At 39.4% G+C, this 144,179-nt stretch overlaps 1 protein-coding gene, 1 non-coding gene and 1 pseudogene across 4 annotated transcripts; 1 reads left to right on the top strand and 2 right to left on the bottom strand.

Moving 5' to 3' along the window:
• Positions 1-20,432: 20,432 nt before the first annotated feature.
• On the top strand, positions 20,433-23,152 carry LOC124252239 (zinc finger protein 215-like; annotated as a pseudogene).
• A 24,804-nt stretch (positions 23,153-47,956) lies between these two features.
• LOC124225349 (interferon-induced very large GTPase 1-like) lies at positions 47,957-112,281 on the bottom strand. 3 transcript variants are annotated; one of them, XM_046637967.1, is made up of 4 exons: positions 112,184-112,281; positions 87,217-87,258; positions 79,186-79,304; positions 47,957-57,783 (listed from the first exon to the last, which is right to left on the bottom strand). In XM_046637967.1, the coding sequence occupies exon 4, from the start codon at positions 57,779-57,781 to the stop codon at positions 50,492-50,494; it is 7,290 nt and encodes a 2,429-aa protein (XP_046493923.1). In that variant the 5' UTR covers positions 57,782-57,783; positions 79,186-79,304; positions 87,217-87,258; positions 112,184-112,281; the 3' UTR covers positions 47,957-50,491. The 3 variants fall into 3 exon arrangements, with proteins under 3 accessions (XP_046493923.1, XP_046493924.1, XP_046493925.1); XM_046637968.1 differs by lacking the exon at positions 87,217-87,258 and having other exon boundaries at positions 112,184-112,273; XM_046637969.1 differs by lacking the exons at positions 79,186-79,304; positions 87,217-87,258 and having other exon boundaries at positions 112,184-112,273.
• An 11,684-nt stretch (positions 112,282-123,965) lies between these two features.
• LOC124225912 (U6 spliceosomal RNA) lies at positions 123,966-124,068 on the bottom strand. Its single transcript, XR_006885133.1, has one exon. It is a non-coding gene; the product is annotated as a U6 spliceosomal RNA (small nuclear RNA).
• Positions 124,069-144,179: the final 20,111 nt, after the last annotated feature.

The raw sequence follows: 144,179 nt of genomic DNA, 5'->3' as shown, positions 1-144,179 counted from the left end.
CCTCGAATATCTCCCCATTTCTTCCTTGTCTCAGACCCTGGGAACCACCACACCACTCTCTGCTTCCATGAGTTTGACTATTTTAGATTCCTCATATAAGAGATATCATGTAGTATTTCCCCTTCTGTGTCTGGCTTGTTTCACTTAGTATGTTGTCCTCCAGGTTCATCCACGTTCTCCCAAATGGCAGGATTTCTTTCTTTTTTAAGGCTGAATAAATTTCATTGTATGTATATTCAACATTTGCTTTATCCATTCTTATGTTGATAGATTTTTAGATTGCTTCCATGTCCTGACTATTGTGAATAATGCTGCAGTAAATATGGGAGTACAGATCTCAATTTCAACTCCTTTGGAAATATACCCAGAAATGGGATTTCTAGATCATATGTTAGTTCTATTTTTAATTTTTTGAGGAAACTCCCTACTGTTTTCCATAGTGACTGTACCAATTTACATTCCCACCAATAGTGCACAAAGGTTCCCTTTTCTCCATATCCTCACCAACACTTGGTATCTTTTGTTTTTATATATAACATCTTTCCCAATACATGTGAGGTGATATTTCATGGTGGTTTTGGCTTGCATTTCCACGATGATTAGTGATGTTGAGCACCTTTTCATATACCTATTGGCCATTCATATATCTTCTTTAGAAAAATGTTTAGTCTGTTCCTTTGCTCACTTTTTAATTGGGTTATTTGCTGTTTTGTCTTTGAGTTGTATGAGTTCCTTATATATTTGAGATATTAACCATTGATCAGTAATATTTTCAATATTTCAATTACAGTAGTAAACATGGGCCAATCAATATCCCAGAGTGTTACAAATCAGAGTTTCACTCCTCCTGGGGAAGAAAGAATTATTAAAAAGGGGTTTCTCCCTCCCCCATACTACTGAAAACTGGGTCAAAGCATATGAATACTTAAGTCTTTTTTTTAACTGTTATAATTGTTGTATTTTATTATCAGTTATTGTTGTTAATCTCTTTTTTTGTTAATTTTTATTGAGTTTATGATAGTTTACAATCTTGTGAAATTTCAAGACTACAAAAGAGCAAGATAAGATGATATCTGTGTTCTATACAGTGGTGACTCCAATGTTGAACCCCGTAATTTATAGACTTAGAAACAAGGATGTCAAAGGAGCTCTTAGGAACTAGTTGGAAGAAAGCCCTTTTCTCAGAGACAGTGATCTCTGGGTCTGACTTTTAGAGCTATGGTAACATTCTTAAAAGAGGAGCAGAATTTCAATAGGCAGTTATGAATTAAATCATTTCAGGAAGAACAGACAATTTAAGGATGTGTTCTAAAAACTGAGTATTCCACTCTAAGCTAGAAGATAGGGAAGAAACAAAAAGATGAAAAGTTAGGTTATATCCTGATTATGAAAAGTGTCAAGTGCTATTTTGAAGGAGTTTGTGGTTAACTTAACTAACATGGACACATTTTAAGCATGATCAAAATTAAATCTAGGAGGTTTAAACTAGATTGTCCTGATATAATGTCTAATATGAGTTGCATGCATGATTCTAAGATCAAAAACATTTCAAGTTTAGACGTCTCAGTCATACAAACCTAAGAATAGGCTCTGATTAATCAACATATCTGGAAGAGTCTTTAATACTGGGATTGTTTGCGGCCCAGAGCATTTAAACTTGTAGAAAGGTACCAGAGGCAATAATACTTCCTAGTTCATCATGTTCTCTCCTGAAAGCTACGGAAAAAGGTTTTTATATCATCACTCCAGATTTCATATAAGCATAGACTATCTGAGTAAAAAAAGAATTCAACAGTCATCTAATCCAACCATATGTCTGAGGCTTAAACCATCCCATAATATTTCTATTGCGTGATTGTCCAGAATTTGCCTAAACAAGAATGATATAGCTCACTACTCTCTTGGATTTTTCTCTTTCTCATGTAGATAGCTTTTACTATAAGAAAGATGTTCCTCATTGTAATTCAAAATGTATTTCCTGTATCTTGAACTCACTTTCCCTAGTTTACTCCTAGAACAATTTTTGTCACCTTTCTATATCACAACTCACTGAAGTCAGTTTCTGTATTTTCCCAAACACAATTCTTACAGTAAACCACCCATCTGTTCCCTTGCAATTCCTTTATCTAACATCCTTTGGTTCCCTATATTCATTCTAGTCATCCTCCTTTGAATGAGCCTGATTTACCCAATGAACATCTCTTCAGAAAGCAAAATAGAATTTAGAATTTTAGAAACTGGAGTTTACCAATCCAAGGCTGACCCCTCCATAAGCTTAGGTGCCTCTATGCCACACCTCACTGTGACTCATCTTCTCCAGAATGGTCAATTCCAGAATCTACTCCAGGTTCTCATAAACCATTAGGCCAAATAAAGTGGCTGACAGCCACTTCCTTCTTTTACCCAAACTTTGAATTAATCACACATTTAAAGGGGATTCCACGGTAACCACTCTACAGTTACCATGAACGTGGGTCCAGGAACAACAGATTTCAAATTGACTCTGCAGTAGAAGACATTCTCAGTGAAGACATATCTGGTAGCTAAATTTCTTATTTCTTTCATTCATGCTTCCATGTGTTCATTTTAAAACCACTTACTGAACTCATTTCATTTTATCTTATCCAACTCTAGGTGTATCCAGTACTCCCAGAGCAATGACAGACACGTATTGTGTTTTAATACACATTTTTGCACTTGTGATAATCCTTTTAAAATTACTGGAGCTGCATTACAATAGACAAACTAATCTGGGGTGTGATGATCAGAGAAAAACCCTCTTTCAAACAACATATGCTAGTTGAAGTGATATAGATAAGGACAGAAAATTAATAGTTGAAGTTGGTGACCTGGCTGACAGTGATGATCAGGACAAGATCTATTTCAGTAATGGGTGGGAAAATAAGAAAACGGAAACACAAAGTGTAGGCATTAATTTGCAGAAGTTTCACCATGAGGCAGAAGGAAGAAATAAGGTGTGGCTGGGAGGGTGGGACTGTGACCTTTTTATTTAATTTTATTTTAGGTTCCTATGTCACTACCCGCTTTTCCTTGAGACTTTAATCCCTGGCTCACCGCCACTCTCCTCAACACTCTGCTGCTGTTATAGATCTTCGTTATTTTAATTTTCATATAGAATGAAATATTCAAATATTCTGCATTCTCAGAATTCCTTGATTTTCCTTGCCCCATTATCTCTACCACTCACTCCCATGGTCATATCTTAAATATTGCCATTACAGGTAATTGCATACCCACTCTTCAAATTCTGAACCCATAGAATCCAGAGCAAAATCAAACGGTTGCTGTTTTAAGGCACTAAGTTTTGAGATGGTTTTCTATGCAGCAATGGATAACTGAAATGCTGAGAGAATCATGTTCCCATTCATTCCATCAAAACAGATGCCAGCGGGCCTTTTTCACATTACCAATAAAAAGCTGCCTGCTTGAAACTATCAATCACCTCTCATGCTATGGAGAGAGGGGAAATAAAGGACCAGAAAGTTTCCAAAGAAAAACTATTTAGTACACACACCCAAAAATCATAAAGATGTTGTACTGACCAGGGTTCTTAGGTGCAAGTAACAGAAACTGACTATGAATGATTTAAGTTAATAGAGAAAGTATAGAAATAACGGCAATTCTGGTCCCGCAGCCAGAATCACAGGCCAAAATCATGAGTCTGATGAGGACATCACTGCCATTTAGCACTAGATGGTGCAATTTACATTGCCATCACCATCAGCTCAGGTCCTGCTGCTGGAGCTGCTGAGTCTAGAAATTGGGGTGTTGCTGCTTCCTCTGCCACTGACAGAAAAACAGAAAAAGAAATTGTCTGCAAACATCATGTCAGTCAAGTGATCAATGTTAACATCACTAGTGATAAGTCATGTAGATAGTATGTACCTTTGATACAAGGTGATGAAAATGGCACTTTGTCTCTGTCAACTTCTTCCCCCAAACTTAAAACCCCAGTCTAATCATGAGAAAAATATCAGACAAATTCCAACAAACAGGCATCCCACAAAATACTTGACAAGTACTTCTTAAAACTGTCAAGGTCATCAAAAACAAAGTCTGAGAAACTGTCAGGACCAAGAGGAACCTATGGAGACATGACAACTAAGTGTAATGTGGTATCCTGGATGAGATCCTGGATCAGAAAGGACAGAAGGTAAAAAACAAAGAAACAAAACTGGGAAACCTGGATAAAGTATGGCCTTTAGTTAATGATAAGGTAGCAATGTTATTTCCTTAGTTGTAAGAAATGTACCATAATAATGTAAAATGTCAATAATATGGAAAACTATGTGGGGTATATGGGAAGTTGTTGTACTATCTTCTCAACTTCTTGTAATTATAAAGTTGTTTTTAAAAGTCTGTTTTTTAAAAAGAAAATAAAAGAAACTCTTTGTCATCCTTGCTTTTTTATATCACCAGCTCTTAATTCAGTCTAGACTGGGTGTATCTAATTGATTGAGTCCAAATTACCTGCTGTGCCCTAGCCGCAATGGAGAAAAAGAAAGTGAATTTCAGGTGTATTTAGCTTCCATGGAGGGAGAGAGACTCTAACTTCCCCCAAGGTTCATGGAATGCTATCAACACAGAAAGGGTATTCACATGATCAGAAGCCAAAAATTGACAAATGTTCGTTACACATGGCCCATGAAACCAAATCACCTCCTAATGTCTTGATTACCTACAATTTGACCTACTGTCAAGTATAACTCAGAATCTATACAACACAGTATTCTGATAACGTGTAGAACACAGAAGGCTGAGTGAAAAGATACAATATTTCATCCCAGTGAATGCTTCTGTTGGGTGTTAAGACAGTCCTCATATGACTGTGTTTACTTAGCATATTCCCAATGCCTAGTACAGTATCTGCCACATATTAGATTCTCAAAAATTTGCTTAATGCATATATAAGTGATCTAGGAAACGTGTTGGCTTAAGTCAGATCAAGCTTTCTCTGTATTTTTTCTTAAAAAAACACAGACAGGCTCTAATTCAGAAGAGCCAGATTTGATGATGACAGAAAGGAATGGAGTTTGCCGCAAACAATTCTATGCATCTTAACGATCTAGTCCCAGGTGGCTTCAGAGTCTTTTACACTTACATTGAAAGTCATACATTGAGAGAAAACTGTGAAGTTGTGTCATAAAAATAGCCAGAACTTCAGTGAGATGACCGCAACCTGAAAATGACCCTTATTCAATTAGGGAGCGGTGTCCAGACTTCAGCAGACCTTTGAAGACACATGATCAGAAACTTCACATCTATGAGTGGTATGTTAGGAAGGCTGGTCATTCTCCCTCCTACTCTGTGCCTTTTCCATTTCCCTGCACTCTTATTTGGCTGTAGATTATGTCTGAGCCTGTTTACTGGCAATATTTTCAAGTTAAATTTTTATCTTTGCCTAGCTAGTTAAATATGACTTTTATAAAGGCCAGCCCCATCACAAACAATTCGTGGCACCAATCTTGGAAAATACCATTCCACACTTCTGACATATCATACTATGGTCCTCTAAATCTTGAAGCATTGACTGAGAAGCGATGGGAAAACTATGAAGTGATCTGAGCTTGAAAGTTAGCTTTGCCATCTTTTAGTTTCAATGAATTTGGGGATGAAAATCCCCTTATAGCGTTGTGTTGATGATCAAGTGAGATGATAGTTATAATTTGCTTATGATAGTACTGAGTGCAGAGGAAGTTAGCAAAAAAAAAAAAAAAAAAATCCTAGTTCCCAGGTAAAAAATCCCCCAAAAACTCTTGTTTTACCTGGTCAACTCGTGGCCTAGATTTGAAGCTCACGACCAGTGTAGGTTCTTCCTCTGGTACTTAATCCTAGATCCTCACCTTTGACTCTGCTCTCTCTCTCTGCAATCTCATCTCCACTCATAACATCAATTACCATCTACCCAGAATTGAGACAAATTGTACATGTCTAGCCCCAGACACCTCTAAGCTCCAGATGCCTATATCTAACTCCCTGACAACGCTTCCTGAATGTCACAAAGTATCTCATACTCAACAAGTGAACACTGAACTCATGATCTTCTGCAAGATCTTTACCTTGATGTAAAACTGAATGAATCATTGAGTCACTAAATGAGTGAAAAACAGGTTAAACCATGTTACACACAAGATGATATCTTGTCGAAATTATGTCACTGTTTTTGGTCCCAAGCAAATGGCGGGGAGCGGGGAAAGGGGCTAGGAGGGTGGAGTGGTGGACTAAAAGAAGGTAAGAAAGGTTTTGGCCAGTTTTATTCGATGGGATTGAGGAAGCAACAAAGTTTGACGCCCCCTTTTTGGCTGACCCCGAGCAGGGTCAGCATCCATGCACGGGGAGCCCAGGGTCTGGCGGGGGGCAAGTCTTCGGAGCGGTGGGGCCTGGGGAAAGGGGCGGGACTGGGAAAAGCACACCCTCTGATATCTGCTTGACAGACACCGGCCGCGGAAGCTTCTGGGGGCTCCTTCCACGGCTGGCACGCCTGCGCGGGAGCGCGCCAGAATGCGCCTTGGCTTTCATGAGGCGCCGAGACCGCAGCGAAGGTTAAGGGCCAGGTGTGGCCAGCGTTTCTTAGTTCTGGCGTGATTGCCAGCGCCAGCTCCCTTCACCCGCCAGGATGGCGACTTCCGCGCCCGTGTCTGAACTGGCGCCTGGGCGTGACTGAACGGAGCCTTGCTGGCAGGTATCACCCGCGTCAGGCGGGCGGTGAGGACGCGGCTGCGTGGAATAGGGAATCCCGCTTGAGGGCGTCCGCGCGGAACAGGCGCTTCTCGGCTTGTTCGCAGTTACCCGGATTCCAACGCTGCGCTCGGCAGTGTCTGCGGGAGAAGCTAGAGGAGGGCCCGAGCTGACGGAGGGATGGAGGCGAGGGCTGCGGCGGGAAGTTAGTGGGTAAGAGAGTAGAGAGAAGGGGGTTAGGAGTGGGATACAGGGCGGCTGGGTCCTGGATCCAGACCTGGTAAACCAGGAATTTAACTTCGCTGCTGTCCCTTCTTCCTTTCTGTAAGGGGAGCAATCTCCACGCGCTGAACCTGGTAAGTAGATCATGATGAGCCGGTTGTGGAATGACTGGTGTTGATTGCTCATGAAAATACCAGGTGCGACTGGAAAAGAAAATCTAGAAAAGTTAATTCTAACTGGCTTTCTCAGTCATTCCTGGCCATTCCCCCAAAACGTTAAAACCTCCAGGCGTGGTTCTTATTTCAGACAGTTATTTGCAAACTGCTTTCTGCTCCTCTTTTTCTGAGCTAATCTGGAAAGGCTCTCCTTACCTCAGGCTGCTGCCCTACCTATGACCTATTCGGTTAAAAGCAGCCGTATTCACAGACAGGTATTACCCTTTCCCGCCTGTTCAAGTTCCTTGACGCTGCAAAATCCTTGGAATTTGTGTCGCCTGGTTAATCTAATGCTCCAGATTCCTGTCACCTGCGTGTTCCTAATCCCGCCCTTCCGGTGGCGCAGGCTCAGCATTTTAACTCTTCATCCTGAGTCCCACCATCGTCCTCAAAGGCGTCTTTTCAGTATTTTAGAGTTTAGACTTAACAGTTCTTGACTTTATTCCAGTATTAATCACTTGCAGACCGCTTAAGCTACTCGCGTCACGGCCATGCTTCTCGGACTTTATATGGTGCAAACAGTTCCTCCTTTGAAATCTTAAATGCAAGCATATCGTCCTGAACATGTCTACCTGTCCTCCCAGCTGTATGATTATTTATATTGAATAATTTATTAACTTACGTTTTAACATATAAATCCGTAGTATATTTTGTTTCTTTTTTCCCCTGACTTTCTGTGTTGAATGTTTAATTCATGTCATTCTTGTTAAATGCTGTATGTAAGGCTTTGCCATTGTCGAGCTTAAGCTGTGCTCTGTAGATTTTGATGTGCAGTGTTTTTATCGTTTTTAATTTTTAGATATTTTACAGTTGGACTTTTATCCTTTTATCTGAGTAGTTTTTTTAGAAGCAAAATTTTAAACTACAAAGTGGTTGAAACTTTTTTCGGTATTTGGTGTTAATTTCTGGTTTTCATTCTGGTAATGTGGTCTGTGCCACTCATATTTACTTTTTATTTATTGAGAAGTTTTTTGGTAGCCTAATACATAGCAGCTTTTTGTAAGCAGTCTCATAAATACTTGAATGGAAAACTACAATCTCTTGTTTTATTTAGCAGATTAAGCATATTATTCATTTCTGCTATATTATTACTTAGTTTACTTTTTCTGTTAAGGACTGAGAAATTTGCCTTACTCTTCCATTTCTGTTATATCATTGTTTTGCTATAAATATATTTCAATTATGTTATTTGGTACATTTAATAACAGTCATATTTCATTATGAGTTGTACCTTAAATCATTTAAAGTTCTCACTTTGTCTAATTTAATGCATTTGTGCTTTGAATTCACTGTATATTTTAATTCAATATATCCTTGTATATTTTATTCTTGTTTACATTTGCTAGTTATTTTTTTGATCATCCCTTTACTTGCAACTCTGGAATTTGTTTTGGATGTCTCTTGAGTTTTTATACAGTTTAAATTTTTACCCAGTACATTTATTGTTACAGTGGATATTCTTGTTGTTATTTCTACATTTTTTTTTATGTTTCCTTGGTTTTGTTTTGTTTTTAACATACAGCCTGTGAGCTTTCTTTCCTATTTCTCTTATTTTAATTTTTTTATTGACTTCATAATAGTTTGCATCAATGTGAGATTTCAGTTGTACATTATTTCTTGACTGTCACCACATAAATGCTTCCCTTCACTCCCTGTCCCCACCCTCACCCCTCTTCCCCCAGTAACCACTGAACTGTTTTCTTTGTCCATGTATTTGTTTATATTCCATATATGGTGAAATCACATGGTGTTTGTCTTTCCCAGTCTGGCTTATTTCGCTTAGCTTAGTTCCCTCCAGGTCCTTCCATGTTGTTGCAAATGGGATGAATTTGTCTTTTTTATGGCTGAGTAGTATTCCACTTTGTGTGTCTGTATATATCTTTATAAAACACATCTTTATCCAGTCATCTGTCTGTAGGCACTTGAATTGTTTCCATGTCTTGGCTATTGTGAATAGTGCTGCAATGAACATAGGGATACATATGTTACTTTGGATTATTGATTTCAAATTGTTTGGGTAGATACTCAGTAGTGGGATAGTTAGGTCATATGGTAGTTCTATTTTTAGTTTTTTGAGGAATCTCCACACTGTTTTCCATGATGGCTGCACCAGTTTGCATTGCCACCAGCAGTGTATGAGGGTTCTCTTTTCTCCACACCCTCTCCAACATTTGTTATTTTTAGTCTTAGTGATTATAGCCATTTTAACAGGCATAAGGTGGTATCTTAGTGTAGTTTTGATTTGTATTTCCCTGATGATTAGTAATGTTGAACATCTTTTCACATGTTTATTGGCCATCAGTATCTCTTTTTTGGAAAAATGTCTGTTCATATCCTCTGCCCATTTTTTGATGGAGTTGTTTGTTTTTTTTATTGTTCAGTTGTGTGAGTTCCTTATGTATTATGGAGATTAACCCCCTGTCAGATATATGATTTGCGAATATTTTCTCCCAATTGGTGGGTTGTCTCTTTGTTTTGGTTCTGGTTTCCTTGGCTTGCAGAAGCTCTTCAGTCTGATGAAGTCCCACTTGTTTATTTTTTCTTTTGTTTCCCTTATCTGAGAAGACATGGTATTTGAAAAGATGCCTTTAAGTTCGATGTCAAAGAGTGTACTACCTATATTATCTTCCAGGAGTTTTATGGTTTCAGGACTTATCTTCAAGTCATTGGTCCATTTTGAGTTTATTTGTGTGCATGACATGAGATAATAGTCTTTCATTCTTTTGCATGGGGCTCTCCAGTTTTCCCAACATCATTTATTGAAGAGACTGTGTTTTCTCCATTGCATATTTTTGGCACCTTTGTTGAAGATTAGCTGTCCGTGGATGTGCGGTTTTATTTCCGGGCTTTCAGTTCTGTTCCATTGATCTGTGTACCTGATTTTGTACCAGTACCATGCCATTTTGATCACTATGGCTTTGTAGTACATGTTGAAGTCAGGGATTGTGATACCTCCAGCGTTGTTCTTTTTTCTCAGGATTTCCTTAGCAATTGATGGTCTTTGATTGCCCCCATATGAATTTTAGTATTCTTTCCTCTATTTCCATGAAGAATGTCATTGGCATTCTGAGTAATGCCAGTTACTCAGATTGCATTGAATCTGTAGATTGCTTTGGGTAGTATGGACATTTTAACTATGTTTATTCTTCCAATCCATGTGCGTGAAATCTCTGTCTGTCTCCTTGTGTTATTATGAATTTCTTTGAGTAATGTCTTATAGTTTTCATTGTATAAGTCCCTTACCTCCTTGGTTAAATTTATTCCTAGGTACTTTATTCTTTTAGTTGTGATTGTGAATGGAATTGTATTCTTGAGTTCTCTTTCTGTAAGTTTGTTATTAGAGTATAGAAAAGCAACTAATTTTTGTAAGTTGATTTTGTACCCTGCAACTTTACTGTAGTTGTTAATTATTTCTAATGGTTTTCCAATGGATTCTTTGGGATTTTCTATGTATAAGATCATGTAGTCTGCAAATAGCGAGAGTTTCACTTCTTCACTCCCTATTTGGATTCCTTTTATTCCTTTCTCTTGCCTAATTGCTCTCACCAAACCCTCCAGTACTATGTTGAAGAAGAGTGGTGATAGTGGGCATCCTTGTCTTGTTCCTGTTCTGAGGGGGATGGCGTTCAGTTTTTGCCCATTGAGTGTGATATTGGCTGTGGGTTTGTCATATATGGCCTTTACTATGTTGAGGTAATTTCCTTCTATCCCCATTTTGTTAAGGGTCTTTGTCATAAATTGCTGCTGAATCTTGTCAAATGCCTTCTCTGCATCTAGTGAGATGATCATGTGGTGTTTATTCCTCTCTTTGTTGATGTGGTGTATCATGTTGATTGATTTGCAGATGATGAACCATCCCTGTGTCCCTGGTATAAATCCCACTTGATCATGATGTATGATTCTTTTCATGTATTGCTGAATTCGGGTTGCCAAAATTTTGTTGACGATTTTTGCATCTATGTTCATCAGTGATATTGGCCTGTAGTTTTCCTTTTTTGTGTTGTCCTTGTCAGGCTTTGGTATCAGAGTGATGTTGGCCTTGTAGAATATGTTAGGAGGCATTCCGTCTTCCCTAATTTTTTGGAATAGCTTGAGAAGGATAGATATTAAATCCCTTCTGAAGGTTTGGTAGAATTCCCCAGGGAAGCTGTCTGGTCCTGGGGTTTTATTACTTGGGATACTTTTGATTACTGTTTCAATCTCTTTCCTTGTGATTGATGTATTCAGATTGTCTGTTTCGTCTTGATTCAGGTTTGGGAGGTTGTAGGAATCTAAGAATTTATCCATTTCGTCTAGATTATCTATTTTGTTGGCATTTAGTTTTTCATAGTATTCTCTTATAATCTGTTGTATTTCTGTCATGTCCATTTTCTCCTCTTTCATTTCTGATTTTGTTTGTCTGAGCTTGCTCTCTTTTTTTCTTTCTAAGTCTGGCTAGGGCTTTATCAATTTTATTATTTTATCAAAGAACCAGCTATTTGTTTCATTGATCCTTTCTACTGCCTTTTGTGTTTCAATAGCATTTATTTGTGCTCTGATTTTTATTATTTCACTCCTTCTGCTGACTTTGGGCTTTGTTTGTTCTTCTTTTTCTAATTCAATTTGGTGTAATTTGAAATTGCTTATTTGGGATTTTTCTTATTTGTTAAGGTGTGCCTGTATTGTGATGAATTTCCCTCTTAATATGGCTTTTGCTGCATCTCATATGAGTTGGTATGGTATGTTATCTTTTTCATTTGTCTCCAGATATTTTTGGATTTCTCCTTTAATTTCTTCAGTGATCCTTTGCTTGTTCAGTAGCATGTTGTTTATTCTCCACATCTTTGTCTCCTTTTTAGCTTTTCTCTTATAATTAATTGCTAGCTTTATAGCATTGTGATCTGAAAAGGTTTTTGTTATTATTTAAATTTTCTTAAATTTGTTGAGGCTTGCCTTGTTTCCCAACATGTGGTCTATCCTTGAAAATGTTCTGTGCGCACTTCAAAAGAATGTGTATTCTACTGTTTGTGGATGGAGTGTTCTATATATGTCTATTAAGTCCAACTGGTGTAGCTTTTCATTTAATTCTGCTCTTTCCTTGATGATTTTCTGTCTAGAAGATCTATCAGTTGATGTGAGTGGAGTGAGGTGCCCTACTGTTATTCTGTTATTATTAATATCATCTTTTAGGTTTGTTAATAGTTGCTTTCTGAACTTTGGTGATCCTCTGTTGGGTGCATAGATATTTGTAAGTGTTATTTCTTCTTGATGGAGTGACCCTTTGATCATTATATATTGCCCCTCTTTGTCTCTCTTTACCTGTCTTATCTTGAAGTCTACTTTGTCTGATGTAAGTATTGCAACATCTGCTTTCTTTTGTTTGCCATTAGCTTGGAGTTTCGATTCCATCCCTTCACTCTGAGCCTGTGTGTTGTCCTTGGAGCTAAGATGTATTTCCTGGTGGAAGCATATTGTTGCATCTTGTTCTTTAATCCATCTCGCCTCTCTGTTTCTTTTTATTGGAGAATTCAGTCCATTTACATTTAGGGTGATTATTCATATATGAGGGCTTAATGCTGTCATCTTATTGCTTGTTTTCTGGTTCTCCTGCATTTCCTTTTTTTCTCATCCTCTGTGTTTTGGTCTACCCATTGTATTATGCAGTTTTTTTTAATGTGTTTCTTTGTTATCTCCTCATTTATTATTTGTGTCTCTGTTCTGCTTTTTTGTTTAGTGGTTTCCCTGAGGTTTGTATTCAGAATCTCGTGTATGAGATAGTCCATTTTCTGATGGCCTCTTATTTCCTTAGTCTAAACCAATTCAGTCCCTTTCCTCCTCCCCTCCTAAGTTGTTTTTCTCATATCTTATTCCATCTTGTGAGTCTGTGGTTAAAATGACAGGCTTATCTTTGTTTTTGCTGTTTTCCTTTCCTTTAGCTTAATGCTATACTTGACTATTTGGTATCCTATTCTGATTCTCTCTATTTATCTCCTTACTCTGTGTTTTGTGACCCCTTTCTTCCCCCCACTTTTTTTTCAGGTGTGAGGGGCTTCTCGAGAATTTCTCCTGTGTGTTTTGGGGGGTGGGTGGGGGTTATAGCTACGAAGTTCCATAGGTTTTGTTTGTCTGTCTGGGAAAGTTATTTATCCCATATATCTGAAGGATATTTTTGCTGGATAGAGTATTCTTGGCTGAAGATTTTTGTCTTTGAAAGATTTGAATATGTTGTTCCATTCTCTCCTAGTTTGTAAGGTTTTTGCAGAGAAATCTACTGAAAGCCTGATTGGGATTCCTTTGTGGGTTATTTTCTTCTGCCTTGCTTCCCTTGGTATTCTTTCTCTGTCATTCATTTTAGCCAGTTTTACTGCTATATGCCTTGCAGTAGGTCTTTTTACCTTGACAAATCTAGGAGATCTGGAAATGTCTTCCACACAGATTTCCCTCTGTTTTCCCTAGGTTTGGGAAGTTTTTGGCTATTATTTCTTTGAACATGCTTTCTGCTCCATTCTCCTTCCCTTCTCCTTCTGGAATACCTATAATTCTCATCTTGAATTTCATTGAGTCAGATATTTCTCGAGACTGTCTTAATTTCTTTTTGTCTTTGTTCTCTCTCCTCTGTTTGGAGCATTTCAACATGTCTATATTCAGTTATGCTTATATGCTCCTCTGTGATGTCCACTTGAGTATTCAGGGAATCTGTATTTTGTTTTATCCCTTCCATTGTGTATTTCATCTCTAATATTTCTCATCAATTTTTCTTTATAGTTTCAGTCTCTTTTGTGAACTCATTGAATTGTTGCTCTACATCCTCTTTTACCTCGTTGAGTTTTTTGATGATAGCTATTTTGAATTCATTGTCATTTAGATTGCATATTTCTGTGTCCTCAGGACTGAATTCTGGGTACTTATCATTTTCTCTTTGGTCTGGTGATTTTAAGTAGTGCTGATATTGCTAGAGGAGGTGGATCATGTCTTATGCATTCTGATATCATTTGGTTGCAGTTACTGCCTGTTGCCACTGGGTAGGGGTCAAGAGCCACATATTCTGAGCCCTCTGCCTACAGCTGAGATCCCAGGCAGTGTAGCGGGCACAGGGCGGGTGATGGGAGGGGCACTATTCCATGTGTGCTCTCGGGGGTTCCTAACTCTGCTCTAGCTATCTGGTCTCCTGGGGTGTTGGCTTGATGAGGTCACCCCTGTGAAAGCTTTTGCCCCATTAGAGGGCTTTGCTCTAGGCTGCAAGGGCCCTAGGGTGTCCTTGATGTTCCCACAAATGAGCATCTGCTCCCCTGTTCCTTCCCTCACAGAGCCTCCTGCAGTCACGAATTGCAGTCTTTAGGAGAGGGAGTGAAAGAAAGAAGTAAAACTCTCTCTACTGGCAGATGGTTTATTATGTAGAGTTAATTCTGAAAGAATCCAGTAGAAAAACTGTTAGACCTAATCAACAAATTGAACAGAATTTCAAGATGCAAGATCTACATACAAAAATCAGTTGCATTTCGGGGCCAGCCTGGTTGCATGGTGGTTAGGTTCACATGCTCCACTTCGGTGGCCCGGGGTTCACTGGTTCAGATCCCAGGTGGGGACCTCTGAACCACTTATCAAAGCCATGCGGTGGCAGGCATCCCACATATAAAGTGGAGGAAGATGGGCATGGATATTAGCTCAGGGCTGATCTTCCTGAGCAAAAAATGAGAGATGGATTGGTGGCAGATGTTAGCTCAGAGCTAATCTTCAACAACAACAACAACAAATCAGTTGCCCTCCTATGTACTAGCAATGATCAATCCTAAGATGAAATTAAAGCAATTTCGTTCATAATAGCACCAAAAAAGAATAAAATAATTAGCTGTAAATTTAAGGAGGTGTAAGACTTGACTCCTGAAAACTACAAAACATTGTTGAAGAAATTATAAGAATCCTAAATAAATGGAAATATAGCTCATGTTCATGGATTGGAACACAATATTGTTAGGATGATAGTATTCCCCAAAGCAAACTACAGATTCAAATGCAATTCATATAAAAATTCCAGCTACCTTTTTCGCAGAAATGGACAAGGTGATCCTAAAATTCTTATGGAATTACAAAGCCCAAATAGCCAAAACAGACTTGATAAAGAAGAGCAGGGGGCCATCTCTGTGGCCTAGTGGTTAAGTTCGTGCACTCTGCTTCAGTGGCCCAGGGTTCGCAGGTGGGATCCTGGGTGCGGACGTAAGCACAACTCATCAAACTATGCTGTGGTGGCACCCCACATAGAAGAACTAGAATGACTTACAACTAGGATATACAACTATGTACTGGGGCTTTGGGGAGGGGAAAAAAAGAGGAAGATTGACAGCAGATGTTAGCTTAGGGCCAGTCTTCCTCACAGACAAAAAACACAAAGCTTGAAGATGCATACTTCTCAATTTCAAAACTGAATACAAAGCTACAGTCATCAAAGCCATGTGGTACTGGAATGGGATAGACATACAGATCAGTGGAACAGAACTGAGAGAAATAAACTCATACATGAGTGGTCAATTGATTTTGAACAAGGGTGCTAAGACCATTAAAGGGGAAACTAGGGTCTGGCCTGATGGCATGGTGGTTGGGTTCATGCACACCGCTTTGGTGGCCCAGGGTTTCCAGGTTTGAATCCTGGCCCGAACCTAGCACTGCTCATCAAGGCACGCTGTGACAGCATCCCACATAAACTAGAGAAAAGTTGGCAACAGATGTTAGCTCAGGGCTAATCTTCCTCAAAAATAAATAAATAAATAAATAAAATAAAAGTCATCATTGCTTTTCCTTCACAGACAGGCAAAATAGTGTTCTGGATAGGAATACAGACACTTAAAGCTGTGTGGTACACCTGCCGGTTTCCTCCTCTGTAACAGAATTAATTATAGTGTCTCCTCCATGTTACTGTGAGGGTTGAATGAGTTGATATGTGTAACACACTTAGAACAGGGCCTGGCATGGGGTAAGTGCTATATAAATAAACACTGGCCAACATGACATTAAGTGATATTCTTTCTTTTAAAGAAAACAAAAACTATAGCAGCTTCAGTAATCTTCTGTTTTTCCTTCTTTTACTGTAGAGCTCCTTAACTCATTGCAACTCCCTACCCTCTCATAATCTCTTTATTCTTATTAGTGTCTTGTTTGTGAGAGATTATAAATTATTGTGTGTTTGTTTAAATGTTAGTATGTTTGGAAAAGTATGGAGAGGAATATAACTTCCTCCATTTCCTCCCCTAGAATTGTGTGCTATTAACATGTGGTTGGTTTTCTTAGCCATTTTCTTTGTTTGTGATGATGTGCCTCTGAAGATTTTCTTATTTTCCAAAATTGATGTCATCAGGGATATGTCATTAGATATTCTACTCTTCTCACCTAATATGATTATCATGAGTATTTACCTATTTTACTAAATGGTCCGTGAAAATTTGGTTTCTAATTCACATATAATGTTCCCTCACATACATATATCAATTTCTTTAACCATCCCCCCCACCAAGTGTTGGACATTTAGGTTGTGGCCAATTTTTCAGGCATATCTGATGACTGCCATAGAATACCTAATTAGAAGAGGAACTTCAGCATCAAAGGATATAAATATATTAACGGGCTAGTTACATTATGCTAGATTGTCTACAGAAATGTTATACCAATTCATACTGTCACTAATAATGACAGTATTAGTGTCTCTCTATTTATTCTCTCTCTATTTATTATTATCACCCTAGTAAACACTGGGTATTGTTTACCTGAAATCTTTGTTAATTTGATAGGCAAGTTAGTGTGTTTCTTCCTTTCTGAGGTAAATCCTCCCCCTCAATTGTCCTTTGGATCCCCTTTCTCCCTGCTCTTTCACTTGTATTTTCACCATTTCTGCCTCATCCTCCCACTAGCTTTTTAACATTTTCAGGTCATTACTGATTTTTAAAGTTTTTCTCTCAACCCCATATTCTCTTCTATACCTCTTCTTTATAACCAAACTTCTCAAACTATTTTATACTTGCTTTTCTTATTTCCTCATGTGTTATTCCTTACCCTATTCTGATTTAGCCCTTACCCCAAATATTCATCTGAAACAGTCCTAGCTGAGGTCATTAATGACTTTATTGTAGCAAATTCCAGTGGACGTTTTTTCATTCCTTGTCTCTCTTGACTTCTCAGCAACAAGTGGCACTGTTACCTGTTCCTCATTCTTAAAACACTGAGGTTCTTGTAATACTTTGATTTTCCTCTTTATGGCTCTTCTGTCTCTCTCTGTTGCAGTCTTTCTGTAGCTATCCAAATTTCAGAAATTTCCAAGTTTCTCAGCATTTGATCTCATTTTGTCTTCTCTTATTTTCTTCCCTAGGTTGTCATATCCACAGTTACAACTTCAAGTACCGCAGGTAGATAGGTGACTTACAAATTTATATCCCAGCTCAGGCTTCTTCTCTGAACTAAAAATTTATATGCACATGACATTTCTCTTGGATGTCTTAAAGATGCCTTAAATTCCATAAAAACAAAGTCATAATCTTTTCCTTTCCAGTCTTCTTTTATTGTTCCCTAGCTGAGTGACTGCCGTCCATCCAGTTATGCAAGTGTAGTTTAAGTATTATTCTTGGCACAACTTCTTCTCCTTCAACTCTCTAATATTTGTCTTTATTTTAACTTCCTAAATATCTCTTGAACGTCTCCTCTTCTCTCCATCTGCAATGCCACTACCCTAGTCCATGTATCGTCATCGTCTCTTAACTAAACTATCACCATAGTCTCTTAAGTTGTCTTAATAAAAGATCTCTCATACCTCTTAGTTCTCTGTTTTTTCTCCAGTTCCAATGTTTGAGATACACTGCAATCAAAGAGATCAAATTTTGTCATATATTTGCTTAAATCACTTTACTGATTTCAGTTTTGCTTACTTCACAACACACTAGTCCCTACCTACTTCTCCAACCGTATCTCTCACTACATCTTCCCCTTACTCTTTGCACTTGAACCACACTGATCTACTTTCAGTCAGTCAGTATCAAATATGTTTAGCATCTACTGTGTCCTCAGCACTCTGATAGGTGCTGGGGTAATGCAGAGAAGAGACAGTTCCATAGGAAGCACATTCTAGTTGTCCCTTGAGTGTGGCTTGCCCTGTGCCCTCACAGGACCTCTGTACATGCTGTTTCTTTACACAAAATGCTGTTTCCCCTATTCTTTGTCTAGTTAACTCCTTGTCTTCAGACCTCAAATAGGTCCACATTTCCCCAGGGAAGACTTTCTTGACTAGGTTAGTTTTTTCTCTTACGTACACCCATAACACCATATTCTTCTACTTTTAGCATTTAACACTGTTATATTTCACGTGTATCTGTGTGAGTCTTTGTCTCTCACACTGGGATTTATGTTCCTTGAGGGTAGGGACCATGTCTCTTTTTGCCCTATCTTTGTATCCCCAGCTGTTTGCACATATATAGGAACCAAATAAAAAAAAGGATAGATATTTGATTATGAGAAAGGTAAAAATTATTTCATCTGTTTTGGCCACTTGTGATTCAGTAAATGGTTATTTTGTGTCTTTTATCTATTAAAACTTCAGAGATTTTTAAGCAATATTTGAAGATCTTATGTAAATTTTCACTATTGACCACAGTTGTGGCAAATGAGATATCTCTGAGGTTTTTAAATTATTTTTGGTGTCTGCCATACATATTTTTAAAAATTTTCAGATATCTTCCCCTGTTGTTTTGTATCTATTAATTTTGTACATAATAATTTTTCCATCTCGAAACTAAGAAATACCTTTCCTGATTTTATTCTAATTTCATTATTTAAATAAAATACTTTAATCAATCTGGAATTTACTTCAGTACATGTAATTTATTTTCTGAAACAGTTAATGGATTATAGTGGATTAAAGATGGCCACAAAGTCTTTGTCACTCTCTCCATCAAGAAGTAGACTTTGTTTCCCCTCCTCTTGAATCTGAGCTGCCACTCAACTGTTTAATCAATAAATGCAGCAGAAGTAATACTGTGCCATTTCCAGGTCTAGCCTGTAATAGGACTTGCAGCTTCTACTTCTTTCTTGTGGAAGTCAGCAGCCACTAGTTCAACTACCCTGATGCTGCTCTGCTTATGAGAAGGCCAGCGTAGCCACAGAGAATGTGTATACATACCCCCCCACAAACACACACATAGACATATGTTTTAAAAGCTCACCAAATGATTCAGATGTACATCTAGGTTCAAGAGCCAGTGGTCCAAGTTTATTAGACAGTATAAGGTAAATTTGGATAGAAAATATAAAACCAAATTTTGGACAGCTTGACTAACTAGTTGAGACCTATGGATTTTAATCTATAAGCACAGGTAAGCCACTGGAGTGACTTGAGAAGTTGGGGGAAATTGTCAGGCCAAAGAAAGGAAGAGGTGGTTTGGCATGGGCTGGTCTCCAGGAGAGATGTAAACAGAGACCCAAGATTGGGATTATAGGCCAAGATTTAAAGTGTTCATTTTTGTTTTAGGTTAGAGACAGGAACAAAGTCTTGTAGAGAAAGCACAGTTTAAAAATTTTCAGCTATCTTACCCTGTTATTTTGTATCTATTAATTTTATACATAAGAATTTTTCCATCTCGAAACTTGTGAGTTTGGAATTAGTGGTTGTGAATAAGCCAATGATTTGAAACCTATTTAGTCAGAGCAAAAGAACAACAAATCATGAGTTGGTATTGTATGTGAAGATAAACAGTGCTGTTACCACTAAAATCAACAGATAAGAATGCCTATTACCATAATTATTTAATGTTGACCTGAAAGACTTAACTAATGAAAGAAAAATAAATGAAACAAATGAAAAATTTAATTAATAGAAAAGAAGAGAAAAAACTGTTATTTGCAGAGAACTTTCTACTTAGAAAATCCAAGAGACTCATTATCAAAATTATTATATCTGTCAAGAGTTTAAAACCAGATATAAAATAAAAATATTAGTAGCTTTCTTACATGTTAGAACTAAATGACTTAAAAGTAACAAAATACATGAAGGTGATTTTAAAAATAGGAGTAAGGAGGTTACATGAACAATGAGTTGTACAAATATGACAACAACAAAATTTATTTAGGGAAATACAGTTAGGAATTTTGCCATTCAATAAATACTGCTGGAACACTTACTGTTTTGGTTATCTATTGCTTCTAATAACTTACTCCAAAGGGTAGTGACTGAAAACAGCAATCATTTTATTAATTCTCACAATTTTGGGAGTTGACTTAGGAATTCTTACTCTCCATATGGTGTTGGCTGAGGATGCAGCGTTTGACTGAGACAGAATGGTTAAGATGGCTTATTACGTGACTGAAGTTGATGCTGGCTGTCACTGGGAACTGAGCTGGTCGTGTGAACCAGAGCACCTACATGTGGCCTTTCCGCGTCTCCTCAGTCTCCTAAAGCGTAGGCCCAGAAATGGCATGGTATCACTTCTGCCACATTCTGTTGGCGAAGTAGTCATAGGATCAGCCCTGATTCAAGGGGAAGAAAAGTAAACTCCCCTTTCTATGGGGAGAGTGTCAAAGAATGTGCAGCTGTTTTGATCTACTATAGTCTGTCAGCTGGCCACAAATTATCTTTAATTTCCCCCTTATTAAATACATTTACTCTTTCCTAAGACCTCATCTTATAATGGCGTCAAGCTCGAAGCCTAGGATCTTGTCATCAAAATTAGGTTCAGGTTTGGATGAGGTGCCTCTCTCTCTGAAGGCTGGTGAATTAAAGTGACAAGTCATCCATGTGCCCCCACACACCCAATACACAATGGTGAGCAGAGACAGGAAAACTGCAATTGATACTCCCATTGTATTCCTAGACTCTACCACAGGAGATTCTGATTTAATAGTCTAGCTTCCAGCTTGGGTATTGTACAGATGTGATCATTTCTGCTAGAAATTAGATTAAACCAGGATGAACTGATAGGTACTTGTCAAAGTTGGATGTATCAGTGGGGCTGCTTTGAGGTAAAAGTCATTTCATAAAACAAAATAATAGTACCTAAGGACAGATTAGATATGAGAAATAAAGAGCAATGGTTAGTCAAGATCTCTTCATGAACTCTCGTGTAAATATGAGTAGAACAGTGACTCACTCAACAAAAATGAAGACATTAAGGAAAGTTCTTTCCACATGGAAGATGATATTCTCAGGCTCTCATTTGTTGAGTTGGAAGAGAGTAGTAGGATATTCAAGTGGAGATGTCCTGGAGACTGGTAGAAACAAGGGTCGGTAATGTATGAAGATGCGATTTGGCTACCAATAAAATGTGGAAGATAAAATCATTAGATGCACCTGAAGTTATGTGGAGAAGGACAAAGGGCAGTCAGTGAAATTTGAATGTTTTAATTGCTAGAATATGTAGTATACTGGGCATATTTGTGCAGAAGCTAAGTGAGAAAGGAATTTTGGGAAGGAAAGTTAAACGAAACAGAAACTGAAGACAGGTGAAGAGAGAATCTAATCTTAATAAGAAAATGTGAAGTTTTGAGTTCTAGGAAATACAGAGAAAAATATCATGGCACTGTTGGAATCGGGAGTGGTTTTGAGCCCAGAAAAAGGATAATTTCCTTGCTACCTTATATTACAGTTTTTTCTGCCTTTCTTCAATACGGGGAACAATTGCAGGCTTATAGAAAATAGAGGCACTAAAATTGCAAGTCTGTTTTTAGCTGGTTAAGGTATGGTGCCTGTCAGTGTAGACATATTCCTAAAGATGTGACTAAGTTGGTATTTTAGTAAGGCTTATTTATTATTGGTGAGCAGCTTGGATTAAAGGAGACAGGACGCTAGAGAAAGGAAGATTAGGCATAACCTTCACAGACTAGTTTAGCACCAGTGATAATCTGAACTTTGAAATGCCACATATCTGAGTTCATGTGCTGATGTTTTATCCAAGCCCTATGTATTCTCATTATTCCTGAATAGATTTCCTCATATTTTATGATCGCCTAAACCTGTTTTGTAATATTTTTATCCAGTTTATTTCTTCTGTAATTATCCTTTTCTAACCTCACCTCACATTTCCATTCTGTATTTAAGACCCATAAAATATGCATTTACCCTGATATGGTTTAGCTTCTCTTTCCTAATTAGACAATTTCCCTTCTAGTTCTTGGAATTTTTTTTATTTCTTTTTAGTCAGGCAATTTTGGAAAACCAAGATTCAGTTCCAAAGCAGCGAATTTCTGGAGAAGAAACATCCCATGGAGTGATTATGACAAGACTGACCAAGAGTGGACATCCTTCTTTAGATGGCTGGAGAAGTGATGATTGGTTATATAGGAACCAGGAACACAGGAACATAAATTTGCTACATGAAGCTTTAATTCATAAGACAATCTACACTGAAGAGGGAGACTTTGAATCTAGTGCAAGTAAGAAAAGCTCTGATGTTAAGTCAGTTGACTCAATTTTTGATACACAACAAAGAATTCCTATGAGAAAGGGGACCCCAAGGGGTGATAAGTTTAAAACTAACTTCAAATTTAACTTAGACTCAGTAGGTAAGCAACATTCAGAGTATAATGAACGTGAGACTGCCTTGAGCCTCAGTATAGATATTCAATGCCCAAAAAGTCATACCACAATGAATTCCTATGGACGCTGTCAGTGTGGGAAAGCCTTCAGCCAGAGTTCATCCCTTGTTTGACATCAAATCATTCATGCTGGAGATAAACCCTATAAATGTAGTGAATGTGGGATATTCTTCAACTGATGTAAAAACCTTAATCATCAAAAAATTCATATTGAAGCAAAGGCCTATGAAGGCGATAAATGTGGCAAAGCATTTAGTAAGAGTGAAGACAGTAATAAAAATCCAAGACTCCATTCTGGAGATAATCCCTATGAGTGTAACTGTGGAAAATCCTTCAGCAGGAGCTCCTCACTTATTCAACATCAAATGATTCACACAGGAGAGAAACCGTCCAAATGTAAGGAATGTGAGAAAACCTTCTTCAGGGGTTCAAACCTTAAAAAACACCAAAAACTTCATAGTTATAGGACAAGGTGAGAGAACTCCTATAACAGGAAGAAATTTGGGATTACCTTCAGTCGGAGTGCAGAACTCATTGAACATCTGTGAATTTGTGCTAGAAGGAATCCTATGAATCTAGTAAATGGAAGAAAATATTTGTCGGAGTATTCTTTAATTGCTATAACAGAATTAATACTGGAGAGAAATCTGTGGGAGCCTTTCCTAGCCACAAGGGTTTCGAGTTAAATATATCACCAAAGAAGTGTGTGTCTGTCATTACTCTGATACCCATTACCATCATCTCTCCCTACTTCATAAATGGGACCTATGTCATACTTATATTCACTTGATCTATTGATGAAGTAGGTATTAAGGAGCCAAGGAATATCCTTGGAGTTGATATTTAGTAAAACTCAAATTTTCAGTTGTTATAAGGTCACAAGAAACCAGGAGCTTGCAAGAATATAGGAGGCACACATCTAAGGACTTAATTCTCTGAATTAATGGAGAAGACTACATGACAGCCAATTACTCCACCCCTGATAATATCCTTGGCTGTCCTGGTGCTGAGTCAGGACTAGAATTGAAAGAGGGTTATCAGCTGCAATGGAAGGTAGATATGTTGTTCTTAATCTACGTGTATTTTTCAATATCTGCATACTTTAAAGTCTCTTTGGGATCTAAGCTGTAGAGACATCTGTAACCCTAGGTCTATCATTTATCCCAAACACTAAAAGGTTAAGTTTTCCTAGTACTGTGTGTGCCAGAATTTCCTCTTTGTTCTGTAAGCCTCTTCAGGATCCCAAAGGGTTCTTGAGCAAAGATGCTTACCTTATTCTGCCCAAAAAGTTCATACTGGAGACATTTCTAATGAATGATGATGGTGGCTCTTTGTCAGAGTTCATACCTTATTCAAAAGTAGAAAAGGTATATTGGAGTGAACCCCGATGATGAGTTAATAAATGTGGAAGATTATTCTATGTTCATTTGTTCCTCTTGTACTTCACAACAAGTTACGTTCTTTAGGAAAAAACCCTACACAAATAATAGTTATGAAAAGTCATATAAACCTAAGGGACTTGTAGATGATCCTAATGAGAAAAACAGTCCGAATGTAAGAAATTCTTGAGGTATATAGTTCAGTCATTTGTCAAAGAAATTAAATGTTTAATATAATGGATTCTGACATTCTAATTTTAGGTGTTCTGAATCTAATAGTTCACTTTTTTTGGTAAGCTGTGATTTTCTTTTGGGTGGATGAAAGATAAAAGTACTATTTTCATTTTTTGTCTTCTCTCAGCAGCTAGCTATTTGGGTCTAAGTAAAATGATTATTTTTTTCTCCTAAATCTCTAAGCCTTCTAAAAAATAGGTTTATTATTTACTAAGTTAAACATACATAGCTTCAAAGAATACCTTTTTAGAGTGCATTTAATGTTTACTACTTTAAGAGTATTTACAGGCAATTAACACTTTCCATGAGTCTTTTTCCGTAAACCTATTTATTTAATAAATATTTGAATTTTAGTGTGTGCATTCAAGGGTAGATATCTAAGCTGAAAAAATGTAGGCAGACTGGAAATTAGATAGTGTGTGGTGGAGGGTGAAAATGTTAGTAGAGATGATAAAGGAAAAATGAGTACAAAGCTACAGGGGGATGAGAGCATGGCATCAGGGAAACAGAAGTCCACTGATTGGAATATGGCACTGGAATAGAATGGAGCGGGAACATAGAGATGTGAAGCTAGGGAGAGACTCAAAGGCCAGGTCATGAAAGGCCTTGTAAGCCGCCTTTGAAGTCTGGACTTTATCCTAAAGGTAATGGCAAAAAATAAGATTCTTGTTATTTCCACAATTATTTGGTGCTCTGAAAGTGCTAATTGCAATAATGAGAGAAGGAAAATAAATGGAAATTGGAAAGGAGAAAATCACTTGCTGATATGGTAGACCATCAGGACAACCTTAAAAAAATCAATTGAAAAACTTAGCTTTAATAAGTGAATTCAGATATACTATATATACGCCACCTCCCTCAAAAAATACCTTAAATAAATGCAAAGAGAGTTCTGGATGAGATGACTATTCTAGAGATGTTGAATCTCCCCACAGTAAACTATAGAAAAAAATTCTAATCGGATAGGTCATTGGGAAGATTATTTCACAAAGTGATTATAAAGTTTATTTTGTAAAAGTGACAGAATAGCTAGAAATATTTTTGTAAAAGGACAGTAATAATGGGAACCTTACTACTAGATTAGTAACATAGTGTGGTCCTAACCTAGGAATTGACATCTCTGGGACAGAAGTGATTGTAACTAGACCTTGATGTTTATAAGAATTTAGCATATCGTTAATTGTCACTTCAAACTGGTGTGGGAAAAAGACAATAGGACACATATATCATTGCAGATGCATTAAATATATGAATATATAGTATAGGTTGATATTAATCTATTAAAAGCAAAAATAAAAATTTGAACATCTGGAAAATGGTCTAAAATATTAACTGTCAATTTATGAGAAAAGATAACCAATAAACAAGGGAGAGTACTATTTTCACTAATAAAAACATAAAAAGATAACATTTAGCATTGATAGGCAACATATAAAAGGAATAATAACACTCAATTTTAGCTGGACTGTCAAGAAATGGTAACTCAACCAGTAACAGGAATGTAAATAATGACTACCTTTCTGGAAGCCAATTTGACAACATCTATCAAGAGCCTTCAGAAAGTCAATACAAGGAAACAGACCAGGAGTTAAGGATTCAAAAGCCTCAGGAATGTATGTTCATCATCAAAGGGCAGCACAGAATGCACAGTCTAGAAAAAGAGAAATGAGAGTTGCAGAAAGGACCAGGCATCCAGCCTACAAAGAGAGAGAGGAAGTAACTGCAGGGCTCAGCCTGAGACAGCAAAAAAGAACAAGTATGGTTCAGAACGATCAGACCTTCAGCAGCAGCAACAACAATCACCGAGGGACTAGGTCGGAGATGAGGAGCTAGGGGTAAGGCAAATAGATCACCTAGGCTCTCTTGCCTCTACTCAAAGATGTCAGTAAGCACTTTAATAGGCTGTCGATCTATTTCATATTTAGGGAGCTGTGATCAAGTCATTGGCACAGATTACTCTGGAACAAAACATTCTGATTAATCCTCCACTCCTGTAACTTACTGTGGTAATTATGACACCTTGACACCTCTTTTACAGAGGCCCCTCTGGCCTTTGCAATTCTGGAAATATGCAATTACCATTAAGATCAAGAAACCCACTTCAATTGTGGCCATTTTTACCATCGTCTCCAGCCTACATAAAACAGACACTATAAGAGCTTCAAGAATGCCTTTGCCTCTCTTTCAAAACATCTCTTAACTCTGGTCAAGGGAGGAGTAATAAATCCATTCCAATAGTCCATCACCCTGCACCTCTGAATACTTTTCTGTATGGTATATGAGAAGTTATTTTATTAGAAGTAGATCAAGTTTGATTCCAGTCTTTAATTAGCCAACTTAGTAGGTTGCTGTTTCTGGTGTTCAAGGCGACACACTACATCCCAGGTCTCAGATGCTTGCACCCATGACAATGAATTCAACTCAAGTGTAACCTATATTTGGTCTTCCTTAGAATCTACTCCCATACTTGCTCTACAGGCTCTTACTAATACAATTACTGAGGTCTTGTAATTCTTACAGTAATAGATATATCCTCTAGGAGCTGGGAATGCTTGCATGTTTTTCTATCAGGATTATGTTGGGATCTAAGTCTCATTATGGGCTAGGAACCAATGATGGTGGTGGGGATGGGTATTGAAGAGATTTGGCATAAGCTTATAAGGCAAACACACCCCAGGTGTAGTCAAGAATAAGCTTTAATGGGGCCAACCTGGTGGTGTAGTGGTTAAGTTCACACTCTCAACTTCATCGGCCCAGGGTTTATGGGTTCAGATCCTGGTCGTGGACCTACACAAGTTGTCAAGCCATTCTGTGGAGATGTCCCACATACAAAGTAGAGAAAGATTGGCACAGATGTAAGCTCAGGGACACTCTTCCTCCAGAAAGAAGAGCAGGATTGGCAACAGGTGTTACCTCATGGCCAATCTTCCTCACCAAAAAAAAAAAAAAAAAGCTTTGAAAGAGAGGAGATCTGACACTCTCAAACAAGTATATAAGGGATACCAAATGTTTTCATTGACAATAGAGGTCCAGAGGGATGGAGTGGCCATGGTCTTAGCCTTATCAATGTCTACTCAAATGCCTTATCCAATGTTCTTCACCAAGTCCCTTTCCATATCTCTGAACAGGTTATGAATTTAATTGGTGCTGCAATTCTACAACTGTTTCAGTCAGAGTGGAGTTTGGTCCTCAGCCATGTTTGCCTTGTAGCCATTGGAAATGAGGAACTATTTCAAAACTGTCATAAGTGCCTTCAGGTTATTCTCTTCTGGTTCTTAATTCTATGCTCACAGTTCTTGGTTGCTCATTCCCTGTGTTCATTCCCTAAGGTGACAGGAGAATCCAGATGGCCTCAAATCTTTCAAGTCATTCTTTTCACCATAGCAAATGGAGGCCATAGCCACTTGATCTCTCAACACCTTGCCCTCTGCGTGCACTTTTATTCAATTCTGTCACCAGTGAGAATTTGAGAAATTTTTTTTTTGAGGAAGATTAGCCCTGAGCTAACTACTGCCAATCCTCCTCTTTTTGCTGAGGAAGACTGGCCCTGAGCTAACATCCATGCCCGTCTTCCTCTACTTTATATGTGGGACGCCTACGGTAACAGCATGGCTTTTGCCAAGTGGTGCCACGTCTGCACCCGGGATCTGAACTGGCGAACCCTGGGCCGCTGAGAAGCAAAACGTGTAAACTTAACCGCTGTGCCACTGGACTGGCCCCCTGAGAAATCTTGATGCCCTCAACTTCTAGTTTCCCTCCAGCAAGGAGGTTATCCCTGGGCTCCTCTCAGTAACCCAGTCCTGAATCCCATTTAGAGGGTCTATTTTCTAGGACCACTTGGTCTCAATAATTAGTTTGTGTCATGACAGGATACAGATGTCATACCTAATTTTAGAACAATTTGATAATGGTTTAATAATAAGGGACTATTTAAAGAGGTGTGGGCAGATTCTAGGGAATCCACAAGAAATTAGGGAAGCACTGCAGAGACAGTAGCAAGGAGATGTTTTATCCTTAAGCCTGAAGAGGCAGGAGGAAGGATCCATCACCAGAAACTAGAAAGAAAGGGTCATGTAAAGAAGGTACTTTGGTAAGAGCTGTGACTTCAGATCTAGAAGAACAGGCAGTCAAAATCAACCTTCCAGTCCTGTCGGGGCTCCCCATTGGCCAAACCTAGTCAAAGAGGGCTAGGGAGCCTGTTGACATAGTCCGTTCAGGACACCCTCCCAGTGTTGGAGAAGGGTAGGGAGTGAATCTAGAAAGACAAATAGAAGATAATCTGGTACAAGATTCAAAATAATCTGATGAGGGATTTTAATGAGCCTCAGTCCTCCTGGATATATCTGATTCACATCCTTGGAAGTCCAAATCTCCTTGAACTGGTTTCTGTACCCACTTAGATTATTTATAGCATATGTTGAAGTGGTTTTTTTTAAGTTGATATAATTGACATATAACATTATATTAGCTTCAGGTGTACAACATAATGATTCAATGTTTGTATATATTGTGAAATGATCACCAAGATAACTCTAGTTAACATTCATTACCACACAACGTTACGTATTTTTTTCTTGTGATGAGAATCTTTAAGATTTACTCTCTTAGAAACTTTTAAATATACAATACAGTATTATCAACTATAGTCACCCTGCTGTACATTACATCCCCAGGACTTACTTATTTTATAACTGTAAGTTTATGCCTTTTGACCACATCATCCATTTCACCCACCCCTGACCCCTCACCTCTGAAAACCACCAATCTGTTTTCTGTATCTATGAATTTTGTGTTGTTTTTGGTGGGGGGCAGGGGTTAGATTCCATATATAAGTAAGATCATGTAGTGTTTGTCTTTCTCTCTCTGATTTATTTCACTTAGCATAATGCCTTCCAGGTTCATCCATGTTGTCATAAATGGCAGAATTTCCTTTTTTTCTCTGGGTGAATAATATTCCTTTAGATATATATATATATGTATGTTCCATTATATATATATGTTTATATGTTTTTATATGTATATACACATCTTCTTTATCCATTCATCCATTGTTGGACAATTAGGTTGTTTCCATGTCTTGGCTATTGTAAATAATGCTGTAATGAACATGGGAATGCAGATATCTTTTCAATTTAGCCCTTTTGTTTCCTTTGGATGAATACCCAGAAGCAGAATTGCTAGATCATAGTTCTACTTTTAATTTTTTGAGGAACCTCTATACTGTTTTCCACAGTGGCTACACCAATTTACATTCCCACCAACAGCATACAAGGGAGCCCTTTTCTCCGCACCCTGACTAACACTTGCTATGTCTTGTCTTTTTGATAGTCATTCTAACAGGTATGAGGTGATATCTCTGGTGGGTTTGATTTGCATCTCTTGATGATTAGTGATATTGACTACCTTTTCATGTACCTTTTGGCCATTTGTATGTATTCTTTGGAAAAACACCTATTCTGATCCTCTGCCCATTTTTAAATCAGATTTTTTTTTTTGCTATTGAGTTGTATGAGTTCTTTATATATTTTGGATATTAACTCTTTATCAGTTATACAATTTACAAACATTTTCTCCCATTTGGTAAGTTGTCTTTTCATTTTGTTTATGGTTTCCTTTGCTGTGCAGAAGTTTTTAGTTTGATGTAGTCTCATTTGTTTATTTTTGCTTTTGTTGCCTTTGGCTTTAGTGTCAAATCCAAAAAATTATTTCCAAGACCAATGTCAAATAAAACTAAGATGTTTAAAGTGTACATCCTGGTGATTTGATATGTATACATCATGAAAGGATTCCCCCCATCTGGTTAATTAACACATCATGTCCATGCCTGCCAGAGTTCTTGAAGGTATTGTCCATACTAGCTCACTGCCCACTCACTCTTCACTCACCTGCAATCTGCTCATAGTCCTCATTACCCTAAAGAAAGAATTCTAGACAAGGTCAACTGCTTCTTTGTTGGTGAACCTAACTGAAACTTTTTGGAGTTCATCTTCCCTCCCCTTTATGTCTCTGTGGTGTTTGATGTTATTAACTGTTCCCTTTTTCTTGAGGTACTTTCTTCTCTTGGCTTCAATGACACCACAATATCCTGATTTCCTCTCACATCTTTGGCAACTCCTTCTTAGTATCTGACCATCTGGTCACATGATGTTACTGCTCAGGGTTCTTGTCTTCACTGATGATCTCGAGCCCAGGTATCTTTCCTAAGTTCCAGACCCACAAAACCTCTCCCTGTTGGAGGAGGTCATTTAGAGGGTGTGACTGCTGATTGACCTCCAAGCTGGACCTAGGCAATTGGAGGTTCCTCACCCCCACCCCTGTCCTTGGAATGTACGTTTCATCTGCTATTCCCATGCTAGGAGCTGTTTCAACGACATAGTCTTGAGAGAGCAATATGTTGTTGAGACCATCTGGATGTTATACATGACTGAACCCAGTTAAGGCTCTATATAAACTTGTAAGATTCCGGCAGGTGGGTGCAGAGATCTACTTGTCTTGTGGCCAGTGAAGACAAGCCTCCTATGTAAGTTCCCTTGCTTATTAAACCTGCCGCCTACCAATCTGGAGTGATCTGCCTCTTTCTTTGGTCTCTCCTTGCCTTCTGTGTATGTGGGCCAGTTTCAGATTTCCTCCAGGAAGCTCCCAAGTTTTTGAACCAACGTTCCATTTGTATGGCTCACAGGCTTTTCAGCTCCAATGCAGGAGATCACAGTACAATTTACGCAGTTGTCCAAACTAGAAAACGTGCCTTCTCTCTCCTGCCGTGCTCCATAGCCCATCAGCTACTAAGGCATTCTGCTAGTAGCTATTCAATATTCATTCATCCCACTTCCACTGTTATAGAATCTTAGCTGGGCATGTATCCACCTAACTTTATATTTCCCTCTGTTAAGTACTAGCTAATGGGATGTGAGCGGAAGTGATGTATGTCACTTCCAGGTCTTGCCCTCCAAGCAGCTAGGCATCATTCTATTCTCCTGAACCCATTCCCTCTCCCTGCTGGCTGGGAAACAATGAAAACTGTAGTAACTGCTCTGGACTAGAAGTGGAAGCCAGTATTTAGAATAGGATCCTGGACCACCTCTGGACTGTTTGAGAGAAATAAGTTTCAATCATATACAAGCTACTGTATTTAAAAAAAATTTATTTTGTGATTTCTTTGAACACAAAAAATATTTTTCTCTATTGTTTACACTGTATTACGACTGAAAAGTGGCCCTGACTGGGATCTATTTGTTATTATCTTCATTGATGTGATCTCTTAACTTAGTAATGTACTGATCCTACTTCAACTTCATTAATTTTTTCCAAGTATGCCTTGGTATCCAAGTTGTTTCCTCTTGCTCTCATTACTTCATTTTCATGTGGTAAGGGCTGAAATAGGTTATTTTTTTTAAAAAAAGATCTACTGTTATTTGTCAAAGACATAACTAGGTAGCACTCTAGCAAGTGAGGAAAATCCTGAGAGAGATCACTAACTAACTATTTATGACAATGAGATTGGTGGCCAAAAAAGAAAAGCTTCTGAGAAAGAAAAATGTGTATAATTTGTATTTTGCTTTTCTTTTTTTGATGAAAATGCTTCTTATGAAACACCTATGTCTACTAATACAATCTTAAGATATATTGAAAATCAAACTTCTAGATTTTAATCCTGGATTTGCCACTAGTTTATCCTCTAACCAGTTATCTAACTTAGGACTCTAATTTCTCACCTGAGAGTGGGGCTACCTGACCCACATTTTGATTATTATCCAGCTCAAATGAGGTAATATATTACTTATTGCTTAAGTACAAGAATTGCAAATAAAATGCAAATGTATGATTTTAATATTATTATTAGAGCTCGATGATTAGGACAGTGTTTGGCTCATAGTAAGTGCTCAAAAATCGTAACCACTGTTAATTATTATACTCCAACAAACAGCAGCAGCCTGGCTCAGAAACTCACAATCAGCCCTCCAGAACATCGAATAGTTCCAGGGATGAAAGATTCCCCAACTATGTGTGTTCAGAGGTTTTCTAACAGTCAAACTGAGATTCTGTGGAAGAAATTTCACCACTAGAATCCATCACAGATACAGCGATTCACTTTTAAACAGGGATAGATCCAACCCTGCCCCCACCATTTACATTAATATATTTTCAATTGTGAAAAGGTTAGAAAGTTTTTTTCAAAAGGAGAGAGCCTTGCCTTTGCTTTTCCCATCTATCATTAAATTAGAAAAGGAAGGTAACAATTCTTGGAGACCTACTCAAAGATAAATAGGAAATATGGAAAAATCCTGTGGCAGTAAATATTCTCAAAAATCTGGACAAGTGTGTGTTTGTATTCATGCATGTGAATGCAGTCTCACCAAGCATAGGAGATACTGATAAGACCAAAGCAATTATTTCAAAAACAAGAGAACTCAGCACTAGGGGGCATATTCACCAGTTGCCTGACAATCTAAAGGTGGGTACTGATGGGTATCTGCCCTACTGGGAGGCATCTGAAGAGCAAAGTTTGCCCACTGGAAGATAAAACCAAAGATATCTGGTCTAATACTGAAATATGCACATCATAGAGGAAACCAAGTAATTAAAAAAGGACAGGAGAAAGAATGGCTGAAGGAAGGAAGGGAAAAGGCTATTAGAAAATTAAGTTTCTAAGAATAACAGAATTTCCCTTTATATCTTCATAGTTACAGAATGGTAACATCTCAGTGGGTTTGACTTCTGAATGAAAATGTGTAACTTTTGAAGTCAACAAAAATCTAAATCAATATTCTGTGTTAGCTACTATTTATTTGGCTCTTTCATCTTAAAATAATTCCTTTGTGTTCATTATGTAGTGGATAATACAAAGCTGCAGAGAGAAAGCTGACATGAGCACCGCCTGCAGAACATACATGACTTGCTTGATGCTGTTTTAAAGTTTTATTTTTGTCAATTTCATTATGAACATAGTCGTTATTAAAATAGGGTGCTATAGTTTAAATAAGAAGGGAATTTTCCAGTCAGGTTTCTCTTCCTGTGAACCAGTTTTCCTATACAAGCAACTAGAAATAGTATTTATGTGTGGGCCACATGCAAAAATTTTAATGGATTCTTGCTCCTAAACCCAAAAAATCTAAAGTATTTTCTCTTGATATATTTGAAATCATTGAAGATGTGGCGAAGTTATGGTGATGCTTTCTCTTCAACAACCTCCCTTAAACATTAACAGTACATCAACACTGTGCTAGAAGCTGGAGACACTCCAGTTACTCAGAATCCCGAAACATCATGCAAGGTGGCAGGTACTATACAAATGATGTGGAAGTACAGGATTCCAGAGACCAGACTTGGCAAAGTTTAAGCCTACAGCATGGGGCAAGATCTCCAAGATGGCTCTGAAACTGCATTTCAGGATGGAGAAGAAACACCTCCTTACCTGAGCCCTGGTTGTGAAGGGCTCCCAGTCCATCGCTCCTTTTCCGTGCTCCTCTCCTAGGGAAGGGCAGAATGGTATGAAGGCAGAGCAGCCAGAGAAGAAAGGAGCAGAGGGATAGTCCCTTTTATAGTCTGAAGTGATCAGCTTCTCTGGGATAAAGCATTATAAACAAGTCTGAACCCCTACCCAAACTGAGAGATTAGCTGGATCAGAAACCATTCCCACAAGCTCCCAGAATAAAATCAGCTCAGCTCAGGCCAGAGTGGTCTGAGCTCACTGGAGCTGCTTGAGCTGTAGGAGTTCCATCTGAGCCCTATGAGATCCTCAGAATGTGCATCTCCAATTCATAATGATAAATGACAAGCAATGGGATATTGGAGTATACGATGAAGCCATTTGGTATAAAACTAATTTGGCCTGAGCTTATTTTTTTTCAAAAAGGGACTGAACTGGCCCTTGAGCATGTGTTGTATATCTGGTTTAAGTATGTACTATATCTTGAAGACAAGAACAATGCCTTTAAAGACAAGGATGTAACTTCCTCACCATTGGCATTTCCTTAAGGATAAGCATCTCTCCCTAAACTAAGGCTTGATTGCTGACCTGCTGTGCTCATCTTGTGAACACCCACCTTGAGACCACTGGCCCACTGTGTTCACCAAATTGCTGTGCCAGCAAAGCAGTCTCATGACTATTGTAAAAGGGACATTACAATCATATGTGATACATGCTCTTTGATGGTTAAATAACCACCCTGTACACACCCCTACTTCTTTGGAGTGTTTCCTTCCTTTGTAAAAGGACTCTCCCAGGCTGTATTGTTCTTAGGGTTAGCTCATAATAAACTCACCTAAATTTTGATTTATAGAGTGTCTATGGATTATTTGAATCAATATTTCCTTCTCTTTCTTTCCATATTTCCTTCTCTTTTTCTTTTATTGTTATTCCTGAGTTTTAAAACTACTGCTGACAGAAGACTAGTGTTGCTCTCTGTGGGTGTGTAAAATGGTGGGGGTGGGTGAGCACAAGCTAATGAACACAGCAGACACAGGATAGGGAAGGAATTTGGGAGCAGAGACCTGGGCTTATTAGAGTTTCTTCCTCAGAGAAAGTGCTTTAACTGCCTTACTGTTCTAGTTCACAAGTCACCCGAGGACAAAGGGGGAAGCATGCTCCAAGTGCTAATAAAACATGTTAGTTTTTATTTTATGCAAAAGACCTTTATGCCTGAATTAGCTGTTTGTATACAGTGGTTGATTTGAAGATTAACAGTTTCCAACATTATATTAGCTGATTTGGATGATTCAACACTAAAGTGAGCTAAACTCTTAAACGAATATTGTGTCTTCATGATGAGAAAGAGAGAATTTCACTGTTGTCTCTCTTTTATATTAGCTTTTTCGTAATGTTATTTCTGACAGTTTTCCCTCAAACCTAAATGTCATGCAGCATTTAGATTTGTTGATTATCTTTCTCCATGATCTAATTCATTATAGCATTGCACGTAGATCGGTAACTCCTGCCTCATTGTTCTTCTTTTATTTCAAACTTTTTATGTCTGACACAAACATATTCTTCCTGGTGACTCTTATACTCATTTTTTTCTAATTCCTGCAGAAATCCTACCCACATCATCCCATATTCCCCCTCCCTCTCCCAGTAAATCTGCACACCTACATGGTATAAGTCCATCTGCATGGACTTCTAACTGAGCTCTTCTGTGCTGGTCTCTCACAGTACTTTCTTTACACTCTTGTAATGCTTCTGTCACATTGTGCTCTGTTGTAGCTGTTTCCTTGTTTATAGGAAATCTCCCGTCTCCCAAACATCAAACATCCCACCTCCCTGTGCTTCTCCCACTTGTGGGGGCTTCTGTGGTGTTCATCTCTATCTTCTAGTTCCAACACAGTGCTTGAAATATATCAATGATCAAGAAATGTGTGATGACTGAATAAGGAAATTAGCATATCTGTCTCAGCTTGTTTCTTCAGGTATATGTGAGGATATTAATAGCTGTTTTAGTGAGTTGACATGAGGAACAAAGAGGACAAAAGGGGGCTGGCATAGAGTCTTATCAAAAAGACTTACCTTTTCCTAATCTTTTCCCTTAGAATAGGAGCATAGGTGTTTTCTAATAAGCAAGAGTTTTAATGTCAGAGAGAAGTTTGAGTCCAGGATCTAACAGTTACTAATATGGAATTAAAATAAAAGATAGAGGACCCCTAAAAGAGAAAGACAAAGGTGTGGCTAACTGGGACTTAGAACAAAACACAGTCAAGCAACCATGCGAGGACTGAGGTGCAGTCATGAACTCTGTTCTCAAAAAAGCCATAACTTAGACATGAAACTAAGCGTTCCTTCCTGATGGAGAGCCAGAAGCCTCATATAGCTGATTTTAGAATAACAGTATCTATAGGGGAGCCAACAAATCCGAGGGCTTTCCAAACAATGCCTGTGCTATGAATTTTGCCTTTGTAAGCTCTGTCATCCCACACCCTCCCCAGAGCAGACTTGTGATTTGTTCTGACGGCTGCATCTCCGTGATTTGCAAACTGTATGAGCAATAAAGCTTTCCTTACTAAATTCTTATATTCTGGATACTTTTGTTGACACTATATTTACTTAAGTCTTGGATGTGGGGAACTCTATACCTCATCTAATGTTAATGAGAATTAAGTGAGGTTAATTTTGCTCAGTACTTGGCCTGAAGTAGATATTCAAACGTGAATTCTTTTCTTCTCAGCACATAATTGCTCTGAAGATCCATTCTGTCAGAACAAGAGACATCAAGGGGAATGTCTCCAGCTGCCGTGTTCCCTCAAGTGTTTAATTTGAACCTCTGAGCATTTCTGTTTGATTGCCAACATCTTACAGTTCTTGCTGGATTCTTTTGCACTCTTACGCTGGGTCTTATATAAGTGCCTATGTCTCTCCATTGCTGTACTCTAAGTCTGCAGATGATAGAGACTGTATCTGATCCATCTCTGATTCACTCACAGTGGAAGCACATTTTCTGTATATGGTAAGATTTCACTCAGTGTTGTATAAATTATTGAAGGGTGTAAAGCAATTCCATGACCTCAAAATCAGATGCACAAAAAGTTCATTCCACCACACAGCTTCTCCTGTTACTCAGATCAACCCTCAATATTGAGAAAAGACTTTTGCTTTCATTTCTCAGTCTCATCTCAATTCCAAGAATTTTTTTTTTTCCTGAAGAAGATTCTCCCTGACCTAATATCTGTTGCCAATCATCTTCTCTTTGCTTGAGGAAGATTCACCCAGAGCTAACATCTGGGCCAATCTTCCTCTATTTGGTATGTGGGTCACCACCACAGCATGGCTGCTGACAAGTAGTGTAGATCCACATCTGGGAACTGAACCTGGGCCACTGAAGCAGACCATTCCAAACTTAACCACGAGGCCATGGGGCCAGCCCCAAATGTTTGTTTTTAACATGAATATTTGTTAAGTGATTAATGAAAGTTCTTTGTGAGCTGTTTTCTCTAGGCTTCCATGTTTCTTTTTTTCCTGACAGTTTTCTAAAGTTCCATTTGAAAACTTCTAGTCTTATTCTGAATAAACTGAGGGAAAGGAATTCACCCAGACCTCCCCAGGGATAATAGAGAGAGCCAGTCCCCCAGGGGCCCACTCAGGGCTGGGGCTAGGGTGAGGCGAGAGAGGCAGTTAGGGTACAGGGGAGCTTGAGAGTGAGGGAATGCTTAAGCTTTGCTCCCTAGGTGCGTCACTTGCCTCACCCTCATCCCAGCTCCCGGCTTTGAGTAAAGTCCTGTGGAGTGGGCCAATCCATCTGTAATCCACTGATTGGAGAGAGAGAAGGGCGGCTGAGGTCACTGGGTCTCTCCTGCCTGGCATTTCTCTCAGATCGTTTTCTTCCAGCTACCTCACGTTTGGCTAAGAGAATATAGCTTTTAAGGGACTGTCTGAGCTTCTTCTGAAATCTGGTGGGAGATACTTGCCAAGAAAGAAAGAGAAGGAATAGAGGAAGAAAATCAGATAACCCGAGGAAAGACACAGAGGCATCGGATCCTGCCCTCAGTGGACATCTCTCCCTACCTCTTAGGGAAGTGCCCAGCTTCCATCAGTAGGGCTTGTTTGCCAGATGAGGGGAGGGAGACAGGAAATGCATCTTTCTTTTCTCCTGTGAACACTGAGTTTTTCCTGCTTCTGCTGTCTGATCATAACTCCATCCTACTCACTTCACAAAATTTGAGTTTTTGAGCAAATTATCAGGTGGCATTATCCTTGCATATGACAGGGATCTGAGAATTAGGGCTGCTTTGTCCAGTTAAGAGATAGGTCCTTTTTTTAGTTTCCTTAAAGTCATGTATTTACAGGGAAAGTGGACTCAGAGTCGTTTCTCACTACTTTCTAAATGTGTGATCTTAGGTCACTCATTTAATCTCTCTTTTTTTCATCTTACCACTATTCTTTATATTGATCAAATGAGATAATTCGAGTGCCTAACCTGAAGTATGGGCTCAAAAATTTATTTCTTCCCATCTTTTCTTCCCATTCAAGTCCTACTTAAAGTATGCTTTAATGTAAACTGCATCTCAGCCTCGTGTGGGGGTGTTGAAACCAATTATGCAAAATGTAAGAGGAATTGCAGGTGGCTTCCACCATCAAGCAGAGGGGAGAACTTCCTATACCTTTCTAGACATTATGATATTTCCTCTCAGTGATGGCATTGAGCTTCTAAGTTCAAGATAAGTATCCACCGATGGGGATCTGGAAGAGTAAATGTAGAGAATTTGTAGTGAATGGGGATTTAAGGTGCCCCAGTTGCAGAGGATCCTGAGGGATTTTCAGCATGGCCAGGTAAAGTACAAAGGGCAATGAAGTCATAAGCTCAACTCAGAAGAGTGACCACCATGGAAATTGTAGGGATGGGCCTGAGGAAAGAGCCTCCAGTAATACGGCAGCAATTGTAGACTTTGCTGGACCTGAAGGGGTTCAACTGCATTCTGGTACCACTGGTGAGTATTGAGAGCATTGGAAGAGATTACTAATCACTAAAAGTACACCTGGGGTTTGGGGTCCTATTTTAGGAGGATGCTGATCCAGGATTTTTGTTAGTTTGGTCAAGTAGTGACTTGGAGTTGATGTAATGTGGTCTGCCATTTTAGGGGAATATATTTGCACCCTCAAGCTGGTTAACTCGGACATATTTTTTATGTATCAAAATCAAGCAAATCCTGTTGGTTCTACCATCAAAATATATATTGAGTCAGGACACTTTTGACCAACTACAGCACTAACCACCATCCTACATGCTACAATTATCTCTTTCCCCAACTGTTGCAATAGTCTTCTAACTCATTCCTCTGTATTGGTCATTGTCATTGTACTCTCCTCCACTCCTCTCTCAGTCAGTTCTCTACACAGCATCTTTTTAAATTGAAAGTAAGTTGTCACTTCTCTGCCAGGAAATCTCCAAGAGCTTCCCAACTTACTCTTAGCAAAAGTGATGATCCTGCTGATGTCCCACAAGGCCCCCCATCATCTTCACCTCTGGCCACTCTTGCCCTTGCTTATTCTGCTACAACTGCACTGGCTTCCTTAATGGTTCTCAGTCACCTCAGGCATTCTACCACCTTGGGGCCTTTGCTCTTGTTCCCTCTGTTCAAAAAACACTTTTTCCCAGCCATACCCATGGTTCACTTCCTCACTTTCTCAGAATTCTGCTCATATTTCACTCCACATGGAAAAGTCTTCCCTGATGACCCTGTATTATATAGCAACCCTCTATGCCCAGCACTCATTATCCACTCTACTTTGCTATGTTTTCTTCTTAGCACTTGCCACCATCCAACATACTATTTCTTTACTTGTTTAGTTATTATCTCTTCCCACTAGAATTAAGTTTTGTGAAAATAAGGACTTTATCTCTTTCTTTTTTTTAACCTTTGGATCCCCAACTTTTAGCATAGTAGCTAGAAGATACTAGGACCTCAATAAACATTTTTTTAATAATTAAATGAACATATAAAATGGTAATATTTTCCTTATTTTACCAAAATTGGATCATATTGTATACACCTGTTTGTAACTTACTTTTTTACTAAATATGTTTTCACATCTTTCTATGTAGACATGCAAGGAGTTACCTCATTTTTCTTAATTTCTGTATTAAATTCTATTGGTGAGATAGACCACTTTTCTTTTTAGCAACCTCCAAGTAACGGACATTTAAATGGTTTCTAGATTTTCTTTTTATGTGAAATTCTGTGATGAAGACTTTGTACAATTATCTTGCATACATTTATATATTTACTTAGGATAAATTCCTAGAAGTGGAATAGATAGTTCATGCTCTTTATTAAGGCTTTAGACACACATTATGAAACTGCCCTTCTGTGCACTAATTTATATTTCTACCAGAAATAAATAAACCTTACCATTTCCACATATGCTGGCTAACATTGGCATTATTACTTATTTTAATCTTTGACAATTTTTTGTTTTTATTGTATTTCATGTTACACTTATTTGGATATTAATGACATTGAAGATTTATTTATACATTTATTTACATTTTGCATTTCAGTTGCTTGGATGTGCGTTTTAATATTCTACCCATTTTACTTTGATGTCTTTATTTTTTCTTGTTTAGACATTTTGATAAACTCTTTACATATTAAGGATGTTGAATTCTTGTCTTTATTAAATATTGCACCTATTTTTTCCCTTTCTGTCATGTTTTTAAACTTGATTTTTGTTTTGCTTTATTTTTGCTATACAGAAGTTTTAAATTTATGGGAAATCAAATCTATCAATATTTTCCTTAATACTGTCTGACTTTGGTTTTATTCCAAGGTCTTTCTCACTGAAAGATTATAAATTACTCCAAATAGTTTTCACTTCTATGGGAGTTTTTACATTTGGATTTTTATTTTATGTAAAGTATGTGGCAATCATCTATCAAATGTTTCTTTGAATGATATATCATTTTATTTCCCACAATTGTTCAATATCTATCTTCCGTGGACCTCCTTTAAATGCTATGTTTACTTATATCAAATTTCTATTTTTGGTCTTTTTCATTGGTTCCTTTATCGTTCTATTTGTACTCTGGAAGCATATGATTTTAATTGCTGGTCTTTATAAATAAGTGCAATATACCATAAAATCTGGGCAATTCTCCCATCATTATTATTTTTAATTGTTATTTAATGGGTATTAAAAATTATTCTTTCAGATGATCTTTATAATTATTTGGTCAAATTTTCCTATGAATTCTGAGTATAGTTTTTAGTATCTAGTCTAGCCAAATATCCACCAGCAGGGAACTACTTACAGTGTCTCTCTCTTTCTCTCTCTGATCTCACATCATCTATTTAATAACTTTATGAGTGGCTGTGTGATCTTCTTGGTAGCTTTTATTTGTCTATCTTTCCTTGGTCACTCCCACTGAGGGTGAGATGCAGTCATACTCATGTTTATTCTGCTGGCAGTTGACAGAGTTCTTGGACTATAACAGGTGATCAGTAAATAATTGCTTAATGGATTGGTGATTTTTCTCTCCCTTCTTCTCTGAATTGAAGTTTCTGCAGCTGTACATGGGTGTAATAGTACCCAAATTGTTTCCTTAAAGGAAACAAATAGAATAATATGCTTAAGGGGCCTAGCAGAGCACCTTACCAAACAGGCTTTGCTTTTTTCGTCTCCATATTCTTTGATGTGGCATCATCGAAGATAAGAAAAAAAATGATATTTAAGTCAGACATGTTTCGGATTCATTCTGAGAAATGCATCGTTGGGTGATTTCATCATTGTGCAAACATCATAGGGCGTACTTACACCAACCTAGGTGGAATAGCCAACTACACACTTAGGCTATATGGAACTAATCTTATGGGACCACTGTTGTATATGTAGTCAGTCGTTGACAAAAAATTTGTCATGTAGTACATGACTGCAATCCATGAGGTGAGCTGAAGACTCTGTTGGTCTCTTACTTCCTTCAGTCATCTAGTCCTCCAACTTTGATGATGCAGGTGATCTGCAAAAGAAGCTGGTGCCCTTTGTCATAAGGTTAAACTCCTACTTAGCCCAAGAGTGAGAGAACAGAAAGGAGGAGATCCAGGTGAGAGGTGAAGGAGTTGTCAGCTGAACCACTGCCCCACATCTACAAGGCGAGTCAGTGAAAACATCTGTGAGCTGCAGTACTGCCCCTTATGAACTTTCTACATGTAAAAAGAATACAGCTACTACTTTACCTCTGCCTTCCAAATCTCACACAAAATACCTCTTGTGGTCTACACTAAGCTTGAACTATACAGGGAAGGAAATTCTAGGAAAGGTAGTTTCAGCTTAGCTAAGTGTTCACAGGACAGATTTACTAAAAGTCTCAAGTTCCAGACCCATATTACTAGGTGACCACATAATTTGCTCTTAAAATGGGGGCATTTTTGATAGTGAAACATGGTGGGGAAAATACTGAAATCCTTAGGACCCTAGGATAAGAAGCACATATCTGGACTGTTTTGTGAAACCTAGGATGTATAGGCATCCTGTAGATTAGCAAGTCCATACTTGACATCCCTTATATATCTCAATATCTCCAAAATAAAAATCATGATCTTTCTCCTCAAACCTGTTTATTTTCTGTGTTTCCTAGCTTAATAAGAAAGGCACATTTTGAGTCATTTATTCATCCCATTGATATTTATTTTTTACTCTTTGCCAGGCACTTTGCTGAGAACTGGGATTATAAGGATGAGAACACTAGGGACGACTTTTGATGCCATCAGAACTCATTATTAGTGATAGAGATGAACATTAAATAACACTAAAGATTTTATAATCATAGTATGGCATGCTCGAAAGTTTATTCATCAATCCATGTGTGTAAAATAGTCATGTAAAAATTTTCATTGAATCAACTTAAATTTAGCCTGAGCCCCTGCTCCACCAGGCTGTCTAGTATTTTAATCTCAGGCATTATTGGGACCCACTACAATACAGAAGTTTATATGAATTCTGGATAAAGGGTAAAGGACCTCTAATCTTCAATTCTTCAGGACCATTTTAAAATCCCCTGTTTGCCAAGGGCTGTGGCCTCTGAATTCTGAGATTCTGGATCTCTTGAATCAAGTAGGACTAAATCATCTTTGTACAGTTTGGGACCCTGGGGCTTAGGATCTGGCATCTTTTATTCATCAAGAACTATTTCCTCTGAGGTTTATTACCACTTCAGGATCCTGCCAAAGTAGTTTTTAGAGCACCTGAATCCTTAATATGTTTCTATTTTCCCTCAAAAATTTGCCTCATCTTTCTTTTTTCCCTCAATGTCAACTAGCCTAATCTCTTCAATGGCATTAGGCTCTTATTTTGTTTTATTTAAAGATTTTTTTTTAGGACAAATTTCAAACTTATGCAAAAGTAGACAGAGTAATATAATGGCCACTCCCTCCCCATTGTAGCCAAGGCTATTGGTGCGCCACACATAAGCCCTGGATACACACCCTCTTCCTTTATACATGTTGACAGCTTTCAATTGCAAGCCCAGGGATCTCAACTTGGGCATCCTCAGTCAGGATGTGGAGCAGGGTGGAAGTACTGGGGAGTTCCATCCAAATTGTTTCAGATAATAAAAGTTCAGCTAGTGAGGGATACCTATATGTAAGGGTCTCGATGATAATTGATGTAATTAAGGAAGGGGTAGTAGAGAAGAAAGCTGATTATGGAAATTTTGGTTTGGTTTTGGTACAAGGAATGAATGAGGTAATAAAAGCAGGCTGTAGTAGAAAACAGGGTAATCATAACCTAAGGATTCATGCTTTTCTTATTTTGAATGTTTCTGTCACAACCTTGTTGTACTGTTTCTTTTTTTTTTGTTTCTTTTGCCAAGTGGTGCCATGGTGCTGTGGTGCCATGGCTGCAGCTGGGATCTGAACCGGCGAGCCCCAGGCGACTGAAGCGGAATGTGCGAACTTAACCACTGTGCCACTGGGCCGGCCCAGTTGTCCTGTTTCTTAAAGACATTGTTGTGGTTTTTTTTTTCTTTCTGTGGAATTGATTATTATCTCAGTCCGTTTGGGCCACTATAATAAAATTTCATAAACCAAGGGGCTTATAAACAATAGAAATGTATTTGTCCTAATTCTGAAGGCTGGGAAGTCCAAGATCAAGCACCTGGTAGATTTGGTGTCCATTGAGGGTCCACTTCTTTTTGTTTGTTTGTTTTGAGGAAGATTAGCCCTGAGCTAACTGCTGCCAATCCTCCTCTTTTTGCTGAGGAAGACTGGCCCTGAGCTAACATCCATGCCCATCTTCCTCTAGTTTATATGTGGGATGCCTACCACGGCATGGCTTGCCAAGCAGTGCCATGTCTGCACCTAGGATCCGAACCAGCGAACCCCCAGCCATCCAAGCAGAACATGTGCGCTTAACCACTGTGCCAGCGGGCCGGTGCCAAGGGCCCACTTCTTAGAGGGCTGTCTTTTCACTGTAACCTCACATGGTGGAAAGTGATGGGGTTCAGGACACGCTACTCCAAAGTATAGCACCTTGGCATATTGGCTATTTTAAGCTGAAGGAGTTTGAGAAAACGGCAGAGGCAAGGAGGTCACTTTGACCTTCTCCCCTGAAACAGGTCATAAAACCCTCTTGTGAGAGGTGTCCTTCCTAAACTCAGAGGAAAGAAGCATCCTCATCTTTAAGGACCAGGGACACAGAGAAGGATCCGAACAAACAGGCCTTGCTAAATTTCCCCAAGTTAACTGTATTTACCTCATTCTGCTTGACCTGTCATATTCCTCCACAACTGACCACTCTTCATCAAAACTAGCATAAAAATACCCAGGTCTGACTGTTTCTTCAGGTCTTCATTTCCTTCTATAGGCTCCCTTGTCAGGTAAAACTTATATTAAATAAATTTGTTATGCTTTTCTCCTGTTAATCTGTCTTTGTCAGTAATTTTCAGACCTGGCCAGGGACCCTAAGAGGATCGAGGATAATTCCCCTCTCCCCTACAATGGGCAAGGAGGCTTTCTAGAGCTTCTTTTATAAGGGCACTCATCCCATTCATGAGGGCTCCACCCTCATGACCTAATCACCTCCCAAAGACCTGAGTCCTAGTACCATCCCCTTGGGAGTTGGGATTTCCACATGTGGATTCTGGGGGCACACATGCAGATCATAGCCATTACATTTTAATCACTTGTTAATATAAGCTTAAAGAAAGAAAAACTACTGTTACTTTTCACCTTAATGAAGGTATAACAACATACCTATATACAAAATAAAACCACTGGAATGATATTAATTTTCCATGACAACCAAGTATAGGTATAGCATTAAAATTAAAGCTCACACAAGAGATAACATTCACGAAAATTTGAATTTTTGTCAGGAGAGAGGTTCCATTCAAAACTGTCAAGTAGACTTTTTCAATGGCAGGAAATATATCAGGATGCTTATAAAACATAAAACAGACATAAAGTGTATTTTCTAGATACTCTGATTTTATTTTTATCTATCAGGCTGATAATTCTGACATAGCTTAAAATTTATCTCCCAGCAGCTCCATGAATCTAATATGTCTTATCTTTCCGAAGATTTTCTCAACAATTTATAATTAGATGCTCAGTTCAGAAATGACTTTATTAGTCCGAAAAATATCAGGAGTGTGTAGAGCGTTTAGTCAAGAATTGATTCCAATATAGAGGTTTATGTATATGTCTCCACATTGCCATAAACAATAATTAGGGAGAAGGGCTGAACTCTGGCATGATATTTTGAGGGAGGTTTCCTGGAGGATGGAATGAGACCTGAGGGATAAAAGGAAGTCTTCCAATGAAGAGAAGGAAGAGGGAACAAAGACTCAACAGAGGTAACTGCACGTGTAAAGAAATTATGCCTCATTTGAGGAGCTGAATAAAATTCAGCATCACTCGAGTATGTCGGTTGACGTGGAAAGTGAATAGAAATGAAGCTTAAGGGCGCACTTATAATGAGTAGTAAATAAGCCCTGGCAGTTTAATGCACAGTACAGTGACTGTAGACAACAACATTGTATTATAATCAACAAACCCACTAAGAGACTAGAACTTAATTGTTCTAACCACTAAGATGATGATAATTATGGTTTTTTTTTTTTTAGGAAGATTAGCCCTGAGCTAACTACTGCCACCCCTCCTTTTGTTACTGAGGAAGACTGGCCCTGAGCTAACATCCATGCCCATCTTCTTCTACTTTATACGTGGTCGCCTATCACAGGATGGCATTTGCCTAGCGGTGCCATGTCTGCACCTGGGATCCGAACCAGTGAACCCTGGGCTGCTGAGAAGCAGAACGCGCGAACTTAACCACTGTGCCACCGGGCCGGCCCTGATAATTGTGTAATGTGGTGGAAGTGCTAAGTATTACTACAATGGCAATCTTATTACAATATATAAATGTAACAAGTTAACATATTGTACACCTTAAAATTACACAATGTTGTGTGCCAAATATAAATAGTGGAGGTGCTGTGTAAAACCAAGCAGTCTAACTTCCGAGTTGGTGTTCTTAACTAAAACTGCAGGCTCCCATTCCCTAACTCTCAGAACTTGACTTCGACCTCCTAATTTATTCCCTCGCCTTAAATCACCTTTTCCTTATTGCTTCCTGTTATTCTTTTCCACTAGGATAACTCTTCTTATAAATTACTTGCATGGGAATCTATGTCCTAGGCCTGCTTCTGAGGAACCTGAGACATATTATCTTTAGCACTTCTAGAGAATGGTGGCAGTGACTTCTCTGTCTTTGGTTGATTAGTGTTTGAAATAGTTGTAACTACTGATAAAGTACCAAAGGACATCGATATCTTGAGATGCATTTTGAGCTGTAAGTTATGATCACATTCATTGAGAACAATCTGTCTTCTTAACTGTGATTTCTCAAGGAGTCCTTGTTGAATGTTCCTGCCTATGAACCTCAGATGAGACTATCTCAACCTTTCGATGTGGTTCTAATAAAATGTTACTCAAAACAAAGGAATAAGGAATTTGAGAGAGGCAGGGTAACATCATAATAATTTACATTTATAGAGTACTTCCTCTGTGTATGGCACTGTCTTAAATGCTTTATACGTTGGAATTCATTTGTTCTTCCCAACAACAGCATGAAAAACGTAGTATTTTACAGACAGGATTAACTTGAGCACAGAGAGGTTAAATTACATGCCCAAGGTCTCACAGTCACCACTACTACAAAGGTAGCAGGATTAGCAATTATCATGACAGTCTCAGATGTAACATGCACACTCTCCTCCATGGTCTTCTCTGCAAATGCACCACAGCACTACCATAAAGGGCTGACTGGCTTTTACAGAGCTGACTGAATGGTTAGAATGATTCTAGAGAATTACAATTTTTAGGCAAGGGGAAAAATTAAAATTGTATGATCATATGTCTTTCCCCATTGTCCAAGGGAAAAGCATGTCAAAACTTAAGGGGGTCAATTTTTAGACACTCCCTGTCTCAGCTCAAGCTGCCATAACAAAACACCACAGGCTGCATGACTTAGACGACAGGAATTGATTTCTCACAGTTCTGCAGCTTCTAAGATCAAAGTGCTGGCTGATTCAGTTCCTGTTGAGGGTTCTCCTCCTGGTTTGCAGATTGCCACCTTCTTGCTGTATGCTCACATGGCTTTTCCTGGGTTAACGCACTTGGAAAGGGTGAGATCTCTCTGGTGTCTCTTCTTATAAGGGCATTAATCTGATCCTAAGGGCCCTGCCTTGTGATCTTGATACTGACCCTGATATCAGTTTCCCCGCATTAAACCCAGCGTATATGGGGTTAAAACCAAAACACTCATTCCCTGCTTACTCTCTGGCTTCCTGGCTCCAGAATCCACTATCCTCCATGGAGACAGACACCATCAAGGACAAGCACCTGGACTATCTCCTTCCACAAAGAGATACAGGCTGGTGGGAAAGCTGCTGACCAGCAAGGTCATGAGCTCCCTCCTCTCTGCAAGTAGTCTCAAGGCCAAAGACAGGCTGGTGGGAAAGCTCCGACCAGCAAGGCCATGTTCTCCCCCTCCCCTACGTAAAACCCCAAATAAAAAGCCTTCCTTTCAGCTTTTCGGGGAGTTTGAGATTTCAGTGTTAGCTTCCCTCTCTCCTTGCTCAGCACTGTGCAAAAATAAAATTCCTGCTTTCTTCCACCACCCCCAGTGTCAGAGATTGGCTTGCTGTGCAATGGGTGAGCAAACTCACTTCAGGTTTGGTAACAATCTCATCTCACCTAATGACCTCCACAGGCCCCATTCTTTAAAGCACATCGGGAGTCAGGGCTTCAGCATATGAATTTAGGAGGACACAAACGTTTATTCCAGGACCCAGCCCACTCCCTAGACTTTCTCTTATTTTTATCTTCATCTCTGAGAGGGAAACTTACTTGAGAACTTCTCAGTGCAAATTTTGATCTTTATTTAAGTCACTCACATCTTACTCACATAGTTTGATGTTGTCTGAGACTTCATCACCCTCCTAGCCCCACTCCTACAGGCCTTGTGACTCCTTCTTTCACATGGCACTTGGAATCTCTTACTTCACTTACTCTGAAATCCCCTAAATCTGTTGATGTGGTGACCACCAATTCCTGGGTTTTTATGTTTCCCACTTTCGCTGAGTCTGAGAGACTCATTCCACTGACCGGGTGACCCTTACCTCTACTATCCTTAGAACGCTGGTCAACTCCAATCCTGTGACCAACACCTGGGCACAGTGTCTCTCACTCTTGATGATCATATGATTGTCATCCCTATTGACTCCATTTCCTCCTCCTCCACTGTCCCTGAGGTCTCCACCCTCAGTGACTCCAACCCATTGACAGTGTAATCCCCTTAATCTTGACACCACCTTGATGGCAGTATTACTCTCTCCAGTACTATCACAGAAAACACCATTCCCACATAGTCATCTTCTCTCTATCCCAATTTGCTTCTTGCCAGTATTTTTTTGATCTCTTGGGCACAGCCTCTGAATCTCACTTTATAGTCAGAATGCTTAAATGACTGAAGAATTTATCAAAGATGTTTTTTATTGACACAATAATTTTGGCTTTAAAATAAAAGTTAATATATGATATATGTGATACCTCTTAGTTAAAGGCCATTATGGATTCATTAAACAAATACAAAAAGCATTTAGCACAGGTTAAGTGAATATTTCAGTTTTCAAGGCCACAGTGATGTGAGAGACAGGCGCCATGCTATGCAGGGGTTCTATTTCCATTTGAACTTATCATGTTAGGAGGTCCTTCCAATTCTCAACCAGACTGTTTTCCAGGGAACAAAAGGAAAACAGTTCAAGAACACCAGTTTCTTTCATAACTTTTGTGTTTCAGGATTTCTCCTAGAGGCCTGGGTAATTTGACCTGAAACTGAGAGTATGCTTGAAGCCCTTAGAGGAGACAAAGCCAGCAGAGTCAGCACTCCTATCTCCAGCTCTGAAGATGCAAATCCTTGGCCTGCTGTTCCCTGGACTGTCGGTTTCACAGGCTGTGGAGGGGTGGTGAGTGTGCCTGTAAATGAAAGCCAATGGATGCCCTTACGTCCCAAATGAGGAACTTTTCTTCTTTGTGTCAGAATTTCTCTAGCTTATCAGCTTTGAGAACCAGCAGAAGTTGTTGTTTCGGAAGGTAGAGGTTTGCAGAACAATGATTTCGTTCCCCTCTGAGCTCCTTGGCTGGCTTCAGAGTGTTCTTGATTTTCATTCAGATCATGGCCCTATGGCTCAAATAGTGTGAAAATTCCCAAGGGTGCCTGATAAGCATTTCCTTACATTGGAATACATAAAATAGAATCTATTATTAAAATATCAGATCCTATAAAGTATATATGTTATGATGTTTTATTCTTGGAGTAATAGTTTTTGTAATCATCAATGACTTCATCACATTTGACTTTGCCCACGGCCTTGATTAAAATGGCCCTTCTTACCTAGTCCCAAATCTTGCTCCAAAAGCCACTCCTTCTCAGACTTGTGCACAGCACTAGGCTTTGGATACCTAAGCTCTTGTGAACCCTTTTTTTCTTTTTTAAACATGCACAGGGAACTGCCAAGAGGCCAGGGTAGAAGAGAGTAGTGGTGACATGAGAAAAACAGTTTTTGATTTGTGTTTCCCATATTTGCTTGATGTTTCCTGAACTGATGCAGACTCTATCCTGGCCAACTCTCTCTTTTATGGTTTCCCAGAATGGAGTATGCCTAAGTATTACGCTGCTTGGGAATCATGAACTTTCCCTGAGTGTTTTTCCACTCAAGGGGTAGTAACTTTTCTGCACAATTTCAGGGGGTGAAAAATGCACTTACAAAGTAAGGACAATTCATGCCTTGCGGCGAAGAACTGTATGTTGGTCGAAATGTCCATATATAAATTTGTAGCAGTCTGAAATGGTGTTTGATTTCCCTCTATAAAAATGACTTTCTCCGACACTTATATAACATTAAATATTTCAAAGTCAAGACAACACTCCTAATAATAGTTTAAAATATGAAGTCGTTCTTTTAAGTAGATCCTATGTAATTTTATTATATGTTCATATGTTTTTAGTAATGTGTTTTTAAACCAGAAGGAGTTGAGGCAAAGAAAAATGAAACCCTTTCACAGGAAATTTTCAACTCTTGAAATGCTAAAGATCTGTCTTTAGATGTGACATTTGAAAAATGGAAATAATGAGGATTCTCATTGTGAGGAGCGGGTCTTTCAGGCTTGTTCAGGTTCTGTGACTTTTTTCTTCACATATTGGGGCTTTTTGGTCATTAAATATTATTGTTTTTTCAGGTCATCAAGCGCATTCTGCTTTGTGATTTTGGTCCATGCATCAGGGATTTCACCTCTACCTCTAAATTTCAGCTGATACCTTTCTTCTAGTTTTGATCTGAAGCGACAGACAAACCATTTCCAGTATGGCTGGGTGGATGAGTCTGGGGTGATGCTCCATGTGGCATACTCCCCTCCTGCCTGTCGATAGTTCTTATATGGGTATTCCCGGCCATCTTGCAAAACGAAAAGAACATCACTTGCTACATGACTAGTACAGAACTCAATGGCAAAGTGGTCTGTTTTAACCCATTTCCCGCCATTGACAGCCTGAGGACGGTGGAAGGGAACACTGTGGTCTCCGTCATGTGCAGGCAATGTGTTTGTACAAATTGCTCTACAGAAGGGACACTGTTTCCAGCAGCCACAGAGATGTTCAGAGAGCATTTTCTGGATTTCAAGAGCCATTTCTTCTCCAGACATGCTCAAATATTTCTGTTCAGCTCTCTTCATTGTGGGATCCAAAGCTGTGCTCATGGCTTGTTTGAGAAACTCAGTATCTTTTATCTCCTGGTGTTCAATGCTTATTAAATCTTTTCGTGGAAAGATCAAGTTACTCCCCAGGCCCTCACAGAACAAATCCAACCACTCAGACACAGTGCTGCTTTTATCTTTAGCTATTGCTGTGGATTCATGAATAGCTGAGAGGATGGCATTCTTGATGTCATCTAAACATATATTTAAGAAAGTCTTCATTTTTTCCCTTCCAACGTCTGAGCAATATCTTTCAATATGGCTTTTAATGTAATTCCTAAAAAATAATTCTGGATTATGAATGTACTGCCAGTAATTATCAAAATTTTCTTCCTCTGCCAGAGAGATGAGAATGTGTTTTTCCAGGTTAGCCCTGTTTCCATTGAATGCGGGGCAGGTAGCTCGTATGTCCCCAGCAATGTTAGGGACCATTTTTTTCCTTATGGTGATGGAAATAGCAGGAGTGAGTTTTTCCCACAGAAAATCAACAAATGTTTTGATTGAGGTTGCTCCTTGACAAGAGATCTTAAAACTCATGAAGAAATCATCTTTTTTGCTTTGCAGATAGTTTACAGGATCATTTGCTCTCTTGAATACCTCATGCATCTCATTAAATTTCTTTGATGCTCTTTGGAATAAATGCAAAGATAAGTCAATTTTATAATCACTCGTAAATGTGTATCTTTCCCTAGTGGGCGCAGATTTCACCTCCTCATCTATTATTCTCAGGATTTCATGGAAATAACTAGGGTTGTAATCACGCTGTTGCTTCTGAATGTTATTTATGGTTTCAGTGAATCTTGAAAGAATGCGGTCAGTAGTCATCTTTATGGATTCTTTATCAGAGACCTCTAATTGCCTTTCAACCACCCAGTATTTCTTGGTCATTTTGACATGTTTGTCATAGGTGATTTGAAACTTTTCTCCAGAAGTTCTCTTCAGTATGTCCCCCATGTTTTTCTCCTGTTTGAAATGATTCAAAAGGATGTCTTCAGAATCCACATCTATGTCAGGCTTTGTGATTGGAGGGAGCGTTGAGGACACAGCATAGACCCATTTTTTCCAAAGTCGATCGAATTTCTCACGTAGCTCTTCCTCACTCAGTTGTTTGTCCTTCACTGTTAAAGCCAACTTTCGGCTTCTTTCTAATAATTCTTTTTCATAACCTGACTTTTGGTTATCTAGTTCTTCTTGACTTTTTTTAAAACTAATAAGTTCATTGGCTATTCTTTGGCTGTCTGAAATAAGTGCCTCTTTCAGGATTATTAGCTTATGTTCAAAATTTGCTTTCCACTGAACCAGTATTTCACTATCTGGGTCCTCATTAAAATATTTCTCCAATTCTTGCTTGATGGCCTCATATTTTTCTGTAACTGAAGCCTTGAATATGCTTGTCCTGAATATCTGGATTTTTCCATTCTGAATCTGGTTTACCAGCTTGTTCTGCAAGCTCAGCACATGACTCCTCAGCTCCCAGGTCCAGTTGTTATACATGGTTTCCAATTTGCTCATGGCCATGACTTCTCGGGTGTTCCTGAAGCTGAAAATAAAGTTCTCATTCAACAGGGCTCTCCACAAATCTTTAACTCGGAATTGTACATCTGATACTTTCATGATACTTCCCCTGGATTCCTCTTTGGCAGTGTCAAGAATTCTACTTTTCAGTTCCTGGACATTGTGGCTGTAGCGAGGATTGGGCGGGGCCATCGGGGGATTGCCATCCCAGAGATGAGCAAAGTAGTAGACATGAGTATTGGCATCAAACTTGATGACATCACTAAAGTGGGTTACATCTGAGCACTGTTCTTGTTCAGCCGCTGTTGCTGTCATTTCATCTAGTTTCTGCTCTAGCCGCCTTCGTCCTTCCATTGTTTGGTCTTTAGCTGTAACTTCCCCCACATTCTGATGGATAAAGAGGCAACTTGGGGAGATTTTTACTTGTTTCATCCTCAGAAAGGCTTGGACAGCTATTTGTAGAATATCTTGCATTTCTGATGGATTTTCCCCAAAAATATTGATCAGAGTCAAGTTTCCAAGTCCAATGACAAAGGATGCCAACTCATTGTCATGATTCTGGGATATATTGCTGAGTTCTGGGGCCCGAAGTCCTTCTGTGTCCACAATAAGCATAAAGTCAAAGCCGAGTTCCTCCGTGAATGTCTCTTCCACCTTCAGGAGCTGCATGTAGGCCCCCCGAGTACACCTCCCAGCACTGACAGTGAACTGCAGCCCAAAAAGGGCATTCAGCAGGGTGGACTTTCCTGAGCTCTGCAGGCCCAGGACAGAGAGAACAAAGAGCCGTTTGTCTCCAAGTTTCTTGGCGACCATGTCAAAAACAGCTGCCACCCACTTTAGAGGCACATAGGAAGCATCCCCATCCATCAGCTCAATGGGAACACCGGCTATCATCAGCTCTGCAGCAATCTGGGGAAGGGAGAGAAAAAGGCTATCTTTGGCGGAGGAAGCTTCTTCTAGAGCTTCATAGATCTGGCCAACTTCTCTGAGAAGCTGCTCAATTCCCAAGGTACAGTTAGTAATCTCTGCAGAGACAAATTCTATCTCATTTTGCCACTTTTTCAGGTTTTTGCTCTTTGGTGCCTTTTGCTTTTCGGTTTGTAACTGTTTGTACAAAGCCTTTTTCTTTTCATTCAGTTTTTCCAAGTGTCCTGTGGTCAGGTTGTCCAAAAACACACTCAGCCATTGCAAGAAGTAGAGTTTGGTGTCAGTTTCTGAAGGGTTTTTGAGAATCTGAAGGACAGATTGCATTAAATCATTGAGAGGAAAGGCTCTATTCAGCTGTTGATGCCGTATAATTTGTTTATCTGTCTCAATCTCACTCTTGTGTTTTTCGATGCTCCGATTCCCCTTTTCTCTCAGATGGTAGAATTCTTTGTCCTTTTTACACCAACGGTGCCACAGTTCTCCTTGAAGGGGTAGTAATTTTTCCTTCATCTGGGATATCTTCGTTTCTCTTAACAAGGCCATTAGAACCTCTGCCTTTTCTTTGGCTTCCTTGCAATCTCTCTGGTCCTCATCGATCAGGAATCCTTGCTTGCGAGCAATCTGGGCACAGTCCTCTAAGCTGAGAGCAGCTCCAGAAAGCTCTAGAAAACGTCTGATTGCAGTTGTGAGCTCCTGTGTTAATTCTGCCTCATTTCTGTTCCGGATCCCAATTTTCACTCTTTGGCCAGAAGTATTGGCCATGGTTCTTTCTTTGTCATCAAGCAAACAGATCAAAGGTTTTGATGACTGCCACAGGTCACGGACAACTTTTCGGTTTTCTTTATTGTCATCAGAAGTTGACATGAGGACCACAATGAGAGAAGAGACCTCCTGCAGGAAGGTGAGTTGCTTCTTATGTTTCTTTGCATCTCCGTGAAGATTGGTGAAGGTCAAGCAGTTGTCAAATCTGTCGTCATCCTCCCCCCCAGGACAGAACCAGCAGACTTCCACCACACCTTCCATCAAGAGACAGTCTTTGCTGCTCTCTCTGCAATGTCGGTGAAAAAAGGCGTCATGTTTACGTTTACTGAGAAGACAGTTCATGATCTGAGATTTGGAAGCAGAGAAGCCATCTCCAACTCTAATAAACGACACAATGGGGGTAGAGACACGACACATCTGCTGATTGTTGTAATTGGTTTTCTCCTCTTTTGGTGATTTCTTTGCCTGCTGCCAGCTTCTTCTAATTTGACTCAGAGACCAGAGAGAGAATTCAATCTGAGAATTGCAGGGATTAGGTATGAGAAGGGGGAGGGCAAACTGACAAACAGAAAGTTTGGTCAAAATATATTGTCTGGCAAAACCATCTGCACAGAGAAGAATTGCCATCTGAATATCCATAGGGTGGATATGTGGCCTGGGATTAGTGGTAGGATTAGTGGAACTATCACGATCTTCAAAAAAGTCTTCATATGGATCAGAAGCCTCATCTTCCTGATTTGAGGCTGTTGTATAAGCTTGATTCTCTGTGATTGCATCATCTTTATAGACCAGGTATCTCAGCCCATAATCCAGCATCACTAGCTTCTGCAGGAAATAGAAAGGAAGCTCACGTTCAGAGCTTGGCTGGGTGTTGCACACAGAAGTCTTGTAGATCAGATGAAAGTTAGCTTTGCTCATCCTTTTTGGATGGTAATGTTCCAGGCCTAGACGCTCAAGTAATTCTAGGAAGGCTTCATTTTCAATGATCTCCAACTTGTCATTTTTATTCTCGTGTGGCTCAGTGGGGTGTTTATTTTCATTGAAGAGACTTTGCAATTGTTTTCTCACCTCATCCATTTGCAACGAAGAAACAGTGGCTTCGTAATTCCCATCAATGAGCAATCTCAAATCTTCCTCTAGGTTTTCCCAGTCATGATCTGCTCCAAGTTTGGTGAGGACATGTATAACTTCTTTTGACAAGGATTGCCCCATGCGATGTCTAATTAAAGCCAAGCGTTGTGTTTTCTCCTCTGGAGAAATAGCTGTGACTCCAGCAGTAGCTGTCAGACCTGTGAGCACCAGGAATGCTTGAGCCCTGTAGCTGCAAATGCTTTTGAGCTCCTGATATTTATCATGGGCAGTTTGCATTTCATCCAGTAGGAAGTCTAACTCATCACGCCCCAGGAGATACTGAAAAGTATTGTTTTCCACATGATATCCTGCACCAGCAGCAATGGAAAGTAGCAAGAGCTGTGTGTCTGGCTGCTCTTGCTCTCGGAGGTGATTCAAGAAGCAGCCAAGATGCAAGCTGACCTCATAAGTGGCTTTCCTTTGAGCTTCCTCCACTGTTTCTGGGGACTCAGATTTGGCCTTCACCTCCATGAGGTCTTTCTGGGTTTCTTTTAAGATTTTAATGAATTCAGAAAATTGGGAGATGTTGATATGCTCTTGCTCTGACTCTGATTGGAAGATCCACTGCATGATGGAATGAGCCTGAGGAAAGTTTGTCACTCTGTAGATGTGAGGGTCCAGAAGGGTGCGCAACTGAGATTTAATAAATGTAGTGTTAGGAACGGAGGACTTTTTGTGAAAGTTGACAAGGTTTACCAGAAAATTCTGAAGACCCCAATCGGTGAGACATATTTTAATCCAAGTGTCATAACTTTTTATTTTTTGACTCAACGTTTGCATGAAATTTATCAATATTTTAAGCTGCTCTTCAGGATCAGATACCTCCCAGGAGTTCACCTCCTCTAGGAAAACTCTAGCCTCCTTTCCAACACTCAGTAATATTTCTGCATCTTGGATCTGGGCAGGGAGGCCAGTCAGAGCAGCGTAGCTGTCTTTCATGCAGTTAGCTACCTGAAGAGGATCCTTAAAATCGCTTCTGTGGCTGGAAAGAATGATGTCCCAAACGGGCACCAGCTGAAATCCCCGGTCAATGACACACCAGGTTTGATTACTGGCAACTAGGCCAGCTTTCCACTGCAAAAGGCCATTTGCTTCTGGTGGGCCACCTGTCTGGGCCACAGATAATTGGACTTTGGTTTGGAGATTTTGGAAGGTTGTGCTCTCAGAGGTTGCTTTTGAATGAGAGTCTGACACATCCACACCTGCAGCAACTTTCACTCCAAAGCCACTGTAGCTGCCCCGTATGTAACTATCCAGGGCCTCTGCCGACTGCTGCTTCACTTCTGCCAGCTGCTCACTTTGGAAACCCTCTGAAATGGCTTTCCACCAGTAGATTCCTCCCAGGTGCAGAGGGCCCTGGTTAGCGTGAGAGCCAAACCTGTTGAAGAAGGCTTCCGTCCTGCAGCTCAGCAAGGAGAGTCTGTCTGGGCCTTCAGCTTGACCCAGAAGGTCTTCAATGCATTTCAATTCCTGGAGAGCAGCCTTGGAGAACTGGAGCTGATCAATGGGAAAGTGGCAGGAGGCCAGCGGGACATAGCTGAACTTGGTTGAGCAGAAATAAGAGTGCTCAGAACGTGATTGTCGGGTCTCCTTGGATTCTGTATGTTTGCTGTGATCCATACCAGCTTCCAGGCTAAATCCCCAACCTCCTGCCTTGGCTGAGGCAGTTACACTGAAGCCCAGCTTCTCTATAGTCTGGGTGAACATAGATTCTGCTTGAGAAGATGTAAATTCCTTTGTTTCCATCCGTGGACCCTGCTCAGGGCCAAAGAGTGAGAACTCCTTGGGGACACAGAGTAGCTCCTCTCTCTTCTCTATTAGGCCCTGTTGGTAGCCGGTTTTGTAAATTCCCTGCAGGGCCAGCCCTCCAGATGCCCATCTCACCAGATCTCTATCTGGCAGGTTTTGCCTATGAGACAGGGTCCCTTCCATGAGGTTGAGTTGTCGCTGCATGTTTTCCATGACTTCTTTTAGGGACTTTTCAGGGGGTGGCCAGTACTCTTTGGGGATGTCCATTGCCTCCCTCAGCTCTGCCTCTTTTTTCCTCACTGCCTCTTCCTGTCGCTGCCTCCCCTCAGACAGCAAGTCTCGTAGCTCCTGCAGTGCCTGCTCTACCTGCTTCTGCTTTTTCTGTATCATTTCCACCTGAGAGTCCTGTAGCTCTGAAAGACTATTTGAGTGTGACAGGTCAAGCAGCTTCTCCAGGGCCCTTTTCTCCCAGGGATGTTGTGCCTGGGATTTCAGCTTCTGGAGGTCTTTTTCTTCCAGGTGCTGTAAGGCCTGGGCACAGGTGACACCCAGGTGTTCCTGCAGCTTGGGTAACCAGTACTCAACTGGCAGTCCTACTTCTGTCAGCATCTCTTGGAGATCTTGCCTCCTTTTGCCTCTGAGCAGGGGCTCATCAGGGGTGGACCCTGCTGTGCCCATGGCTGTGGGAGGAAAAGACACATAGTTAGCCTGTGTCAAGACCTTAGAAAGTGTCAGCACCGTGGCCAACAGGGTGAGTGTCCTAAAGGAGCAAGTCTTTAAGGCTTTCTCCTCTCCTCCTTTCATTGTACTAAGAAATATATTTTGTTAACACCGTTGTTAAATTTTTTGTGGGCAAGACATCTTTTTCGGTGTTCTCAGCATGGATTGCCTTTTGAGTTGTGAGGGTGAACTGTAAATTAGTAGCCTGGCTTTTTGGCACTGCCTATTACACAGAATCAATTGTATGGAGAGCATTAAGCTGAGGGTTGTAGTTTTAACATATGCGTGAGTTTCATAGCATGATGTTTCTTTTAGAAACATGGGTGGTACCACCAATTATCTTTCTTCTCTTAGTTTTTGTCACAATTGTGTTGGATGATTTCCCTCCTGTCTCTCTGTCACTTCTTCTTAAGGCATTTCATGATATTTATTTGCTCTCCTGTCCTTTAAAATTCTCTTATAGATATCAGCATCACGGTGGCATAAGATGTTCCTCCTTTTTGTCCCTCTTTTAAAACAACTAATTAGACATCTACGCATGAACAAAATTTCTTCTGTTGGAGTTGTAGTATCTGGTAACATAAGCCAAGAGATGTGGGAGGATTCTGACCCACCCATGCATCTGATAACAGGCAAAAGAACTCAGTATGGGCTGTGGAAGAAGCAGACCCAAATGAACTTGCCCAATTCCTCCTGCCATGGTTGGAAAAAACCTGGAATGTGCTGACGGGCAGATACCCACAGATGGGAGAGAATTTGCAAAAGTCCAGGCTTCCTGAAGGGAGATTCCAGCACTTGTTCAGTGATATTGCATGGGGCTTGACCATACAGTGACTGTGACCTCTGCAGTGGGGAAAAAGGAGATTGGTGAGTGAATGCCTGACTACCTGAGTTGTTCAGGACATGGCCATAGAAACCCATTTCTTTCCAGCAGTACCCAGAGTACTGAGGCCGGACCTCCATGACTGGAAAGAGATTGGGAAAGAGGCAGACAAGAATATCAAAGGCCATTAAAGGGACACAGTTGCTGCTGATTCTACTCAGGACTTCAGAAGGAAGTCCTCCCATAAGCCTCTGGGAGAACTCAACCACCAATCTCCCAAACTGGTGTGCAGACACCCCCATCACCCGAGTGCTAAACCCACAACTCCCTTCACTGTGTAGACTGGCTCCTCGTGCACGCTCATGATTTCAGGGCTGAGAGCCAGTCTGGTAAGTGGGGTGCTATCAGAAAAACAGAACAGGATCTCTGGGCAAGGGAGAAACCACACACTTCAGGGATAGCACCACCTTCTGGAAAACAGAAGAGAAGTTTCCAGTAGCCAGGCTGGTGAGTTGTAAGAACCAGAGAAGACATAAAATTGTAACAATTCTGTCACGAGAGAGCAAAAAGAGTGGAGCAGATGTACTCAAACAAAGGAAGATAAAACTCCAGCACCAAAAAACCGAATACCCCCTCTAAAGGCCACTAGTAAAGATTTAAGGAGGGATCTGTTACTTGGAATGTGAAAGAAGCAATGCAAAACCACAAGAGCATGAAGAATCAGGGAAACATATCATCACCAAAAGAGAATAATGATTCTCCAATAACCTAACACAAAGGCATTGAACTTTGTGCCCTGGCTGATAAAGAATTCAAAATAGCTGTTTTGAAGTTACTCAATGAGCCTCAAGAAAACTCAGAAAGACAATTCAACGAAATCAGGGAAAAAATACCATGACAAAATGAGATGTTTACCAAAGAGATAGAAATCATAAAAAAGAAACAAATTCTGGAGGTGGAAAATGTAATGAATGAAATGGAAAATGCAATAGAAAGCATCTGCTTCAGAATAAGGAAAATGGAAGACGGAATAAGTGAGTCAGAGGGCAGGAATTTTGAATAACCCAATTAGAGGAGAATAAAGAAAAAAGATTGGAAAAATGCAAAGAAAACCTACATGATCTGTAGGATCCATAAATAAAATAAAAATTAGAATAATCAGGATTCCAGAAGGAGAAGAGGAGGAGAAGGGTGCAGAAAGTTTATCTAAAGAAGTAATAGCTGAGAACTTCAGAGATCTTGGGAGAGACTAGGACATCCATTTTCACAAAGTTAATAGATCACCCTTTTATCTCAATGCAAAAAGACCTTCTCCAAGATACATTTTAATGAAAATGTCAAAAATCAAAGATACAGAGAAAATCCTAAAAGCAGCCAGGGGAAAAAAGATTGTAACCTACAAAGGAACCCTTATTAGATTATCAGTGGATTTCTCAGCAGAAAGTACATAGAAGAGGTGAGAGTAGAAGGATGTGTTCAAAGTATTGAAAGAAAAAAAAATGCCAGCCATGAATACTCTGTTAAGTGTAAGATGACTCAACAAGGAAGCATTGGAGTTGAAACATACATTAGACCAAATGGACTATACAGAAATTTATAGAACATTCCTTGCACTAGCAGCCGAATCTGCATTCCTCTCTAATGCATACACAGTATTCTCCAGGATAGATCATATGATAGAGCATAAAACATGTCTCAGTACATTTAAGAAGATTAGAATTATACTGAGTATCTTTACTGACCACAATGGTGTGAAACTAGAAATAAACAGCAAGAGGAAAGCTGGAAAATCTGCAAGTATGTGGAAATTAAGCAACAGACTTCTGAACAACCAGTGGGGCAAAGAAAAATCAAAAGGGAAGTCAAAAAGTATCTCAGAACAAATGTAAATGGAAACATGACACTCCAACACCTATTGGATGCTTTCAGAGAACAAGAGCAGAGGGAGTACTTCCTAATTGATTCTACAGGGGCAGCATTGCCCTAATACCCAAAACCAGACAAAGACATTACAAGAAAGCAGAGCTGTAAACCTGCATCTCTCAGGAATAAAATATTAGCAAGTTGAATCCAACAACGTACAAAAGAATTATACACCAATACCAAGTGGGATTTATCTCAGGTGTGCATCACAACAGGCTAAGAGGAAAAATCACGTGATCATATCAATAGATGGAGAAAAAGCATTCAATAAAATCTAACACCAATTCATTATAAGAACTCTCTGCAAACTAGGAATAGAGGAGAACATCCTAAAGTCGATAAAGGGAATTTACAAAAACCCTACAGCTAACATACTTAATGGTGAGAAACTAGAAGCTTTCTCCACTAAAGTCAGAAACAGACAAGGATATCCCCCTCACCACTTTTATTCAGCATCCTACTAGAATCCTAGCTGATGGATTAAGATAAGAAAAGGAAATGAAAAATAAACAGATTGGGAAGGAAGAAATAAAACTCCTATTGTTTGCAGATGACACGATTGTCTAGGTATAAAACCCCAAATAATTAACAAGTTTCTTTGAATTAATAAGTGAATATAGCAAGGCTGCAGAATACAGGTATTAACATACAAAATCATTGTTTTCTTATATACCAGGTATAAACAATTGGAATTTGAGATTAAAAACACAATATCACATACATTAGCACCCCCAAAATGAAATACTTGGGGTTAAAGCTAACAAAATATGTGCAATATCTGTACAAGGTAAACTACAAAACTCTGGTGGAAGAAATCAAAGATCTACATAAATGGAGAAGTATTTCACGATCAATATTGTTAAGACATCAGTTCTTTACACCTTGACCTATAGAGTCAAGGCGATTTCCATCAAAACCCCAGCAAGTATTGTGTGGATATGAATAACTTGATTCTAAAGTCAGTTTCCATAGAAAGGTAAAAGACCCAGAATACAATATTGAAGGAGAAGAACAACGTGAGAATACAGACACTCCCAGTCTTCAAGACTTACTATAAAGCTTGAAAGTAATCAAGACAATGTGATAGTGGTGAAAGTGTAGACAAATAGAATTGATGAACAGAATATAAGATGCAGAAATGGACTCACACAAATATAGTCAACTAATCTGGAAAGGAGTAAAGGCAATCTAATGGGGGAAAGGATAGTCTTTTAAACCAATGATGCTAGAATAACTGGACATCCACATGCAAAAAAGTGAATCTAAACACAGACCTTACACCCTTCAAAAAATTAACTCCAAATAGATCATAGACTGCAATAGAAAAGGCAAAACTATAAACCTCTTCGAAGATAACATAGGAGAAAACCTAGGTGAAGTTGGTATTGATGATGACTCTTTATATATAACATCAAAAGCATGATCCATGAAATAAAAATTGACAAGAGGAATTGATTAAAATGAAAGACTTCTGTTATGTGAAAGACACTGTTAGTGGAATGAAAACATAAGCCAAAGGCTGGGAGCAAATCTTTGCAAAATACATGTGATAAAGGACTGGTATCCAAAATGTACAAAGAACCCTTAAAACTCAACAAGAAGAAAAAAATACCATTTAAAAGTTGAGCAAATTTTCTGAACAGATAAACACCAAAAATATTATAGAAATGGCAAGTAAACATATGAAGAAATGCTCAGCATCTTTCTCATTAGAAAATTGCAAATTAAAACAAGATACCACAACGAACCTATTTGAAGGGCTAAAATCCAAAACACTGACTCCACCAAATGTTTGCATGGATGCAGAGCAATAAGAACTCTCATTCATTGGTGATGGGAATGCAAATTTTATAGCTACTTTGGAAGACAGGTTGACAGTTTCTTACAAAAGAAACATACTCTTGTTGTATGATCCAGCAACCACACTAGTTGATATTTACTCAAATGAGTTGAAAATGTATAGCCACACAAAACCTCCACACGATGTCTATGGAAGCATTATTCATAACTGCAAGCTTGGATGCAAACAAGATTTCCTTCACTAGGTGAATGGATAAAGAAAACTGTGATACACCCATGCAATGGATTATTATTTAGTAAAAAAAAAAAAAAAGAGAAAGAAAAAGAAAAGAACTATCAAACAATGAAAAGACATGGAGGAGCACTGAAAACATATTGCTAAGTGAAAGAAGCCAAGTTGAAAATGGCAAAATATTTATGATTCCAGCTATACGACATTTTGGAAAATGGAAAACCACAGAGACTATAAAAAGATCAATGGCTTCCAGGGAGAGGAAGGTAGTGAAAGAATTTTTTATAATATTGTAATGCTGGATCATGTCACCATACATTTGTCAAAACCTGTAGAATGTATAATACAAAGAGTAAACTCTAGTGTAAACCATAGACTGTAGTTAGTAATAGTGTATCAATATTTGGCTAATCAATTGTAACAAATGTTACACACTTGTATGTGTAAAAACACTAATATAAGATGTTGATAATAGGGGAAACTGTGTGTGGCATGGGCATATATGGAATGCTCGGCACTTTCCACTTAATTTTTTTGGTAATTCTAATAGTGCTCTAAAAGTAAAATCTATTAATTATTACTTTGCCAATTTCTACTTTTAATACTTTATTAATCCAAAAGTAGGCAAGCATGGAGGGAAAACAGAACACAGAACTGGCACTTCAAACAGAAATCACAGAGTAAGATTGCAAACACAAATATATTAGTAATCATATTAAGTACAAGTACACTACATGCTTCAGTAAAAGACAAAGATTATAAGAGTGAATTAACAAAGAAACCCCAACTTTTTTTGCTGTTGACAAAACTCTAACATATCTAAAACATAAGGATACCAAGAATGTGCAAGTAAAAAGAAGAGAAAATTCAAACACCAAAAGAAAGCTGGAGAAGCTAGCTATATTAATAAAGTAGAAATAGAATTTAAGTTAAAAAAAAAGCCTCCTGAGAGACAAAGAACAAATTATAACAATAAAGACTTTTCACAAAGAACATGTAACTCTCCTACATTAGTATCATCTAATAACATGACCTCAAAATAAAAAGCAAGACATCCAGTTTCCAGTCTGGCATGTAAGAAGCAGGGAAGTGATCACGCCATCCTATTGACAAGTGAAAAGCTTAATAAACTGAAAAATCAACAGTTCTTCTTAGATGTGTCAGATAAGTGGGGTCACAGGACAATCTGTTGCCCTCCAATTTGGAGAGAGGCACAGGTGAATACAGAGAATGACAGCTTACTGGAGGAGAAACTCATAAGCAGAAACCTCCATGGTACCTAGTGCTGGGGTAGGAAAAGCTACACTGTAATTGAAAATCACTGGAGGCCGTGTGGACAAGTCTGAAAATCAAAACCTCCAAGAGTCCCAGTCATAGAGGTCCTCATGCATTTGTGAGTTTTACCCCCAGGAGCTTAACCAGGTTCTCACAGTGAATATTGGAGAAAATATTCCTATGCAGAGGGAGGGGGAAAATAACCATTTTGAAATAGATCAGAGTATTCTCTTCTTCTTAATAAGTCCTGCCCTCAAGAGAAACTATTTTACCAGTACCTCAGTTCTTGAGATGTTTTTCAGAGTCAGACTGGCCTAGGGAAAGGGCAATACTTAAGGCCCGTCTACTCTAGCGTTCCACCTGGCGGAAAGAAAATGCTCAACTCCAGCCCACTCTAGCCATTATCTCCCACCAAAGAGGGTAAAAAAACCGGGAAGAATTTGTGAAGTTCACAGTCCAGAGGTACATGCTCACTAAAAGACCTAGTCACAGGACTATAGGACTCTTTCCCTTCTCCCACACCTCACCACTACGTTGTTAAAGGTCTGTTTACAGCAGTTCCTTTCCCCCAACACGTGATGTCTGTGAAGAAAACAATTATAAGGCATACACAAGGGCAAAAGCCACAGTTTGAAGAGACAGAGTAAGCATCAGAACCAGACTCAGATATGGAAGGATGTTGGAATTATCAGATTTGGAATTTAAAACAACTGTGATTAATATCCTATGGCCTCTGATGGATGAAGAAGAATGCATGCTAGAACAGATGGACAATGTAAGCAGAGTAATGGAAATTCTAAGAAATAAATGCCAGAGATAAAAAATACTGCATCAGAAATGAAGATTGCCTTTGATGGGCTCATTCGTAGACTGGACACGGGTGAGGGAAGAATCTCTGAGCTTGAGGCTAATTCAATAGAAACTTCCACAACTGAAAATCAAAGAGAAAAAAGACTGAAAAAAACAGAACAGAGTATCCAAGAACTGTGAGACAACTATAAAAGGTGTAACATATGCATAATGAGAATATCAAAAGACGAAGAAAGACAGAAAGGAAAAGAAGAAATATTTGAAGCAATAATGACTGAGAATTCCCCCAAATTAATATCAGATGCTAAACCACAGATCCGGAAACCAGAACATCAAGCAGTATAAATGCCCCCGAAAACCATCCTTAAGCATATTATGTTCAAACTGCCAAAAATACAGACAGAAAAATTTTGAAAGAAGCCAGAAGAAAAAAATACCTTGTCTATAGAGGAGCAAAGATATGAACTGCATCTGAGTTCTCCTCAGAAACCATACAAGCAAGAAGAGACTGGAGTGAAATATTTAAAATGTTGAGAGAACACACCTCACCATCTCAGAATTCTATACCCTGCCAAATTATCCTTCAAAAGTGAAGGAGAAATCAAGACTTTCTCAGACTAACAAAAATTGAGGTAGCTTGTTGCCAATAGAACTGCCTTGGGAAAAATGTTAAAAGAAGTTGAACAGCTTAGAGAAAAGTTTAGAGAGAAAGAAAATGATACTCAGATGTACATAATGAAAGGAAGAGCATGGAGGAAGGAATAAGTCAAGGTAAAATAAAACATTTTTCTTAGTCTTAATTGATCTAGTAGATAAAGAGTTTGTCAAAAATAGTGATACAACAATATATTCAATTATGTGTGCTTATGTATATGTGTTATATAAGTGTAAACATGCTATGTATGCTTAAAAATAAGTGAAATAAATGATAGCAGTGACACAAGGGACAGAAAGGCAGAATTAGGATTGACTTTTTATTAGAAGGTACTTGCATTAGCCATGAAGCAGTGTAGTGCTGTTTGAAAGTGCTGTTTGTATTCTTTTGGGCCGAATATTTGAATGAATACACCTGAATTCTCAACTACTATGCTAGACTGTTCAAGTAAGGGGTATTTCAGAATTTAACTTCGAAGAATAAATGGAAAGGCTATAAGGAGCTATACATCTCTTTAAGGAAACATGTAGCCTAGATCCAGAAGTGTTACCAACATCTGATTGACTCTAATATGGTTTCCAGAAGGAGAGATCAGATGGAATATTGGAGAACAATTATCAAAGAAACAATAGAAGAACATTTCCCAGAGGTCCATATGACCTGCTTCTCTATAATGAAAATATACATCAGGGGCTGGCAGTGGCGCAGCGGTTAAGTGTGCACGTTCCGCTTCTCAGCCTCCCGGGGTTCGCGGGTTCAGATCCCAGGTGCGGACATGGCACCGCTTGGCACACCATGCTGTGGTAGGCGTCCCACATATAAAATAGAGGAAGATGGGCACGGATGTTAGCTCAGGGCCAGGCTTCCTCAGCAAAAAGAGGAGGACTGGCAGTAGTTAGCTCAGGGTGAATCTTCCTCAAAAAAAAGAAAATATACATCAAATGTTGAACAGAAATAATAATAATAATTACTCTATTTAGATATATCCTGGCAATATTCTCAAACTCTTAAAATAAAGAGTAAAAAGTTTAAAGATTAAACAAATGAACAATCTGTGTTATTTAAAGGTAAGTTAAAAGCAGACTAATATCAGAATTCTCAGCAGCAGCGTGGGACACTATATGATATGACAATATTATTTTTAATATGCTTAAGGAGTATGATTTAGAACCTAAGACTATATGCCAACCAAATTAGTGAAGGAATGAGTAAAACTATTAGTTTATATATTTTTTGCTGTATAATTTAAAAATTAAGAACAATCTGTAATTAAAATTCCAGCTAGTTCAACATAGAACTGGTGTTAAGGATGACGACAATGTGTGTTTGTGCATGTGTGTGTGTGTGTGGTGATGATGGTGGTGAGAGTGAATATGTGCAGGTTGATAAAAAATGATTTTTTAATGTGTTGGGTAAGAATAGAGGTTAGTTAGGACATAAAAAGGGTGATCACACCCTAAATAATGTAATAATACAATTAAATAGAGAAATCTCAATCGGTATCACAAGGTAGGAAAAAACAAAGAAAAAATCAAGAAATTATGGATGTGCATATAATGAAATGACAGAAGCCAAAATTTCTGTCCTTAAGTATATGCCAATAGAACTGTATGTATCTATTCATCAAGACATATCCAAATAGAATGTTCATAGCAGCATGCATAAAAGTCACAAACTGGAATCAACTCAGATGTTTGTTCTCAGCACAGTGAGTAACTAAATTGTGGCATATTAATACAGTGGAATGTTATACAACAATGAAAACAAATATCACAGCTACACACAGCAATATGGGTAAATCTCACAATATTAAGTTATGGGAAAGAAGACAAATCCAAAAGAATGCATACAATATGATTCCACATAAAGAAAGATAAACAACTGGCAAAGTTAACGTCTAGTATTAGAGGTCTGAATAGTGACTAGCGCAAACTTTTGGGAAGTAGAGAGAGTTAATGATGGGAAGTAGATAGGGATATGAGAGATTGTTCTGGGATATAAGTAGTGTTCTAATACTCCGTCTGGGCTTGCTAACAGTGTTATTCAATTTGTGATACTCCATTGGCCTGTAATCCTTGTAGGCTCTATGCTGAGAACATGGTCTTCTCTACGGCTTGTGAAGTCCTTGGCAGGTGGAGGAAGGATCAAAACACCAAGAGAAAGGATCAAAGCAGTCTTTGTTTTGTCACCAGGAGGACAGTCAAGTTAACCTGTGTCCTTTTCAATTAAGTAAATGTTGCAGGCACATGTTTTATCGTTTTGGGGTTGAAATCTTTTGTAATCACATAAACCAAAAACAGTTCATCTCAAATCTTGCATGGAGAAGCCCCGGAGACCTTGTGTCTCGTTTCTTGAGCTGTCTGGGAAGCCTGGGCACGGTCAGGCTGAGGCAGATTCAAAGCTACAGTTGGCCAGGAGTAGAGAAAGACCTGTAGCCCTTTGGGAAAGGTTCATGCTACTGGGAAGTGGTGATTTTCAGAGACTGGTGGGTAGGCACAGGTTTATTGTTACCTGACTTATCCCCTCCTGAAAGGAGCACATAGTTCTTTCTTCAGTTTCTTGTTGTTTAAGAAACACATAAATAGCATGGACACCCATGTACCAGAACATTGCATGAGAGAAGAACTTGTACGAAGATCTTCTCTGACATCCCATAACTCAAAATTTCCTTTCCAACTAATACACAATCTGAGGTTCTGGGGTTGTGTGAATCAAGAGGAAGAAGGGAGAATAGACCTCCTAGCTGTATTCAGTAGAAATTTGTCTAGAGAAGGGATATGGTTCAGAAGGTAAATGATAGTATATTTTTCTGATCCATATTGATCTCTATCAGAAGCAGAGTAAGGCAGGAATTTGGGAGAAGAGCCTTGGGCACGTTAGAGTTTCTTGCTTAGGGAAAGCACTTTAACTGCCTTACTGTTCTATTTCTGGAGTCATCCAAGGACAAAGAGAATCATGCACTCAGTGCTAATGAAACATGTTAGTTTTTATTTCCTGTAAAAGACCTTTATGCTGGAATGAGCTGTTTCTCTACAGTAGTTGATTTGAAAATTAACCAAGCTTCTGACATTGTACTAGGTATTTTGGATGATTCAACACTAAAGTGAGCTAAACTTTGTTTTTGAGGAAGATTAGCCCTCAGCCATCACCTGTGCCCACCTTCCTCTATTTATAAGTGGGACCCCTGCCGTAGGATGGCTTTATAAGTGGGCATAGGTCCGCACCTGGGATCTGGACAGCAAGCCTGGGCTGCTGATGCAGAGCACTCGAACTTAACTGCTGAGCCACCGGCTGGCTGGAGCTAAACTCTTTAAAAGTGTAGTGTGTGTTCATGATGAGAAAGAGAGAATTTCACTGTTCTCTATCTGTTATATTAGAGCTTTCTAGTAATGTTATTTCTGCCAGTTTTCCCTCAAACCCAAATCACACATAAAGTACTTTGTTTTGCTGATTATCTTTTTCCTTGATCTAATTCACTATAACACTGTTTGTAGATCGTTACTTCCTGCCTCATTGTTCTTCTACTTCAAACTTTGTATGTCTGACACACGCGTATTCTTCTAAGTGAACTTCCTACTCATTTTTTCCAGTTCCTCCAGAAAGCCTACCCACATCTTCCTGTATTTCTCCCTCCGCATCTCAGGACACCTGCGCGACTCTACCTGCATTGACCTCTACTGAGCTCTTCTGTGCTATGCTGTCACAGCACTTACTTCACACTCTGGTAACGCTCCTATCACATTGTGCTGCCTTGTAGCTGTCTGCTTGTTCATAGGCAGTCTCCCATTGCCTAAACCTCAAAATCCCACCGCCCTGTATTCCTTCCGGTTGTAGGGGACTTTGTCATATTCATCTTTTTTTAATTGCAGATGTCCATTATTATATTTTGATTTCTGTGTAGACTACATCATGTTCACCACTCAAAGACTAATCACCATCTGTCACCATACACATATACCCTATCCCCCCTTTTACCTGCTTCCCACCCCCCCTTCCCTTCTGGTAACCACCAGTCTAATCTCTGTGTCTATGTGTTTGTCTATTGTTCCTATTGTTTTTTTCGTTTTTTGCTTATGAGTGAAATCATACGGTATTTGACTTTCTCTGTCTGAATTATTTCACCTATCATAATACCATCAAGGTCCATTCATGTTGTCACAAATGGCAAGATTTCATCATATTTTTACAGCTGAGTAGTGTTCCATTGTGAATATATACCACATCTTCTTTATGCATTCATCCATTGATAGGCACTTAGGTTGTTTCCAAGTCTTGGCTGTTTCCAAGTCTTGGCTATTGTGAATAATGCTGCAATTAACACAGAGGTGCCAATATCTTACACATGTGTGTTTTCATGTTCCTCGGATTCATACCCAGAAGTGAAATAGTTGGATCATATGGTAGGTCTACTTTTATTTTATTTTATTTTATTTTATTGAGCCCATAATAGTTTATAACATTCTGAAATTTCAATTGTACCTTATTATTTGTCAGTCATCATATATACATGCCTCTAATTAATAATAATTATTTAGATATCTGGCAATATTCTCATACTCTTAGAATACAGAGTGAAGAGTCTAAAAATTAAACAAATGAGCAAACCATGTTATATGCAGATAAGTTAAAAGCAGACTGATAGAATTCTCAGCAGCAATGTGAGATACTAAATGATATAAGAGCACAATTTTTTTTTTCCCTGAGCTAACATCTGCTGTCAATCTTTCTCTTTTTGTATGTGAGCTGCACCACAGCATAGTCACTGACAGGTGATTGGTATAGATCTGCACCTGGGAACTGGGCCAGGGCAGCCAAAGTGGAGCATGCTGAACTTAACCACTAGGCCCTTGGGGCAGGCCCATGACAGTACTATTTTTAATGTGCTTAAGGAATACGATTTTGAAACTAAGATCTTATGCCAACCAAATTAGTAAAGGAACAAGTAAAACTCTTAGTTTAAATAATTGTTGCTGTATAATTTAAAAATTAAGAGCAATCTATAGTTAAAATTCCAGTTGATTGAATACAGAAATAGTGGTATGGATGAGGATAGTGTATGTTCATGCACATGTGTGTGTGGTAATGGTGCTGTGAGAGTGAATATGTGCAAAGTTGATACAAAATTATTTTTGAATATATTGGGTAAGAATGGAGGTTTTTTATGACTTAAAAAGGGTGATTACATCCTAACTAATGTAATAATAAAATTAAACATAGAAATCTCAATCAGTGCCACAAATAGAGGAAAGACAAAAATCCAAACAAAACAGGACATCATGGATCCCCATAAAATAAAATGACAGAAATAAGCCAAGATTTCCATCCCTAGGTGTATGCCAATAGAAACTGTGTGCACATATTCATGCAGTCATATCCACTAGAATGTTCATAACAGTACTAATAAAAGTCACAAACTGGAAACAACTCAGATGTCCATTGACTGCCAAGTGGGTAACCAAGTTACGGCTTATTCACGTAATAGAATTTTATGGGAAGACATGGAGACAAATATCACAGCTACATACAACAATACGGGTGAGTCTCACAATATTAAGTTGTGAGAAAGAAGCCAAATCCAAAAGAATGCCTACAATACGATTCCACAGAAAGAAAGTTGAACCCCTGGCAAAATTAACTTATAGTATTAGAGGTCTGAATAGCAACTAGTGTAAACTTTTGGCAAGTAGAGAGGATTAATGATGGGAAGCAGATAGAGATATGAGAGATTGTTCTGGAATACAGGCAGTGTTCTAATACTCCACCTGGTCATGCTTAAGTGGTCATACAATTGATGATACTTCATTGACCTGTAAATCCTGGTAGGCTCTATGCTGACAGGATGATCTTCTCTATGGCTTGTGAAGTCCTTGGCAGGTGGAGGAAGGATCAAAGAGAACAGGAGAAAGGATCAAAGCAGTCTTTGTTTTGTCCCCAGGAGGGCATTCAAATTAACCTATGTCCTTTTCAATTAAGTAATGTTGAAGGCCCCTGTTTTATGGTTTTGAGGGTTGAAATCTTTGGAAATCACGTAAACCGAAAACAGGCAATCTCAGATGTTATATGGACAAGCCCCTGGGAACTTGTATCTTATTTCTTGAGCTGTCTGAGTAGCCTGGCCATGGTCATTCTGAGATAGCTTTGAGCTACAGTTGGCCAGGAGTAGAGAAAGACTTGTAGCCTTCTGGGGTAAGCTTCATGCTACTGCGAAGTGATGGTTTTCAGAGCCTGGCAGGTAGGCACAGGCTTATTGTTACCTGACTTAACCCCTCTAAAAAGGAGCACATAGTTTTTTAATTTCTTTAATTTCTTGTTGTGTAAGAAACACACAGATAAAGTAGCGTGGACACCTCTGTACCAGAAAATTGCATCAAATAAGAACTTATATTCAGAGATCTTCTCTGACATCCCGCAAATCAAAATTTCCTTTCTAACTGTTCCATGACCTTGAGTTCTGGGGTTGTGTGCGTCAAGAGGAAGAAAGGGGAGAATAGACCTTTCAGCTGTATCCTGAAGTTTGTCTGGAGAAGGGATAGAGTTCAGAAGGTAGATGTTATACAAGCTTAGATGGTAGCTCATTTCTCTGTCCCATAAGGATCTCTATCTTGTTAAAGTTCATGAAAACTGTTATGAGGGATTGGAATTGGCCACCCCAAGATATGTCTGTTTGGCATGAGGATTATCTTGGGTTGGTTACTTTTAAAAACTGCAGACATGAGAGAAAATCTGAAAAGCAGAAGTTACTCTTTGTTAAGAGACATTTCCATTTGTAAAGGAAATCTCCACCTGTAAAGATGTGTCCCTCTCTGTATGAGGAAGAGGAGAGGATGACCTTATCTCTAGAAACTCTTATCAATGCAGAAGGCAAGGACTTTAATCTGCATAATAACCTTACTCTTGTTTACTGTGCTTTTCTGGTAATCTCCCATAACTGACTCCCCTTCTCCCCCCAACTTCCTCCTTTGCCTTTAGATGAGGAGAGTATTTAAGATGAGAACCTCCTCCGTTTTGGGGATTTACTCAGTTTTTCTGGATCTCTCCCATGTATACATATTATAAAGCTTTGTTTACTTTTCTCCTGTTATTATCTGTCGTGTAAATTTAATTCATTGTCCTGACAGAAGAACCTAGAGTGGGTAGAGGAAATGTCTTCCTACCCTACATTGTTAATTCTAACTTGCTAAGATTGCCAAGAAACATTGAGGAATTCATAACTCAAGACGCCGTCTTTCAGAGACAGTTAGGAATTTTGTTTTTTGACTGTTTTGACCTGTCTAAGGAAATTGCATATGGATATGTGGTTTGGGTATGCATGTGAAAAAAAAAGAAAGGAAGAAAGAAGGACATCCTTACGTTGTGTGATTTGAACATTTACTATAAAGCTACAATGAACAAGACAGTATGGTATTAGTGAAGTTTAGATATAGGTCAATGGAAATGGAACAGAACAGAGAGTCCAGAAATAGTCATGCGTTTATGATAGATTGATTTTCAAAGAGGAAAGGAAAGTTTTTCAACAAATAGTGCTAGGAGAATTGGATATTCATGTGAAAAATGAACATTGACCCTACTTGAAGCCACACACAAAATAATTCAAAATAGACCAAATGTAAAAGCTAAGCTATAAAACTTCTGGAGGAAAACAGGGGAAAATGTTCAAGGCCGTGTAGTAGGTAAAACTTTCTTAGGACACCCAAATCATGAACCATAAATGAAAAATTTCATCAATTAGACTTAATTAAAATGAATAATTTTTGCTCTTTGAAAAATATTAAGAAAATTAAAAGGCAAACTAAAGAATGGAAGAAAATATTTGCAATGTATATATCTGCTAAAGGGCTGGTATCTAGATTATATAAAGACTCTTACAGCTCAAAATATGTAAGAGAATGAAATAAGAAATGTACAAAAAGTTTAAACAGACAATTCAAAAAGGGAGATATTGAATGGTGAAGAAGCACATGAAAAGACGTCAACACCATTCGTGACAGGGAAATGACAACTAAAACTGCAATGAGAGAACACTACACACTCAGTAGAGTGACTTAAATTAAAAAGACTGACAACATCGAAATCCAGGGAAGATGCAGAGCAACTGGAACTCTCAGACGCTCTTGTGGGTAACGACTTTAGAAAATTGGCAATTTCTTAAAAAGTGAAATATGTACCTATCACACAACTCAGACATTTTACTGTAAGTATCTACCCAAAGGAATAAAAATATATGCTCACACAAAGATTTGTGTATAGATATTCGTAGCAGCTTTTTTCATAAGAGCCCCAAACTGGAAATACTCTAAGTGTCCATAAATAGGTAAGCAGATAAACAAAGTATGGTGCACAATTAAATACTACTCAACAATACATGACAACTACTCATTCACGTAACAGCATGGTTGAAATTAAAAATTATGATGCTGAGTGAAAGAAACAATCAACAAAATAACACAGACCATATTATTTCATTTATATAAACTGAAAACTAATTTATAGTAACAAAACGCCTACCAGTGGTTGCCTGGGGCTAGGGCAGAGGGAGGGGTAGACTGCCAAGGGACTCAAAGAATCTTTTGGGATGGTGAAAATGTTTTGTATCTTTATTGTGGGAATGGTTTCAAGGTGTCAGTCGTTTTGACGTGGCAAAACTCATCAAAATGTATACCTTCAATGGATTTTTTCTTTTTTAAAGATTGGCATCTGAGCTAACAACTGTTGCCAATCTTTTTTTTTTTTTTTTTCTGCTTTTTCTCAGCAAATTCCCCCAGTACATAGTTGTGTATTTTAGTTGTGCGTCCTTCTAGTTGTGGCGTGTGGGATGCTGCCTCAGTGTGGCCTGACAAGCAGTGCCATGTCCATGCCCAGGATCTGAATCAGTGAAAGCCTGGGTCACCAAAGCGGAACGCGCGAACTTAATCACTCACCACAGGGCAGGGCCCCAACAATGGATTCACTTTATTGTGCATTAATGGTTTCTCAATAAAGTTGACATGAAAAAATAAAAACTTTAATTTTAAGGCAGGATAAAGGATGTCACACAATACCATCTTCTATGGGACTTGTTAGTGGGAGAACATAGGGCCCCTGTATGTGGGAGTATATGCTCACACTTAGACATCCATTCCTGAGACCAGTTTACCCACAAACTTTTCTAATTAGCCCCCAGAGTAGTGAGGCTTCTATGACGTTACCTGGAGTATTCTGAAGCCACATTCAGGACGAGAATTTTTCACTTTCCCTGCTTTGTACATTTTTGTTGTCATATCCAGTGATTAGAAGTAAATCCCTTAGGGATAGTTGAAGCATGAGGCATTGTTCTGAAGGCAGAAAGGAATTGAACTGATACCTGGACCAGTAACAGACAAGTGCATAGAGGGTGTTCATGGATAATTAAGTAGAATAAACAAGAAACTTGTTTATTCCCAATGGCCTAGTGGTTATGCTTGGCACATTCTGCTTTGGTGGCCTGGGTTTGGTTTCTAGGTGCAGGCCTACACACTTGGCGGTGGCCATGCTATTGCAGCCACCCAGATATAAAACAGAGGAAGATTGGCATACATGTTATTTCAGGGTGAATCATCCTCAAAGAAGAAGAAGAAAGAAGGGGAAGAAGAAGAAGGAGAAGAATAACGAGGAGGAGGAGGAGAGAAGGAGGAGGAGAAGCAGAAGGAGAAGAAAGTTGAACTTCTGGGTGCCCTGGGATGAAACGAGTCCAGGGCCAGCCTGAGACAGAGATGCGGTTCTCAGCAGAAGGGGCCCATGAGGTGGAATATAAATCAGTGCATCCCAACTTGCACTCACCACCTTCTTCCCAAACCTCTTTTTCCTTTTGTTTTCTCAACACTCTCATCCTATTCCCATCTTCCAAGTGTCTCAGTCCCAGTGAGAGTCTACTTTGACTCTTTTATCTCCTTCACTCCCCACAATCCAGACATCACATCTTGGTAATTGTACATTTAATTTATATACACTTATTGATCTGCCAAGTGCCAGGCGCTTTGCTAGACAATAGAGTTAGAGAGATAAATAAGAAAAGGTCTGAGAGGGTCCCTTGAACCTAGAGTTAGGAAGCATAGAGAAGGGGTCTACGAGTACGGGAAAGATTACATCAAACGGCATTCATTGAGGCTCCTCTCACCTTCGGTGACCTCACTTTCTAATTCTACAGAATGCAGAAGCCATGTGGTCACACCTTTCTCACTTTCAGACATTTCCACCTTCAAATTAAGATCAAATTCCATCCTTGTGTTTTTCCCTTTGGTCCTTAGGGAAGAAATGTCCCTAAACTCTTTGAATACCAACTCTGTCCTCTAAATCCGTCTCCTACTCACCTCCTTTTGGCTCTTGTTTTCTGTATCTTGAGTCTAAAATATCTGGAGTATCTTACTTTCACGATTGCTCACTTTGGACAAGAAAACATGCTCAAGTCTTCACATTTTATTTAAATGCAGATTATGTCCCACCTCTTTTATAAACTTTTATCTTCTTTATGTTCCTTTATTGCCAGAGTTCTCAAACAATTATTTGAAATTTAGCACTTCTGTCTCAATAAATGTTTATTGATGAAATGAATTGATGAATACACCCCATCCACTTCTCACTATTTAGTCTGACTTCTGCCCTCACTTTTTTCTGAAAAAATTCTCTGTAGCCTGATAGTCACCTTGTAATTACCCAGTCCAGGGGACTTCTCCAACATTTCTATCCTCCTCAACGTGGGGAGCTTCTCTTTGTTGACTCTCTCTCCTCTCTTGGACCCATCCCGATAATGTGCTTTTATGCAAACTCATCATACAACTACCATGGATCAGAGGCTTGGCAACATGTGTTAAAAATTCCAGTATTTATTCCACACATATTTATTGAGGGCTTTCAGCATGCTGGGAAACATCCTGGGTGCTATGTGTTGATTGATGAGTAAAACAGGCTAGATCCTTATCCTTGGAGAATGTATATTCCAGTGGTGGGAAGCAGACCATGAACTTGTCAATACTTGAATAAGCAAAATAATCACAGATTGTTTTATTGCTTAGAAAGAAATAAGCATGTAACGGGATGAAGAGCATCTTGAGGCTACTTTTGATCATGCAGTTAAAAAACATGTGTTTGAAGAATTGTGACTCTGCTGCTAATCATGAGCTGCTTTAGGCTTTTCTTGCAGTGTGCAATCTTTTCTAGTTTCCATCAAATGAAATGATCCAGCACTTCCACTTCTGGTTATTTATCTGAAGGACTCAAAACCATTACTCGGAAAGCTCTGCGCTCCCATGTTCACAGCAACATTATTTACAATAGCCAAAACATGGAAACAACCTAAATGGCTTTTGATGGGTGAATGAATAAAGAAATGTGGTAAATAAATACTGGAATATTATTCAGTCATTAAAGAAGGAAATCCTGTCATATGTGACAACACGAGTAGACCTTGAGTCCTAAATGCAGTAAGTCAGGCAGAAAAAGACAAATACCATATGATCTCACTTGTATGTGGAAAGTAAAAAACAAAACAACGAAACTCATAGATACAGAGAGCAGATTGGTGTTTGCTGGGGCGGGGGTGGGGGAGTGGTGGGGGTGAGGGAGCAGGCAAAATGGGTGAATGAGGTCAAAAGTACAAACTTCTAGTTATAAAATGAATGAACCCTGGGGATGTAATGTATAGCACAGTGATTGTAGTTGATAACGTTGTACTGTAAGTTAGAAAGTTGCTAAGAGACTAGACTTTAAAAGATCTCATGACAAGAAAAAAAATTATAACTATCTGTTGTGATGGATGTTAATTGGACTTATTCTGTGATCATTTTGCAATATTTACATATATGGAATCATTTTGTTGTACAACTGGAACTAATATAATGTCATATGTGAATTACATCTCAATGAAAAATTTAAATAAATTTAGCTTTCCTCTTAGGCTCTGCCTCCTATCCTAGATCTTATTCCATTTGTATTTGGAGCTGCTCTTTGGACTTGCTGGACTAACTATGGAGAACGGCTTCTCCAATTAGAAACTCATCCTAAATTCCTGGCTCTAGCCATTTGGGGGAATCCACCCAATTTTCATGAGGAAATGGTGATGTGGGCATGTTTTATTTCTTAGAAGCCCATTTTTCCTAATTCTTCCCCAAAACTGTGGTCCCTGTTGGGTTCCTATCAAATGTGGGGCATTAGTGTGCCCTATTTGTTTGACTGCTCTGTTTGAGAAGCTCTTTGTCAGTTCTCTCTCTCCCTCTTGTGGTTCATCTTTCACGCTACATCCTGAAACTCATATTTACATCATTTACTTGTTTGCAAAACTTTGAAAATTCTTCATTGGTTTATGATATGATCAGATTACTTGGTCCTGGTTCAAGACCCCTCCTAATGTGGAACAATTAGCCTAATGCCTTTCACAACCACTCTTTTTCCTTTTCCTACCTTCTAGTTCACTTTCTTTCCTTAGCAACTACACTCTGTAATCTTTCCTCAACCTCATAGTTTTCCTAACCTTGTATAATTAGGGGGAGCAGAGTATGCCACCCCAAAATGTGGCACTTTGGCATGTGGATTGTGTTGAGTGAAGCCAATTAAGACCCAACAGACTCAGGAAAAGCTTTTTTCTTCTCCCTTAACTGCCTACAAGAATTTAGATAGGGTGTCTGTACCAGGAAGGGTGCTTTTACCAGAGATAACTCTTATACCAGAAAGAATTATCTGCATGGAATCTTCCTGCCCTTTGAAGCCCAGACTCCTACCCACTTCTCCTTAGCTCAGGATGGCATATGAGCTTCAATTGCCTGACTGTCTTTGAGTCTTCATGTCTCTGTGGGGCTCCGATATGCATACACTTAATTTTAGTTTTCTCCTGTTAATCTGTCTTATGGAAATTTGATTATTAGGACAGCCAATTATCACTCCTGACGCAGTTCAATTTTCTTCTTATTTGTGAAGCCTTCCATCAGCGTTTCAGGTGGAGTTATTACTTCTCTTCTTTGTGCTTGCAATAGCACCTGTTACTTACATGAATCATAATAACAGTGTTAACCTTTTCTAGCCTTTTACTCCTGCAACCATGATGGTTAAAGAAATCCATCCACCCTTATGTGTTCTGAGAAATGGCTGAGAGCAGAAAACCACTCTTCCACATATGACTGGATTAGATAGGACTCAATCTTCTTCCCCATTTTTACCTATAATGAGGCCAAACAGGGACCCTTTAAATTCCCATTCGTTGCCTCATAAAAGATTAGCTGGGCTGTTTGTCCCTACGGCTCAATTGAAATAAAGTGCTTGTAAGTTGACTGAACATTAGTTAAGCTTCTCTCCTTTCTCCAGGCCCCTGATTGTGACCCAGCTCCTCCTGACCTAGCACACAACCTCCTAAATGCTCCCTCCTAAGAATCTGCGGGCCTCAGGGAAAAACATTCCCTGATGATCCTACTCCCTCCATAGCCTGTCTTTCTGGCCCCGTTGACACTTCCCAATAAAGAAAATTCCTTTCTGCCTGGCCTTTGAGATGCTGGCAGCCCTACAGGTGGATTGTTTTCCCTATTGCAAGAGTCTCCTTCCCTTCATTGCAATAATCCTTTCAAGCAAAGGCTCCTTTTACCTCTGTCTGGGTTTACTTTTCTTTCATAATACAAATTACTAAATTGTTTAGCTGTGTGTTTAGACACTGTACTCCCTTTCCCCTGATTTGTAGCTGCTTTTTGGAAGAATGACGACGGTGGATTCATATTTGTGTTCATAATCTGCCTGGTCTCTCACAATTCACTATGGTTATTTCTACGAATTTCTGTTTCAAGTTTAGCCTCTGAATCTGTCATTGTATCTCTCTGTCTACCCCATTTCCCTTCTTTTTCTTCACCTACCTGTCTCCTTGAGGCCAGGCTCCTGTTCTCAGTTTGCTGGAGAGAAACCAGAGAGAAGGCAAAGCAGATTCCTTCCCTGAGCCGGGCAGGCTGCTGTCTCCAGCCCAGACTTTGGCTTCCTGTGTGGCAGAGAGAGCTCAATTTATCCTTTGAGCAAGAAGTGAAAAACTGGTTTCACTTTCATTTTTCCTTAAAAAATAAACCACCTGATTAAAAGGAATCATCTTTCTTCCTTTCCTTGTCCTTTCTTCCTCCCTCCCTCCCTCTTGCTTTCTTTTTCTCTTTCTTTTTTTCTTTCCTTTGTGTTTTAAATTTACCACAGATAGAAGACTAACATTAATCTCTGTGTGTGTGTGTGTGTGTGTGTGTGTGTGTGTGTGGACAAAGGTGGGAGTGGGTGAGCACAAGATAATGAACACAGCAAAAACAGCATAGGGAAGGAATTTGGAAGAAGAAACACAGGCACATTAGAGTTTCTTCCTCAGAGAAAGTGCTTTAACTGTCTTGCTGTTCTAGTTCTCAAGTCATCTAAGAACAAAGAGAGAAGCATGCTCCCAGTGCAAATAACGTGAGTTTTCATTTCCTGTAAAAGACCTTTATGCGAGAATTAGCTATTCTCCACAGTGTTTGATTTGAAAATTAACAAAGTTTCCAACATTCTATTAGCTGATTTGGATGATTCAACACAAAGTGAACTAAATTCTTCTTTTTGTTTTTTTTATTTTTATTTTTTTCTGAGGAAGGTTAGCCCTGAGCTAACTGCTGCCAACCCTCCTCTTTTTGCTGAGGAAGATTGGCCCTGAGCTAACATCCATGCCCATCTTCCTGTACTTTATATGCGGGAGGCCTACCACAGCGTGGCTTGCCACATGGTGCCGTGTCTGCACCCGGGATCGGAACCGGCGAACCCTGGGTCGCCGAACGGGAATGTGCCCGAACTTAACGCTGCACCACAGGCCGGGCCCAAAGTAAACTAAATTCTTAAAAGCATATTGTGTGTTCATGATGAGACAGAGGGAACTTCACTGTTCTCTAGCTTTTTAGTAATGTTATCTCTGTTTTCCCTTAAACCTAAATCCCTGGTAAAGCATTTTGTTTTGCGACTTCTTGTCTTTCTCCATGATTGAATTCATTATATCATTGCTTGTGGATCTTTACCTCCTGCGTCATTATCCTTCTTCTAGATCAAACTTGGTATGTCTGACACATACATGTTCTTCCAGGTGAAATTCATACATATTTTTTCCAGTTCCTCGAGAAATCCTACCCACATTGTTGCATATTTCTCCCTCCTCCTCCCAGTCCACCTACACGACTCTACCTGCATTGACCTCTACTGAACTCTTCTGTGCTGTGCTGTCACAGCACTTACTTCACACTCTTGTAACGCTCCTATCACACTGTGATGTGTTGTAGCTGTCTGCTTGTTCAGTGGAAGTCTCCCATCCCCCAAACCTCAAAGTCCCACCTCCACAGGTGTCATATTCTGTGTCAATTCTGTCATAGTCATCTTTTTTTTTCAGGTGAACATCATTATAGTTTGATTTCTGTGTAGACTACATCGTGTTCACCACCCGAAGACTAATTACCATCCATCTCCGTACACATATGCCTTATCACTCCTCTTGTCCACTTCCCTCCCTTCCCCTCTGATAACCACCAATCTAATCTCTGTCTCTGTATTTGTTTATTGTTGCTGTTGTTTTTATCTTCTATTTATTAGTGAAGTCATGGTATTTGATTTTCTCTGTCTGACTTATTTCGCTTAGTATAATACCCTCAAGGTCTGTCCGTGTTGCTGCAAATGGAAGATTTCACCTGCTTTACAGCTGAGTAGTATTCCATTACGTACATATACCACATATTCTTTATCCATTCATCTATCGATGGGCACTTAGGTTCTTTCCAAGTCTTGGCTATTGTGAATAACGCTGCAGTGAACATAGGGCTGCAAATATCTTCACAGATTAGTGCTTCTGTGGTCTTTGGATAAATATTCAGATGCAGAATAGCTGTATCATATGGTAGCTCCATTTTTAATTTTTTGAGGAATCTCCATACTGTTTTCCATAGTGGCTGCACCAGTTTGCATCCCCACCAGCAGTGTATGAGAGTTTGCCTTACTCCACATCCTCTCTAACACTTGTTAATTCTTCTCTTGTGAATTATAACCATTGTGATGGGTATGCTCTGCTATTGCATTGTAGCTCCTTTAAGTGTTTAATTTGAACTTCTGATGATTCCTGAGTCCCACCATCTTACAGTTCTTGGGGGAGTATTTTGCAGTCTTATGCTGGGTCCTTTTTCAGTGCCTATGTCTCTCTATTACTGCGCCCTCAGTCTAGCCATGATAGAGTCTGTGTCGGATCCACCTCAGATTCTCTCATAGTGGGAGCCCATTTTCTGTATATAATAAGATCTCAGTCAGTGCTGTATAAATAGAGGAAGGGGATGAAGCAATCCTATGGCCTCAAGATCAGATGCACAAACAAGTTCATTCCACAACACAGCTGCTCCTGTTACTCAAGTCAACGCCCAGCACTGACAGAAGACTTTTGCTTCCATTTCTCAGTCTCATGTCAATTCCCAGAAATGGCTGCTTTTAACACGAAAGATTGTGAAGTGATCAATGAATGTTCTTTGTAAGCTGACTTCTCTAGGCTTCCATGTTTCTCTTTTTTTCTGACAGTTTCTTGACTTCAGTTCTATTTGAAAACTTCTACTCTTATTATTAATAAACTGAAGGGGCAGGAAGTCACTTAGACCTCCCCAGGGGTACTAGAGAGAGCCAATCACCCAGGGGCCCACCCAGCACTGGGACTGGGGTGGGGCAAGAGAGGCAGCTAGGGTGCAAGGGTTCTCGAGAGTGAGGGAACGCTTAAACTTTGCTCTCTCAGTGCCTCACTTGCCTCTCCCTCCTTCCAGATATACTCCCAGCTTTGACTAAAGTCCCATGGAGTGAGCAAATCCATATCTAATCCATTGATTACAGAGAGAGGGCAGCTGGGTCCTCGGTCTCTCCTACACGGCATTTTCTCCCTGATCCTTTCCTCCAACTGACTCCTCCTTAGGTAAGAGAATATATAAGGGACTCTGATGGCCTCTTCTGAAATCTAGTGAGGGACACTTGCCAAGACAGAAAAAGAGGGATGAGAGAAAGAAAAATCAGATAACCGAGGGAAAGATGCAGAGGCATCAGATCCTGCCCTCAGTGGATTTCTCAACCTACCTCTTAGGGCATTCCCCAGCTGCAACGAATAGTGCTTTGCCTGCCAGATGGGGAGAAAGAAAGAGCCCCTCCTTTTCTCCTAGGAACCCTGAGTTTTCCCTGCTTTTGCTGTCTGCTCATACCTCCATCCTACTCACTTCTGTAAATATGAATTTCTGAATATTATGAGGTGGCATTATCCTTGCACATGGAGGAAGGTGAGGATCTTGTCTCCTTTGACCAGTTAAGAGATAGCTGTCATCATCAGTTCCCTTAATGTCATGTACGTACATGGGAAGTGGACTCAGATTCCTTTCTCCTGACATTCTAACTGTGTGATCTTGGGTCACTCATTTAATCTCTCAGTTTTTCACCTTACCATTTTTCCTTGTGTCGATCACATAAGACAATTCCATTGCCTAACTGGAAGTATGAGCTCAAAAAATTAATTCTTACCATCTCTTCTTCCCACTCAAGTCCTGTTAATGGACCCTTTCGTATAAACTGCAACTCAGCCTTGTGTGGGGGTCTTGAAACCAGTGTGCAAATCACCCAATGGTCCACCATCAAGCCAACCTCCTGTACCTCGTAGACATTATGATATGTCCCGTAAGTGATTGTATTGAGCGCCTATTATGCAGGATAGATATCCTCTGATGGGAATCTGGAAGAGTGAATGTAGAGAATTTGTTCTGCATGGAGATTTAGGGTGACCCCCATTGCAGAAGATCCTGAGGGACTTTTAGCATGGCCAGGTAGAGTACAAAGGGCAATCAAGTCAGAAGCTTAACTCAGAAGAGTAAGTACCATGGAAATGGTAGGGATTGGCTTAAGGAAAGAACCACCAGCAACACGGCAGCAGTTGTGGACTTTACTGTCCCTGAAGGCGATTCGACGGTATTCCAGTACGACTAGTGAATATCGAGAGCATTAGAAGAGATTACTAATGAAAAGTACCCGTAGGGTTTGAGGTCACATTTGAGGAGAAAGCTGATCCAGGGTTTTTGTCAGTTTGGTCAAATGGAGACTTGGAGTTGTAATTTGGGCTGCCATTTTAGGGGGATATATTTGAACCCTCAAACTGGTTAACCCAGATATATTGTTTACATAGCCAATTCAAGCTACCATCTTGATGGTTCTACCATCAAAATAGGTCCTGAATCAGCCCACTTTTGACCATGTAGAGCACTAACCACCATCCTAATCCAAGCTACCATCATGTCTTTCCCAGATTGTTGCAATAGTCTTCTAACTCATTCCCCTGTATCGGTCGTTGTTGAATTCTCCTCCACTCCTCTCTCAGTCGATTCTCTACACAGCATCCTGTTCGACTGAAAGGAGAAGGTCACTCCTCTGCTAAGAAATCTCCGAGAGCTTCCCAATCTGCTCTTAGCAAAAGGAACAATCCTTACCATGTCCCACAAGGCCCTACAACTTAATCATCAACATCATCACCATCTCTATCATCATCCTCATCACTTGATTCTTCTTCATCAGTTTTCTCCTTGTCATCCTCTTCATGTGTTTCATCATCCTCTTTTTTTCTTATTGTTTATAGTCACTTTTTGCTGAAAAATTATGTTTACAAAACATCTTATTCTATAGCCCATGTTGAAAGTACTATTGTAGCTGAGGAGGAACGTGTTTTTTCTCCCACTTTAGCCAGAACAAAGACCAAGGTGCTCTTAGGTCAGCTCTGTGCCTCCTGGTCCACTTCACTGTTGAGTTGCTCTTTTGACCTCTTTACCTAGGCTCTTTATATTGTCAGGGTTTCAAATAGCAAGATGCAGAATTTTCTATTTCTGTCTTCTGAAAAGAACGGGGGAGGTCAAATGAGTAACCCAAGATGTCACAACTTTTGTATGCTTTGTCTTGGGCTCAGCCTTAAATGTTCTGACTCCCAAGAGCAATGTTCTTTCCACTTTAGCAGCTAACATCAGTTTCCATGTGACATGAATGATGTTACAGTCAGTTATTGATTAAAATAACAAACACACAAAACATACTCATTGAAGAAAAATTCTATCCTTTGAGAGATTTCTGCTTTATGCTTTGATTTGACGGTTACCATCTCTTTAAAACCCTGTTAGTTATGATTTATACTCTAGTAGTTATGAGAGCGTTACAACATAATGTGATTCTTTTCTCTAGCTCATCTACTTATCCCTTAACCTATCTTATTTTTTCCCCCATTACTGAGGAAGATTGGCGCTGAGCTAACATCTGTGCCAGTCTTCCTCTATCTTTTTTGTACGTGGTTTGCCAACACACTGTGGCTTGATGAGTGTGTGCAGGTCTCCGCCTGGGAACTGTACCTGCAAACCCCAGGCCACTGTAGTGGAAGGTGCGCACCTAACAACTATGCCACTTGGCTGGCTCCCCTTATCTAATCTTTAGCCAGACTGGCGTCTTTTCTCACCTTACCTACTGTTACTTTGGATTTAAGTTTTCGTGGAACTAGAGGATCCAAAAGGTCTATGGAATCATGTTACAGCCATAAATTTGGGTGAGGAATCCCAGTCCCATAAAGAAGCTGTGACCTTTCTTTCTCACCAGGAGCTCAGGAAGCCTTAGAACAAGAGACTAAAAGTTTGAGAGTAAATCTAAAAGACTGACCACTTCCACTATCATGTATAGGCAAACTTTTGACCCAGAACTGCTGCTGTGGGGGATGCTCAGGACGTTTTCACAACTCCCTCAGTTTTCGTTGTCAGCTCTGGAAAATAAGGAAGTCTGTGGGCAGTCTTACTGAAACCACAAGTAGCGTTTCCATAGAACTATAGAAATGCCAGCAACAGGTCCTCTACAATTATCTGGTGTTGGACATCATTTTAGCTTCATAAGGGAGACTTGTGTAGTGATTGGAAGAGACATCTGTGCATATGTTCACTGAAATCTTTCTGATGTCTATGCCATCACCAAAAATATTCAGATCAAGAACCAAGAATTCCATTAAATTGTGAATGCTTTTCTCACTTCACCACTGAAGGATGCTTTGGGCCCAATGTCCTGGAATCTTCTCAACTGGCTCCCTCCTAAACTCAAGTCTTGGTTTTACTCCCTTGCTCAAGCTTTCATAACTGTTCTTTTCATTATCTTCTTAGGAATACCTCTCATTAAACGCCTAATCTCTAAGACCTTCTGACAACTGTCAGTCTGACGACACACTCAGTGGATGATGGAGGTAGTCCTTCCATAAGGGAGCAAAAGGGGGGCCATCTTGTTTTGCTAAATGGCCTCAGCCCCTCCTCTGTGTGACTACTTGCTGCTCTGCACGTACTTTAACAAATTCACATGCTCTCCTGATATATGGCCTCTGCGTATGTATGTACTGCCTGATACTTGATAAATTAAAACTTTGTTCTATGAGTTTCTCTCCAGGAACAGGCTGACCACAGGCAGGAAACAACCTATGAGGTATCCGTCACAGCTGACAGAAGAATAGAACAATGTGATGCCTGGAGCCCATCATGCCTGGAGACCAACATCCCTGGACCCCCTCCTCATTGCCCATTTTTCCTATATAACTGCCTCAAAGTTCTGTAAACCTTGAAGATGGGTTTTGAGACATTAGTCACCTCCTCTTCTGATTAGCTAGCTAATCTAATTAAACTTCCTTTTTTGGTCTCTAACTCGTTGTGATTGATTGGCACGGATCTCAGCTAGCAGAGCAAGCCCTCTTCTGGGCCAACAAGAATGTGAAGGCCAGCCAACTCTAAAAACTACTTGGATGAACCTCAGTGTTTTTATTTAACCTCTCTTTTTGGCTATCGTTGCCTTATGTCTCTCTGTGATAGACATCTCTGTCTCTCTGTGTATCTCTCATGTTCATCTCTTCTCTCCTTCAAACTTGCCATTTTCATGTTTATGATTGATTCTTTTACTCTGTTCCTGTCCATGCATCTTTTTTCTCTGCCTTTTTCTTTCTTCATTTCTTTTTATCTATAACTCCCACATCCTCCCCTTTTTCCTCCCACCAGCTACCCATCTGCAGGGATAAAATCCTGGCCCTGGGGACTGCTCAACTCCAGGTACAGGGTTGGAGAAACAATTTCTTCCTGGCGACCTCCAGGCACAGCCCTTTAGGAGCTTAAAGAGTCAACCCAGGCTGCACCCAGTTTATAACATATTTCCTCTGCTAAGAGGCAGGGCGGTTTCATCTACCACTTAAGAAGTGAAACTGATTTGGGGTTGAGTGATAACCGTTAGTCTGCTACACATCCTGTATGTAGTATTAAGGTCTGACCTGGGGTAGAGAAAAGGAGAGGAGTGTAGGGCGGACGTCAGAGATGGTGATATGTGTTGCAGGCCCATGGAGTCCTATGAGTTCTGGGAGTCAGGGAGACTTCACAGGAGAAGAAGAGTTCTGTGTTTTTTTCACTCAGTGTTCTGGTATCCACAGAGGTTTTATCTATGGAAATATGAATGTGGTGTTTTGTTTCTCCTCCACTCTTGCAACTCTTGATAATGTGACAGTATCATTCAAACACATGAATTTCTTCTCTGAATTGCATTCTAGGCTACAATTCATTCATTCATTCATTCATACATTCTGTATTCCTCTGTCCAATGTATTGGATCATAGAAAACATCTGTATATACTAAATAGAACAATAGCTTCTTGTATTTGTTAATGATAATGCCCCTCAGTGAATTGTGTGGCACGGTGACAAAATAAGTTCAACAAAGTCAGTTCTATGAGAAGTCAAAACAATGTATTTTGACCAGGTGGGCCAATCTTCTGAAGCCTGGCTTTGTTCCAAAGAAACAGTATAGACTGTCAAGGCAAAACTGGGGAAATCTTCAAAGAGCATAATGCTTACCAATTACTCACTGTGTCATAATGCATCTTCATCAAGGCACCCCTAGGATAAAAATATATATGCAAAATAAGTTTTCAGAAAGTATAAATAGGTTTTTGGGAAACTCTCCACTATTAACTGGATGCATGAGGGGCCCCTTGGTAACTGATTGTATTGACTTGCTCTGTGGTCTAAACACTTACGTGTTCCTGCTTTATTTTAAAGTATGCCCCAAGCAGTATTCACAATATAATTCTATTTTTTTGTTGCCTTCTTTGTGCTTTCATTTTTTGTATGTGCATTTTCCAGGTTTTATTAAATGAATATGCATCCTTTTAGATGTAAAGTATTATCTTTGTTCAAGTTTTTCTCCCCATTCTCTCCATCTCTTATTTAATTCTTAGGTTATATAATTTACTTTGTTGTTTTAAATAGCACTTGATTGCTGATGCCTTCCAAATCTTTATTTCCAGATTCTGTAATCAGCTCCTTAGTATTATTTCCCAGGCCTTCCAATGCAAGCAATTTCAGAGAATTTTTTCTCCTTCTCCTGAAAACATTCCTCTCTTTCTATATGCTCTGGAAATGTCATGGTGCTTATAACATAACAAAAGCTTAAAATGTTTTTCTTGAAGGGATAATTAAGTGATGAAGTGATTTGTAAATGTATGAATGTAAATGACGAGGCACCTAACCCAACAAATGGAAAAATAGGAGAACTGCTTCTAGGACAAGAGATATAAGAATCCCGTTTCATTCTGTGGTCATCAACTCGCATTTGGAGTGTTCTGTGTGGTTCTGATCTCTCCGTACGGATATGACCGTGCATGGAAATGTTCCAGGGAGAGTAAGGAGTGTATGGGGGAATGAAAAATCACTTCCCAGGAGACACAGTTGAAGGAACTGGGTATTATTAGAACATGGGAATTATGACCCTATGGGAGTTAGCACAGGTACTTTAAGACTCATAGGGATTCTCATATAATTATATATCTCGATGGTTTAGATAGAGGTTAGATTAGTATAGGAAGATTAGATCAATATGTTTGTGCAGGGTTTCAGGACCCCATTAGGACATTTGTGGGGCCTAGACACTTTTGCCTTCTTGGGCCCTTCCTCCATAGAAAATATGAAAAATTATATTTTGCCACTGTGTTGATATGTAAGGAAATATAATCCAAGCTGGATTCTTGATTATATATTCATTATTATTATATTCATTGTTACTCTAATTTTAAAAGAAATTACAATTAAAACATTTTTGTAGGACCCTAAAGCTTTTGTAAGCTCTAAACACTCTGGCTACTTATTTTTAGGGGCAAGCCAAGCGTGTACCTGCACAACCCTGAGAGTGAGTGCCTCCTCACATTGTGTGCTGTGGACCCCTCACTTCCTTCACCCTGACCCTGGCCCTGTGTGTGTCGGAAGTGTTAAGACTTAAGGGACAAATGACATAAGTATGTGCAGTCTTGGGCTTCCTGCCTAATGTGTGAATTTTGGTAGGGCGGAGGAAAGTTAAAAGAAAGGAGAGTGGTTTTATTTTATTTTTAAGCCAGCAGGGAAGATTGTGAGAACATGCTTCAAAAAGCAGGGGCCCATCATGAAGAGATCTGAAGACCAGATATCCACTTGACCTCAGGGAAAGTCCTGAATAGGCCCAAGTTTCCAGGTATTCTTCACCCTAACATCATCTTTAGGCCTAAGTCTTTTGTTTTCTGGAATGAAGTGGATAATGACCATTGCTGACTGCCCTTCTAGGGGGTGAGGAACAGAAGGAGAGCTTCAAGGCTTCCAGTACCACCCCCATGGGAGTTAGGTCCGCAGGGATGAGACCTTATCCGATCCACTTCTTAGATGTTCTGGGTCCTCAGCACAATTCTTAGGTTTCTTTGTTACTTGGGCTGTCTCACAGCAGCATATCTCTTAAGTAAAAACTGCCTGTCCTGAAAGTCCAAGACAGGTTTGTAGGCAGTCCTATCAGAGGGACTCTTAGGAAAATGGTGTGTCCTGGGAGTGGCAAGGGCTGAGAGCAGTCTGTCTGTCAGGAGATTTAATGAGGCAGGAACTTAAGCAAATCACCAGGGAAATATTCTATTTCTCTTATGAGGGTTGGAGGTGAGAGGGAATGATAAAATGCTCTCTTCCCTCCCAGCTCCTCAGCAGGGTTTTGTACTTTCCAGGTGTAGCTAAGCCTGCACATTGGTTCACAATTGCTCCATGTTATCTTGGGGCATGTTCCTGATACCTGGTCAATTAATTGAGTGTATAGCTGAAAGTCCATATGCGGTGAAAGTCCCAGTCCATATGACATGAGAACATCCACTGGCCAAATTTTCCATTCTTTCCAGAAAAACTACCTTGGACCACGCAGATCAAAAAATGACAAGTGGTGTGAATAGCACTGCACAGATACGTGGCCAATAAAGGTGTTCAGATCCAGAGTGATCAGGGAGACGCAAATCAAAACCACAAGGAGATTTATTTTTAGATTTATGTGATTGGAAAAATTAAGAAATATAAAACTATCAAGTGTTTAAGAGCATGTGGATCAACAGGACCTTGTATATATTTTGTCAGAGGGAGTGTAAATTGACACCAGCTCTTTGGAAAAACAGTTTCACTTTCTCTAGTAAAGCTTAACATTTACATGCCCTAGAATTCCACTCCTAGGCGTATGTTCAAGAGAAACTCTGGCATAGGTGCACTAGGAGATCTGGCCAAACATGTCTGACCAGTATTTTTCAGAAAAGCAAAGTTCTGGGGAAACGAAACAGGGGTTCAGGACAACAGACACATTCTAGCGTGTTCTTATAACGCAACATTATTGCACAATAGTCCAAAAATAAACCTCAGCTACAAGTGAATCGTAGCAATAATGTCCTAAGTGAAAATACAAATCCAAGTTTATAGAACATTTAAGACCCATTCTAAAAGGTTAAACCAACCTAAAGTAAACAATATGTGTTTTAGAAAGAAATGTGTGTGCTAAAACTATTTTTTAAAAGCAAGGGCAGAAATCACGAGGTCGGGATAGTGTTTACTTCAGGTGCTGAGAGTTAGGGAAAATGATAAAAGAACAAGGACAGAAGTAAATGTAAGTCATAGTGAATGGTCTGGTCGTCAGGCTGAGCAGTGAATTAAAGGATGTGTATTATGTTAAAGCCATCATCCAAACAACAAACCGATGATTTCCTGAGGCAGTCCTTCTGCTTCACAGGCCCTTTTGTTTCTACGTTGTTTCGGGTTTATTCCTTAATTCTCTTCTTTCATATTTTCTAATTTTTCTAAATGATATTTCTTTAATAATGTAAATATTAGAAAGTTTGTAATAAACAAACTCAGAGCTTTGAATAACTTCCATAAATGTCTCTAATTTCATTGTTCATTGATGGACATGGATCCCATACTAATCCCAACTTTCCAGGGACCGTCTCCAAGGAGGCATCTATATGTGTGTTTTGTGTGCCTTTATGAGGGATGTGAAGAGATACCCAGTAATCTTTGCTTCTGTTTCTTCTGTTATAAAGCTCTGGGCTTCAGTCACACAAGACTGTTCTGACTTTTCTCTGTCTTCTCCTACTGCTCTTTCTGCATCTTTTTGCCCCTTTGCTACTCCTCATCTTCCTAAATTTTCTGGCTCACTACAGAGTGAGTGCCTCCTCACATTGTGTGCTGTAGACCCCTCACTTCCTTCAGCCAGACCCTGGCCCTGGGTTTGTTGTGGCTGTGTGGGGAGTGTTAAGATTTAAGGGACAAATGACATAAGTATGTGCAGTCCTGGGCTTCCTGCCTGACATGTGAATTTTGGTAGGGCAGGGGAAAGTTAAAAGAAAGGAGAGTGGTTTTATTTTATTTTTAAGCCGGCAGGGAAGATTGTGAGAAAATGCTTCAAAAAGCAGGGGCCCGTCCAGAAGAGGCCTGAAGACCAGATATCCACTTGATCTCAGGGAAGTTCCTGTATAGGCCCAAGTTTTAATGTTTTTTTCAGCCTAACATCATATTTGAGTCTAAGTTTTTCTTTTTCTTGAATGGAGTGGATAATGACCATGGCTGACTGCCCTTCTAGGGGGTGAGGAACAGAAGGAGAGCTTCAAGGCTTCCAGTACCACCCCCATGGGAGTTAGGTCCGCAGGGATGAGACCTTATCTGATCCACTTCTTAGGTGTTCTGGGTCCTCAGCACAATTCTTAGGTTTCTATGTACCTTGGACTATCTCACAGCAGGATATATCTTACGTAAAAACTGCATGTCCTGAAGATCTAAAACTGGCTTGTAGGCATTCCTATGAATGATAGACCGACAGTTAACTTGATATTTTGTTTTCTTAACTGGTCTTTCAAAGAGCAAAGATTTTTAATCTTGATGAAGTTCACTTTACCTATTCTTGTTTAATAGTTTGTGCTTTGTGTGTCCTGTTTCAGAAACTCTTGCCTAACCCAGTGTCACAAGGATTCTTTTCCTATTTTCCATCCCAAATTTAATAGTTTTAGGTCTTACATTTAGTTCTATGATCCATTTTCTGTTAACATTTGTTTAACCTGTGAGACAAGGGTCAAGATTCATTTTTCCCCCCTATGGATATCCAATTGCTTTGGGACCATTTCTTAAAAACATTCTTCTTCCATCTAAATTTAGTGGGTAGCATTGTCAAAAATTAACCGGATAAGTGTCAGCCTGTTTCTGAACTCCTGGTGCTGCTATAAAACATTGCAAAGAGAAATTGAAGATCTAAAGACATGAAGAAATATGACATGTTCATAGATTGGAAGATTCACTGTTTTTTTAAACCATAGATTCAATTACCTATAGATTGAACACAATCTCAACCAAATCCTAAATGATTGTTTTGAAGAAATTGGCAAGCAAATTTCATTTATTTTGAGGACGATTAGCCCTGAGCTAACATCTGCTGCCAATTCTCCTCTTTTTGCTGAGGAAGACTGGCCCTGAGCTAACATCCATGCCCATCTTCCTCTACTTTATATGTAGGATGCCTACCACAGCATGGCTCGCCAAGTAGTGCCATGTCTGCACCGGGGATCCGAACCGGTGAACCCCAGGCTGCCGAAGCGGAACGTGCACATTTAACTGTTGCGCCACTGAGCTGGCCCCCTACCAAATTTTAAAATTTATGTGGAAAGGCAAAGAACTTAGAGTAGCCAAAACAATTTGAAAAAGGAAAATAAAATTAGAGGAATGAAATTACTCATATTCAAGTCTTAGTATAAAGCCACAACATTCAAGAATATAATTTTAGTTTTAAAGAAAAGTTGTAAAGATAGTACAATGTCTGTATACCCTTTTGTCAGTTTCCCCTAATGTTAACATCTGCCACAACTATTGTACATTTGTCAAACTAAGAGATTACCATTGGTACATTATTATTATTAACTGAAATCCAGACTTTATTTGAATTTTACCACTTTTCCCACTCATGTCTTTTTCTGTTCCAGGATAACATTGCATTTAATTGTCATGTGCCATTATTTTCCTCTTGTCTGTGACTATTTCTCAGTCCATCATTGTTTTCCATAGCCTTGACAGTGTGGCTTAATTTCAAAGAATAGTATACAGCTGTGAAAAGAAGGTACTTGAGCTACTTGCTAAAATATGGCACATTCAAAAGGGGGGATTAAAGAGATTTTAATGAGGGGGATACTTATAAAGGTAGGGTTAAAGGGATGGTGAAGCACCAGGGGCTAGCAACAGCAGGAAGGACAATTCTGAAATACCTGTCTTTGTAGGAAAAGGTCCCTGTTAACCTGAGTCTGCCAAAGAGGGAACCAGAAGGACAAATACTCTCATCCTCCCCAACTCCCTCTCCCTGCTAATCACCTGCAAGAACTTCTCCTTGGCCAAACTGAACCATAGTCAGAAGGCAAGGAAGCCTGGTTGGTTCAAACCGCTGAGCTTAACTTCCTGGGATACAGTACAAAGTGTAGAAAGGTGAGAGTGTTCCTGAAGAGACGGAAGGAAGTTGTCAAGCACAATTATGCATCTTTTAAAAATCCCACCCAGGATCAAATCAAATGTCCTTATGAGGGTTAACAAGGGCTATAGAACATGCCACCTACCTTCCTATCTAATTTGTTCTCCTATCAGGCCCCACTTACAACTTGTGCTCTAAGCATATCAGTCAACTTCTACTTCCTCAGAGTCTCCAAGCTCTTCTCTCCGCCTGAAGTTTTTACCTTTGCCTCACAGTTTTCATTCTTCTAGATTTGGCTCAGGCTTCATCTCCCTTATCTTAAAAGCATTTTCTGATGGTTCTCTCAGCTTAGGCTAAACTAGGCCTTATTCCCTCTGGTGCCCATATCTTTCTTTAATTCCTTTAGTGACAGCAAATCTTATAATTTGTTGTAATCAATAATATTTACTTCTTCCTCTCAAGCAGTCCCTGAATAAAAGATGTGTGTCCTTGTGTAGGAGGTTGAGGGATTTCAGGGCTAATCAAGGAAAAAGACATGACCACGAGATGGCAGGAGCATATTACCTTTATTTGTGTGACTGAAAGGTTTGTGTGTAGAAGCACCACATAGCAGGAGACCATCCAGAGGGGGTCATCACTCAGGAGCAAAGGAAGGCAAGGAAACTCCCAGGAGGTCAGAGAAGGGCCTACATGTCTAGGTGAAATCAGTAGTTCAGTAGGCAGTCTCTGAATGAAAGAGCTCCAAAGGGCGCAGCTTGGGGTCTTGATAGCCTTGGCATTTACCTTTCTAAGGCTAAGAGATATTGGAGCCCATTTTGCAAGGTGTGAAAAGCAGGCAGGCACTAAATGGCTAAAAATATGCTTATTTGGACTAGAGTAAAAACAATTGTCTGTGCAAAATTTTGAGTTTAGCACTGGTGGGCTTTTGAACTAATGGATCCAAGGCTACAGTGAAGAAATAAACAACCGAAGAGCTCGTATAAGGAGACTATATTTTGCTCATTTATATAACAACCAGGGGCCATGTCTTATATTGCTCTATATCCACAATTCTTAGCAAAATTCCTGGCTCATAGCTGGGACTCAATTGATAATTAAGCAAATAAAGGAAAGAGGGAAGGGAGAAAGGAAGAAAGAAAAAGAAGTTCAATACGCTCTTGGTTCTTTTTTACTCTTCTTTTTTCTTTTGGTGAGGAAGATTATCCCTGAGCTAATGTCTGTGAAATCTTCCTCTATTTTTTCGCATGTGGGATGCCACCACAGCATGGCTTGATGAGAGGTGTGCAGGTCGGCCCCTGGGATATGAATCTGTGAACCCCAGGCCACTGAAGTGGAGCATGCAACCTTAATCACAATGCCGGCCCCCACTCTTAGTTCTTAAATTTTCCTTTTTATTTTTCTTTGCTCTGTCATTTTGTACTACTTGAGATGGTTATTCAACAAACTGAGTTACATGTTTTGTGTTTTTTTTTTCTGACAAATATTCAGTTTAAAACTTTGGCAAAACATTTCTTTGGAGATTTATTTAAAGAACATATAGCACTTCTTGTGTGTGTGTGGGGGGTGGTCTCGTGACTATGAACTCCCTTAGCTTATGTTTGTCTGGGAAAGATTTTATTTCTCCATCATGCCTGAAGGATATTTTTGCTGGATAGAGTATCCTTGGCTGAAAGTTTTTGTCCCTCAATGATTTGAATATGTCATTCCAGTCTCTCCTACCCTGTAAGGGTACCCTGAAAGCCTCGTGGGAGTTCGTTTGTAGGTTATTTTCTTCTGCCTTGCTGCCCTTAGTATTCTTTCTCTGTCGTTCAGTTTTTCCGGTTTCACTGCTATATGCCTTGCAGTAGTTCTTTTTACATTGAGATATTTAGGAGATAGGGCATTCTGTTCCACATGAATTTCCATCTCCTTCCCTAGGTTTGGGAAGTTCTGTGCTATTAATTTCTTTGAACAAGCTCTCTAGTCCCTTCTCCTTCTCTTCTCCTTCTTGAATACCTATAATTCTTATGTTGCATTTCCTAATTGAGTCAGATGTTTCTTGGAGACTTTCTTCATTTCTTTTTAGTCTTAGTTCTCTTTCCTTACTATCTGGAGCATTTCAACATGTCTAACTTCGAGTATACTGATATGATCCTCTCTGGTGTCTGCTTGAGTGTTCAGGGAATCCATATTTTGTTTTATTTCTTCCATTGTGTCTTTCATCTGATATTTCTGGTTGAATCTTCTTTATAGTTTCAATCTCTTTTGTGAAGTAGCTCCTAAACTTGTTGAATTGTTTCTCTACATTCTCTTTTACCTCATTGAGTTTTTTGATGTTAGATGTTTTGAATTCTTTGTCACTTAGATTACATATTTCTGTATCCTCAGGACTGATTTCTGGGTACGTGTCATTTTCTCTCTAGTCTGGAGATCTAATATAATGTTTGGTATTGCTAGAGGGAGTGGCTCTGTTTTTTTGCATCCTGGTGTTATTAGGTCGCAGTTACCACCTATTGTCACTGGGTGGTGGTCAGGAGCCATGTATTCTGAGTCATCTATGCCTTGAGCCCAAATCCCAGGGTGCGTAGTTGTGCTGCTTGTGTGTGTGGAAGGAGGTGGAGTGGCTCTTTCTCCTGTGTGCTCTCAGGGTTTTCTCCCTCTACTCTTGCTATCTGTTCTCCTTGGGTGTGGGCTTGATAAAGTCACTCCCCATGAAAGCTTTCGCCCCATAGAGGGCTTCCTTCTAGGCTGCAATGGTCCTCAGGAGACCTTGATGTTCCTGTGAGTGAACATCCCCTCTCCTGTTCCTTCCTTCCTGGAGGCCACCCACCATCCTGGAGCCAGTCTTTAGGGGAGGGAGCAAAGTTTTCTCTTACCCAGTTTCACCCCCTCAAGGGGGGCTCCAGCCTCACCACCCTCCATTGTATGGCTGCATGGGTCTCTCCAACATTTTTGTGTTGTGCTTGGATGTCTCTGTTAGAGTATGCATGTTTTTCTTGTTGTATATTGGAGGGGAAATATTTCTGGGAAACTCATTCTGTCATTGATGCTGACATCAATCCAGAACATATACTAATTCTAAAACTCCCAGTGAAGATGAAAGGTGTAGTGTTTAATTGGTTGGGTTTAATTATCTGGTTACAAAAATGCTCATTAGAGAAATCAATCTAACACGAAGAGAAAAGCTGGGTGAGGAACTGACAAGCTTTTTGAGTGTTTATTCCAATTCATAAGGTAGCACAAACTCTTTGCACCAAAGGAAATCAGCCAATGTTTTGACAGTTTTTGTAAGAGTAGATAAAATTAGTAGAAAATTCCTCTCATCCTTTCTAGGTAGAGAACAGGGTTGTTTGCTCTCTTGCATGCAATACATATCTTTTTAAGGCTGTTTGCTGCCTCTTGGAAGAGCTCGAGTGCAAGTTCTAGTTTATATCTGTTTGTCAGCATGAACCTGGCTCCTTGAGATGCAACCTCAGCGTCAGTATGGATCACTCGCAGAATTTCACAGAAGTAACTAGAACTGTAACCCTCATTCTGTTGTTCTCCTATGTATATGATTTCTTTAAAGAATTTCAGAATTTGTTCTGTTGTCCTCTATATAATATCTTTTTCAAACTCTTCCACAGAGGGTTCATATGCTTGGAACTTTTTAGAGGTGATAACATGTTTCAAATAATTGAAATGTTAAAATAAAACATTAAAGTAAAATGTTTTATTCATATTATGATACCTAGTTTTGTTCACAATATTGGAATGCTTTTTAAAATGCTCCAACAGAATGTTCTCTAGCTCAATAGCAATATCAGAACCCTCAGCAGAAGGGAGTGTGGGAGGAAACAGAATGCAGATGTTCTCTGATCAGATCTTGTTGAAAGTATCTCTGAGCTCCTTATCATGCAACTCTTTCCCACTGGGGGACACAGCCATCTCTGAGTTTTTACAATAGCTCATTTTCAAATTTTACTTTTTGCTGCTTCAAGAGGTGTTGTGTTTTCTTTCCACTGATGAAGTACTCACATTTTCTCACAGTTTATCCTATAAGCTCCTTTTTAAGATCCTTCAAATCATCTTCCTTCCTTTTCACTGAGCCAAGATACCTCTATCTCTGTCTTCCCAAAAATACCTTTCAAATTCTTGCTTAATGGCTTCATATCTTTCCACAAGTCAATTCTCTATTGATCTTCTTTTGATCTCCTCAACAACTGCATTCAGAATCTGGTTGGTCAGCTGATTCTGCAAGTCAACCTATGACTTCTCAGTTCCCAGGTCCAGCTGTTATACATCTCTTCAGTTTATTCATAGCCATGTCCTCCGGGGTGTTCCTGAACCTGAAAATGAAGTTCTCATTCACTAAGGCCTTCCATAAATGCTATATCTGGACTCTAAGTTCTGATATCTTCAAAATAGGTCCCCTGGATTCTTCTTTGGCATATTTAAGAATCCTGCTTTTCAGCTCCTGAACATTGTGGCTATAGCAGCGATTAGAAGGAGCCAGTTGGGGAGAACCTTCCCAAAAGTGAGCAAAGTAATAGATATGAGTCTTGACATCAAACTTAATGACATCACTGAAGTGGCATACATCTGAGCACTGTTCTTGTTTGGTTGCAGCGAGTGTCATTTCATCCAATCTCTCTTGCAGCCGTCTTTGCCTTTCCATACTTTGATTTGTGTCTGTCACTTCTTCTATATTCTGATGAACAAACAGACAAACCTACAAACCTACAACCATGAATCCAACTGAGTTATCTTTCAAGCTTGAGAATAGACTAAAATTATTTTCAGAAACTAATAAACTAGAAAGATTACCATCCACAAGGAAGAGCCACGGGGTCGGCCCCCTGTCTAGCTAGATTTTTAGAATTGATCTTCATTATGCCTTTTCTTATATTTACTTTGGGTTTAATTTTTTATTTTTTGATTTTTTTTTTTGAGTTGGGATCTGTGATTATTGGTTTGAGATGTTACCTCTTTTCTAATATAGGTATGTGATGAAATAAACTTACTCCTAAATACTACTTTAGTAGCATCCCACAAAATTTCATATTTTGTGTTTTTATTTTTATTTCAGTTCAATATCTTAAATTTCCTTTTGATTTATTTTTTCTTTCTCTCTATGAACTGTGGGTTATTTAGAATTATTTTGCTTACTTTCCAAACACTTGAGGAGTTTCCAGATATCTCTCTGATATTGATTTCTAGTTTAATTCCATTACAATCAGAGATCATATGTCATGTGATTTTAATTCTTTTAAACGTTTTTTGCTTGTTTTATGATCTCTTTTGATGAGTATTCTCTGTAAACTAAAAAAGAATGTATAGTCTGCTGTTTTGCTTGGGATATTCTATAAAAGTCGATTAGGTCAAGACCTTTACAATGTTTTTCAGATCCTCTATATCTTTACTGAATTTTCTGTCTCATCCTTTTATAAATTTCTAAGAAAGGAATGGTGACATCTTGCACTATAGTTGAGCTTTTGTTTGTTTTCTTGTTAGGTTCATCAATTTTTCTTCATTTTAAGAACAGCTCTGTTGTTAGGTGCATACACATGAGGATTATTATGGCTTCTAGGTGATTTGACCCCTTTGACATTATGTAATGTCCCTCTTTATTCTTGTTAATATCCCTTGTTCTGAATTCAACTTTGATATTAATACAGCCTTTCTAGATTTAGAAGTACACACTCACCAGAGCCCCCTCAGGTGTTTCTTGGCCTGCATCCAGCCCTGTCTCCCGCCACTGACCTGAACCACTGGCTCCAAGTGAAGGGATGAGAAAAGATATTCCACACAAATAGAAAATGAAAGAGTAAAGTTGCCATACTGTATCACACAAAATCGACTTTAAGTTAAAAACTGTAACAATAGAAAGAAGGTCTTTATATAGTGATAAGATTGTCAATTCGTGAAGAGGATATAACAATCATAAATATGTATTCATCCAACATTGGAATACCTAAGTATATTGAGTAAACACTAACAGATCTGAAGAGAGTAAGAGACAACAATACAATAATAGGAGTGGACTTCTATACCACATTTGAAACAATGGATAGATCATCCAGACAGAAAATCAATACAGAGACATTAGAATTGAAATATATTTTAGAACAAGTGGACCTAACAGACATGTACAGACCGTTCCACCCAATAGCAGGAGAATACATGTTCTTCTCAAGCAACATGGAACATTCTCCAGGAGAGAATACAGATCACAAAATACGTCTCAGCAAATTAAGAAATATTGAAATTATACCAAGTATCTTTTCTGACCACAATGGTAAGAAACTAGAGATCAGTAACAGAAGGAAAATTGGAAAATTCACAAATATGCAGAAATTAAACTACACACTCATGAACAATGGGTAAAAGATGAAATCAAAAGGATATGAAAAAATATCTTTAGCTGATTAAAAGGAATCACCTTTCTTTCTTTTTCTCCCTCATTCTCTCTTTCTCTCCTTCTTTCTACTTTCCTTTCTTTCTCTCTTTCTCTCTCTTTCTTTCTTTCTTTCTTTCATTCTTCCTTCCCTCCTTCCTTCTTTCTATCATGATTCCTGGGTTTTAAATTTACTGCATATAGAAGATTAATGATGATCTGTGTGCATCTGTGTGTGTGTGTGTGTGTGTGTATGCTAACGGTGGGGTGGGTGATCATAAGATGATAAACACAGCAGACATAGGATAGGGAAGTAATTTGGGAGAAGAGATGTAACAGCTAGATCTTAAGTTAACATGAGAGAAGCCATCTTAGGGAAAAGAAGCAACATTGTAAGTACGACCCTGACTCACTAGTCTCTGTGAATACATTCTAGCCTGCACATGGCCTAGACGATTAAGCATCTCTCACTTTTACAAAATACATGATCTGCTAGTTCTATGACACTTTTTAATTTATATCTCCCAGCTGTGATAAGACAACTTTGTTCTCTGAGTTCGCCAGGAACATGATGGCCTCCAGAAAGAAAAATTCTGTGTTGGTGCCCTTCATGAATGACAGAAGAAAGAGATAATGTGGTGCCTTGAAGTTTGTCGCATCAGATAGTTGACATCCCTAAAACCATCTCCTACCCTGCCCATTTACTGTATGTGACAGCCTCAAGATTCTGTATGATTTTAAGATGGTTCTTCAGGACACTAGTCTGCCATCCAATTATGCTAGCTAACTGTATAAATGTTCCTTTTTCTACCACTGGATTGTTTGCAATTGATTGTCACTAGATTGTGGTGAGCAGAACCAGTCCCTTTTTGTTTGGTTACAAATTTCTGGTGACCCAGGTGGGATGTGCCTCTGCTCACAGCTAGTTAACTCCAGGAGAAATCTTGGACTTTCACAGTGGCTGCTGGGACATTCTTTCTCCTGGGGACTGTCTCTGAGTTCTCTTGACTGTTGACTGCCTTCAATGCTTCCTAGTGGCTGAAGAAAGCAAACAGGCTCTAGATTTACTTGTTTGTTTTTGCTTCTGATGAGTCAACAGGCTCAATCTGGAATAGGGTAGGTCATCTCGGGGGTGCCCATGTACTCCCTTCTCCTCCATCTGGGGTCTTTCCATTTATGGTGGGGCCATCTAGGATCCCTTCCACTTATGGAGGGGCCATCTGGCGTCCTTACTGTTGGTGGAGGGGCCATCTCGGTGTGCATTTGGAGTGGGAACAGTTGAGTTGTAGAACTTTCTACTCTAAACCTGGGAACTGGTTCACTGGTTGTCTGTTTTTTGTTTGTTTGTTTTTTTCAGTGTCTGGATCTATGTGTCTGTCTATCTCTTTGTATTGGAATGGGAGAAACTCCCTAAGTCCCCAAGAAAAGCCCTCTGGGCTGCCTCCTGACTAAATGGGTTGAGTTTAGCTATGAGCCCATGTCCAGGAAGAAGATAGTTTTCTTTTGTAGCACCACATGGCCACATATTCTTTAAACTCCAGAGAGAAAATGGCCAAAATAGGACAATTTCAGTTTACCCAAACTGCTGTATTTACATATTCAATTGGAAAAAGCAAAGTATAAAATTAAACAACCAATGGGGGGCATATTTTAATCTTTTGAGGCTCCCAAATCAAATCAGGAATACTTACTGCCTCTTTAAAAGAAAATAATTAAATAATTAAACGTGCTAGCATAATGAAAACAAAGCTGCTCTCTTGCGGAGCTTCCCCTCTTCGACTCCCCTGAAATTATTGATTAAGCAAGTAAACTTTTGAGATAATTTGGAGTTATAGTGGTCATTCTGGGGAACCTCTGTTTCAGGCGAGGCCACCTTAAGGGTCACCCTTACAAGAGAAAATTAGAAACTTCTCATGATGGAATGCAGTCTTTGATTAATATACAGAAAGTTCTAAAAGGCAAAATGATTTCAAAAACAGCTATACAAAGGAGCCTTACAGCAAAAAGAAAAAAAATCTTTAATAAAAATTGTTGGCTATCTGAGCTGGTCCACTTGCCAGAAAAATAGTTTGGACCCAACCATTCTTTTGAGTTTTGTACCTAAGATCTCCTTAAAATTTTGAAGATCTCTGTTTCTGTCTATCTGCCTCTATATGTATTTGTCTGCCTCCAGATGATATAATTTCTAAAGGAATTTTATTTAATTGCCTTGGAGTAAAGACTTTTATAAGTTATTTCTAAATGTAATATAAGCTAACCCAAATGCCTTTCAAATTACCCTGATATAAAATAACCTTTGTTAAATTAAGAGCTTAAGTTTGTTGGTTTGATTGGAATAAATATGTTTGAGAGTTATCAACATTGTATATAGTGCAAACACTAAGTCTGTTACAAAATTTGTTAGCAAAAATAGTGACACATAGAAATGGCAAGCAGGGGCCAGCCCTGTGGACAAGTGGTCATGTTCCTGCACTCTGCTTCAGCAGCCCAGGGTTTTGCCAGCTCAGAACTTGGGCACAGACATGGCACTACTCATTAGGCCATGGTGAGGTGGCATCCCACATGACACAACTAGAAGGACCCACAACTGAAATATACAACTATGTACTGGGGGCATTAGGGGAGGAAAAAGTAGGAAAAAAAAAAAAAAAGAAATGGCAAGCAATAGGATATCTTGGAGTATACGAGGAAGCCATTTGGTGTAAACCTAATTCAACCTGACTTTGTTTTTCAAAAGGGCCTGACATGGTCATTGAGCATGCATTATATATCTGCTTTAAACATTTCCTATGGCAAGAACAAAGGCCCTTAAGATAAAGGTGCAACTTCCCCCCACTTAACATTCCTTGGCATTTCCTTAGACTAGGAATTGATTGCTGTGCTCACCTGTGACCACCCAGCTCACGTGTGACCACCAAGCTCAAGACAACAGACTTGCTTCCTGCTGCACCCATCAAGACAACAGACCTACTACCTGCTGTTTCCATCAATTGCTGTGTCGACAGGGCAATCTTGTGACTATTGTGGAAGGGACATTTCAATCATATGTGAATCATCCTCTTTGAGGGTATATAACCACTCTGTACACCCCCACTTCTTTGGAGTGCTCTGTTCCTTTGTGGAAGGACTCTCCCAGGCTATATAGTCCTCACATTTCAGCTCAGAATAAACTCACCCCAATTTTGATTGATAGATTGGTTATGGATTATTTGCATTGACAAGGGGTATGCTGGAACCAGCTTGTACTGGCTCATGCGAACCAATTGTTACATTTTCAGGAACTTTGTAAGGCATTTCTTAAGCACAGCCATTATGAAAAATAAATTCTATAAGAGTCACATCAGCAAATATAAAGGGCTAATAACTCCAGGGGCCCATCTTCCACTGAAACAATAAACAAGCAAGAGAAAAACCACCAGAATCAACCCTTTTGGAACTTTGGAAAATAGTCAAAGGTTTATAGCAACCAAATGAAAGCTGAATCAAGAAAAAGGCAACCTGAAAATGGGAATGGAGTGTTTTGGCCTTTTTGATTGCTCTTGGCTCACGCTCCTGCCCTGCTTGATAGAGGTCTTGAAGACATCAGCCCACCTTTCCAATGTGGGACCCTGGTCCCTGATTCCAAAGGGAGAAGAGCAGACCTTGTTCTCTAAGAATTGTGTTCGTCTGTTTGGATCTGAGGGCTATCTGAAGGACTGATAAAAGGCAGTCTTGCCTTTGTTTTGCCTAGCACAGAGCTTCCTCAGGGCAGAAAAGCAGCCAAGTGGAGGGTATTGTTTGAAAACAATGAAAGGCAAATGAACAAGCCCTCCTGCCTGAGAGAAGAGACTAAGGTTAAAACAAACAATAGACATGCTGAAAACTTGGGAGGAAAGCCTGAAGGGAGAGATTTTGTGTGGAAGTAGAAGATTAACTAGCTCCCTATATATAGAACTTTAGGAAGCCACCTGAAAACTCAGGGCAGGATATATGCTCAGAAAATTCCTGAGAAGACCCTGAGCTATGATAAGTAAATGAAAAGCAATAGAATATATTGAAGTGTATGAGGGAACCATTCTGTTTCAAGCTAATTTGGGCTGACCTTGTTTTTCCAAAAGGGCCTGTGGAGCTTGCATTGTATATCTGCATTAAACATTTACTATGTCCCAAAGACAAGAATTATGCCCTTAAAGAGAGGAATATAGCTTCCCCCATAAAGGCATTTCTTTAACGATAAGCATCTCTTCCTGGAAACTAAGGATTAATTACCAACCTGTTGTACTCCTCTTTTGACCACTAACCTGATGACCACCAACCTGCTTGCCAGCTAAGCCTCTGATGACAGTAGTAAAAGAGATATCCCTGTCATATGTGATGTGTGCTCTTTTTTCCAAGATGATATATAACCACTCTGTATACTCCACTTCTTTGGTGACCTTCCTTCACTGGGGAAGGAAAGCCCAAGGCCATAGTCTTCAAACTTGGCTCATAAAAATCTCACCCCAAGTTTGATTAATAGACTGACTATGGATTATTTGCACTGATATCTTTTACCTCTAACTGATTCTTAAGCTACAGATAAGCAGAAAGTGAAGGTTAAGGCATGAAGGAAGGAATGGGGAGGAGATGTTTGTTTGAGAGAACATCAAGGACTAACAAGGGCTCATACAGCCTAGTGGGAATGATGTGGGGTCGGTGAGACGAGGAGTCGAAAGAAAGATTTCTTAGACTCTCAAGATCTGGCAGTAGTGCTCTTTTATTTAGATAATAGTGTGGAATAGCATGGGGACAGGACCCATGGTCAGTCAGAGCTTCTGCTGCTGCCGCTTCTGCTGCCCCCACTGGCATGGGGACAGGGCCCATGGGCAGGCAGAGCTGGTGCGTGGGGACAGGACCACAGGCGGTCAGAGCTCCTGCTGCTGCCCTCGCTGGCATGGGGACAGGACCCATGGGCAGGCAGAGCTGGTGTGTGGGGACAGGACCCACAGGTGGTCAGAGCTCCTGCTGCTGCCCTCGCTGGCATGGGGACAGGACCCATGGGCAGGCAGAGCTGGTGCGTGGGGACAGGACCCACGGGCGGTCAGAGCTACTGCTGCTGCCCCCGCTGGAATGGGGACAGGTCCCATGGGCAGGCAGAGCTGGTGTGTGGGGACAAGACCCACAGGCAGTCAGAGCTCCTGCTGCTGCCCCGAGTTGAGGGTTAGGGCTAATTTTATAACGCATGGGTACGTGACTTATTTTTACTGGAGAAAAGAAAAGATGATGTAAAAAGTCATTAAATGATTTCAGTGCAGATGGGGTCTGGTTATTGTGCGGTCATATAACTTTAGATACGAATCTGGCCATATAGATCGGCATGTAGGTGAGGATGCCCTGGGCTTCTCTCCCTGGGGCGGTCCTAATTCATACCATAAAAAAAGTCCACTGGGTCGTATAGTTTGGCATGTAGGCCAGGTCACCTTGGGCTTCTCTAGCTGGGGCAGCCTTAATCCACATCAGGAAGACCTCTACCAGGGTGAGAGCTTTCGTGGGGTGTAACCTCATCAAGCCAACACCTCAGGAGACCAGATAGTGAGAGCAGAGAGAAAGCCTGGAGAGCGTGCAGGAGAAAGCAGCCCTCCCCCCACCCACCCCATGCCTACTCCACTGCCTGGGATCTTGGTTAAAGGTACTGGCCTCAGAATACATGGCTCTCAACCCCCACCCAGTGGCATTAAGAGGTCACTGCAACCAAATAATATCAGAATGCATAAGACCTGACCCACCTCCTCTAGGAAGATCCAACACTACATCAAGTCTCCAGACCAGAGGGAAAAGGACAAGTACCCAGAATTCAGTCCCAAAGACACAGAAATAGCTACTCTAAATGACAGTGAATTCAAAATAGCTATCATAAAAAAACTCAGTGAGGTAAAAGAGAACGTAGTGAAACAATTCAACGAGTTCAGGAGCTACTTCACAAAAGAGATTGAAACTGAAAAGAAGAATCAATCAGAAATAGTGGACATGAAAGCCACAATGGAAGAGATAAAACAAAATAGATTCCTGGAAGTCTCAAATGGACATCATAGAGGAGTGTACCAGCATAATCAAAGACAGACATGTTGAAATGCTCCAGACAGAGGAGTAGAGAGAAGTAAGACTGAAACGAAATGAAGGGAGTCCCTGAGAAATAATGGACTCAATTAGAAAATGCAACATAAGAATTACAGGTATTCAAGAAGGAGAAGAGAGGGTGAAGGGAGCAGAAAATGTGTTCAAAGAAATAACAGAAGAGAATTTCCCAAAGTTAGCGATAAAGAAGGAAATCTGTGTGGAAGAAGCTGTCAGATCGCCTAGATATGTTAATGAAATAAGACCTACTGCAAAGCATATAGTAGTTAAACTGGCAAAAATATATGACAAAGAAAAAATACTAAGAGCAGCAAGGCAGAAGAAACTAACCTACAAAGGAGCCCTAATCAGGCTTTCAGCAGATTTCTCTGCAGAAACCTTACAAGCTAGGAGAGAATGGAATGACATATTCAAATGCTTAAAAGACAAAAATTTTCAGCCAGGAATACTCTATCCAGCAAAAATATCCTTCAGATATGAAGGAGAAATAAAAACGTTCCCAGACAAACAAAACCAAAGGGACTTCATAGCCATGAGAAACCCCCTACAAGAAATACTCAAGAAGGCCTTCACACCTAAAAAAGAAAGGGAGAAAGGGATCACAAAACATGGAGTAAGGAGTTAAATAGGTTGAAAGAATTGGAATAGGATAGCAAATACTCAAATACAGCATCAAGCTAATGGGAAGGAAAACACCAAACCAACGATAAGCCTGACATTTTAATCAGAAACTCACAACATAAGATGGAATAAGGTGTGAGAAAAACAACTGAGGCAGGGAGGAGGAAAGGTACTGAATTGGTTTAGACTAAGGAAATAAGAGGCCATCAGAAAATGGACGATCTCATACATGAGATTCTGAATACAAACCTCAGGGTAACCACTAACCTAAAAAGCAGAACAGAGATGCAAATAATAAATAAGGAGAAAACAAAGAAACACATCATTAAAAACTACATAATTCAATGGGTAGACCAAAACACACAGGATGAGAAACAAAGGAAATGCAGGAGAACTGGAAAACGAGTGATAAAATGACAGTTTAATGCCCTCATACATCAATAATCACTCCAAACATAAATGGATTAAATTCTCCACTAAAAAGACACAGGGTAGTGAGATGGATTAAAGAACAACACTCAACAATATGCTGCCTCCAGGAAACACATCACAAACAATAAAACCCCAGGACCAGATGGCTTCCCTGGGAATTCTACCAAACTTTCAGAGAGGATTTCATACTTAGGCTTCTCAAGCTATTCCTAAAAATTAGAGAAGATGAAACGCTTCCTAACACATTCTATGAGGCCAACATCACTCTGATACCAAAGCCTGACAAGGACAGCACAAAAAAAGGAAAACTACAGGCCAATATCGCTGATGAAAATAGATGCAAAAATTCTCAACAAAACTTGGCAATCCAAAATCAGCAACATATCAAAAGGATCATACATCATGATCAAGTGGATTTTATACCGGGACCATTACCCTCTTATCATTGAAATAGGTGATTTTAGTACATTTGTCTTTTAACCTTCATATTATCTTTACAGGTGGTTGATCTGCTACCTTAACTATATTTTTACCTTTACAAGTGATTTTATTGCCTGGTTTTTTTTGGTGGGTGTTTTTTTTTTTTTTTTGATAATTTTTTAATCTCTATTTGTGGTCATCACTTTCCCACTGAAATAAGTCCCTTCAGCATTTCTTGTACAACTGATTTCTTGGGGATAAACTCCTTTAATTTTGCTTCTCTAGGAAGCTCTTTATCTCTCCTTCCATTCTGAATGACAACCTTGATGGATAGAGTATTCTTGGCTGTAGGTTTTTTCCTCTTAGCACTTTAAATATGTCATGCCATTCTCTTCTCGCCTGTGGTGTCTCAGCTGAGAAGTCCCCTGATAGCCTTATGGGCTTTCCCTTGTATGCCACTTGGGGCCTTTCTCTTGCTGCTTTTAGGATTCTCTCTTTATCTTCAATTTTGGACATTTTAATTATAATATGTGTTGGTGTGGGCCTCTTGAGCTTATCTTGTTTGGAGCTCTCGGTGCGTCCTGTACTTGCATGTCTGTTTCCTTCCTTAGGTAAGGAAAATTTTCATGTGTTATTTCTTCAAATAAATTTTCTACCCCTTTGTCTGTCTCTTCTCCTTCTGGAACATTTATAATCTGAATGTTGGTGTGCTTGATATTGTCTCAGAGTTCCCTTAGACTGTTCTCATTCTGTCTAATTCTTTTTTCTTTTTTCTGTTCAGCTAGGGGGATTTCCTCTAGTCTTTCTTCTAGCTCGTTGATCCGTTCTTCTGTATCCACTACTCTGCTATCAAGCCCCTCTAGCGAATTTTTAATTTCCAGTATTGTATTCTTCATTTCTGACTGGTTCTTTTTTATATTTTCCAATTCTTTGCTGATGAGCTCGCTGTGTTCATCCAGTCTTCTCCCAATATCTGAGAGCATCCTGATGAGATTTTGTCTGAACTCTTTGTTGAGTAGGTCACTTATTTCTGCTTCATTTAGACCGTTTTCTGGGGTTTTGTCCTGTTCCCTTGCTTGGAAAGTATTCCTTTGTCTCCTCATTATGCCTCTTTCTCTGTGCTTATTTCTATGTATTAAGTGAGTTGGCTGTGTCTCCTGATCTTGGAGAAGTGCCTTATGTGTGACATGCCTTATGAGGCCCAGCAGTGTGCTTCCCTCTCATCACCAGTCCAAATGATCCAGGAGTGACCCCTTTGTGGGCTACTTGTGTCTTTCCTCTGTGGCAGGGTTGCTCTTACTGCAGGTACCCAGGGAGTTTAGTCTTTCCTTCCCTGGCCAGCTGTTTGTAAATCAGGTTTGGGGAGCCTCAGCACTGATGGCTACAAAGTCTATCAGCACACTCCTCTTGCAGTTTTCCTCTTAATCAGGTTGGTACCCAGTGTGGCTGGTTGCTAGGCTCAGGGGCTTACAGTTGCGATAAGCCTCAGGTCTACAAGGCTGTTGTCAGTTCTCTTAGGAGTGCAGCTGAGTGGGGCTGGCCCTAGGCATGGGAGCACTCAGTTCTTTCAGGCTTTGGAAGTTGGGGCTGATCCTTTTTATGGCTATTTGTGAAGCACAGGTCTTCTCCTGCTGATAAGCCTCATCCCCCACAGGACCACACACACACATTCAACACAGTCCTGGTCCATGCACACTTCCCAAACCCCTGGAGCATACTCTGATGCTGCACTGCAGAGGCCCCCACCTCTCCACCAATGCCCCACACAGTTCACCTTGTCCTCACACAGGCCCTGCCACACACAGGCAGACACACCAGCCTGCCTGGAGAGGTTCAAGGCACCCAATTAATGCAGGCCGAAAAGTAGCCTGAGGGCTTGCTGTTGGGTGGGGCCGGTCCCTAGGTGGGGCTGCCTGCCCTGGCTGAACGGGATTAAGTCTGTGCTCTAGTGGGTGTGGCCGACCCCTGGGCCAACAGGCCAAGGGAATAACCTTAATGGTGCCCACCGGGGTCTGTGTCAGCACGCCTGGACCAGGTCAGAACAATGGCCCCCACCAATGTCTCAGTCTCTGGAGAGGTCCCTCCTCTCCCCAAGATGCCTTCAGAGCCCACCAGGTGAGTCTCCTTTCACCAAAGGACTGTCAGCCTTCTCTCTGGTGATTTTAGGTTGCCGCAATGAGTGAGTTTGTGCGTGGGCCCTTTAAGACCTGGGTCTTTTTGGCTTTCAGCTGGTAGCTATCTGGGGGCATCCTTGCTGCAGTTAACAGCAAGCAAAGCCAGAGAGTAAGACCCTCGTCTCAGTTGGGCTGAATCTGAAGTATGCTTATAGCAGTATCAGCCTCCACTCCAGGCCTCACTCCTCCAGGGAGGGCTGCATATCTTAGGGTGCCGCCCGCCTGGCCACCTGAGAAGCTCCACTCTTCCCAAAGGTGGCTTTTTTCCTCTCCAGCAGGAGCTTCTGCCTCTTCCACCTTAGTCAGGACTGTCCCTTGTTGTCGGGGTTCTTTTTATCCATTTTTCGGTTTTCTATCCAGGGTAATTTTTCCAAAAGTAGTTTGTGTTCATGGGAGGAGATGAGTGATCCGGGGTCGGTGAGCCGAGGAGTCGAAAGAAAGATTTCTTGGACTCTCAAGATCTGGCGGTAGTGCTCTTTTGTTTAGAGAAGACTGGGGAATAGCATGGGGACAGGTCCCATGGGCAGTCAGAGCTGCTGCTGCTGGCATGGGGACAGGATCCACGGGCAGGCAGAGCTGGCATGTGGCTGCTGCTGCTGCTACTGCTGCAAACATGGGTGGAGAGTAAGGCTAAATTTAAGGCTTAGGTATGTGAGTTATCTCTTTATAAGACAAAGGAAAGAATATGTAAAATAGTTAAAATGGTGCCAGTGCTGGGAGGGTCCGGCCATTGGGCAGTCCCACAACTTTTAGATAAGAATCAAACCGGATTGAGTAAATGGCAGAAGCCACCGCTTAAATATTATCCTCAGTCCTAGGAGCCTGCTTCTCATCTGCAGTTTTAAAATTAACCAGCCTAAAATCCTCATCAATGAGTTTGGAGTCTGCTTATGCAGCCATCTTGACAAGATCTGTGCTTTTCTCTTGTTAATCTGTCTTATGTCAATTCAATGTTGATGAGGATTATTTTAGGCTGATTACTGTTAAAACTACAGATGAGAAGGGGGCTGGTTACTTTTAATAAAAGCAACTCTGAAGAGTGGAGTTTGCTTGCCCTTTGTTGGGAAACATTTACATTTGTAAGGGAAACCTCCATCTGTAAAGATGCCTCCCTCTCTGTGCCAGGAAGAAGGGGGATGACCTTATCTCTAGAAACTCTTAATCAATGCCAAAGGCAAGAACTTAAGTTGTTTACTGTCTGGCAACCTCATGTAAGTGACCCCACCCCCCCAACATCCACCTTTGTCTTTAGCTGAAGGTAATATTTAAGCGGTGGCTTCTGCCATTTACTTAATCTGGTTTGATTCTTATCTAAAAGTTATAGGACCACCCAATAAGCAGACCTTACCGGCACTGATACCATTTTTTAACTCTTTTTACATATTCTTTCCTTTGTCTTGTAAAGAGATAACTCACATACCTATGCCTTAAATTTAGCTTTACACTCCACCCATTTGGGCAGCAGCAGCAGCAGGAGCAGCAGCAGCTCCTCCTGCCCGTGGGTCCTGTCCCCAGGCGGCAGCTCTGACTGCCTATGGGTCCTGTCCCCATGCTGTTCCATACTATTCTCTAAATAAAAGAGAACTACTGCCAGACCTTGAGAGTCCAAGAAATCTTTCTCTCGACTCCTTGGCTCACCAACCCCGCATCAAATTTCTGTGTGTGTATGTGGGTGTGGTGAGGAAGTTTGGCCATAAGCTTACATCTGTTGCCAATCTTCCTCTTTTTGCTTGAGGAAGATTGGCCCTGAGCTAACATCTGTGCCAATCTTCCTCTATTGTGTATGCCAGTGGCTGTCACAGCATGTCTTGATGAGTGGTTTAGGTCCATGCCTGGGAGCTGAACCTGTAAACCCAAGCCACCAAAGCAGAACATGCCAAACTTAACCACTATGCCACTGGCCGGGCCCTCAATTCAATTTTTATACCAGCCAACAAACTTAGAAAGGAAGAAGGGAAAATTTTTCCTCCCCTGCCTAGGGCTCTGTACTCCTGACCCAGTTCAAGTTTCTCCTTATTTGTGAAGCCTTTCATTAATCTTCGAGTCGAGTTAGTACCTCTCTTCTCTGTGCCTGCAATAGTACCTGTGACTCACATGAACCATAATAGCAATGTTAAACTTTTCCTGAGTCTTTCACTCCTAGAAAACAATGTTAGTGAAAAAAACACACCCACCCTTATGTGTTCTGAGAAATGACTAATTGCAGAGAACCAGTCTTCCCCCATGACTGACTTAGATAAGACTCACCAATGTCTCCCTTTTTTACTTATAATGAGGCCAAATACACACCCTTAAAATTCCCATTCTTTGTGTCATAAAATGTTAGCTGAGCTGTTTGTCCCACTGATCGATTGAAACAAAATGCTTGTAACTTAATTGAACATTAGTTAAGCTTCTCTCCTTTCCTCAGGCCCCTGAACTTTGACCCCCCCCTCCTCCTGACCTAGCACACAACCCTCTTTAATGATCCCTCCTAAGAATCTGCAGACCTCAAGGAAAAACATTCCCTGATTATCCCACCCCTTCCATGTGCTGTTCTTTCTGGCCTTGTTGACACTTCCCCATAAAAGAAAGTTCCTTTCTGCCTGGCCTTTGAGATGCTGGCACCTCTATGGGTGGACTGTTTTCCCTATTGCCGTAGTGTCCTTCCCCTTATTGCAATAATCCTTTCAAATAATGTCTCTCTTTACCTAAGTCTGGATTTATTTTTATTTCATAAGACAAGTTACCAAATTATTTCATTGTCTGTTTAGAGACTGTACTCCGTTTCCCCAAGATTTGTAGCTGTTTTTTGGAACAATGATGATGGCAGATTCATATTTGTGTTACTAATATAATGTAATCTGCTTGTGTCTCTGACACTTCTCTATGGCTATTCCCACCAATTCCTGCTTCTATTTTAGTCTCTGAGACTGTCATTGTATCTGTCTGTCTACCCCATTTCCCTCCTTTTTCTTCACCTACTTGTCTCCTTGAGGCCGTGCTCCTGTCTTCAGGTTGCTCCAGAGAAAACAGAGACAAGGCAGAGTAGATTCCTTCCGTGAGCCGGGTAGGCTGCAGACTCACATCTCCAGCCCAGACTTTAGATTCCTCTGTGGCAGAGAGAGCTGAACTTATCCTTTGACCAAGAAGTGAGAAACTGGTTTCAGTTTTGTTTTTATTGGTCACTGTGGTTTTAAAAAAAAATATTCACCCGATTAAAAGGAATCATCTTTCTTTCTCCTTTGTTTCTTTCCCTTCTCTCTTTCCGTTGTGATTCCTCCATTTTAAACTTACTTCAGATAGAAGACTAATGTTGGGCAGGGGAGTGTTTGTGTACTAATGGTGAGGGTGGTTGAGCACAGGATGATGAACACAACAGACACAGGGTAGGGAAGGAATCTGGGAGAAGAGAGCTGGGCACATTAGAGTTTCTTCCTCGGGGAAAGTCCTTTAACTGCCTTACTGTTCTAGTTTTCAAGTCACCCAAGGACAGAGAGAGAAGCAGGTTCCCAGTGCTAATGAAACACGTCAGTTTTTATTTCCTGCAAAAGACCTTTATGCCAGAATTAGCTATTTGTTTACAGTGGTTGATTTGAAAATTAACAAAGTTTCCAATACCGTAATAGCTGATTTGGATGATTCAACACTAAAGTGACCTAAACTTTTAAAAGCGTATAGTGTGTTCACGACAAGAAAGAGAGAATTTCACTGTTCTCTATCTTTTATATTAGAGCTTTTTAGTATTGTTATTTCTGACAGTTTTCCCTCAAACCTAAATCCCATGTAAAACACTTTGTTTTGTTGATTATCTTTCTCCATGGTCTAATTCATTATAACATTGCTTGTAGATAGAGACCTCCTGCCTCATGATTCTTCCTCTATTTCAATCTTTGTATGTCTGACATACACATATTCTTCAAGGTAAACCTCATACTCATTTTTTACAGTTCCTCAAGAGATGCTACCCACATCATCCCATCTTTCCCCCTGCCTCTCTCAGTAAATCTGCACAACTCTCCCTGCAAGGACTTACACTGAGCTCTTCTGGGCTGCTCTCTCACAGCACTTACTTCACACTCTTGTAATGCTCCTATCACATCTTGCAGCCTTGTAGCTGTTTGCTTGTTTCTGGGAAGTCTCTCAACTCCTAAAATTCAAACATCCCATCTCCCTGTGCTCCTCCCTGTTGGGCGGGGGGCGGGGGGGGGGGGGTGATCTGTCATTTTCATCTTTATATTCCAGTCCCAACACAGTGCATGAACTGTGTAGATGATCAAGAAATGTGTGATGATTGAATAGGCAAATTAGCATATCTGTCTGAGCTTGTTTCCTCAGGTATATGTGAGGATACTAAGAGCTATTTCAGTGAGTGACCTGAGGAACAAAGAGGAGGTAAGGGGGCTAGCTTAGTGTCTTACCAATAAGACTTATCTTTTCCACTCTTTTCCCTGAGAGTAGGATCATAGGTGTTTTCTAACAGGCAAGTGTTTTAATATGAGAGAAAAGTTTGAGTCCAGGATCCCATAGTTACTAGCATGGAATTAAAACCAAAGATGGAGTACCCCTAAAAGAGAAAGACAAAATGGACTCTGTGTGGCTAACCAGGACCTAAAACAGAGTCAAACAACCATGCCATAACTGAGGTGCAGTCATGTACTCTGCTCTCAGAAGAACTACGACTTGTACCTGAAACTGAGCATTCCTTCCTAATGGATGGTCAGAAGCCTGATATAGCTGATTTCAGAACACCCATATGTATAGAGGAACCAGTAAATCATAGGGCTTTCAAAACAGTGCATGTGGTCCATGGGTTTTGCCTTTATAAACTCTGCCCTCCCACGCCCTCCCTGGAGCGCACTTTTGATTTGTTCTGAAGACTGCATCTCCCTGGTTGCAAACTGTATGAGGAAGAAAGCTTTCCTAACTAAATTCTTGTATTTTAGATATTGTTGTCAACACTAACTATATTTACTTAAGTCTTGAGTGTGGGAAGGCGACTTAAGTAATGAGATGAAGATGAGTGGTGGAATGAATTCATGTAGTAATACTATCTATCTCACCTAACATTAATGAGCATAAAATGACATAGGTTAATCTTGCTCAATTCCTGGCTGAAGTAGATATTCAGATATGAATTCTTTTCTCCCCAGCACATAATTGGTTTGAAGATCAAATCTAGAACAAGAGGCAACAAGGGGAATGTCTCCAACTGCAGTGTTCCCTCAAGTGTTTAATTTGAACCTCTGAGCATTTCTGCATGTGTGCCACCATCTTACAGTTCTTGGGGGATTTTTGTGCACTCTTATACTGGGTCTTGTGTGAGTGCCTATGTCTCTCTATTGCTGTGCTCTGAGTCTACAGATGATAGAGTCTGTGTCCGATCTTCCTCAGATTCTCTCACAGTGGGAGCACATTTTCGGGATATGGTAAGATCTCAGTCGATGTTTTATAAATTAATAAAAGAAGTAAAGCAGTCCCATGGCCTCAAAGTCAAATGCACAGCAAGTTCACTCCGCCCCACAGCTGCTTCCTGTTATTGAGGTCAACATCAAAACTGAGAAAAGACTTTTGGTTTCATTTCTCAATCTCATCTCAATTTCCAGAAATGCTTGTTTCTAACACAAGTGTTTGTTAAATGATCAATGAAAGTTCTTCATAAGCTGTTTCCTCTAGGCTTTCCTGTTTCTTTTTTTCCTGACAGTTTCCTGACTTAAGTTCCATTTGAAAAGTTCTAGTCTTATTCTGAATAAATCAAAGGAAAAGAAATTCACTCAGACCTCCCCAGGGCTACTAGAGAATGCCAATCACCTAGGGGCCACCCAGAGCTGGGACTAGGGTGAGGCAAGAGAGGCAGCTAGGGTGCAAGGGAGCTTGAGAGTGAGGGAGTGCTTAAACTTTGCTCTCTAGGTGCTGTGGAGGATCAGAATTGGGCACACCAAAATGTGTCTCTTTGGCATGAGGATTATTTTGGACTACTACATTTAAAAAACTGCAGACAGGAGAGATGCTTTGAAAACCAAGTAGAAGCTACCCTTTGTAAGAGATATTTAGATTTGTAAGAGAAATCTCCATTTGTAAAGATGTCTCCCTCTCTATACCAGGAAGAGGGGATGACCCTATCTCTAGAAACTCTCATCAATGTGGAAGGCAAGAACTTAAATCCGAATAATAACCCTACTCTTGTTCATTGTGTTTTTCTAGTGATCTCTCATAATTGACTCCTCCTCCACCCCAAACATCTTCCTTTGTCTTTAGCTTAAGATGCTATTTAAGATGACAACCTTGGCCATTCTTGCAAGTTACCCAGTTTTCCTGGGTTTCTCCCATGTTTACATGTTATGAAGTTGTGTTTGATTTTCTCCTGTTATTCTGTCTCATATCAATTTAATTCGTCAACCACCCAGAAGGACCTAGAGTGGGTAGAGTATCGGCTTTCCTCCCCTACATTGCCTCACTTGCCTCACCCTCCTTCTAGACCTACTCTTGGCTCTGACTAAAGTTCTGTGGAGTGGGCCAATCCATCTCTAATCCACTGCTTGGAGAGAGAGGAGCAACTGAGATCACTGGGTCTTTCCTTCCTGGCATCTCTCCCAGATCCTTTACTCCAGCTGCTTCATCTTTGGCTAAGAGAATATATCTTTTAAGTGACTCTGTTAGCCTCTTCTGAAATCTGGTGAGAGATACTTGTCAACAGAGAAAGAGAGAGGGAAGAGGAAGAAAAATCAGAGAACACAGTGAAAGACACAGAGGCATCAGATCCTGCCCTCAGTGGGCTTCTCTCTCTACCTGTCAGGGTAGTGTCCTGCTGCAACCAGTAAGGCTTTGCTTGCCAGAGGAGGGAGAAAGGAAGAGCGCCCTCCTTTTCTCCTGTGAGCCCTGTGTTTTCCTGCTTCTACTGTCTGATCATAACTCTATCCTACTCACTTCAGAAAATTTGAGTTTCTGAACAAATTACCAGGTGGCATTATCCTTGCAGATGCCAGGCATAAGAGAATTAGGGTTTATTTGTCTAGTTAAGACAGCTATTGTCATTAGTCCCCTTAAAGTCAAGTATTTACATGGAAAGCAGACTCAAAGTCCCATCTCACTACCTCCTAATTGTATGATCTTGGGTCACTCATTTAATCTCCTTTTTTCACGGTGTCAATGAAATGAAAGAATTCCAGTGCCTAACCTGAAGTATGGGCTCAAAAAAGTAATTCTTCCCATCTCTTCTTCACATTCAAGTCCTGCTTCAAGGATACTTTAGCATAAACTCCATCTCAGCCTCCTGTGAGAATGTTGAAACCAATTACGCAAAACACAAGATGGAATTCAAGGAAGCTTCCACCACCAAGCCAGTGGGAGAATCTCCTGTAGCTTTCTAGGCATTTTGACATTTCCTGTAAGTGATGGTATTGAGCACTCTAGAATCCAGGATAAAAATACACTGATGGGGATCTAGAAGAATAAATGTAGAAAATTTTTAATGGATAAGGATTTAGAGTGGTCCCCATTGTAGAGAACCCTGAAGGATTTCAGCATGGCCAGGTAGAGTACAAAGAGCATTCAAGTCAAAACCTTAACTTAGGAAAGTGACCTCATGGAAATGGTAGAGATAGGCTTAAGGAAAGAGCTTTCATAAATATGACAGTAGTTGTGGACTTCATTGGCCCTGAAGGGGAGTCAACTACATTCTAGTACCACTGGTGAGTATTGAGAGCATTAGAAGAGGTTACTAATCACTAAAATTACCCCTGGGGTTTGAGGTCATGTTTGAGGAGGAAGCTGATCCAGGATTTTTGTTAGTTTGGCTAAATCAAGACTTGGAGTGGATGTAATTTGGGCTTCCACTTTAGGGGAATACATTTGAACCCTCAAATTCATTAACCAGACATTTGTTTACATATACAATTCAAGCATACGCTGTTGGTTCTTCCACCAAAATATATCCTGAATCAGGCCACTTTTGACCATATGCATCACTAACCACCATCCTAATTCAACCTACTATCATCTCTTTCACGGAGTGTTTCAGTAGTCCTCTAACTCATTCCCTTGTATTGATCACTGTCATTGAACTCTCCTCCACTCCTCTCAGTCTATTCTCCACACAACATCCTTGCAAATTGAAAGTAGAATGTCACACTGCTAAGAAATCTCCAAGAGCTTCCCAACACAGTCTTAGCAAAAGTAACAACCTTACAATGTCCCACAAGGCCCTACATCTTAATCATCAACATCATTGTCATCATTATCATCAGTAGCATCACTTGAATCCTCTTCATCAGTTTTTTCCTAGGCATCATCTTCATCCATTTCATCATTTTTTTGTTCTTATTTTTTTAATAGTCATTTTTTGCTGGAAAAGTACATTTACAAAACATCTTATTCTATAGCCCTTGTTAAATTGTACCATTCTAGCTGAGAAGGAAAGTGTTTTTCCTCCCACCTTAGTCAGAATAAAGACCAATATTGTCTTAGCCTGGCTCTATGCCTCCCTGTCCTCTACACTGTGGAGTTTCTCTTGTGATCTATTTCTCTAGGCTCTGTAGATTGCCAGAGATTCAAATATTGAGATGTGGAATTTTCCATTTCTATTTTCTGAAAAGCACTGGGGAGGTCAAATGAGTTACCCAAGTTCTCACAGCTTATGTATGCTTTGTCTTGTACTCAGCCTCAAAGAGTAGTCTTCTTTCCACTTCTGCAGCTAAACTCAGTTTCCGTGGGACATGCATGATGTTATAGTCAGTTTCTGATTAAAATAGCAAATATACAAAATAAATTCATAAAAGCAAAATTCTATCCTCTGACAGATTTATGCTTTATGCCTTAATTAGACTGTGACTATCTCTTTAAAACCCTATTAGTTAGGATTTATACCCTAATAGTTATGAAAGTGGCACAATATAACATGATTCTTTTCTCTAGCCAATATAATTATCCCTTTCTGATGTCTATGCCATCCCAAAAATGTTTAGATCACAAAACAGGAATTTCATCAGATTGTGACTGCTGTTCTCACTCCACCATCTAAGGATGCTTTGGGACCAACGTCCTGGACTCTTCTCGGTTGCTCTCTCCTAAACTCAAGTCTTGATTTTACTCCCTTAGTCAAGTCTTAACAACTGTTATTTTTAATACATTCTTAGGAACACATCTCACCAAATCTCTAATCTCTAAGACCTTCCAACAACTGTCAGTCTGACAGCACACGCAGTAGATGATGGAGCTTGTCCTTCTGGCCCAACAAGAATGCGAAGCCCAGCCAGCCCTAAAAATTACTTGGACCAACTTCATTGTTTTTATTTAACATCTCTTTGTGGCTATCGTTCTGTCTCTCTATGTATCTATCATCTTCATCTCTTTTCTCCTTCAAACTTGCCATTTTCATATTGCTGATTGATTCCTTTACTCTGTTACTGTTCACGCATCTTTTTCTCTCTGCCTATTTCTTCCTTTCTTCACCTCTATAACTTCCACATCCTCCTCTTTCTTCTCCAACCACCTACCTGTCTCTAGAGATAAATCCAGGCTGCTCAACTCCAGGAACAGGAGTGAAGGAGCAGTTTCCTCCTGGAGGCCTCCAGGCACAGCCCTTTAGAGTCTTAAAGAGTCAACCCAGGCTCCACCCAGTTCATAACAATTTTCCTCTGGCAACAGGCAGGGCAGTTTCATCCAACAGTTAAGAAGAGAAACTGATTTTTGGTTCAGTGATGATTGTTAGGCTTCTACAAATCCTGTATGCAGTACTCAGGTCTGACATAGGGGTAGAGAACAGGAGAAGAGAGTAGGGGAGACATGAGAGATGGTGATATGTGATGCAGGCTCATGGAGTCCTATGAGTTCTGGGAGCCAGGGAGACTTTACAGGAGGTGGAGAGTTATGTGTTTTTTTCCACTCAGTGCTCCAGGATCTACAGAGGGCTTGATCTGTGGAAACACGAATGTGTTTTTGTTTTGTTTTCCCTCCACTCTTGCAACTCTTGATAGTATGACAGTATGGACAGATAATTATGAGTTTCTAGTCTGAATTATGTTCTATGCTCCAATTCATTAATTCAATCAGTATTCTTATAGCCGATGTATTGGATCATAGAAAATATATTTATATTAAATGCGATAATAGTTTCGTGTGTTTGTTAATGATAATACTCCTCAGTGAATTGTTTGGCATGGTGACAAAATGAGTTCAATAAAGTCAGTTCTATGAGAGGCCAAAACAATATGTTCTGACCAATATTCAAGTCTTCAGAAGTGAGGCTTTGCTCCAAAGAAAAAGCATAGACGTTCAAATCACAACCTGGGAAATCTTCAAAAGGCATAATGCTTACCAATTACTCATTGTGTCATAATATATCTTCTTCAAGGCACCCCTAGGAAAAAATATATATAAAATAAATTTTTAGAGAATATCAAGAAGTTTTTAAGAAACTCTCCATTATTAACTGGATGCATGAGGTGCCCCTTGGTAACTGATCACATTGACTTGATCTGTAGTCTAAATGTTTACAATCTATTGCTAATTTATTTTTGAAGTGTTCCCCAAAGCAGTATTCACAGTATGATTCTATTTTTTTGTTTTCCTCTTTGTTTTTCATTTTTGTATGTGTATTTTCCAGGTTTTATGTAATGCATACACATTCTTTTAGATGATGTGGTGGATTGGAATTGGCCACCCCAAGATATCTCTTTTTGGCATCAGGATTATTTTGGGCTGGTTACTTTTAAAAACTGCAGACATGAAAGAAACTCTGAAAAGTAGAAGTTACCCTTTCTTAAGAGACATTTATATTTGTAAAGAAAATCTCCATCTGTAAAGGTATCTCTCTCTCTGTACCAAGAAGAAGGGGGGATGACCTTATCTGTAGAAACTCTTATCAGTCAAATATATTTCAGAAAAAAAGAAATTTCATTAATATCAAAGAAAAGAAATGAAGTGAGAGTGGGAGATGGGGTAGATAATGCATTGCCTTGAAGCTGTGGTACACAGAACTTGGTCCTTATTCTGAGGATAATGGGAATCCATTAGAGTGTTTTTAACAGAGGAATAACATGATTAGATTTATATTTAGTGGAATAACGTTGAATACCTGGGCAGCCCAACCCCTCATTTCAATTTATCCCAGATCCTGTGGAAGTAGTGAGCCAGGTGGCCATATTTCTAGCAGGTGCCTGCTACTCCAGAAGCCATCACTGATAGAACAAAATGTGTATATCTGACCTGGGAGAACTGGTCCATACGGGGATGAAACATTTAGAGCCTCTCTCTTGAGAATTTAAACAAAACATAAAACTGTAGTCAAACAAGGTACATAGGAACTAGAAGTAGAGTTGAGTCCATGTAAAAGCTGAAGTTAAGTAATAAAAGTAGCTAATGACCTTGCAGAGTCAGTTCTTCTTTATGGAGACATATCAGAGAAGCAGAGATAAAAGACCTTGAGGTCCCACAAAAGAAGAGTGAGGGCCAGTTATGTTTTCTAAAATTGTCATGAAATCATTTTTTATCTTTTACTTTTAAATTTATCTTTTAAATTGTCATACAATTATTTTTTATATTTTTAATATTTTACATTTGAATTAAATACCTTTAAAACTGGAACTTGTTTGAGAGGGTTCTTCTTCCTTTTTTTCTTAAAGAAAATATTCTTTCCCAAGAGGTTTCAGAAAAAACAGAGAATAGAGAATATATTGGGTGGAACGCATGAGGGGAAATAGGGAAACCTTTACATGGCTGTTGGCTTAATCGAGGTGTGAAATGACGGTGCTTCAGATCATGGCATAAGCAACGGAAATAGGGCGTAATGGATGTATTAAAGAGACATTTAGGAGGGAGAATAATCAGGACTTGATAATTGCTTGGATGTTGAAGATGGGATGAAAAAGTGGAAGGAGTTCAGGACTATACCAGGTTTCTATCCTAAGTGACTAGATGCTATTCACAGAGGTACCCAGGACTTCTGGATCTCCACACCCATAGCTACTAAATAGCTACACTTGGGTGTCTGTCAGACCTGAAATACAACATATCCAAAATGAAACATCAATCCTCTTGTCCAAGCAGACAAACATTAATCCTCTTCCCCCTTCTGTATTATATGTTTTCCTTCCCCAGGCTTACAATTTGTGACTTCCCAACTTCTCTTGTAAACATCAGCCATACTTAACTACTTTTATGCTTTCCATAGTTTCTCTTACTCCTGGAATTTTCATCTGTTGATTCTGTCTGATTCTCTATTCTATTTCTTCTTCTTACTTTTTTCATCTTTTAGTTCGAATTTTAGGTGGCACCTCCTCCTAAAAGATTTTCCTAAATGTAGGTTAGCTGGCCCTAACTTATGTGCCAATAGACCTCTAACTTCTCCCCAATATGGCACTGATTATAATTACTTCTTTGTTAATATGTTTCCAGCAATCATTCCAGAACTTTATTTTGTCTCGGGAAAACATAGCCAAGTAGTGACTTGAGATAACCTTTCAAGCCATGTTATTTCTATTGTTCTGACCTGGGTCTGGGGCAGGTGGTGGAGGCTAGATAAATTGATCTCCATTGGAGACAACTCAGCAGGACCCCTGGAATCGATGAATGTTGTTCATTGTTACATGTATAGTACCTATCCCAGTTCAGGCACATAGAATACACTCAATAAGTGTTTGATAAATAGGTGAATGAGTAATTCAATTAAAAAATAAATTATAGGTGGGTGATAGGATTTTTAAAGGGTCTTGTGTTTCATTTGAAAACTGTAGGTAACAGTATAAAAAAATACCTAAGAGATCTTGCAGTGGGAAGCAGGAGTCACATGAGGAAACTCTCATGATAGAAGGCCCTGAGAAGTACATGACTCACTTAAGACAAGGGAGAAACTTGTATGGGCTCCAGTTCTCACTGTTGTGCCCCCAAAATGCATTTAGTCCTAGGGATGAGGTCTTCAGGACATGGAGAAGAGTATGCACTGGGCAGAGAGGAGAGATTTTTCCGTGTTCCGCTCTGGAGGTTGAGCTCTTTGGCATGGGTCTTCTAAGGGAACTCCTTCACGATCACCAGCAGCCTCAGGTGAGGGAGTAGGCTAGAAAATTTCTTGGAAACTCTGGCATCCTCAGTTCCTTTCAAAGTTGATTTGTCCTCTGAAATCTGCCAAAATTATAAAATATTTCATAAAGTTTCAAAAGTACTGTAATAAATGTGCAGTACATAAATTTAAGAAATTTAACAATTTTCTATATTTGCTTTATAGATTTTTATAGAACTAAAACATACAGATACTATTGTAATCCTCTTTTATAAGCTCAGAGTTCCTTTCATCTCTTGGTAATAACCACTGTTATGAAGTTTGTGTGTATCTTTTCTGTCCAAGTTTATATAATTTTACTACATAGGTAGTTGTCTGCAATAAATATAGGAGTACTTTGTATGTTTCAAAGTGTACATACTACATCCATATCTTTGCAGCTTGCTTTGTTTGTCTTGCAGCTTGCTTTGTGAACAGCATTATATTATTGAGATTTATCTGTGTTCATATACACAGATCTGATTTGTTCTTCTTTGTTCTATGAAAACACAGTGTGTGAATTTCACTGTATGGATATACCGTAATGCATTTATCCAGCTTCCAACTGGGAGTTGATTAGGTAGTTTCTAACTCTCTTTTCACAAGTACAATGACTGTGTAATAATTGTGCACATTTCTATTTGAAGACTTTTTAGATTTTTCCAAAAGATATACATGCCAGAATGGAATTACTTTGTCATAAGAAGTCATTAAATTCATTGATATGAGCAGGCACCTAAGTTAAACTTTTTCCATATAGATAGCCGATTTTCCTCACCTAATTTATTAATAATCACGTTCCCCTTCTGATTTGTAACAGTCTCTGCAATGTACAAAGTTGGTACACATGCAAAGGTCTTTTTAAAATTACATTTTGTATGGTTTCTTGCAGGCATACAATTTTGCAAATTTAGCTTATAGCCAGAGGAAAGAATAATTTAGGGGACGTTTAGTTTTTTATTCACATGCAAATTTACTCACATGTGATGGACACAATCGTTACGCTTTTGTCAGCGGACGCATGCTGAAACAGAATTATAAAGGTCTGGGATCACTTAAGTCTTCCTCTTCTTTTTATTGACAAGCACATTAGCTGTCAGCCAGAAAAGAGGCAAATCTAGACAGCCTGCCTTTGAGCAGGCTGCCTGGAATCATCAAAATGCTTTATAGATTTTCTGAAAAGCTTTGTGAATTTCATTACGAAGTATTTGTGACAGGCTGTCTGCCAGTGTCATTCTGTTAGTGCCAACTACTTAGGCCAGGTTTGCACTTATTGCATCAGGATTTTTGATAACAAACTTGCTGAACTTTTTTGTTTATAATAATTGGGTTGTAGATGTTACTGGATTCTCTAGGTAATCATATTACCTGCAAATAATAGACATTTTGTTTCTTGTCTTCCAATCCTTAGTGCTGTAATGTTTATCTTGTCTTACGATGATCACCACAGCTATAATTCAATGTGGAACAGAATGGTGATACAGGGCAGATTTTAATGTCCTTGACTTTAAAGAGAATATTTTTTACATTTAACCATTAAATGTGATGTTTACTGTATGTTCGTGAGAGATGAATTTTTTTTCTCATTGAACAGTGATTTTATTGCTTGAGTAGGTGGAAGAATTTAGGAAACCAAGGCAGAAGCTGCAGATGACTTGTATTTCCAGGGCGGAGGACTTGTGTGGTTTTATAATATTGAGCCAACTGGTGAATACAGCTCTTGATCACAATCAGAAAAGTATGGAATGTTTCATGAATTTGCATGTCATCCTTGCACTGTGGCCATCCTAATTTTCTCTGTATCATTGCAATTTTAGTATATGTGCTGCTGAAGCAAGTAATGTGTTGAATTCTTATAAAATATTTTTCTGCATATAGCCTTATATCTTGGCTTCTGATGGATGGATCAAAATTTTCTTTTATCCTTTTTTATCACTACTAACTTGAAAGTACAAACTCAATTTCTGTTCTTTTAACATTCATGCTTACATTTTTAAACATAGCTATTTGTTTCACTAAAGACTAAAATTAATATTTCCATTATGTTCTTTAAGGACAGAAGCCCTTAGAAAATTTTAATTGTAATTTAACTCTCCCATTGTTTTATTTTACCTGATCTTTCTCTAATTCTCCATAATAAAATTAATCATTGTCTTTTTTAATAGTCAATGCATATGTACACTTAACATATTTAGCCGTGTCTTTGCTCACCATTGCTTCTTGCATGTCCTTCACACTTCCTTTTTACTGAGGTAAATCCTTAACAGTTCTTTCAGCGAGAGTCAAAAATATTTCATTTTCCTGATCAGATAGAAAAGCATGTAGATTTCCAGTTTGATATTTCTTTTATCTCAGTACTTTAAGATATTATTCATTGTCCTTGGTCTTCTATTTTTCTGATAGGAAATCTGCCTTCAACCTAATTTTCATTATTTTGTAAAGAATTTTTCTTTTCTTTTTGCATATACAGATTTTCTCTGTCTTCAACATGTTGCAAGTTACCTTATAGTAACCATACTTCCTGATGTTGGACAAGTTACTTAAAATCTCTGTGGCTCAGTTCCTTGATCTGTAAATGGTGATAATAGTAGTGCCTTACCTCATAAATTGTTGCCGGTATTAAATTAGTCAAATGTATACAGAACTTAGAACAATTCTTGACTGATAGAAAATGCTTAAAAATGTTAGACAGTAATACTATGATTACTACTACTACTTCCACTACTACTAAAATATTTCTGGGTTATAATTATCTTTATTTTTCTAATTTACCCCCAGTGTGCTTTTTAATGATAAAAATTCTGTTTTCCTTAATTTTGGAAAATTCTCAGCAATTATTACTTCACTTACTGCCTGGTTTTCATACTCTCTCCCCCTGCCCATTGATTCACTAGTAATGTTTTTCATTTTACAGTCATGCACTGCATAACAATGTTTTAGTCAATGATGGACCACATATACAGTTGTAGTCCTGTAAGATTATAATAGAGGTGAAAAATTCCTATCATCTAGTCACCTCCTAGCTATCATAATATGGTATAGCACAATGCATTGCTGGTGTAAACAAACCTACTGCACTGCCAGTAATATAAAAGTATAGCACATACAATTATGTACAGTACAGAAAACTTAATAATGATAATAAATGTCTATGTTACTGGTTTATGCATTTACTATACTATAATTTTCATCATTATTTTAGAGTGTACTCTTTCCACTTATATAAAAAAAGCTTACTGTAAAATACTATGCCATGTTATGCTGACAGCAGCCTCATACATCTTGCATTTTCTGTGTCTCTTGATTGAATCGTTTTCTCTTGTGCTTATCTCATGTTTGTTTTGTTCATCACGGCCCCTAAGTGTATAAATCCACTGCTAATGTTGCCACTAAGAGGTCATATAGGGTGATTGACCTGGAAGTGAAATTGAAATTGATTAAGAAATATGAAGATGGAAAATCAGTAATGGTTATTGCTCACCAGTCAGTTGCGTCCCATTGAACTATAGCTATGATCTTGAAGAACAAGAACAAAGTGACAGAAGTTATTGATCTGCATCATTGAAGGCAACAAGACTAACACAATTTTGAGAAGGGCCTAAATCAGACATGGAGAAATTTCTAATGATGTGGATTTTGAAGACTAAACACATAAGTGTATTCTCAGCACCGTGATGGTCATGGCCAAAGCAAAAAGTTTATTTGCGATGTTGAAAGAAAAGGGTGGACCTGACTATGATGTTGATTTTACTGCTAGCTCTGGGTGGTTTAAATGATTCAGGAATTTTTATTCATCACATAATGTGAAAATGAGTGGTGAGTCTGTGAGTGCTGATGCAAAGGCAGCTGAAGAATTTTTGGAAACTCTAGATAAGCTGGGTGTGGAGGAAAATTACTTGCTGGAGCAAATATTCACTATAGTGGAAACCTCCCTATTCTGGAAACAGATGCCTGAAAGGACTTTCATCCGTAAGGAGGCCAAGTCAATGACAGATTTCAAGGCTTTTAAGGACAGGATAGCAGTCAGTCTTGCTTGGGGGCAATGTTGCAGGCTAGGAACTGAAACCATTTGTGATCTGGCAGTGCTAGAATCCCAGGACCTTCAAGCATATCAGTAAGCGCACACTTCCAGTGTACTACAGGAGCAATGAGAAGTCATAGATGACCCAGCTCTTCTTCCAAGTTGCCCTCCTGAATTTCTATGCTAGTAAAAAGGAGAAGTACTGTTTTGAGAATAACATACCTTTTGAGATTTTGCTTATTATTGATAATGCTCCCAGATATCCTCCTTTTATTGGTGATCTTCATTCCAATATCAAAGTGGTGCTTTTCCCTCCAAACACCATCTCTTTGATACAACCAATGGATCAAGGAGTTATAGCAGCTTTTAAGGCCTACTACCTGAGGAGAACTCTACTCAGGCTATTGCTGCAATTGAGAAAGACACTGAGAAGACACTTATGCAGTGTTGGAAGGACTACATCTAAGACTGCATCAAGAACCTTGCTTGGGCTTGGGGTGATGTTATCAAGGACATTCACATGTACGAATGGCATCTGAAAGAGGACACTCAAGAGATTCATCCATGACTTCAAAGGATTTGCCAAAGATGAGGAGGTTGGAAAAATCAGCAAGGCTGTGGTTGAGATGGAAAACAACTTTAACTTGGGTGATAGTAAGGATGATATTGAAGAGCTCCTGGAAGTGCTTCCCAAGGAACTGACAAACGAGGTGTTGTTGGAACTAGAACAGGAATGCATAGATGAAGAAGAAGCAAGAGAAAAGAAAACTGCAGGAGAAAAAAAGAAGAACCCCCCAAGAAAATTCACAGTGAAGGATTTAGCAGAAGCTTTTGCAAACCTCAACAAGCTCCTTAAAAAGTTTGAAAATATGGACCCCAACATCAAAAGGTTTTCATTAATAAAGAGGAATTTTCATGGTGCATTATCTGCTTACAGTCAAATCTATGATGAAAAAAGAAACAAAGCAAGCAAACCATCATGGACATATTTGTGAAAAGAGTGACAATTCAAGAGGAGCCTCAGGCAGCTTCCAGAAGAAGCATTATCATCCTAGCAGATGACAGCTTCGTGCGTATTACTGTCCCTGAAGAGCTTCTAATGGGACAAGATGTGAAGGTGAAAGATAGTGATATTGGTGATACTGAACCTGCATAGGCCTAGGATTACGTGTGTGTTTGTGTCTTAGTTTTTAACAAAAATATTTAAAAAGCAAATAAAAATAAAAAATTAAACATTGACAAAAGCCTATAAAAGAATATGTAAAAAAGAAAATATTTTTGTACTGCTATACGTGTTCGTGTTTTAAGCTAAGTGTTATTACAAAAGAGTCACAGTTAAAAAACTAAAAAGTTTATAAAGTAAAAAAGTTACGATAAGGTAAGATTAATTTATTATTGATGAAAGAAAAGAGTTTTTAAATAAATTTAGTGCAGCCTAAGTGTGCAGTTTATAACGTCTACAGTAGTGTACAGAAATGTTCCAGGCCTTCACATTCACTCACCACTCACTCACTGACTCACCAGAGCAACTTCCATTCCTGCAAGCTCCATTCATGGCAAGTACGCTTTACAGATGTGCCATTTTTTATCTTTTATACTGTATTTTTACTGTACTTTGTCTGTTTAGATACAAAAATACTTACCATTGTGTTATAATTGCCTACAGTAGTCAGTACAGTAACATGCTATACAGGTTTGCAGCCTAGAAGCAGTAGGCTATCCCAGATAGCCTAGGAATATAGTAGGTTATAGCATGTTGGTTTGTGTAAGTACGCTCTGTGATGTTCGCACAAGGACGAAATCGTCTGACAACGTATCACTGTTGTTAAGCAATGCATGACTGCATTTGGTTACTTTTAAGATCCTTTGCTTTCACACTCTTCTTTTATTCATTATTAACATTTTTACCTTTATATATTTAATAATTTTAATCATACTTATTTAAAGTCTATTTTAGGTTGTTCTATTATTCCCAGCAGGTATGTTTTGCCTTTGGTTGTGTAGGCGAGCTCTCCATTCATGGTGGTTCATTTATGAACGCACTTTGGAACTTTTTTCTCAATTTGTGCTGATCACTAGCTGTGGTTACTTTATTCTGTAGAATTTAATTGTGATATTTCTGAGATCCATTCATCGTAACCATCCTGACATGATGGTTTTGTGTTTTGCAATTTCCAGAGTCCCAGAGGATTCAATGTACAGAGACATTTTCTATTTTAATATATCAGCTTTAAGTTAAACCAAGAAGAAGGTGGTTTAAGACCACATATCTGCATGTGGCACAGCCTGAAGTTTCAGCTCCTGAGGGGTGATCTCATTACCATCCATGACCACAGAAAGGCAGAAAGTACCTTCATTTCTTTGGCATCGCAGGGAACATTGCTTCTTAATTCCCTTTAATTTTGGGTGAAAAGAAATTCCTGAAGGCACTGGCCTTCATGTAGGGGCTCAAATCTAGCTTTCATGATTTGTAATGGTCTCAGGACCCACCTCCATTCTTCTTTTTTTTTTCTGAGGAAGATTGGCCCTGAGCTAACATCTGTTGCCAATCTTCCTCTTTTTGCTCGAGGAAGATTGTCACTGAGCTAATGTCTGTGCCAATCTTCCTCTATTTTATGCGGGACACTGCCACAGTGTGGCTTGACAGGTGTTATGTCAGTGTCAGGGATCCAAACACCTGAGCCACCATGGCAGAGGGCACGAATCCAACCATTACTCCATTCAGCCAGCCACCCACACCTGCATTCTTACATTAGCATTACCATCTTGGCTCCAGGCTTCTAGTACTTATGTCTGGGCAAGCTCTCATGAGTTATGGAATTAATGACTCATATTTGTTACTGTCTATGTGATTTTCTTATTTTGTTTCTGGGATTGGGAGATTCATGGGTTTTTTTTTTCTTACTGCTCAATTCTGTATTTTTCTGATACCTCATATAGAATTTCCATTCATTTTATTTGGACAGGGTGGTACCCAAATCATCTCAGGCCACTTAATCTACTAACTTTCTACTGATTACCTTAAACATTATTATTTTAATTAATATAAAAATAGAACACTGCAATTCAAACCTGTGTACACACAACCTAGCTTAAGAAAAAGTATCACCCATGTATTTGGTGTACCAATATATATATATATATACACATAGTCCTCCCTGTCCCTTGCTTTCTCACCCACAGAGGACTATTTAGTTTCTATTCTGTTATTTTGATCTATTTGTCCATTTTTGACAAAATAACACTTTTAATTGCTACAGATTTATAATAAAAAGTTATATGATAGGCTAAGTCACCTCACCTTTTTGTTTTTAAAAAACTGCCATGTAATTCTAAGTCAGAATTTTTCATCCTTGACACTATTGACATTTGGGCCCAGATCATTCTTTACAATGGGGGGAGGGGCTGTCTTGTGTACTGTACAGTGTGTGGCAGCATCCCTGGCTTCTATACACTAGAAGTCAGTAGTAACTCTTCTCTCTGACTCCACCAGTTGTTACAATAAAAAATGTCTCTGGGTGACTGACATCAGCAACATAGCAGGGTGAGCAATTGTCTTTGTCTCTCCCTTTTTGAACTACAACTAATTGGACATTCATTGATCAATGGAAGATACTCATACAGCACCTCAGGATTCCTGAGAGATCTGTGCTGCTATACATCAGAAGGTGGATGGACTACCTCCAGGGAGAAGGTGAAGATAGGTGAAAACTCTCCAGCCCCCAGGTAGCCTAGTACCTGTGAGCACCTCTCTCCCGGCTGACAGGCTCCTAGCACCACATAGCCCCAAGGATGGGTGTGAGCATCGGTGTGACTGTGGAAACAGGTGACTACAGCCCTAAGGCCCCAGGGATTGCTCTTTGATCCAGTGGGAAAATCGACAGTCCCACAGAGGCCACAGGGACAGTCTCTGGTCAGCCCTAGTGGAGAGACCCCACCAACCAAACACAAAGGCTGGGAGACCTTGGGGCAGGAGGGGCTCATCTGGGTGAGCTACCTGCCAGCTGCATTAAACACCCACAGCTCCGCTGCAGCCCCAAGGGGGTAAGTGAGATCCAGCAGGACTGTGCAAGCATGTGGTGACAATCAGGAACCCCAGCATGACTGCTTCTTGGTCTAGGGGAGAAATCCACAGTCCCACATCCGCTGCAGGGAGAGTCTCTGCTTGGCCCTAGTGGAGAGGCCCCACCCACTAAGCAGAAAGGCGGGGCGACCTAAAAGCAGAAGTGGCACTGCTGGGCAGGCTAACCACTGCCTGCATTAGAAGCCCATAGCTCTGCTGCAGCCTAGAGCAGGCAAGTGAGATCCAGCAGGTATGGACAGTGGCAGAGCTGTGAGTCTGGGCAAACCAGCGCCTGACTGCAGTGAAAACCCATAACACCACTGCAGACCCTAAGGAGAGCGTGTCTAGGTAGGTCTGTGGGATCAGACACCAGCAACCTGAAGCCCCTGTGTGATTGTTCCCACAGTTGACAGGAGAACCCACAGGGCCACTGTGATCCCCAGAAGAGGCCCAGGCTCAGTCAGGAACAGCTAACAGGGATCCTGCTCAGCACAGATTACACAACTACTGCCCCCTCACCCCCAGCAGCAGCAAGTGGAAGCAGTAACCAAACTCTATCTCTATGTGGAGGCAAAAATCTGCAAAAACAGTGTGAAAAAATATATTAAATCTCCAGAAGAGAAGGAAAATGACAAATATCCAGAAAACAATCTCGAAGACACAGAAATCTATAACATAAATGACAAAGAATTCAAAATAGCCATCATTAAAAAACTCAATGAGTTAAAAGAATACAGATAGACAACTCAACAAGTTCAGGAGCTATGTCACAAAAGAGCTTGATACTATAAAGAAGAACCGATCAGAAATGCTGGAGATGAAAAACACAATGGAGGAGATTAAGAAAAACCTGGACTCCCTGAACAGTAGGGCTGATAATATGGAGGACAGAATTAGCAGTTTGGAGGATAGGAACATAGAAATGCTTCAGATAGAGGAGGAGAAAGAACTAAGACTAAAAAGAAATGAAGAAACTCTCTGAGAAATATCCAACTCAAATAGGAAATGCAACATAAAGATTATAGGTATCCCAGAGGGAGAAGGGAAGGAGAGTGGAGCAGAAACCTTGTTCAAAGAAATAATAGCTGAGAACTTCCCAAACCTGGGGAAAGAGCTGGAAATCCAAGTGACAGAAGCTAATAGATCATCAAACTTTATCAATGTAACAGACCAACCCCAGGGCATATAGTAGTGAAGCTTGCAAAAGTGAATGACAAAGAGAAAATATTAAGGGCAGCAAGGCAGAAGAAAATAATCTACAAAGTAACCTCTATCAGGCTGTCAGCAGATTTCTCATCAGATACCTTACAGGCTAGGAGAGAGTGGAATGATATATTCAAAACTCTAAAAGACAAAAACTCACAGCCAGGAATACTCTATCCAGCAAAAATATCCTTCAAATATGACGGAGAAATAGAAACTTTCCCAGATAAACAAAAGTTAAGGGATTTCATCACCACAAGAACCCCTCTACAAGAAATGCTCAGGAAGGCCTTCATACCTGAAAAAAAAAAAAAAAAGAAAGAAAGAAAGAAACGGGTTACAAAACCCTGAACAAAGGAGATAAGTTGAAAGATAAGATCTGAAAATCACAGTTCTCCATCAGAACAGGTTAGCAAATGCTTAAGTATAACATTAAAGATAAAGGGGAGGGAAACACCAAGAATAAATATAATCTTGTCACTTTAACCACAAACTCACAATACAAGAAGAAAAAAGATCGGACAATAACAACCTAGAAGGGAAAGAGGAGAGGGATGGAACCAGCTCACTCGAAGGAAATAACAGACTATCAGAAAATGGCCTATCTCATCTATGAGATGTTTTATACAAATCACATGGTAAACACCGAACAAATAATTAGAACAGAGACACAAATTACAAATAAGAAGAAAATCAATATAGAAAACTACTTCACTGAATTGGTAGTCCTAAATTCATGGGATGAGAAACAAAGGAAATGCAGGAGAATCTGAAAATGAGTAATAAAATGGTGGCATTAGGCCCTCACATTTAATAATCACTCTAAATGTAAATGGATTGACTTCTCCAATCAAAAGACACAGAGTGGTAGGGTGGATTAAAGAACAAGGCCCAACAATATGCTGCCTCCAGGAAACACACCTCAGCCTCAAAGACAAACACAGACTCAGAGTAAAGGGATGGAAAACAATACTTGAAGCTAATAGTGAACATAAGAAAGCAGGTGTTGCCAAACTTACATCAGACAAAGTAGACTTCAAGGCAAAACAGGGAAAAAGAGACAAAGAGGGACGGTTTGTAATGATAAAAGGGACACTCCACCAAGAAGATGTAACACATAAATCTATATGCACCCAACGCAGGAGCACCAAAGTGCATAAAGCAACTACTAACAAAACTAGAAGGAGATATCAACAACAATATAATAATAGTAGAAGACCTCAAAACCCCACTAAAACCAAAGGATAGATCATCCAGACAGAAAGTCAACAAGGAAATCGTAGAATTAAATGAAAACTAGACCAGATGGACTTCATAGATATATACAGAACACTCCATCCCAAAACAGCATCTTACAAATTCTTCTCAAGTGTGCATGGAACATTCTCAAGGATAGACCATATGTTGGTAAACAAAGCAAGACTCAACAAATTCAAGAGGGTTGAAATAATATCAAACATCTTTTCCGAGCGTAATGCTATGAAACTAGAAATCAATTACAAGCTGGGAAAGGGGCAAAGATGTGGAGATTAAACAACATGCTATGGAACAACCATTGGATCATTGAAGAAATTAAAGGAGAAATCAAATATTATCTGGAGACAAATGAAAATGAAAACATGCCATACCAACTCATTTGGGATACAGGAAAAGTGGTCCTAAGAGGGAAATTCATCCCAATACAGGCTCATCTCAATAAACCAGAAAAATCTCAAACATACAATAACAAGCTACACCTAACAGAATTAGAAAAAGAAGGACAAACAAAGCCCTACGTCAGTAGAAGGAGGGAAATCATAAAAATTAGAGCAGAAATAAATGAAATTGAAACAAAAACTTTAGTAGAAAGGATTGATGAAACAAAGAGCTGGTTCTTTGAGAAAATAAACAAAATTGGCAAACCCTTAGCCAGGATCACTAAGCAAAAAAGAGAGAAGACTCAAATAAATAAATTTAGTAATGAAAGAGGAGAAATCATAACAGATACCCCAGAAATACAAAAGATTAGAAGAGAATACTGTGAAAAACTATATGCCAACAAATTGGGCAACCTAGAAGAAATGGATAAATTCTTACACTCTTACAACCTGCCAAAACTGAATCAGGAAGAAATAGAGACTCTGAATAGACCAATCACAAGTAAAGAAATTTAAACAGTAATCAAAACCTCCCCAAAAATACAAGTCCAGGACCAGTTGGCTCCTCTGGAGAATTCTACCAAACATTCAAAGAAGATTTAACACCTATCCTTCTCAAAATATTCCCAGAAAATTGAGGAAGATGGAGCACTTCCTAACAGATTCTATGAAGCCAACATCACCCTGATCCCAAAATCAGACAAGGACAACACAAAGAAGGAAAACTACAGCCCAATATTACTGATGAACATAGATGCAAAATCCTCAAGAAAATATTGGCAAACTGAATACAGCAATACATTAAAAAGATCATATACCATGATCAAGTGGGGTTTATACCAGGGACACAGGCATGGTTCAACATCAGCAAGTCAATCAACATGATACACCACATTAACAAAATCAGGGAAAAAAACACATGATCATCTCAAAAGATGCAGAGAAAGCATTCGACAAGATCCAACATCCATTTATGATAAAAACCCTCAATAAAATGGGTATAGAAGGAAAGTACCTCAACATAATAAAGGCCGTATGTGACAAAGCCACAGCCAACCTCATCCTCAATGGGGAAAAAGTGAAAGCCATCCATTTGAGAACAGGAACAAGACAAGAGTGTCCACTCTCACCACTCTTATTTAACATAGTACTGGAGGTTTGGCCCAGAGCAATTAAGCAGGAAAAAGAAATAAAAGGAATCCAAATAGGTAATGAAGAACCAAAACTCTTGCTTTTTGCAGATGACATGATCTTATATATAGAAAACCCTAAAAAGTCCATCGGAAAGCTACCAGAAGTAATCAACAATTACATCAAAGTTTCAGGTGCAAAATCAACTTACATAAACCAGTAGCATTTCTATAGTCTAGTAACAAACTAACAGAAAGAGAACTCAAGAACATAATCCCATTCACGATCACTACAAAAAGAATAAAATTTCTTGGAATAAATTTAAGCAAGGAAATGAAAGACCTATACAATGAAAACTACAAGACTTTCCTGAAAGAAATTGATGATGACATAAAGAGATGGAGAGACATTCCATGCATGTGGATTGGAAGAATAAACATAGTTAAAATGTCCATAGTACCTAAAGCAATCTACAGATTCAATGCAATCCCAATCAGAATCCCAATGACATTCTTCATAGAAACAGAGCAAAGAATGCTAAAATTCATAGGAGGCAACAAAAGACCTCAAATTGCTAAAGCAATCCTGAGAAAAAAGAACAAAGCAGGAGGCATCACAATCCCTGACTTCAAAATATACTACAAAGCTATTGTAATCAAAACAGCATGGTACTAGTACAAAAACAGGCACACAGATCAATGGAACTGACTTGAAAGCCCAGAAATAAAACCACACATCTATGGACATCTAGTCTTCAACAAAGGGGCTGAGAACATACAATGGAGAAAAGAAAGTCTCTTCAACAAATGGTGCTGGGAAAACTGGACAGTCACATGTAAAAGAATGAAAATAGACCATTCTTTTAAGACATTCACAAAAATAAGCTCAAAATGGATCAAAGACTTAAAGGTAAGACCTGAAACCATAAGATTTCTAGAAGAAAATTTAGGTAGTACACTCTTTGACATCAGTCTTAAAAGGATCTTTTTGGACACCATGTCTTCTCAGACAAGAGAAACAGTAGAAAGAATAAACAAATGAGACTTCATCAGACTAAAGAGCTTCTACAAGGCAAGAGAAAACAGGCTTGCAACAAAAACACAACCCACCAACTGAGAACAAATATTTGCAAATCATACATCTGACAAAGGGTTAATCTCCATAATATGTAAAGAACTCACACAACTGAACAACAAATAATCAAACAACTTGATCAAAAAACAGACAGGGAACAGGAACAGACATTTCTCCAAAGAAGGTATACGGATGGACAATAGGCACGTGAAGAGATGCTCATCATCACTGATCATCAGGTAAATGGAAATCAAAACTACACTAAGATATCACCTTATACCCATTAGAATGGATAAAATAACCAAAACAAAATATAACAAATGTTGGAGAGGTTGTGGAGAAAAAGGAACCCTCATACACTGTTGGTGGGAACGCAAAATGGCGCAGCCACTATGGAAAACAGTATGGAGATTTTTCAAAAAATTAAAAATAGAAATACCGTATGACCCAGCCATCCCACTACTGAGTATCTATCCAAAGAGCTTGAAATCAGCAATTGAAAGAGAACCATGCACCCCTATGTTCATTGCAGCATTATTCACAATAGCCGAGACATGGAAGCAACCTAAGTGCCCATAGGCTGATGACTGGATAAAGAAAATGTGGTATACATATATACCATGGAATACTACACAGCCATAAAAAAGTATAAAATCGTCCCATTCGCAACAACATGGATGGACCTTGAGGGTATTATGTTAAGCGAAATAAGCCAAATAGAGAAAGACAATCTCTGTATGACTCCACTCATATGTGGAAAATAAACAAACGTGGACAAAGAGAACAGATTAGTGGTTACCAGGGGCAAAGCAGGGTAGAGGGTGAGCACAAAGGGTGAACTGGTGCACCTATAATATGACTGACATATAATAATGTACAAGTGGAATTTCACAAGATTGTAAACTATCATAACCTCAATAAAATAAAAAGAAAATGTCTCCGGACTTCGCCAAATATCTCCAGGGGGCAAAATTGCCCCTGATTGAGAACCACTCTTATGGCTCTTTTTCCTCCCACAGATGTTTTAGAAATAGCTTGTTCAGTACCACAAAAATTTTATTAGAATTTTGATTGTAATTGAATTGATTTAGTGAATCAATTTGCAGAAAAGTGAATCTTCTTGTTTAATAATATGGTATGTCTCTCCATTTATTATATTTATTCTAACATTTTTAAATGAATTTTATAGTTTTCTCCATACTGGTCATGAATATCTTTTTTCTACATCTATGTCTGGCCACCTTACAGTTTTGATACTATTGTTAATAGTAACTTTTAAAAATAGGTTTTCTATTTGTGGTTGTTTACAGAAATGCAATTAATTTCTGCATATTTATCTTATGTCTAGCAGCATTGCTAAACACCTTAATTCTACAATTGATGTTTTCTTGAGTTTTCTACATATAAAACCACTTATCTACAAATAAAGAAAACTTTTTTGCTGTCCATATACTTTTTTCTTTTTGTTTTCATTCTCATCTGTTGAGTGCTTAAGTACAATCATGGATAGAAGCAGTGACAGTAAGCATCTTTGTTTTCCTGATTTAAAAAAGATCTATAGAATTTTACCACTATGAGAATTTTTGTAGGTTTTATTTTAACTTTATTGAGACATGAAGTAAAAACAATCTAAATGCAGATTTTAAGTGTATAGCATAAGTTTTGACAAATGTATGTGCCCATATATCTACTACCTGAATAAAATGTAAAACACTTTGATCACTTAAGAAAGTTTTAGAACTTCTTTAATTTTTCTCAGCAAAGTTTTGTAGTTTGGGATATACAGGTCTTAGTATCTCAATATATTTTGATAAATTTGTTTCTAAATAAATAAATTTGTTTCTCAAGTATTTTACTATTTTAATGATATTTCAAAATTTTATTTTCCAACTGTTTGTTGCTAGATCATAAAAATATAGTTGATTTTTATGTATTGACTTTGTATCATTTGGCCTTTTAAATTCAATTATTAATTCTAGCACAGGGGTTTTTCTTGGTGGATTTTTTTAAGAATTCATTTTGTAGATAAACACATCATCTCAAATATATACTGCTCTGCTTCATCATTTCCAACCTGTGTAACTTTTAATTATTCATCTCACCCTACTGTACTTGCTAAAAGTTCCCGAACGATGTGAACAGTAGCTATGAAAGCAGACACATTTGCCTTGTTACTGATATTAATAAAAACATTCAATGTCTAAACATTACATATGATGTTGGCTGTGGTTTTTTGGTAGATACCTTTTATCAGATTGAAGAAGTTCACTTTTATTTCTAATTTGTTGAAAGTTTTCAGCACAAGTGAGTTGAATTTTGTCAAAAGTTGAATTTTGTCAAAAAGTTTTTCCATCTATTAAGATGATCACATGAATTTTCTTCATTATTTTATTAATGTAGTAAATTACATTGTTTGACTTTTTAACCTCACCTGGGCATAATCTGTTATACTTTTATACATTGTTGGATTTGATTCGTTAACATTTTGTTGAGGATTTTTGTGTCTATATTCATGAGAGATATTGGTCTGTAGTTTTCTTGTACTATCTTTGCCCAGCTTTGGCAAATCACGGTTAAGACTGTTCTCGTGAGATGAACAGAAGTTTCCTCTTCTGTTTTCTGATATTGTGTGTAATTAGAATTATTTCATACTTTTTTTTGTAGAATTAGCCAATGAAATCATCTGGGCATGGGGTTTTCTTTGTTGAGGATTTTTGTACATATGTTTAAGAGATGTATTTGTTGGTAATTTTCTCTTCATGTAATGTCTTTTTCAGATTTTGGAATCAGGGTTATGGTGGTCTTATAAAACAATTTGTGTTGTATTTTCTCCTCTTGTAGTTTCTGAAGAAGTTTGAGTAAGATTGATATTATTTCCTTCTTAGATGTTTGATAGAATCTATCTGTGAAGCTATCTTGGCCTTGGATTTTCTTCTTGGAGAGCTTTTTTTTTTTAAAGATTTTATTTTTTCCTTTTTCTCCCCAAAGCCCCCCGGTACATAGTTGTATATTCTTTGTTGTGGGTCCTTCTAGTTGTGGCATGTGGGACGCTGCCTCAGCATGGTTTGATGAGCAGTGTCATGTCCGCGCCCAGGATTCGAACCAACGAAACACTGGGCCGCCTGCAGCGGAGCGCGCGAACTTAACCGCTGGGCCAAGGGGCCAGCCCCATGGAGAGCTTTTTAAAACCACAAATTTATTTTCTTGAATAGATAAATGGCTATCCACATTTCTTATTTCTTTTAGGGTTCATTTTAGTAAGTTAGACTTTCTAAGGATGTTGCCGACTTTATCTTAAGTCAAGGGCATGCATTGCTGGTCTGGTCATGCTGACTGCACCAGTCTTCCCATAGTCCAGCAGCACCTCACGGGCTAATTCTGGGCACTGCAGAGAGTAAGACCCCACCCAGATCAGTCAGTGTTACCGCCTTTCCATCTTTAAACATTGTGCAAAGCACTCCTAAATAGCGTTACTTTACAAAAGAAGAAAAGAACGGACACGGAGAGTTTAAGTGACTTGTCCTGAACACACAGCCAGGATTCAGCTCAGAAAATCCTAGTTCCTACCTGTGCTGTTAACCACTCTCATGTAATATGCAGTCTTGGAATGTTTGCTGAATAAATTGGCACTATCAAGACTCTAACCTCTTTTCTCCAAATGATGGAGAAGGAAGTTTGGAAAGAGAGAAAGATGGCTTTTTGAGTCTTGGAGGCCAGAATAAATGGATTTTCTTGGGGTGCTTGTAATGGCTTTCACCAGAGGTAGGTGGACCTTTCCCCCAAATTCAGTTTGGATATCAAGACTGATGATGCCGCACACACTCCCCAAGATGAATGAAAATGTTTATCAGTTATATGATTGAGGTCTCTGCAGAGAGCAGGGAAAGCCTTTTAAGCAAGTTTGAAATGGCTTGAGAGGGCAAGGAAAGGAGACTAGCCTGGGCTTTCATCATGGTTATGGGTAGGGCCCGAGATGAGAGTTCTCACATGCGGGCCGGGGCTCGGGTGGTTTGAATCTCTCGCTGGCATCAAAAGATGGAGCACCTGGGCTTTCTCATCAGCTTACCCACATGTGGGCACAAGGGGAAGAAGAAAGGGTGACACTTGAGAATTGATGGCAGTTAAATATCAAAAAACAGAAAAGAAAAGAAAATGGAGTCATACTCCTCATTTCAGTGCTTTATTCCAGCATCCTTTTCCTTCCCAGCCTAGAGTTAGTGCAGTGTATTAGAAAGAGCACGGACTTTCATGTCTGAGTCTTTACAGGCCGTGTCTTAAGCAATGAATCTGCGAGGGCTGGCACAAATGAAGCTCACAGTCCGTTCTACTCACAGGATATATGAAGCATTCAAAAGGGTAGGAAAATTACAGAGATAAAAGATATATTTGAAGGGCCAGCCTGGTGGCATAGTGGTTAAGTTTGCGCACTCTGCTTTGGAGGCATGGGGCTCATGGATTCAGATCCTGGGCGTGGACCTATGCAGTGCTAGTCAAGCCATGCTGTGTCAGTGTCCCATATGCAAAACAGAGGAAGGTTGGCACAGATCTTAGCTAAGGGCAAATCTTCCTCAAGCAAAAAGTGGAAGATTGACAACAGATGTTAGCTCAGGGCCAATCCTCCTCACACACACACAAAAAGAGACATATTTGAGTTAGTTTGGCTGCTTGGCAACCCTCTGAGGTTTCTTACAGGGAATGTGTCCTAGGCGGTGAGGATGACTGGTCAACAGTGCCAGCTGAGCAATTTCCCAGGTATAAAGTGCACCCAAGAAAGGGTATACCAGGTTATTCATGGCACTCAGCAATCCTTGGCCCAGTCACTCCCTGAAACAACTTACTGATAGAGGAAAAACAGTAATTCTGCCACTCAGTAAGCCACACAATTCAGGCTCAAATATCTGATATTTTTCCTACATCATACTTCTACAATCTTGTCCTGGCATATGCACCATAGATAATTCAACATCACCTCACTTGTATTTACATTGTAGATACTAGGAATTTTCCTTTCATGTCCGATTTATATCTAGTTCCTTGGGCAACATTGGCTATGGTTTCCCTCTGCCTGAAAGAACTGACTTTAGATTTTTGCTATGAAAATTATTAGGGAATTGATGATGCGTTTAGGGTGGAATTTAGAATGGGAGCCACCTTAGTCTTAAGGGTTCAGTGACCAAATTGCCTTTCCTCAAGGACATCTCTTCTCCTCCCATGTCTTTCCTGTGGCCTCTCAGACTAGTAACTGGGAGAAAGAGAAAGGAGAAGGGAATCCTGTAGCCATGTTCTCTCCAGAGGCATGAATGAAGGTCAGGCTTGTAGAAACAAACTTCTATTTCCCCTAAAGTCATTCCTTCTATTTTTCTCTTAACATTATCTGGACATTCGTTCCATCTCAGCCTTCTGTTTGTCTCTGGACGTTCATGCCTTGAACGGGGAAGTAACCAGTATATTTCAATCCTTCTTGCTCCAGGATCCTTCTCCTTTTTTCCTTCCCATTTTCTCTCCAAAAGACTCTTCCATACACAGGGGATAATAAGAGTAACTAACCTCTTTTCTAAAGACTTCAGTAAATCTTTACTATACATCTACTAAGAGTGAGGCCCTGCGCTAATAACACAGATATGTGTGATGAATGAATTGGCCATTGCCTGTACAACTGTGTTCTATGGGGCAGGGCTGAGGAGACAGATATGTAACTAAATAATGAAGTTAAAAGATGCCAAGTAAAAGATGTGAGGAATGTACTCCATGTCACATACTGAGGAAAGAACTACTAACTTTAGGTATCTAGTCCTTCCTAGGCCAGTTCAAAGGCTACCTCCCTGTAAAGGATTCCTTAATGACCAAACAGTTGTATTCTTTCTCTATTTGACCAGTAAACCAACTTTCCCATTTCGTACCTTCCATGTCACTTACCGCATTGTAATTTAGCTCCCCACTAGATTGTGAGCTGCTTGAGAACAAGGTCCATGTCCATTCCATTTTACGCATAGTTCAATTTGATTTTCAAACATACTATCATTTAGAATCTTTACAGCTTCACGAGTGAATTTGGTCTATACCTTTCTTTCCCTGTAGTGTTCTTGTTCAATTTTGGTGGCTTAATGAAATAGCCTTAGAATGAAAATCGGTTACTCTTTTTCTTTTTTTTTTTTTTGCCCCCTTTTCCAAAATAGTTTATGAAATAGGCATTTGTTTTTGAATATCTAGTTATTCTGTAAAAATGGTTCAGGAATCTTTCAGGGATGGAGAATTGGAAAACAAATTCTGTTCCAATTATCTGCACTTTCTAAAGTGATTGCACCAAATTGCATCCTAAGTAACAGTGTAGGTGAATTCCAGTTGCTCCTTTTCCTTGTCAACACTAGTATTGTCAGTAATTTGAGTAGTTATGTAGTAGTATATCATTATAATTTTAATTTGCATTTCTCTAGTAACTAGTTATGTTGAACATTTTTTTATGTGCTTATTGATCATTTGTATATCTTCTTTTGTGAAATGTCTGTTCAAATCTGCTGCCTGTTTTGTTTTTGAGTTGGTATCTTATGTTGAGTTTTAGGTGTTCTTTATATATTCTGGATACTAGTCTTTTGTCAGATACATGCCTTGCAAAATTTTCCCCCATTCTGTGGCTTGACATTTTGTTTTCTTAACTAACTCTTTCAAAGAGCAAACAGTTTTAATCTTGATGAAGTTCATTTTACCAATTTTTTCTTTGATAGTTTGTGCCTCGTGTGTCCTGTTTAAGAAACTCTTGCCTAGCTCAGTGTCACAAAGATATTTTTCCTAGGTTTTCTTCCCAAAATTTAATAGTTTTAGGTCTTACATTTAGTTCTGTGATTCATTTTCTGTTAACATTTGTTTAGGCTGTGAGACAAGGGTCAAGGTTCATTTCTTTCCCTCCATACAGATATCCAATTATTCTGGCACCATTTCTTAAAAACATTATCTTTTTCCATCTTAATTCAGTGGGTAACTGTCAAAAAATAACTATATAAGAGTCTACTTCTGTACTCTCTATTTTACTATAAAACATTGCAAAGAGAAATTAAAGATCTAAATAAATGAGGAGATATAATATGTTAATGCATTGGAAGACTCAATGTTTTATTAGACCATAGATTCAAGTATCTATATATAGACTGAACGCAATCCCAATCAAAATCCCAAAAGGTTTTTTTGAAGAAATTAGCAGGCAGATTTTAAAATTCATGTGGAACGGCAAAAGACTTAGAATAGCCAAACAATTTGAAAAAGGAAAATAAAAGGAATGAAATTACTTAATTCAAGACTTACTATAAGGCTACAACAATCAAGAATATAATTTTAGTTTTAAATAAAAGCTGTAAAACTAGTATAGAGTTTCCGTATACTCTTTAGTTAGTTTCACCTAATATTAACATCTGCCACAACTATGGTACATTTCTCAAGCTGAGATTAACATCAGTACAGTATTATTAATTGAAATCCAGACTTTATTTGAATTTCACCAGTTTTTCCACTCATTTCTTTTTCTGTTCCAGGATAACATTACATTTAGTTGTCATGTGCCCTTGTCTTTTCCTCTTGTTTGTGACAGTTTCTCAGTCCATCTTTGTTTATCATGGCCTTGGCAGAGTGGCTTATCTTCACAGGATAGTATACAGCTGTGGAAAAAAATGTACTTGAGCTACTTGATAAAATATGGCACATTCAAAAGTGGGGATGAAAGAGAGTTTAAGGAAGGGACTATTTATAAAGGTAGGGTAAAAGGGATGGTGAAGCATGAGGAGCTAGCAACAGCAGGAAGGGAAATTCTGAAATACCTGTCTTTGTAGGAAAGGGTCACTTCCAACCTGAGTTTGCCAAAGAGGGAACCGGAAGAACAAATTCTCTCATCCTCCCCAACTTCTTCTTCCCCCAATCACCTGCAAGAACCTCCCATTGGCCAAACTCAACCTGTAGTTAAAGGGCAGGGAAGCCTCATTGATCCAAACCACTGAGATTAACTTCCTGGTCTACAGCACGTAGTGTAGAAAGGTGAGAGTGATCCTGAAGAGACAGAAGGAAATTGTCCAGCACAATTATGCATCTCTTAAAATTCCCACCCAGGATCAAATCAAATATCCTTTTTGGGGTCAACAAGGCCCCTATAACCTGGCACCTGGCTTCCTGTCTAATTTAATCTCTTATCAGGCCTCACTTACAACTTGTGCTCTAAGCATATCAGCGGACTTCTACTTCCTCAGAGTCTTCGAGCTCTTCCCTCTGCCTGAATTTTTTACCTTTGATTCACGGTTTTCATTCTTCTAGATTTGGCTCAGCCTTCATCTCCCTTAAGAGCATTTCGTGATGGTTCTCCCAATGTAGGCTAAGCTAAGCCTTACTCCTTCTGGTCCCTATATCTTTCTTAATTACTTCAATGATAGAAAATCTTATTATTTTTGTAGTCAATAATATTTACTTCTTCCTCTCAAGCAGTCCCTGAATAAAATACGTATGTCCTTGTGTAGGAGGTATGAGGGATTTCAGGGCTGATCAAGGAAAAAGACGTGACCACAAGATAGCACGAGCACATTAGATTTATTTGTGTGACTGACAGGTGTGTGTGCAGGGGAAGTCCCCCATGGCAGGAGACCATCCAGAGGGAGCCATCACTCAGGAGGGAAGGGGGGCAAAGGAACTCCCAGGGGGTCAGAGAAGGGCCTACATGTCCAGCTGGTATCAATGGTTCAGTAGGCAGTCTCTGAATCAGAGAGCTCCAAAGGGCAGTGGCAGCTTGGGGTCTTTATAGCCTTGGAGTTTATCTTTATGGCTGAAAGATTTTGGGGTCAGATTTG

Source organism: Equus quagga, chromosome 14, assembly GCF_021613505.1.
Source record: "Equus quagga isolate Etosha38 chromosome 14, UCLA_HA_Equagga_1.0, whole genome shotgun sequence".
Classification (NCBI taxonomy): Eukaryota; Metazoa; Chordata; class Mammalia; order Perissodactyla; family Equidae; genus Equus; species Equus quagga.
Note: the sequence above shows the minus strand (reverse complement) of the source record. Positions and strands in the feature narration are given on the sequence as shown.

Excerpts from the sequence above, each read along its gene's own strand:
- LOC124225349 (XM_046637967.1), bottom strand. The coding sequence starts at position 57,781 with ATGGGCACAGCAGGGTCCACCCCTGATGAGCCCCTGCTCAGAGGCAAA.